Source organism: Ammodytes marinus (genome assembly GCF_949987685.1).
Source record: "Ammodytes marinus genome assembly, chromosome: 1".
NCBI lineage: Eukaryota > Metazoa > Chordata > Actinopteri > Uranoscopiformes > Ammodytidae > Ammodytes > Ammodytes marinus.
In genome coordinates, this window is record NC_137230.1 from 5242847 (window position 1) to 5367200 (window position 124354).

At 41.0% G+C, this 124354-nt stretch overlaps 6 protein-coding genes across 7 annotated transcripts; 3 read left to right on the plus strand and 3 right to left on the minus strand.

Moving 5' to 3' along the window:
• Positions 1-13684: 13684 nt before the first annotated feature.
• On the minus strand, positions 13685-36012 carry LOC307264704 (tryptophan 5-hydroxylase 1-like; the record flags this gene model as incomplete). Its single annotated transcript, XM_080046174.1, has 13 exons — positions 35916-36012; positions 32387-32533; positions 32104-32290; positions 31770-31870; positions 31574-31641; positions 29915-30111; positions 27630-27765; positions 27381-27507; positions 26288-26383; positions 25750-25883; positions 24842-25019; positions 15124-15279; positions 13685-13807 (listed from the first exon to the last, which is right to left on the minus strand). Exons 1-13 carry the CDS (start codon positions 36009-36011, stop codon positions 13685-13687), a joined length of 1746 nt encoding a protein of 581 aa, XP_079902300.1. The 5' UTR covers position 36012.
• Positions 36013-42825: 6813 nt separating this feature from the next.
• LOC307254241 (AP-2 complex subunit alpha-2-like) lies at positions 42826-77584 on the plus strand. Its single transcript, XM_080032537.1, has 22 exons — positions 42826-43017; positions 44886-44954; positions 47379-47521; positions 48283-48476; positions 49068-49212; positions 49675-49776; positions 49900-50008; positions 50258-50408; positions 50772-50940; positions 51335-51472; positions 52052-52234; positions 52939-53036; positions 54022-54253; positions 65303-65467; positions 67905-68062; positions 69095-69177; positions 71325-71413; positions 71918-72042; positions 72605-72721; positions 73034-73103; positions 73745-73879; positions 74046-77584. Exons 1-22 carry the CDS (start codon positions 42951-42953, stop codon positions 74121-74123), a joined length of 2820 nt encoding a protein of 939 aa, XP_079888663.1. The 5' UTR covers positions 42826-42950; the 3' UTR covers positions 74124-77584.
• Positions 77585-78372: 788 nt separating this feature from the next.
• On the minus strand, positions 78373-81494 carry LOC307248472 (protein C19orf12 homolog). Its single transcript, XM_080024868.1, has 3 exons — positions 81382-81494; positions 79394-79615; positions 78373-78959 (listed from the first exon to the last, which is right to left on the minus strand). The coding sequence occupies exons 2-3, from the start codon at positions 79551-79553 to the stop codon at positions 78694-78696; spliced, it is 426 nt and encodes a 141-aa protein (XP_079880994.1). The 5' UTR covers positions 79554-79615; positions 81382-81494; the 3' UTR covers positions 78373-78693.
• Positions 81495-82689: 1195 nt separating this feature from the next.
• Positions 82690-89312, plus strand: LOC307248524 (tumor protein p53-inducible nuclear protein 1). The gene is made up of 4 exons (XM_080024924.1): positions 82690-82798; positions 84425-84570; positions 85050-85203; positions 87991-89312. Exons 2-4 carry the CDS (start codon positions 84447-84449, stop codon positions 88217-88219), a joined length of 507 nt encoding a protein of 168 aa, XP_079881050.1. The 5' UTR covers positions 82690-82798; positions 84425-84446; the 3' UTR covers positions 88220-89312.
• Positions 89313-89409: 97 nt separating this feature from the next.
• Positions 89410-96577, minus strand: LOC307270271 (uncharacterized protein F13E9.13, mitochondrial; the record flags this gene model as incomplete). The annotated part of the gene is made up of 6 exons (XM_080053461.1): positions 96496-96577; positions 94906-94988; positions 94630-94810; positions 93776-93926; positions 92784-92911; positions 89410-89600 (listed from the first exon to the last, which is right to left on the minus strand). The coding sequence occupies exons 1-6, from the start codon at positions 96566-96568 to the stop codon at positions 89410-89412; spliced, it is 807 nt and encodes a 268-aa protein (XP_079909587.1). The 5' UTR covers positions 96569-96577.
• An 842-nt stretch (positions 96578-97419) lies between these two features.
• On the plus strand, positions 97420-111771 carry ccne1 (cyclin E1). 2 transcript variants are annotated; one of them, XM_080027062.1, is made up of 12 exons: positions 97420-97558; positions 98083-98133; positions 98371-98458; positions 98799-98861; positions 100102-100256; positions 100582-100717; positions 101804-101950; positions 102082-102177; positions 103214-103348; positions 107814-107925; positions 108580-108737; positions 110799-111771. In XM_080027062.1, exons 2-12 carry the CDS (start codon positions 98120-98122, stop codon positions 110961-110963), a joined length of 1269 nt encoding a protein of 422 aa, XP_079883188.1. In that variant the 5' UTR covers positions 97420-97558; positions 98083-98119; the 3' UTR covers positions 110964-111771. The 2 variants fall into 2 exon arrangements, with proteins under 2 accessions (XP_079883188.1, XP_079883189.1); XM_080027063.1 differs by having other exon boundaries at positions 100105-100256.
• Positions 111772-124354: the final 12583 nt, after the last annotated feature.

Here is a 124354-nt window from a genome sequence, read left to right on the forward strand (position 1 = left end):
TCTGTCTATACGAGCTGTTTTTGTAAAAAAAAATATTGAGCAATTGTCAATATTGAGGTGTTTTTGTCCCGTCTGACCTGCCGGGAAACAGCGCCCCCTCCATCAAGGCAAATGGGCGGAAACCAGGTGTGGTGCCAAAAAGTGATCGGCCGCCATAAAGTGATTTCAGCCGCGGGAGCGCGCGCAGCCTGTTTAAACTGGGCTATATCGCCTCGAAACGTGTGTGCGGCAGCAATTCTGATCAGTCACACTACTCAATAGCACAACAGGATTATTGTCCGCTGTATTAACACATATATGTCTTTTAAGGCGACCAGACATCAACGTTGGACGGGGATCGACCCCGTTTTTGGTGGCTCTCTGTGCGAGGTGAAATAAAATAACGTGATTAAGGCATTAGGGATAGGCTATTGGTTTCTGATTTGTTTATGTGTAGGCTACCCTGAGTCAATTATCCTGCTTTTTGTTTTCAAACCACTGTAATTGAAATTATTTCTGTGTGGCTTTTTAATAAAATAAAACGTGTATTTTCTGAGACATTTGACCAGCTTGTAGATTTTTCTTTTGAATCCAGTGCAAATCTAGCTAGTCTGACTCGTTTTTTTCTACTCAAAATGAGTTGATAACATTCATGAGTATCAAAACACCTTTAAATGAGCAAATATAAGACATCTCAGTCGTTTTGCACCTGCCAGAAATTGATCTGAAGCCGAATCTTGTAGTGAAGGAGATGTCTGCTTCAAACTGACATTATAACATTCATGTGGGCTATATTGGGGTAGATAACAAATCCAGTCTCTTTTAACAGCTGTAATACGTTTTAAAGCGGAAATATGACACATTGGAGTCGTTTTCCTGCTGCTAGAAAATGATCTCAAGCCTATGGTCAAATATAAGGTATTTCAGTCGTTTTCTTGCTGCCAGAAATTGATCTCAAGCCCTATCTTGATACTGACATGTTTTATATGCCTTAAAATGAGTAGTTAACATTCATGAGCATCACATTAAATAGATTAAATCCCATCCAGTGTCAATTACCAGCTGAAACAACTTTAAATGGCCAAATATAAGATATTTCAGTCGTTTTCCTGCTGCCAGAAATTGATCTCAAGCCTTATCCTGATACTGACATGTTTTATATGCCTTGCAATGAATTGTTAACAGTCATGAGCATCACATTAAATAGATTATATCCTATCCAGTGTATATTACCAGCTGAACTACCTTTAAATGGGCAAATAGAAGACATTTCGACCGTTTTCACCTGCCAGAAATTGATCTGAAGCCGAATCTTGATACTGACATGTTTTATATGCCTTAAAATGAGTAGTTAACATTCATGAGCATCACATTAAATAGATTAAATCCCATCCAGTGACTATTACTAGCTAAAACAACTTTAAATGGTCAAATATAAGATATTTCAGTCGTTTTCCTGCTGCCAGAAATTGATCTCAAGCCTTATCTTGATACTGACATGTTTTATATGCCTTGCAATGAATTGTTAACAGTCATGAGCATCACATTAAATAGATTATATCCTATCCAGTGTATATTACCAGCTGAAATACCTTTAAATGGGCAAATAGAAGACATTTCAGCCATTTCACCTGCCAGAAATTGATCTGAAGCCGAATCTTGCAGTTAAAAGGAGATGTCTGCTTCAAACTGACATTATACCATTCATGTGGGCTATATTGGGGTAGATAATAACAAGTCCAGTCTCTTTTAACAGCTGCAATACATTTTAAAGCGGAAATATGACACATTGGAGTCGTTTACCTGCTGCCAGAAATTGATCTCAAGCCCTAAATGGTCAAATATAAGATATTTCAGTCGTTTTCTTGCTGCCAGAAATTGATCTCAAGCCCTATCTTGATACTGACATGTTTGATATGCCTTAAAATGAGTTGTAAACATTCATGAGTATAACAATAAATAGATTATATCATATCCAGTGTCTATTACTAGCTGAAACAACTTTAAATGGGCAAATATAAAATATTTCAGTTGTTTTCACCTGCCAGAAATTGATCTCAAGCCAAATCTTGTAGTGAATAGGATATGTCTGCTTCAAACTGACATTATAACATTCATGTGGACTATATGGGGTAGATAACAACAAATCCAGTCTCTTTTAACAGCTTTTTATTTTAGCACAACAATAATTTTTTGCTATAATTACAAGGAAAAATCTCTGAACACAAATATTAACTTTAGAGACACTCATGTGATTTGCTTAAGGAAGACATGTTATTTGGAGCAGAAATATTATTTTAACTACAAGATTCGGCTTCAGATCAATTTCTGGCAGGTGAAAACGGCTGAATTGTCTTATATTTGCCCATTTAAAGGTGTTTCAGCTGGTAATATACACTGCATAGGGTATAATCTATTTCATGTGATGCTCATGACTGTTAACTACTCATTTTAAGGCATATAAAACATGTCAGTATCAAGATAGGGCTTGAGATCAATTTCTGGCAGGTGCAAAACGACTGAAATATCTTATATTTGCCCATTTAAAGTTGTTTTAGCTAGTAATAGTCACTGGATGGGATTTAATCTATTTCATGTGATGCTCATGAATGTTAACTACTCATTTTAAGGCATATAAAACATGTCAGTATCAAGATAGAGCTTGAGATCAATTTCTGGCAGCAGGAAAACGACTGAAATATCTTATATTTGCCCATTTAAAGTTGTTTTAGCTAGTAATAGTCACTGGATGGGATTTAATCTATTTAATGTGATGCGCATGAATGTTAACTACTCATTTTAAGGCATATAAAACATGTCAGTATCAAGATTCGGCTTCAGATCAATTTCTGGCAGGTGAAATGGCTGAAATGTCTTCTATTTGCCCATTTAAAGGTATTTCAGCTGGTAATATACACTGGATAGGATATAATCTATTTCATGTGATGCTCATGACTGTTAACAATTCATTGCAAGGCATATAAAACATGTCAGTATCAAGATAAGGCTTGAGATCAATTTCTGGCAGCAGGAAAACGACTGAAATATCTTATATTTGCCCATTTAAAGTTGTTTTAGCTAGTAATAGTCACTGGATGGGATTTAATCTATTTAATGTGATGCTCATGAATGTTAACTACTCATTTTAAGGCATATAAAACATGTCAGTATCAAGATAGGGCTTGAGATCAATTTCTGGCAGCAAGAAAACGACTGAAATATCTTATATTTGACCATTTAGGGCTTGAGATCAATTTCTGGCAGCAGGTAAACGACTCCAATGTGTCATATTTCCGCTTTAAAATGTATTGCAGCTGTTAAAAGAGACTGGACTTGTTATTATCTACCCCAATATAGTCCACATGAATGTTATAATGTCAGTTTGAAGCAGACATCTCCTTTTAACTGCAAGATTCGGCTTCAGATCAATTTCTGGCAGGTGAAATGGCTGAAATGTCTTCTATTTGCCCATTTAAAGGTATTTCAGCTGGTAATATACACTGGATAGGATATAATCTCTTTAATGTGATGCTCATGACTGTTAACAATTCATTGCAAGGCATATAAAACATGTCAGTATCAAGATAAGGCTTGAGATCAATTTCTGGCAGCAGGAAAACGACTGAAATATCTTATATTTGCCCATTTAATAATAATAATAATAATAATAATTGCTTGGATTTATATAGCGCCTTTCATGATACTCAAAGCGCTTTACAGGGTTCCAGACAATTCGTTCACACACAGTCATACCGGTGGTGGTAAACTACCATAGTAGCCACAGCTGCCCTGGGGCAGACTGACAGAAGCGAGGCTGCCATTCAGCGCCATCGGCCCCTCCGACCACCACCTCAAACATACAGCAGTCATACACATTCACACGAGGCAAGGTGGGTGAAGTGTCTTGCCCAGGGACACAACGACCATGACACAAGTGGCCGGGCTGGGATCGAACCGCCAACCCTAGGATCATTGGCCAACCAGCTTAACCACCTGAGCCACAGTCGCCCCAATTTAAAGTTGTTTTAGCTAGTAATAGTCACTGGATGGGATTTAATCTATTTCATGTGATGCTCATGAATGTTAACTACTCATTTTAAGGCATATAAAACATGTCAGTATCAAGATAGGGCTTGAGATCAATTTCTGGCAGCAAGAAAACGACTGAAATATCTTATATTTGACTATTTAGGGCTTGAGATCAATTTCTGGCAGCAGGTAAACGACTCCAATGTGTCATATTTCCGCTTTAAAACGTATTGCAGCTGTTAAAAGAGACTGGACTTGTTATTATCTACCCCAATATAGTCCACATGAATGTTATAATGTCAGTTTGAAGCAGACATCTCCTTTTAACTGCAAGATTCGGCTTCAGATCAATTTCTGGCAGGTGAAATGGCTGAAATGTCTTCTATTTGCCCATTTAAAGGTATTTCAGCTGGTAATATACACTGGATAGGATATAATCTATTTAATGTGATGCTCATGACTGTTAACAATTCATTGCAAGGCATATAAAACATGTCAGTATCAAGATAGGGCTTGAGATCAATTTCTGGCAGCAGGAAAACGACTGAAATATCTTATATTTGACCATTTAAAGTTGTTTTAGCTAGTAATAGTCACTGGATGGGATTTAATCTATTTCATGTGATGCTCATGAATGTTAACTACTCATTTTAAGGCATATAAAACATGTCAGTATCAAGATAGGGCTTGAGATCAATTTCTGGCAGCAAGAAAACGACTGAAATATCTTATATTTGACCATAGGCTTGAGATCATTTTCTAGCAGCAGGAAAACGACTCCAATGTGTCATATTTCCGCTTTAAAACGTATTACAGCTGTTAAAAGAGACTGGATTTGTTATTATCTACCCCAATATAGCCCACATGAATGTTATAATGTCAGTTTGACGCAGACATCTCCTTCACTACAAGATTCGGCTTCAGATCAATTTCTGGCAGGTGCAAAACGACTATTTGCTCATTTAAAGGTGTTTTGATACTCATGAATGTTATCAACTCATTTTGAGTAGAAAAAAACGAGTCAGACTAGCTAGATTTGCACTGGATTCAAAAGAAAAATCTACAAGCTGGTCAAATGTCTCAGAAAATACACGTTTTATTTTATTAAAAAGCCACACAGAAATAATTTCAATTACAGTGGTTTGAAAACAAAAAGCAGGATAATTGACTCACGGTAGCCTACACATAAACAAATCAGAAACCAATAGCCTATCCCTAATGCCTTAATCACGTTATTTTATTTCACCTCGCACAGAGAGCCACCAAAAACGGGGTCGATCCCCGTCCAACGTTGATGTCTGGTCGCCTTAAAAGACATATGTGTTAATACAGCGGACAATAATCCTGTAGTGCTATTGAGTAGTGTGACTGATCAGAAGTTGCTGCCGCACACACGTTTCGAGGCGATATAGCCCAGTTTAAACAGGCTGCGCGCGCTCCCGCGGCTGAAATCACTTTATGGCGGCCGATCACTTTTTGGCACCACACCGGAACACAGAGACAGGTCAGACCAGAGGAGATCATGGGGGAGATGCACTTTGCGAGTTCATGATCAGTGTCACAACCGGTCACAACATGCCTAAAAGCTGTTGTGTGTTGAGCTGCAAACTCAACAAAAGTTATTCAAATGTAAAATAGACTTCATTAAAGTCAGCAGACCAGTAAAGGCCAGGACACACCAGTCCGACATGTTCCGACTACGCAAAAAATGGAGTCGGCCGTTTCAGGAAGCTCCAATCTTCCCGTCGCGGCCAAAGAACACACCGAGACGACTGTTTATTTTCCGTACACTCGCGGGACGTATGTCTCCACAACAGCAGGCGGCGCTAATCTGTATTGTGGCCCGAAAAAATACGAAAGCCGGAAATGATTGGACATCTCTCTAGAGCAGGGGTGTCAAACTCAGGTTGCGTTCCGAATCGCATACTCTTTCTTTTTTCTATTCTACATACTACATCCGACGATAGAAAGAATCTAGTTAGGATGCAGTAGACATACTATTGGGACATACTTTTCTCTCTTATTTCATCATAACATTGCGCCTTGATCTTGCCTCTTGCTTTTATATCCGTCGCATCCCCGTTTGTTTTCATAACATGGACCTATAGGCTTCGTCGATGTTACGTCACTTCACGTGCGCACTGGATTGTGGGTCAGAATCGCCCAAATAGGATGCACTTTTCAACACTAACAATCTTGGCCGCATGAAGTAGACCATCCGGGTATTCTAACCATCCTAAATCTGGCCACAAGAATCGGGACATCCTAAATCTTTTTTCTACATACTATATAGTAGAAAGTATGCGATTCGGAACGCAACCTCATTTTGGTTCGAGGGCCACATACAGCCTCTCTGATCTCAAGTGGGCCGGACCAGTACAATAATGGCAAAATAACGTACATCAACTCCAAATCTCTAGCTTTGTTTTTCAGTAATATGCTTTATCACTCAGTCTACATTTGTAACCTACATTATCACGGATCACAAGGGATCTCTGTACCCCCCAGGAAATGTCTTAGTAAAGGTTGCTGCTGGCCATGGGAATAGGAGGTGCGGCGCGTAGCGCCGCAGCAAAAATTTGGGGGGTATTTTGCTCAAAGATGCCAATACGCACTAATGAAATAAACAACTGTTTATTTGAATACACAAATACAACAGGCACTGACGTTACAGTTGTCCAATTTTGTTTACTATATGTACAGGGACACATTTTGTGCAAACATGCAGACAGTACAAAATAAAATTTAATAAAAGTGCAACTTCTACTGTTTTGATTTATTTTTAAATACAGAGGTTATTGGTTGTTTTGGAATTCGTTTTTCCCAATTTAAAACATAAAAATAAAGCAGCATGGAAAATTAGGATATAAATCTTGTAGGCCTACACTAGCATGCTCCTGCTCGTTTCGCACGTGCAGAGCCGCGGACACATCGCGCTTGCTAGTACATTAATTGTTCAGCACTAAAAATAAAAATTGTTTTATTTATTTTTTATTTTTTTGGTTTTTACTTTGCCATAAAGCACTGGAGGAAACATTAATAGCGGTGAAGCAAGATTGCCATTTACCATTTCCCACGTTGCTAAAATGTGCTTTTTTTTAGGCTGCCCCCTAGCGGCTGGAGTGAGCATTTTGGTTATTTCTTTAAAAATTCATATCTCCTCACAGGAATGGGCTAGAGACTTACTTTTTTTTTTGAAATGCTCATAAATGTGTGCTCTACAAGTCGCGGGCCGGATTAAATCATCTCGCGGGCCGCATCCGGCCCGCGGGCCGTATGTTTGACACCACTGCTCTAGAGCATAAACATAGATAGAAATACGTATTTATATTTATGGACAGGGGTGGACTGGCCATCTGGCATACCGGGCATCGTCCCGGTGGGCCGGCAGGCATTTTGGGCCGGGCCAGGTCCATTTATTAAAAAAAAAAAAAAAAAAAAAAAAATCTTTTTTTTTTTTTTTTTTTTTTTTTATGGACCCTCGGCTGTGTGACTCGGCCCGGCCCGGCCAAGTCACACAGCCGAGGGCCGAGGGCCCATCCCTCTCGGCAGTGCCATGGACATATAATTGTGCGTGCAGGCTGTCAACTTCACCTGAAAGTTAAATACAACTTTGTCCCAGGCCATTACTCATTATGATTGGTTCTAGGCTGGGCCTGGCCCAATCACACACAGCAGAGGGCCGCCCATTCAGAGGCTGCATTAAATTGTATTATCATGCATTCAACTTCTACTCCGTAATTATGAGCATCTGACGATGGTCAGTTACGTTCAGGGCCGTCGGACTGCGGACAGGCTTGGGGGGCCCAAGGCAGAGGGGGGCTGCACCCAAAAAAATATATATATATATTTTTTTTTTATTTTTTTTTTTACTGGCTCAATATAGGCCCCTGATCTTTGAAGGCCCAGAAAAACGTTATTTAGGGAAAAGATTTCATGGGCCTTTCATTCGTCAGTACATTTATGTTATTTTTTAAATAACATTGTTCGGGGCTACGAAGATCAGGGGCCTATATTGGGCCATTAAAAAATACAAACAAAGGAAAAAAATTCCCGAAGCTGACTGGATTTTTTAAACATGTACATTTCTTCTTTCTGCTTTTTGGTCATCTGTGTCTATACATTATTCCAGCAAATAATAGCCTACTAACCCTAACTAAGGAAACAGTTGATTTATCCTTAGTTTTCTCTTCAAAGTGCACCAGATTGATGAATTTTACTTTAACATTTGAAAAAAAATCTTCCGAGGGAGCATTCCCCCGGACCCCTCTAGAACAGTGGTTCTCAACCGGTGGGGCGCGCCCCGGGGGGGCGCGAGGGGGATGAAAAAAAAAAAAAAAAAAATCTTAATCTTAATTTTTTTTTTTTTTTGTAATTTAAATTTTATTCCTGATATGTAGCCTAGTTCAGAGATGATATGTATTTTTTTTCTTTCTTAACTTTTTTTGATAGGTAGTTGCCAAGTTCATCACACAAACACTCCAATCCACTGATATGAGATCAGTTTGCAATTTTCAAGTACTGAATTAATGGTAGGACTGTGGCCACTAGAACTGGTCTCTGGTCAGCAAAGGTCTTGAAAACAGCATAAGTGTGCTTGTGACATGCGTGCCACCCATGCATGTGTATGGGCACGTGTCCCAGCAGATTTTTTAAATCTGAATAAAAAAATTTAAGTTTGTAGTGTCATGGAATTGAAATACCAACCTTTAAAAGATGAGAATATAGTCAATTAATACGAGGTGACACAATGTTTAAATACAAAAATAGAACAGATCTTTAATGTTTGCAAACATGAGTCAAGACAACAATCAAGCAATGGGATTGTGTGAAATGACCACCGAGAGGCAGTCAGACAGAGAAGTTATAGCAAAATCTAATTACGCACGAACATTCCAGCCTACGTACAAGATTCTCCTCTGCCAGATATGTTGTTAGTTATCTTACAGACACAGTTCTCCGGAGCCATCTCAGTCAAAACATACATTTCCGTACGGAGTTTGAGTATCTCAGAACATAATCAGTACATAACAACCTTCACCATACGGTCAGAACCTTCACCATAAGGTCAGGTCAGAATATTCGTTGATTAACTTAGGAATATTTAGATTCAAGATGGCATTAGTCTATATAAACAATTAATTATTATGACTGTAATAATCAATTCCACCACATTTCCCTCCTATTATAATAAATAAATAACAAATATAATTATTCTAAAAAATGGTCTAATAATTAAAGGATAAACAAGTTTATATGGAAAAACAAAAGCGTATTAAAATTCTACATGATGGCCTGTGAGATTGTCCGCCAAGGCCTGAGTGGCCTTTCAGGTGTTTTATCCTCTTGACCAGTGTATTCAAAATAGACGGACAGAAATCACAGGTCATCATCACCTATACACATAGAAGCAAACCCACCCCCTCACAATTGGCAAAAGGAGGTCAAAAGAATTCTATGCACTAACTATACTTACTATAACAGAACTTATCATTTGGAAAAAAAACCTCATAGGTCGTTAGAGAGGAAAAAAAAATTTTCAGACAGTTCTGTTTAACAAAAAAATTAAACAGCTATGCTTAAAATATTTAAATCAAAAGTAATGTTATATGACAGTATAATTCTAGACAAAGCTAAATAAAATGTTGTAAGAAAGAATTAATGTTAACTATTAAATGTAGATTAATATACCGTAAGGGTAATGTTAAGTTGCAGGATATAATTAAAGGTTAGCATAAATCAAAGGCCTGGTGTTCAGGTGTCATTATTTTCATTGTAGCCATTCTCATCATGGGATGCAGAGGAACACCCACATGGCAGGATGTTTCTTCGGGCTCGGGAGTCAGCATGCTACCTGTGGGTATACGTTCCTGGGTCAGAGGTTCTAGAACATGACCCTTCGTAGGGGCGAACACCTTTACCGTGTGCCCTTGTTGTCATCCTTCCGGGATTTCTTTAGTCCTGTAGTCGTGGGTCTGCCTCAACCCCAGGCTTGAAGCATGCACATTCGGTAGAGTGGAGGCCTACGAGCTTCCTTCGGTCAAGAAGTGCAGCTGCTCAATGTCTGGGAGTGAGTCGGCCACATCCCAGGGATCAAAGGATTCTCGTCTGGGAGAACGGAGGAGAGCATATTGCTCCACCTTTCCTCCAACCACACTGGCTATCCATCTGTGTAGCAAGGCTCTCATGCAGGTAAGGGTACAAGTACAGAGACACAAGAAGGCACCAAACATGATTAGGAATGGAAAAAGAACTTGAAGGGCAACTGCTCCCCATGGGCCTAGCCTGTCCTGCAACCATTGTTCCTGAGACAAATTAGGCACTTTAAACAAAAAACTCTGTGAGTAAGTATTGAGGCCTGTTGTGCACCAGTACCTGTTAAAATCAAAAGGGAAAACTAAAACAAAATCATCCTATTTTAGATCAAAGTTTTCTAAACAAATGTGTGAACACATTTTAACCAGATAAAAGGTGAAGTGAGCTAAAGAAAAAAAACAATACAATGGGTATTATTGTGTATCGCTATGGTGGCTTTTAGGTCGCAGGACTTTATCAAATTTAAACATTTTATCAATGTAGATCTTCTTTCTTCTGGCGGTCAGAGGTCCTAAACCTGTTGAAAGAGTGATTATCAATCTCTCCTTCCTCTCACACACATGCATGCAGTCAGTCAGACAGACACACACACACACACACACACACACACTTTCCCGTTCCTTCGCTCACAAAAACATGCAGGCTGTCAAACGCAATCAGACACACATGCCCGTTCATCCTTTCACGCTCTCTCTCGGACACACACACACACAGGCACTCAATTTTGGTGTCCCATGGTCACTCAACCACACCAGCATACATACTCACTCATACCCACACACTCCCTTTCTCTCTCTCTCTCTGTCTCTCTCTCTCTGAAAGGAATCCAATGTTTAACACTGTTAGGGACACAATACATACTTTAAACAATAGTTTAAAATAGTTTTTTGAAGCCTAGTTAAGACAAATTGGTGCTATTTGTAAATAATTCATTTCTATTCTAGAAATTTAAAGCAACATCAGAATCTGATGGGGTAACTTAAACTCTGCAGCTAGTCTCTCAATTAAAATATGCGGCTGCATCTTATTAAAAGCAGAAGAAAAGTCTGCAAATAACAGTCTAACATGAGATCCAGGCTTTTCTAAATGTTTATACATTGTATCTATAATAAAGAGCTTTGCATCATCTACACTTTTTCCAGTTTGATAAGCAAACTGTAATGGGTCAAGTTTTCCACTAACCAGAGACATGACTTCATTCTTAATTTGTTTACCTTAAGCTCTAAATGCAAACAGATACTGGCTCTCTGGATGCAAATTAAAAAGACAACACTGTTGAACCTAAACCATGACTTTGTGGTGCATTAATGGCTGGACTCAAGAACTTTCTGAAAATAATCTGAAGTGAACTTGAAAAGGTAGCTTCTTTGATATAAATATATTTTGTGGCGAAATGTGTTTACTCAGATGTAGCTCGTGTGCTTGTCTGTTTGAGAGGCTGCTATGGCTGCTCTCAAGGTCTGCCACCTTATCTATTGTTTTTACTCACTGCCGTCTGTGACTGCATGTAGAAAGAAACCTTAGAATGAGTTACTCTCTCCTGTGTGTGAGACTATTTAACTGATAAAACACACATTGTAGAATCATAAAGTAAATGTTCCTTGCTTCTTTCACTAATCATGTGCATTTAAATGTCTAATAGTCAATAAGCTAATTATCTGAATCAAAAGGAAACGTTTACTACTACCAAGTTGAAATGAAGGAAAACAACATTGATAATATCTCAAGATCATGCAACGTAAATAGTTTTAGGATACTTTCCAGACGGAGTCCAAGGGTCAATCTCCTCTCATAATTTTAGGCACTGTATTGTATGTAAATGCGTCTCTGTATCTCATAATTTGTTCCTCAGCAACAGCTCTCTCTATAGAATCTCTGTGTCTGAGCCACTGCATAGGCAGCAGGAACAAGAAAATATAATAGATCTCAACATTACAGCTAATTTGCACAACAATTTATTTTGGCACTTTACGTTTTAACTTTTGGATTTACAAAATCAAAACTATAGTCAACATTCAACAAAGATAATCAATTCTGACTCTGGTGGTAACATCTTGCTAGTCATATCTCACAGCTGTCTTATATTATCACTGCAAATAAGAGTGTTCAATTTCAACATCAAACAGCATATACTCTTTGAAGGGGTACTATCAACCAAAATAGACACTGTGGACCCATTTATTTCTACTGGCATTAGTGGGTCTTCAATAGGGGAAGAAGAAAGTTTAATTGTAGCTGCTTGAATTAAATTGGTATGGTCTGACCATTTTTTCCCGCAGAAGTTACACTGACCTTTTCTCCAATTGTTTCTGAAGTTATTGTTTTGTGAGTAGTGTGGGGAAGTGTGTGCTTTGCTCTGCCGGCTGATGTACTTTGGTTCTATCGCACTCACTCCTCCCTCTTTGATCCCTGACCCTCCTGCTGCATGCAAGTCTATCTCCCTTAGTGCTTGAACTGCAGCTGCTATGAAAAGTAATTCATCCTCTTTATTTCTACTTACATGTTCTAATTTAGCTTCTTCTATCTTATGAGTTACTTTTGGGTATGAGGAAACAATAGGCACATCAATTAATCAATTCTTTAAGTTCTTCAGAAACTCGACATATTGTTCGTATGTTCTCAAAGTTTTACCCAGGTCACATTTATTGTGTAAGATAAACTAAATTTGGTCAAAACACGGGTTGTCCTTCTTGTCTAGAAACAAACGTTGTTTTGGGAAACATTCTCCTGAGCTCTTATCAGCTCTGCTGAGAGGGAGAAAAGACTTATCTATTGCCTTTTTCTGTCTACCCTTCTATCCATTAATTTTTCTTGTCTGTAAGGAGAACGCAGTAAATTAGGAAAAGGTTATAAAAAAATTAAACAGTCAGTCTTAGTCATCAGTCAGTCCATGATCATGTATAAAGTTTGCTCTGCAGAGGCTTAACTAATTTTGAAAATTCTGAAGTCATTTAAAAATGATTATCCCTTTTTGGAAATTGTGTGGCTTGGGAATAATAACATCCCGTCTTACACACTATTATTTTTAGAAAATTCTACTCACAAATGATGCTATAGCGCAATATTAGAAGTACTTTTCTATCATTAAATAATTGTTTCGTAATTGTGTGTGTATATAAAGGAAACATGCTCTCGTGGTTAAACCAACACTACTTTAGTCACTGCAGTCACTTGCTCGGCCTATAGCCGTGTTTTGGGTAAATGTTTTCACCTGCAAAGATAGGTATGTAAACATAGAGACCTGGATACAGTACAATACTCAGTTGTCTATCAAAACAAATTAGATATACTATACCATAATTAGCCAAAAATGTAATCACCTAGCGTGACACTAACAATTCTGGTGTAGACAATTCAGATGGGAAAATTAAGCATATAATAATAATATTACTGGACAGTGAGAGTCACTGCATGTTCGGTGCACCTCACCCTCCTGTGGACCCCTCTCTGTCTCTCCTCTCCGGCCAGTCAGTCTCCCACTCTCCCACTGCCTCTCTGCTCCTGGGACTGCAACTGCAGTCCATTCTCTGGTTGTTGTTCAGGACATTCCCTGCCCAGTGCAAGTTGTCCCAACACAGAATCAGCCATGTTGATGTTCCTGGTGTTTTAGCCACATCTGCTGGCTCTGCCTCTGCCTCTGGTCCTCTTCGTCCGCCCTTTCCATTTGTCCATAGGCATTCAGCTGGGCCATACAGAGGTTGTCCTTGTCACAGAGTTCACATTAGTTCTGTCATAAAAGGATCTCTTCTTTAGGCCAGTCATGTTGAACTGGACCCCATTTGAAATGGAATAAGGTGGTAGTTGGAAAATACTCATCTGGCAGATGCAGGGCTGGATTCAGGTGTAGATGTGGATACAGCTTTAGTTTGTTGAGCTGGTTTTGGTCTGCAACCGGAGGTGTGAGAGAGGAGATTCCGCTAGGCCAGAGACGAGAGTCCAGGTCTGGGATAATGTGTCCTGTGAGGAGCTTAGCACACTTTGGTTAAAGTTATTTTACCTTTAAGCTAATCACTGTCTCTGTTCACTTTGCAACAAAGGCTTGACAAAAAAAACAAGCTTTTTATTTCTCTAAAATTTAAATAATTGCTAACTTAGTTTTCCTATCTTAATGAGCCTAAAGCTCACATTTCCTGGAAAGACCATATTCCTCCCATAAATTTACCAATGCACCTGTATAGTGAGTCTCCACCCTTATCACACATTCTTTGCACAACTGTCAAATTCAACTTCCAACTCCTTTTGTTTAAACAGACTGTTCCCCTTTTACAATAATATTGAATTTTAGAGAATGCAGTGGAGGACAGATCCAACAGAAGACACAGAGACCTTAAATAAACCACACACAATTAGTACTTGCGAATATTTTAACTATTTTAGAACGTTCTTTATTTTAGGTCTATTTTTGCCAAATATTTTTATGGATCCTGCGCGCTGTCCCTGACAGTTAAGATATCTTTGTGGTCCCTGACCACTATAAAATAGTTTAAACTTAGTTAAATCTATCCTATTTCTCGAGCTTAGGCCCCTGGCCAGTATCTGTCCCTGACAGTGGTGCCCCTGGCACAAGATATCTTTCGTGGTCCCGGACCACCTAGTGCCCGGCACTAGATAGAATAGATTTAACCCGGTTAAATCTATCCTATTCCTCGAGTTTGGTCCCTGACCCTAGTGCCCCTGGCGCTAGATAAAATAGTTTAACTTAGTTAAATCTATCCTATTTCTCGAGCTTGGCCCCTGGCCAGTATCTGTCCCTGACAGTGAAGATATCTTTTGTGGTCCCGGACCACAATAAAATAGTTTAACCCGGTTAAATCTATTTTATTCCTCGAAAAGCTCGTCAGCTAATGCGAGTTTGACCCCTGGTCTTTGGCCCCTGGCCTTTAGTTCAGCTATCAAGCCATTGTCCTAAACCAACTTGTAACTAAAGCTAGTCGTCCAACATACCCTAAGCTTACTTTTATAGTTTATAGTTTATTGACCCCTGGCCTTTAAAACTTTAATTAAACATTGTGTTCTCACCTTTTTAGTCTTTTTGAGTTCTTGGATGCCGTATCGGGAGATCCCCTGAAGCACATCTGATTTAGGCGCCAACCTGCATCTCCTGAGGTCAGTTACGGTCCTCCGTGGGGAGAGGTTTAGGCTCCGGGACCCAGTCTCCGGCTGTGCACAGTTAACCTGTCAGAGGGTGCTTCAGGGAATCCTCGAGTTAGACATCCCGGACACGAGCCCCCAAATTGTCATGGAATTGAAATACCAACCTTTAAAAGATGAGAATATAGTCAATTAATACGAGGTGACACAATGTTTAAATACAAAAATAGAACAGATCTTTAATGTTTGCAAACATGAGTCAAGACAACAATCAAGCAATGGGATTGTGTGAAATGACCACCGAGAGGCAGTCAGACAGAGAAGTTATAGCAAAATCTAATTACGCACGAACATTCCAGCCTACGTACAAGATTCTCCTCTGCCAGATATGTTGTTAGTTATCTTACAGACACAGTTCTCCGGAGCCATCTCAGTCAAAACATACATTTCCGTACGGAGTTTGAGTATCTCAGAACATAATCAGAACATAACAACCTTCACCATACGGTCAGAACCTTCACCATAAGGTCAGGTCAGAATATTCGTTGATTAACTTAGGAATATTTAGATTCAAGATGGCATTAGTCTATATAAACAATTAATTATTATGACTGTAATAATCAATTCCACCACAGTAGTTAGCAAGTGTAACATGTTCTTAGGGCAGAATTTCATAAATAAAGGTTTATTTTTTAGCAAGATATTTGGTCAAAATCTAGTTGTCATCCGTCCCTCTGTCCAGTTGTTAGGCATCTGGCTGCTAGCAAGTTATGTTGTCTTGCTAATTTTACTATTCATCTGAACTGAAATGAATATTGACTTTTTCCTTTATTATCTTCGCCAGAATGCACCAGAATGCTTAGATATCAAGGTTAAAAACACAAACAAATATTCTGGGGGGGATGCCCCCAGACCCCCCTTCAGGGGTTTAGTTTTCTGACAAACATTACAATGGATACTAACATGATTTGGGCATTTGGGATTATAAATCATCTTTGAATTGGTTGTACAGCATATCACATGCTAATCATTCAGGGGTGTGATGGCCACCCCACTCTAGCTCTGTGGCCCACCTTGGCCACCCCCAGTCAAAATTTCCTGGAATCGCCACTGAGACACACACAACTCCGCGTTCAGGCTGCACAGCACATTAATCGCAGGTAGCATTTTGAGCTAAATCTGGCCACTTTCCAAATCCAAGACTCAATAGTTGAAACATTCTCTGAACTGGGTTGTCAGACAGCAGTGTTTCCCATTGATCATAGACTTTGTTTTGTGAAGCTTTTTCATAACAGGTATACCTATTGTAGAATTTATTCTGTGTATGTTCTATTTAGGCTACTATTTTCTTCTCTTCTAAGGAGATTTTTTAAAAAAAACATTTCCTCAGTGTCACATAAAAGTGCACCAGAATTTAACGTTAAATTATAAGAAATTTCCGGACCCCAACCCTAAACCCAATGTTCAACTCAAAGGTGCGCCACTGGCCTAGCCCTTGTGATAATAACAATAATAGAGTATCTATCTATCTATCTATCTATCTATCTATCTATCTATCTATCTATCTATCTATCTATCTATCTATCTATCTATCTATCTATCTATCTATCTATCTATCTATCTATCTATCTATCTATCTATCTATCTATCTATCTATCTATCTATCTATCTATCTATCTATCTATCTATCTATCTATCTATCTATCTATCTATCTATCTATCTATCTATCTATCTATCTATCTGTGTAGGGTGGTGTGTGTGTGTGTGTGTGCTTTGGGGGGGGCCCAGCTTGCAGAAGGTTGAGAACCCCTGCTCTAGAAGGTCCAGGGTCCACGACACAGTCTCCCAAATTCCTGTGAGAAACACTGTGTGTGTGCATGATTATTAAGAGTCATTAGACCAGGGGTTGTGTTCAAGTACGCGTAATGATTTGGTCATTCATCAATAGAAACATTGTGTTGTTATCTGGCTCAGAGAGTGACCAATCACTCATACGTTTTGGACTATAGACAAACATAGCTTTTACATGTTTGTATTGTAAGACTGCCTCTCAGAGGGCCCATCAGGACTTCCTGTATAGGGGCCCAGAATTTGGAGCAACGCCCCTGCCTCCACATATCGTATAAATAATCATGGTGGGCTGCCATGGCCAAAAATGCCAGGGCTGAATTTTTGTCCCAGTCCACCCCTGTTTATGGACCATAAGAGCACAATTTTTAGCAGAGAGTGTCGAGCATGGTGTCGAGCAGTCAACAAGGGTTGATGCATGTGAGTACTCTCAAAACGAAACGAACAAACACATTAAAACGATGGCTAGCTGTTGTTAGCTGTTTGTGCTACCCGCCTCACTTCCGGGCTTCACTGATTCGCTAGCCCTCCACCAATCAAATTGCTCCAAATGAAAGACGGTCGGCCGCCGATTGAACATGTTCAATCGGCGGCCGACAGGCTCAAAACAAGCCCGACGACCTCTACGTCGGCCGACGTCACGGCACACACCAAACAGATTCGTCTTTTTTTTTGACGACGGCGATTATCGGGCTGGTGTGTCCTGGCCTTAAGACATCCCAACCCACAACATACAGCCTATACAGCCATGCCTTTCATTAACTTTTAAAAATGTTAGTTTTTCAGTCTCAAAACTAATCAGAAATACTGTCCCCACTAGACCTAAGCTGTTACTTCTGAGAGGGATGTATCATCATAAATGGGAAAAATAGTCACTATATCGAATGATAGGAAATACAGATATAGCAACCCTTTTTTGTACAATATTCTTACGAAAAGCCCACTTCCCCAATCCCTCCAAGAATGATGATGATTGAAGAGTGATCATTTTGACTTCCTACCGCCCTGGTTTAAACCCTCTCAGTCACGCTCCACCTCAAGACACAATGTATCAGGTTATAGACTGAATGATGGATGGCAATCTCTTAACCTCTGGGATTATTAAAACATCTTCTCCACATCTATAGGCCTACATCATTCTCCTGAGCAGAATCTTTTTCCTGACTGACAATTCCATTATTCACTAACGCACCAATCCACTGTATGGCAATGTCGGACCACGCAAACACCTGACAGCAGCCTGCCCCAGAGCAGCCTCCAAGATCGCACTGTAATATAACATTACCAAGACTAGGCATTTTGAAGCAAGAATGTCCAGCTACAGCTATTAGCTTTGGCTATACAAAGTTAATATAAGCCTGTAGGCCTAAGATTCAGCACGGTATGTCTTTTCTTAGCTGAATACTTGATTGTTACTACTTACTGAGAGATCTGTATCCTAGTATGCGTAGCTATTCAGCATTTTAAATTCAACATTTCATCAATAGTCAATGCATTGCATTAGATCAGAGTAAGAACCTTGACTCTGAAAATTATTGTGTTGTGATATAGTCTTCAATGGTCCTACAGAGGCTGCTGCTGAAAAGCTACACTTTCATTTTGTGCGCACACTGCCGCTATTATCCGAGCAGTAGTTTGTTAACACCTGTTAGCAAGCGTTTTAAATAGTTGTATTTAACTCTAACTTCTTGTCTGACACAAAGTCACAGAACACTGCGAGACACAGCAGGAAATGAAATGCTTAGGACAGACAGACACTATGCAATCATCAAGGTTTCTGTTATTTATTAACATCAGACCTTGAAGAGAAAAATGGCATTACAGGTATCAACAGCTGCAGGGTGCACACGCTACCAAGCAACAGTGACATCTAGTGGGGAATGACTGCAAATGGACCAGTATGTCCAACACAGGACTGAGTAGTCTAGACCCTGCGTTCCGATATCCATACTTCCCTGTATGGTGGAAAAAGATTTAGGATGTCCCAATTATTGTGGTCAGATTAAGCATGCTTAAAAATACCCGGATGCCTTTTACATCCGGTTAGACTTTTAGTGTTGAAATAAGCATGCTATTTGGGTGATTCACCCTGCGTTCCAAAGAACATAGCATAGTCTTTTTCTCTTTTTCTATTCTACATTCTACATCTGACCATAAAAATAATCTAGTAAGGATGCAGTAGGCATACTTTTGGGACATACTTTTACTTATTTATTTTATCATAACATTGCGCCTTGATTTTGACTCTTGCTTTTATATCCCTCACATCTCGTTTGTTTTCATATAGAGGCTCCGTAGATGTGAAGTCACTTCTGGGGCCGTATTCATAAAACATTTTATCTTAGCGCTAAGAGTACTCCTAAGGAGCACTAAAAGTTCTTAGTAAGGAGTAATTTCTTAAAACCTATTCACAAAGCTGCTAAGACCAACTTTTACTAAGGAATGGGAGGGACTCCTAAGCTAAGACTAGAGGGCGGGGTTGACCCTGTTGCTATGGATGACGTCATGTTCATACCTTCTATGCCCACAGTGATTGGCTGAGAGGGAATGAGAGCTAAGAGTGAATTTATGATAAACACTGTGGGAGATATCCATATCGTGTCGCTGTATTAAAGTAAAGATTTTTTATATACAATTAATGACAAATGACACTGATTTAACATGAAACCAAGATACTGCAGGGTTTCCCACACCTTCGTTCACAATTAGCCTACAATAGCGCCACATAGGCCTATTCATTTTAAATTTTACAATGATTTGAATCGGAAAAAATATCCTTATTGAAGAGCTGCACGCCATGCACTCTCACTGTATTTCTCTCAACGGCGACTATGTAGCAATAGTCAGACAGTGACAAACCAGGAAATTCACAATTTAGAAACAACAGCCGGCGAAATCGTAAAGTGCATGCGGAAGGAAAAAGGCGAGACGCGCAACTATAGCGGACCTGTGGAACGGAGGAGATGCTGCGAAGCGCCACATATAGGCCTAGCCTGGTCCAACCAGACCATCGTACTTCATTTCATTTGTACAGAAGGTCTGGAAGTGCTGTAATTGGCAAACATTCACTCACTTGGAGGCGGGTGTCAGTTGAAGTTTAAAACTTTTGGATCTGCCCAGTGCCACTCTGGATTAGCCAACCAATTGCATAACGTTTGGTCGTCACGTGTGTCATGAGCCGGCTTCTGGCGGTGCGTTCCAGTTGGACAGGGAACTCGGAAATTTCCGACTTCACTATATTGTGGTCTATGGATCTACCGGTACCTGGCAACGGTATCTTGTTAGAGCCTAACGTTTAGTTATTTGGACGAGAAAGGTTGTCGGCATCCATACTTTCGCGAGCAGATGCACTGGAACACAGACAGGTCGGAACTCGGAACTACCAAGTCGGAAATCTCCTTCTTCCGAGTATAAAGGAACGCAGCATTCAATTGAAACTGGAGCGCGACTTCGACGTCATCGTTCTCAGCCACTCGCTGATTGGACACAGAAATCTGTTCGAGCAGGATCCCAATAATACGCCCCATCACCAGACTGACTACTGAAGGTAAAATGAAATTTGGCCGGATGTAGGTAGGCGGGCGGAGCCAGGCTAATATAGGCCTACTCTAGTAACAAATTAAACCCAAATGTGACACCAACAGTAACTTTCAGTGCATCATAAACCCAAAGCAACTGCAGGAAAAGGAACTTAATAAATACTTTTTTATATAAATATAATATATATAAATGTGTCTATACTTTCTAAATATAGCTTTACTAAGATCATTAAACCCTTGCAGCTATTAAAGGTACCTTTTATAAAGCTCACTAGTATTAAATCTCTCCAAAACACCATCAAATGGTTGTCTGTGATTTACTCATAGTGACTTAGGAGTCCTCTCGAGGACTCTTAGCTTTTCATAGATTTAGGAGCTAGTTTTAGCGCTAAAATGCTTTGTGAATTACACTTATCTTAAAAAGTTAGGAGTCCTAAAATTAGGAGTAAAACGCCCCTTATTTTTAAGAGTTACTCCTAAATCAGCAAGTTAGGACCTACTCTTAGCCTTAAAATGTTTTGTGAATACGGCCCCTGGTCATTGATTGAATTCCTTCGTGATTTTTCTCTACTTATGACATCTATTGCAGCATGTCCGTCCTGGGAGAGGGATCCCTTACTTTGTCGATTTCTCAATTTTTTTAATCCTGGTAAAGGGTTTTTTACTGGGAGTTTTTTCTCAGCCGAGCTAAGGGCAGGGTGTCATGGAATGTAAAGCCCACTGAGGCAAATGTCTATTTGTGATATTGGGCTATACAAATAACACTGATTTGATTTGATTTGATTTGATACATAAGCAAAAAGGCGCAATGTAATGATGAAATAAATTAGGAAAAGTATGTCCCAATTTTATACCTACTGCATGCTAAATAGATTATTTTTATGATCAGCTGTCATATGAAGAATAGAAAAAAGATGGGTATGCGATTTGGAATTCAGCCATAGAGTAGGAAAAGTAAAAACAGGTTAGCAGGTGGATGTGACTAGGACTGGTGGGAAAGTTTGCCGCCATCTGGTGGATAAATGGAGAATAATTAATCGCCAGGCAGCACAATGGTTGAATAAACTAGACAAACCCTGCGTTTCAAATCCCATTCTACATACTTCATCTGATCATTAACATAATCTAGTTAGGATGCATTATACACTTGGGACATACTTTTACTTATTTATTTCATCATACGCCTCTTGCTTTTATATCCGCTGCATCCCTGTTTGTTTTGATATGGAGGCTCCGTCGATGTGACGTCACTTCCGGTGAGCACTAGATTGTGGGTCAGAATCTCCCAAATAGGATGCTGTTTTCAACACAAAAAAATCTTGGCCAGATGTAGTAGACACCCGGGTATTTCTAACCATACTAAATCTGGCCACAAGAATCGGGACATCCTAAATCCTTTTTCTACCATACTAAATAGTACCGTAGATAGTATAGGTATTGGAACGCAGGGTACATCTTTACCCCTACCACTCTCCTGGAACCACTAGAGATATAAAAATGGCAGCTTGAATAAGTGTCTGCATTATGACTTCACCTAAAGCTTTAGCTATTTTCAGCCAAGAAAATGTAAGATCAGACCAATTTTGTTAGAAATACCATTGTGTTGAGGTATTGTGCAACATAATGGGATAAATATAAAATAATAATAATAGAACATTAACTCAATAAAAGTCAGCTGTTCATGTTTATTTCACTTGTCATAACATTCAGACAGTTTATCTTCCAGACAATGGTATGCATGATGAAACACATTGGACAATGGCATGTCATAACACCCAAAGACACTCAATATCTCAATGATCATTACAATTAAATGGTTAATGGGAACTTCCTTCATGATTGACAGCCAGTTGTGTTTAATGTATGAGGAAAAGGTACTTTAATACATTGTTTATGGGGAATTCCATACCTTCTACATTGCATCAATCATTGTTTATTGACTGTTGACTAATCCAGGTCACGGTAGGAAAAGCACAAGTAAATAATGGTTGAATTCCATTTTGCTGCTTCAATTCTAGAGTCCTATAATTATTGTCATTTGTCGACGTTTTGTATCAAAATGTCTGCTGTGTAAAAGGCCTATAGAGCTCAAGTCATTGGGAAAGTTAAGTTATTATGCTCATGTAAAACATGTCAAAGAGAGAAAGGAATGGGGTTGTCAAACAATCAATTCAGTTAACACAGAGACCCTAGTGCAATTTGGGGTTTTATTTTCAGTGGCAGATTAATACCCATTTGGTGCCTTAGTTTGTATGTCCTGCTGCAGGACAGTGTATGTGGAACTGACTCAAATTAAACTGTGTGTGTGTGTGTGTTAATAGTAATTAAGGAGCATGTAATCCAGTGCGACAAAGTAGCATACGATGTGATTTAAAGGTGGAGTCAGTGAATCTGGAAAGGCTTGTCACTTTTGGTCAGAATCTGTGAATATCTCCACACCATACGGTATCTGTTCGTGATGTGTGTGCAATGAAAAAAACAGCCTAGACTATGTTTGTAGCTAGCAACATGCCTGTTAACAGTTAACACTGAATCTTTTTTTCGGCGCAAACACGCCTGTAGCAGATCGTGGTGGAGATATTCACTGATTTTCAACAACAAGCATTCTCCAAAATCGCTGACTGTACATTTAAGTGGTTATTGGCCAACAAAGGAATGCTATGGCACAGCGGGGAATAAGATATACTGTATAAGGCTGTGAGTAGGACCAATTCTTTGTTAGTTTTGTTGACGTAAAGAAAAATATAAAAGATCTCCAAACTAATCCTTACACAAGCTGACATACGTTTAACCATTTACCTGTCAAAAACTACGTTTAACCATTTACCTGTCAAAAACTAAGGCAAGGCAAGGCAACTTCATTTGTATAGCACATTTCGTACACAAAAGCAACTCGAAGGTCTTTACAGATTTATTATAACACATCACTCAAACAACAGAGATTTAGAAATAGAAACATTTTCAGCGTTGACTTAAAAGCAGTCACACTGGGCTTGTCTAATATCTGGAAGGCTATTCCAGGTCTGGGTTGCATACTGTTTGTATCTATCACTTGGAACAACAATCAGTAAGGTGTTTTAGGTCTTCTTTTGACATTATGTCTAGTAGGCTGACGAGGTTACTGATTTGAAATGACTGTTACATTTATAATATGGGTCCAGTATTACACCCAAGATTTCTAGCCTGGCCCTTGGTAGAGACTATCTGTCTCTACTAAGGTGAGAGATGACATTTTGCCTTTCTTTTTGGGATCCAAAGACAATTATCTCTGTGTGATTTGTATTTAATTGCAGGAAATTCCACCACATCCATTCATTTATATGTTTGATGCCATGATCCAGAGAATCAATCAGTTCATAGTCACCTGGTGTAAGTGATATATAGATTTGCGTATCATCTGCATAATAGCTATTTTGTAGAATTTGGGCTAAATGAAGCATATGAAGATTGAACAAGAGTGGACCCAAAATGGAGCCTTGTGGAACCCCGCAAGATATGGCCATCTGCTCAGACACACGGTTTCCAATAGAAATGACATACTTTCTTGTCATGAAGATATGACTAAACTGGATCCACTGTTACTCCTGGAATATTTTTTGACAAGGCATATAACACAGACAATTATTGGATTCTAAAACATCAATAACGTTCAAGAAACATTCATTCTTATTTGTCTTATTTGGGATGTTTCGGACCATTACCAGGATCAGAGCAACGTCAAACTGATTTTAGGGGTTCAGAAACTGCAGGGGCTGGAACATTCTTGGATTCCTCAGATTCTTTTTCTTCAACTTCCAGTGTCTGCGTCTCAAAAACCACAAGACCTACAACAACCAACTTGGGAGACGGGTTCAGGTTTTGAAAGGTCTGTTCTGGGTTACGAAAATCATGATAAACAATTGATTTAAGCTATTGTAACCAAATTTGGTCCAGTTGTTCAGATGCTGACTCTGATATTCACTGTAAAGCCAAGCCATGGGATTATCAATGGTGTCTCAAAAAAGTCTATTTGTCATAGTTTGCTGCTAGATGTCAGGTCTATGGTCATGTCCCAATCACCAGGTAAATTCTGGTTTTGGATTGATCAAAGTGGGCAGAGATTAAGAGCTATAGCCTGGGAAAGTATACCACAACCCACCTGCCCCAAAAATCCCCATCCAAATTCACATTTCCATACATTTTCCCAGTCAATCCAAGCCACTGATGCCCACCCAAACTTTTCCAGATCCAGGTAGCCTCCTGTGACCCTTCATGATACTCCCCCCTCATTCAGGTGTTTGTTGAGTCGCTCCAGGGCGTCTTCTACAATGTCCAGCTCATGCCTGATGTCTTTCACCATGGTGTTGATGCTGTCGGTGTCCTTCAGGACCTCTACACTCTGGGTGTAGGGGTTGTAGTGTACCGTGAATGGACGCAGAATGGTCTTGGCAAACTCCCTGCAAATGCAGCAAAGCCATTTTGTTTTTATGTATAACCTAGACTTTTGTTACGTTGAAGCTAGACATTAATCTGCTCAAAGTGTTGTGTAGAGTCATTTAAAAAGCAATTTTAAAACATAAAAATTAAATTCCAAAAAAACAAAGACTTTGAAATATCAGAAGTTATGTTCTTTGGGCAAAACATTATTAAAGTTTAACCAAATGTCAGATGCTTGGATAATGCCAATTGTTCCAGCATGGAGACTATACATCCAATCGTCCAAGTGTTGCTTTAATACAGTGAATGCTGTCGGTAAAGACATACGGTAGCTTGACTGGAAATGCACTCATTCACTTGAGATGAGAAATTTGGTACAATTCCCATGTCCAAGCAAAGTATGGGGCTGGAGCCAAGAGGTGATTAGCCTAGCTTAGCATTCATTAAAACTGGAAGCCGGAACGAACAGAAAACCTGGGCAAGGTTGGACAAGGCTCTGTCCAAAGTTGAAAAAGTACACGACAAGCACATACCTGTAAATAGCTGTCTTTTCTGGACACCAACAGTAATGTACAAATTACACTTGTGGTTTTATGAGAGTTGAATTGATCCTGATCAAAACATCTGCTGGGTTATCACGATGTGTGAGATTGCAACAAGGACCATGTAAAAAACATCTTCATGGGAGTAGATCATAATTAGTTACATTATCAAAGAGGGACTGCATTCACACAGCAGAATTCTACTGACCTCATTTTGTTCTTGGCATCCTCGAAGCTCTCAGAAACAAAGTAAAGCTCTTGGAATGTCGTTATTTTGCATTCCTGATTACAGGTCACCATGGGGTCGAATGGAAGGATATGAGCCTTGCCAGATAAAGCATACTAACAGAAAAAAGGAGACATTTTTGGATCAGGTTTAACATGTGAGTCACTATAGACACACAGAGAGAATGTCCTTCTTTAATGTGGTTGGTCATTAAAGGTGGATTCCGTAGAATGCTTGTTGTCAAAATCATTATTTTTGTCAAAATCAGAGAGTATCTCTCTCTTACGAAGGACATTTTATTGTACACATACTGTCATACTGCTATACAATCATTGGGTTTGTGGTAACAGACGAACTTAAATGTGAAAATGGAATGGTTTCTCGGCCCAAATGTTATGATCCAAAACCTCAGGTCATTTATAAAATACGAAATGTTCACTTAACTTTGTCATACTCTTTACTCTTTTTTTAAGCACAGGTAGGAAAACCTAAATCAATGGATGTATACAGTATAGCTCACCTTGAGTTCACTGATGGAAGAGAGGAGTCCAGCTCCATAGGCCCTTAGCCTGCCATCCTGCTTACATAGACCAAACTCCACTGTGAAGAAATAACACTAAAACAAAAACAGGTGATAACTTAGAAAAGCTTCCATTCATACACTGCATGGTAATGTGACATCTGAAGTCCCTTTGCTGTGACTATACACACTCAAATCATTAAGGCCCGATCACATATATGCATATGATGTGAAAAATGCTGTGGTAAAAAAAAAATCCTTTTTTTAGCAGAATGAAGCAATCAGTTTAATAACTATTGGAAGCAACGTGAATTCTCTGAAAGTTCAACTTTGATAAACTTTGACACGCAAATCTGTGCCATTGACCAATAGCAAGCAGTCTTGAGAAAATTAGTCACCTGAGTCACACACACACACACACACACACACACACACACACACACACACACACACACACACACACACACACACACACACACAACACTTGTTACACCTACATGTAGCACTTACATGTGGCACTTCGTAGTTTGGTTTATTTGAAGCTATAGTACTTCCGTGATTCTTGCTGTTTAATAAAATGCAATGAAACAGCAGATCATTAATGATAAATGTAGAAAGCTGGTATGTATATTTTGAAACTAGTGTGCTGCTAAACCATCGTTTTTTGGGGGGAAAAGCTTGGGAATCGCAATGGATTGTGGGATGAGTAGTTCACAGTAAAAAATATTTTATTAGTTTTTCAATTTCTTTTTTAACACTGAATAATATGTTTTATTGTCACAGGTATTGGCATAGCTGGTTGGCTTGGTTCTATGGTTAAAATGCTTTATATAAGGAATTGTTAAAATGTCAATTGAGGTTTTGAATGGGGAAATTTTACGCTCAAAAAGAGGGCATTCACTGTCGAGCCCTATATACAGTAGGTATGTGTAATAGTACAAGTCTTTTTTCCCAGCGCACACACAGTACAAACAGAATATTCATCTCTTTACTTCTAATCTACTTTGTTGTTTTAAGACAATTAGATCTCTTTCTTTTTAGATAAACAAATAAATATAGAGACATCCCTTGTTATGTGTGTGTATTTTCTCACCGTGGCCAGTTTCTGGACAGCATCATCTGAAGCTCCCAAGGATGCCAAACCAATCTCCTGAGAGAACTGGGCAAAGCTGGGCTCAGCTAGCAGAGGGACGTGACCCAGCAGCTCATGGCATGTGTCCCTGCATCAAACATAAGGAAAGGGGAAACAGAGGTCTAGCTTCACTGAAGAACCAGACAATCACACAGTAGTAGCCACAGTAGCAGTAACATGTGAATATGTTATGCGTGTATTCGTACTCACGGCTCGGGTGTGTACAAAGGCTCAGAACTGTGGCGGACATATTGGGTGCAGTGGAACACTCTGAAGGCCAGGCCTGCTAGGAAGTCCCTGGGGGAGAGGTACCCTGCTACAGGTCGGATGATGAACCCAGAGCGCTCTGCTCACACAAAAAAAATATATTCGTCTGTTCCATTAAAAACTGTTTACAGCGAAAGTCTGCGGATTAACAAGATTAACAGGAACAATGGGCCTCATACAAGAACCACAAACAGATTTTCTCTGGAGTAACCCGTCACAGTGATTTAAGAAAACTGTTGTCGTATGTCCAACTAAATTCACAAGCAGTCCAGGCCTGTTGCATGAGTCATTTCCAGATATTTTGGGTTTCTCCAAAGGCTGAAAAACATTTGTTTAATTTAAAGAACAGAAAGAATGCCCTGATCATAATGAAGCCCCTAACCTTCCCCCAATAAAACTAACAACACTATTGTTATGTCTTAATCTGATGATTTTTTGTCAACATGGCTTCAGTTCTAAGCTTTTATTATTGGGATATTTTTTGTGAATGATATTTCCCCATTAATTAAGCAGAATATGTACCCTTCTATTGCAATTAAAGCTGGGGTATATGATTTCTGATTGGTCAAAGTTAACAGGAGCTGACACTTTGACCAATCAGAGTGAGGCTCCGATTCTCTGTTCTTATTGGCTGTTGGGACTGTCCATTCACTTTGGCACTACTTTGTTGGTGTAGAGCGTGTCAGGGAGGGACCATAGGGGAGGGACCAAAGAGAACAAGTGGAGCGGTTGAGGTATTTGGATTCAAATCTCTATCCCAACTGCCATTTTCGCCCCAAATCCTCCACCCCAACTTTAAAGTGCTGACTATGCTAACTATGCACCTACTCATGTACAGGAGGTGTTCATCAAGTTGAAAATGGATTTGCCAAGTCGGACTTGGACTCTTCACTGGATAAAGTCAGACAGGTTTAGGGTGAAAATACAGAAACTTTCTTGCAGGAGGCCCATTGTTTTAAATAAAGACACATTGCTGTTGACATTCGACAATGTTCAATATGATTTGATTGCCACAAACAAAAGTCTGTTCACCACCATTGAAGTTAACGTATTCTTAAAGGTCATCTGTTGTACAAATACATAAGGGAGGGAGCCACAACCCCTCATTACCAGCCTAACTTAGCACTACCCAACCACCTGTGATAAGCACACCAGATACCCCCGAATCTAACTGGCAGTTAGATTAAAAACCTGCAGATTGATTTCGGGCCAATATGAGCATGGGCTTTATGGAAGGCGGGACTTAAAGAGACAGGCTCTAAAACTGAGAGTTTCAGACGGAGGCTGAAAAGAGTAGATTCAGCAATGGCCCTGTGAGAGCTATATATTGTTTTGTAGAGCTCATCAACTGCTGCTGAGGGCATTTAGAATAGAAAATAGAATAGAAAGCTTTAATTGTCGTTATACACTGTACAATGAGATTCAAAGATCAGCTCCTTAAAAGTGCACACAGTTATCACAATATAAAAGATTCAATTCACACTAAAGAACCACAAACAGACACCAAAAACATTTTGAACGTTATGAACGTGGCAAGCAGTGTATTGAACGATAGAGGTAGGATATGTCTGGTGGTGCAGTGGTCAGTGAAATATATGTACGTCAGTGCAGTTGTATTAGTGCATTTGAGCATTGGCTTATGTAAAGCATGGCAGTTTGTATCATGTTACTTTCTGAGACACCCAACATCGCCAATGCAGGCTTAGGGCTTAAAGGTGAAGTAAGCGATTTATTTATGTTAATATAAGTGTTAAATCGCTCTTTATTGATACAGTGATCACTTACATAATGTGCGCGTTTCATAAAGCCAATCTCTCAGTCAGCTGCTCTGCATGTAAACGGCAAATAAACTAATAACTTAAAAAAAAAAATAATAATTTTGGCGGATCCCGAAATTTATATCCAATCACAAGAGAGAACGCTACAAACCGACACCCGTCTCACTCATGGTCTCACTGCCGGTGCACGCCAGACCGACTGATGGGTGAATGTTTATGCGCCTACAATGGCGGAGCAGGTAAAAATCCTTCCCAATGTTTTGATGGTTTTTATCATGTTTTATCACACTTATGGATCTGATGAGATGATGATGCTAGATAACTCGCTGCTTGAAGACCGCAGTGCATTAATGTGGTGACGTAGGGACGAGCGAGGGGACTGCTAACTGCAGTAACTGACAGGAAGTTAGCTAAAAGAACCATTCCGCTTACAGCACCTTTAACAGTTACCTTTGAGAAAGTGAGAGACGTCCTCCAGCTGTGGGATGTTGTCTTCGCTGTAGTTACAGTATTTGACCAACAGAGGGAGGTTCTTCAGATACTCCTTGCAGGCGTGGCTTAAGTACAGCTTGTTGAGCTCCCTGAAAACCACGCCCCAGGTACGCACCTCCTCTGCTGTGAAGTCTATACGAAGAATGGGATTACAGCTGAAAAACAGGAAGAATAAGTTACCAATAGAACATCATAAACTACATCAAAAACCATTTTGATATCAAAAACAACATGAGAGAAATTATGTACAAGTGAAGTGAATCACGTAATGAATATTGGTGCATTGTCACAAGCATGACTCTTTGGTTTAATTCTGAACTTCATAAACCCAAGCAGTGCATTTATTTTAAATGTAGTCACTCAGATTAGTTAAACAGTGAGAAGGCTGCATCACCACCATTACTTTTATAGGGTTAGGCATTTCTATATTTGTATCAATGATCTGCCACAGTTCAGTGAACACAACAGAATATAATGGGTTGTTAATATTGTTATTTTATATGCAGATGATACTGTAATTTACACATACAATTCTAATGTACAATTCTAATTGGTAGGAGCTCTCAGAAGCACTGAGTCCACTCATAATTATACAGTGTTATATTATACAGACTGGAGTTTCAAGTTGAAGTCTAATCCTTTATTGTCATATTAAGCACCAACAATAACATGAAAGCAGTCTTTTGCAATGAAAATTCTTCTCAGGCTCCCTCCAACAGTGCTCTTACAGGTATAACAAAATATGTATGAAGAACAAGAACAATCCAATAAGTGAAATAAACCGAATTAGAAAACCTAGTCAAAACCAAACCTAATCTATGGATATTCCTTGTTGACCATGGTGAGGAAGTGTTCACCAATGATCTGATGATATTGCATGATAGGGTCAGCTCAGTCAGAACATATGATGAGAAAGACTAAATCGAGCAAACAAATAAAATAAGACAAAAAAAAGACGAAGAAAAGCTTGAGACAAAGCAGTCATCATTGTTCTTCCCTTCAACTTATATAAGTACATACACTAGATTGCAAACAGTACACAAACCAGCCAACAACCAATTTGAATGAATGTAATGTTAACCATCATCACCAGCTGATGATCTGTCGCCAAGCTGCGGCTAAAGATGAAGGTACAGCCTGAATGTTGTGTACCCTGCTCATTTGCGCAAATGAAAAAGAAAGGAATCTGCGTCTTTGCCAGTCTCATTGGTGCACCAAAATTATTCTTCACATTCGCACCTGCTGTTCTTTACTCCACACTAAAGGCTGTTTTAAACGTGAGAGGCACTGCAACCCTAGCAGTCTGAGTTTGACCAAACCCAGTAGTGAACAGTAATAAAGGGCTTTCGTTTTATTTGGTCTGGCAGCTGCTAATTCATCTGATTTTTGTCCTTTTTGTGCAAATGATACACATTATAGAAAGGTCAGCCCCAAGTATATGATTTGGGGCTGATTTAATAAGCATTTTTATTTATTTATAAAGATTCTTCTTTTCTCTATTTTTGTGCCTCCATCGACTACTTATGTCCACAATCTCCTCCAAAATACTTGATACATTTTATAGGTCAGAGCAAGATGAAACATTTTCAGGTGCTTCAAAGGAATAATGGAACTTACTGTTTGTAGCTCATGGCCAAATCAGCAAAATATTTTCTTCTTTTACGGTATACGTTGTCTTTAAATCCCTGCAAAAAAAGACGACACTCACAAAACAGAAGAAAACCCAGTTATGCTGTCTTTCTTTGTATTTTCGGAAGCAGGAATAAGACATTTTAAAGAGCTGCAGTGTAACAACTGTGTTTGTCCCACATACTGGATGATCTGCATCCAATTCAGAGCCATACATCAAAACCCTGTTTGCACACAGATCCAAATCAGAGATCTTCCTAGGGAACCAGGGCACCCCATCCATGTCTGAAATACAATTCAGGTTCAATTCAGTTATTATAAGGCTTGATTGTAGTTTCTGCTTTTGCATGTAATTTATGATTTAACAGTTACAAAACAGTTACAACGTTTAAACCAGTATAAATGTTGGTGCCTGTTGACATGCCTAGATAAGACTATTTACTGCTATTTAATGTTTTGCATGACAAGAGCAATTCTGTTATCCTACATCAGTATAGTTTAAGTAAAGTATAGACTACCATCATCATCAAGTAGAGAGGAGTTGTCGGATGGAGTAATCTCAACGATATCGGTATGCGTCCTTAGCAGCTGAGTTAGCTCATTGAGTTGTTCGTGGTCACTGTCACAATCCACAAAGATCTCAAAGTCGGAATTTCTTCGTTTGGACTTGCGCGACTCGATGTGAATGAGGTTGACCTGTTTATCCTGCGTGTGCATGGCATACAAGTAATGAGTAAAACAGGCTTTTTGCCATTTGACATTGATTTGAAGATGATGAAGCATGGAGAGCAAACCACCTACCTGGAAAAGTTTAAGCGCCTTGACAAGACCTCCAACCTCATTCTTCAGTGAGAATATAATGGTTGCTCTGCTGTTTCCAGAACTGGTTTGCCTTCCAGTGGAGATGGTCCTGTTGTCCTTGTTCTCATCAATTTTACTGAATGTAACCTTGTTCATTAAGGGTAAAAAAACACAACAAGTATTATTTGCAACAGAGGTTTTCCGATGGCATATATATATATATATATATATATATATATATATATATATATATATATATTTTTTTAACCTTTATTTATACATGTATATCCCATTGAGACCGAAGACTCTTTTGCAAGGGAGACCTGTTTTCCTTTCCCACGTTACCATTCACACACACACAGCAGGCTAACTATCGACATTCACACGAGGCAAGGTGGGTGAAGTTTCTTGCCCAAGGACACAACAACTGTGACACAGGTGGCAAGGCGGGGATCGAACCTCCAACCCTTTGATCATCGGCCGACCTGCTCTACCAACTGAGCCACAGTCACCCCAAATACTAGTCTTCAATATCTCTATTGAAGAGTAGCAGACTCAAGCTGAAACGGCATTAGGCCTGTCTTGGGTCTCTCTTTGTTTTCACCTTATAATAAATATTTGGCAAACGACAGCTTTTTCTGTAGTTTCATTGCCAATAGGTAGTGTACAGTTAGTGTATCAGAGCTTTTTCCGCTAAAATCTAAAGCTAAGGAGTTGTCCTTACAGAAAACTAAAAATACCGCTTGTCTGTTATATGTCTCCGCAAGGTATGGTGGTGGTACAGTGGTGTTAGACAATGCTCTAAAGAAGGTAAAGCTCTTAAGAATCTCTAGACTATGGTACAAGGGTAACCATTGACATCCACATTTCTATTCAGTTCATGGGTGAGTCTACATATGTGCAAACATTGAAGAATATCTCTCAACGCTTTTTTGGAGATTGCGCACACAATAACACCATCACCTTGACTTTCAAAATGTCATCAGTTTATTTTTAAAGTCTATAAACAGCCTTGAATGAGGCATGATGTGGGAAAGCCCAAGTCAGAAGCCTCTGAGCTACTCTTAGACAGCACACACACCTTGTGCCATCTTGATTGTTGATGTGGTACACAGCTGAAGAATTGTCTGTTCTTACAAGGACATGTCTGTCATGTTTGAAGGGAATAAGAGCCTTGAGGGCCAAATAAACTGCCCTCAATGCCCCTTACCATGCTGCCTTCACAGACTGCTCCCCAGCTTGTCTGGGAGGCATCTGTAGACACTAGGGTTCACATCGAGGGCAGATTGTCCAAGGGGGTCCACTGTGTTAGCATCCTGCTGTCCTGACATGGGCGCAGAGCTCAAAGATATTACTGTGTTATCAGGAGCTTTACATGCCTGTCCCTTTGTGGGTTCCAATGTTTTCTTACAAATAGGGACATGAAAAAAAAGCGTCCTTGAGATCGAAAGTGGTGTACCACCCCTCTGGGTCTATCGATTTCAGGATGTCCCTTGAGTGCAGCATCTTGATTTTCACATGCATTTAAGCATCTGAGGTCTAGGATGGGACGCAACCCACCAACTTTCTATGGAACTAGGAAATATATTGAATAAATACTGTGTACTGTTCGCTGGAACTTTGACACTTGCAGATGCAAGCTGATTTACCAGCCAGCCCACCAGCCAGCTTGTAGACCTTTTGTCTACAGAGCTTCTTGCAAATGTAAATTGTATTCAACTCCAAAAAAGTATTCAAAAGTATATCTGCAAAATAAATGCTACTTCTGACTAGTATGCTATGTGGTCTGCACTCTCCAATACTAGGGCCTACTAACAACACGCTGTCTACACATCACGTGTATAAGCTTCGTATCTTGCTCCCTACATAAAACCAAGGCGGCTATGACAAAAGGAAACTGATTTTCCTCAATGCCTTTTTTGCTTTTCTATCAACAATACATCAAACATTATTTTTGACTACAAAGGGGATGACTAAATATGTTTTTGGGTCAGCTAAAAAATAAAGTTTTACTACACCTTTATTTAATAGAAAGAATTTGAAGGCTCACATCAGGATATATATATATATATATATATATATATATATATATATATATATATATATATATATATACTGTATATAAAAAAATGTGTTTTGGCACAAAGACTTGAGACCGTTTGAAATACTTATTCAATTATTTGACGGAATAATAATGAGAAGAAATTATAGAATAGGCTCCAGGCAAAGCCATTTTCATTTTTAAAAGTTACAACCTGCTTCAGAAGGAAGAAAGCAGCCAAAAATACGCTAAAAGAACATCATAGGAAGAACTGTAGGCCTACCATAAACATAACATCTATCACTGGGATGTGAAAAAAATCATTCCCTGCATTCCAATACCCATACTATCTACTATTTAGTGCGGTAGAAAAAATATTTAGGATGTCCCGATTCTTGTGGCCAGATTTAGGATGGTTAGAAATACCTGGATGTCTACTACGTACATGCGGCCGAGATTTTTAGTGTTGAAAACAGCATTCTATTTGGGCGACTCTGACCCATATAATAATCCAGTGTGCACCTGAAGTGACATCACATCGACAGAGTCTCCATATGAAAACAAATGGGGATGCGACGGATATAAAAGGAAGAGGCAAGATCAAGGTGCAATGTTATGATAAATAAGTAAAACTATGTCCCAATTGTATGCCAACTGCATCCTAACTTCTTTTTATCGTCAGATGTAGTATGTAAAATAGAAAAAAAGAAAGAGTAGGCCTATGTGATTCGGAATGCAGGGATTGTCTTAAAGCAAAAACTGGCACAGTTAAAGTCTCCTATGTCTTTCAGCAAAACTATACAGTATGTGTGTAGAATCTTGGTGTCGTAGCAACTAGGCCTACTGGTAGTTGTGGACTACTGTAGCTTGAAAGCTAACATGCTAGCTAGCTTGGAATAGTGATAATTCATCAGTATGTTTCGGAGCAAGCTGGCGTTTTAACTGTTAGATAGCAAGCTAGTTAGCTTGGTCGCTCTCATTACCGACCAATTCAGACTCTCGTTAATTAAACTGTATAAGACTGTTCTGTGACAGAATCTTACCTGGTCCACTAACACAATTTCTCCGAGATACACACAATAAATAGCCTACCTTGTTATTTTCACTCTAATGTTTAGCCTATCTACAAATAATCTAACATGAACATAGCCTAATAAAGCCACTTTGAGTTTCAAGAAAAGCTATATAGAAAATATTTATATATATTATAGCCTCATTTTTACAACATGTTGTGTAAAGTGTAGTGTATTCTTTATTTAGCCTACATGGAGCCAATTCAATTACATTCCAGTCGCTACTTATCAGGAATTTGATAGTTGAGATGAGCCACCCCAGGGTCATACCAGCTATAGTGGTCAAATGACCTTCCAATCAAGAGCTTCCCTCAAAATAATATCAAGCGCCAAGTTTTAGTGGTGCTCCCCTTTGCACTCAAACTTTTTCAAAATAAACACATAACTCAAGCATCATTGGTGTGGTGTCACTTACTTCATTGTTGAGCTTCTTCTCCTCGTAAGCAGAGTTTACCGAGTCAAAAGACCTCCCTCTGCGTGGCCCCTGTTCACCTGACTTTTTGGTATACATGTCTGGTTCTAGATCAATTGTGGAAATGTTATAAATATTTCCCTGTAAAGTTGGTTGTTGAAGCTGAGCTTGAAACTGGAATACGGTTAGAACTCCAAAATAGAGAGCCCCTCTCAGCAGTACATCAGCTACAGTACGTGTTTCCAGCTATACTTAAGCACAGAGCAAAATGCCCTAGTATTTATGAAGCTGTTGTGGAGGGCAGGGTGCAGAGAGAGAGAGAGAGAGGGAGGGAGATTAGGAAGGGCTGCGATTAACATCATGTCACATGGCTCCAACACACACATCACTGAAGGGCACACACAACAACTGCTTCCTAAGTGGCCATGAAGTTGGTAACTTGTTCAATTGGCATGTTCCAAAAGGTAAGGACAAGGCAGCACATCTGAAGTTCCCAGGTTGAGGAGAACACAATACTGTCCTTTTACTTATTTATAGGCTCACATCACATTATATCAACACGTTTCGCCACAAAGCCTTCTCCAGAGCATTTGAAATAGATACTTTTTCAATTAGATTATATTTCGGAATAATAACAATAAGAATAAGCTATAGGCTTAAAAAAGCCCTTTTCTTTCCCAAAGTTAAAACCAGCTTCAGAGGAAAGAGAGGAGACACGAATAGGCTAGAAGAACATCATAGGAACAGCTAGACCATAAACATAAAATCAACCACATGGATGTGAAAGAAATTACTGTCTTAGTCAAAGCAGAAACTGGCACAGTGAAAGTCGTTAAAATATATGGTTGTAAAATCGTGCCAGCCTGGCTGATCTTCTACCACAAGTGAAGAGAAGGTCGGGCATTTAAACATCAAATAGTTGGATACAATTTAGGTTATCAGCAAATTTAAAACCACTCTAAAGATCTTTACAATTTAGACAATGTCTTTGAAAGTCATTCCAATGTTTTAATCTGGGGCAGTTGATCAGGTGGTCAATTATCGGCCAATAAGTATCCTTCCTGTTTTTTCAAAGATTTTGGAAACGATTGTGGCAATACAACTAATGAATCACCCAGAAATAAATGATTGTTGTCACCCATCACAACTTGGGTTCAGACCTAACGGAGAGTCTAAATGGAGAGTGCAAATTGTTATCTGCTGGAAATCTGTCTTTTTAGACCTTTAGAAAGCATTCCACACAATAAGCCACAATATTCTTATTTCCAAAGTGTATTTCAAAGAAAAACATTTTGATAACACTGTCTTGGTTTATATCACACCTTATGAATTCATAAAATAAAATTGTCTTTTTTAAAGTGTAAAACAGGAATCCCTCAGGGGTCGATCTTACTACAGATTACCTTCCTGAATCATGCAAAGGGTCTGGTCTCCAAATGCAGGTAACAAATAAGTGTATGCCTATTGTGAAAAATAAACACACATGGCAAATAGCCAGTCAAAACGTGCTGCTATGTTCCGCCGGCCGGTGCCGCTGTACATTGCCATTGTGCCCAGTAGCCTACAGATACTGATTCAGCCATAACATTAGAGCGGCGAAGCTGCGCACTGTTTTCATGCCAAGTGCTGATCCTAGGTCAGCCATAACGTTAAAGCGACGACTAGTGCATTGCGGGTGGGATATATTGTGCGGGTCATTCCGAGCATGCGTTAAAACAATGAGTGCATTAATTCCAGAAATAAATCACCCCTGCGTTAACACGTTACATTTTGACAGCCCTTGTTTTAACCCTGGATTTCATTTTAAGCGATATTCACAGATTTGGACAAAAACTGATTTGAACAAAAAGCATTCTCCAGAATTACTGACTCCACCTTTAATAGCAAGACAACTGACAAATTATAAACTATACAATTTTGCTTTTTCTATATGCATTATAATGGTCATCCATCCATACTGATGGAATGTTTAACTGTGATATCGCTTTATATTACTTAGTAAGTTGTTTTTGGAGCCTACTTACTGTTACCGAGATAATGCTAACACAGCTTTAGTTGGATTAGTCATAAATGTGCTAAAGACCGCATGGTGTGTTCATAATGTTGCTGTTACCAGCAACCAATATGTTTACAAGCTCTTACCATCAGTTGCAATGTTAGGGGTGAAAATAATGAGGTTTCCCCTATTGGAAGAATGGACTAATAAACGAATGAGACATTTTCCTGGAATAAGCTAGGGTTTGTGGCTGCTTTCATCTACTGTATTTACATTTCAGAGCTGCTTATAAATGGCACTTTTTTAAGTTAGTAAGTGTTGGTTCATAGTTAATTGACATAATGCACATGATGGCCCATGTTTAATACATTTAGATCAAATAGGATGTTGATTACCAACCGAGAAATAGAGCCATTACATTCCTTGCAGAACATGACTCCACTTGTGCCCACGATTAAGTCTTAGGATACGGTTTATTGATTTGCTCTCACACTGTGAATGTGGTCTTTTTGATACCAGTGGTCAGGAAGCACAGGAATGACATCATTTGTGTCAGTAAATACTGGTCGAAAAAGTCACTGTAGGCATCACATGCTCTCATTTTTAGACAAACTAAAATGAAGATTCAAATTTGCTAAGAAGTAAGTATATATTTATATCTTTGATTGTTTGATTTGTGTTGCCTTGTTGGGTCAAAACTATCATTTCCGAGGACTCCGAGGAGGAGAACATATTTCTAGCTGTAATCAGCGCTAGAATTGTTAGCAAGCAAGAGTCACTTTTCTAGTGTAAATTAGCAATGCTGACCCCAATAGTAAACTGGTACTATGGGAAATGCCCGCCCAGTAACAAAGAGATTCTGGTTCCACAAATATGTACGAGACACTTGCCACCTCACAAGCTGACTGCAACCAATCCTTTTAATGCAGGGACACGGAGTAGCACCCCCACGCTGTCTTGTATATTTTGAAGAAGGTTTTCCTGTGAATCCATAAACTGCATCTTGAATAGCAAAGAGCAGAAAAGGCATACTGTAGCTGCATCCCAATCCAATGCAATGGGTCTTTATCATTGTTTTTAGTTGGTGATAGCACTCTAATGCTGGGCTTACTAGGACTTTTAAAAGACTTTGAAAAGACTGAAGACTGAAACCCTCTTACATCTAAAGACAATCAACTCACACCTGAAGACAACTAGTCATTAGTTTTCAGTCACAGAGTGAGATTTTGAAAAGACAGGGGGTCTCATATTGCAAGACTACAACTAGATTCCTTTTGAGATTAATATTATTTCCGCAAACGCGATAGTGATTATTTAATTAAAAAAAGGTTAATTCAATATTCCGAGCGGGGAACTTCCTTTAGTTATTTGACCATCTTTATTTGCTCTTGTCCCCCAATAACTTTAACTCCTAACCCTGTATTTTTTTTAAACTTTTATTTTAGTGGTTTTATGTTTTTTTTACATATGGACAAAAAAAACTGAATAAGTAAACACATACAATACATACACAACACCCAACCCCCTCTCCCCTCCCTCCTCCCCCCTCCCTCACATAAACAGACAAGGAATACAGAAAAAAAGTTAAATAAATAACTAAGACAAAATTATTACGAAAATAAGCTATAAGTACACAAGAAACAAAACAAAGCTAAAGACATTGGAAGATTGTCTGCGACTGTCAAATCGCGTGAAAAGTCGTGTAGTGTAAGCCCAGCATAAGATCTATGATCTATGATTTCAGATGACAAGCAGACGAACAGAATAGACAACCTGCCTTATACCAAGCTCAAACTTGACCCTCGCAATAACACTGCTGGGCTTTCAAACCTACCAGAGAAAGAAATGGGAGCAAAGCCTCCACAATAGGCTTAGCCTTTGTACTCCTCAAAGGCACGGCTTCAGGAAATCTGCTAGTCACCCTAATTACAGCCAGTAAATATTCCCCAACCTATTTGAATTTTAAGGTAACATACGGGATCTACACAATCAATCAACACGGACGAAAACGTGGAAAGTGAATTCTGTGAATAACTTGATGGTAGGCCCAAAATTAAGACGCAAGATGGTTTATGAGGCAAAAGAGGCATCACTCTGTAACACAACGGCCAGTGGCCTAACTGTTTCTGTATAGTCCCAACTACCCAACTACCACATCACTACAGAGTGATGCGTCTTCTCTCCAGCTGATTAGGTCAAAAATCAAGTTCAAGAGTTGCATTCTCCCAGTTAATATTTCATTATTATATCAATATTATAACAATTACAACAAGACACTGCAGGTGAATAGGGCAAAAATAATTTAAACTCATATATCATCATGAATCAATGCCAGTTGATCACTGCCATTAAAATAATTATTCTTTGCATTACAATTTGTTAATACATTTTTGAATAAATATCCAAATTGGCCATTTCTAACTCATTTGCATCTCTTTAAAACAGATAATATAGATGTTTGATAAAGCCAGAGTTGGAATCTTTATTACATCTTCACAACATATTAAGTTTTTACAAATAGTTTTTTGGATACAGCCCTTTTTTAATTCTATAATTCAAAAAATACTATGTACAGGTCTTAAAAACATATATTTGGCATTGTGATGACCTCATCCTTCCACTTGCCCCAAGATCACAAGCCTATTTGTTCCAGTATTTCTAGTGCACGCCTTGCAGGTCTTGCCGTTTTTTCTCAACTAACCCACTCAAAGTGTATTCTTCCCACGTGTTATTTACAGTGTATGTATTGTTTCATTTCCACTCCTGACAACTACACATAACACCAGCATAAATGTTTATTTCATCTGTATTGGAATCCAAACAGAGAAAAAAATAAACTAAAAATAAACTTTAAGTCCAATGACCCCATGCGGTAAGTAATGCATCTATCATGAGTAATTGTAATGATAGCAGGAGACAGGAAGCCTGTCTTTAGGAGGGCCCTATATGAGACCTGGCATATTTAAACACATTTTCTAGGCAGATCTGACCTTCAGCAACCCTCTGAGAAGACAGAACATCACTGGTGCAGGTTCACCACTAACAAGCTATCTGCAGCATGGCTTCTGTGAGAGGTAAATCTGACCTGGGTGCAGCCTCTGCTCCTTTGATGAGCTTAATGAAAACCAATCATAGAGTTTGATCCATCTGCTTTCCGTTTATACAATTACAGGGCCTGGGCTTTTGTGGAGCACTGAGTATCATTGCTATCATGAATGATGCATTTGGAATTATTCTGAAACCACACATGTTCATTGTTGTTGGTGAATTGTATTATGCTACAGTATGCCCCTTAACATTATGAAATCATTTACATGGATGATAGATGTGGTTTGAAATGGCGTATCTAAACAGAGCCCAAGAGACTGCTGTGAAGAAGGAACCAATCAATGGATAAAATAGCAATGTTTCAAGTACGCCTTAGCAGACTGGTCTGTAAAATGCCTGCATAGAGGATACAATTGTGTCTGTGTTGTGTGTGTGTGTGTGTGTGTTTTGTCGTACAGTTCATAGCTGTCTAAATTTGCTTTTTTGTTGATGTTTAGGGAAGACTCAGATTATTCCAAAAAATTAAATATACACTAGCAACAGAGAAGAAATATGAATCAGGTATGGCAAATAGGTGCATATCAATTTAGTCAGAGACAGTAAATAAAAAGAATGTGCAGCATTTCAGTTACTGCACATCAACAACCATAACAAGAACTACCAATAGAAATATGAAGAAAAAAAACTATAAAAATTATTAACTTAACTTTTCAGATTGTATTGTTGCTTTCTCAGTTAGGACTTGCACAGACTCGCACAAGTATTAGCCTATACAGCTGTTCAAATGTCCCTCTGATGTGACCTGCAAAAATGGTACATGGTTGGGGCGCTCCGGTTGTGTAGTGGATAGAGCGTGTACCATATCGGCTCCGGCCTTCGTTGCAGTGGTCGCGGGTTCAAATCTGACCCGTGGACCATTAGGCTACTGCAGGACACAACCCCTCTCTCTCTCTCTCCCCATTTAAACTTTGTACTATCCAATAAAGCTTGAAAATGGCAAAAAATTATCTTAAAAAAAAAATAAAAAAAATGGTGCATGGACATAGAAGACACATGCTAGGGTAGGGTAACATAGGGTGCCACCATGCAAAAATGCTTAGTTTATTCACGAGGTCACACAAGACGGGCACCTGAAAGGCCACTCAAAGGCCCATGCTATGACCCGAGTGAAAGTGTGGATTTCCCATTAGCCATCAGGTTAAATACACTGGTTTGAATTCAGATTCAACATCCTGAACCAAAAAGGGCAGGAGCATCATCCATCCTAAAAGAAACCCACAAAATCTGTGAATATCTCCTCATGATCGCTACCTGTAGGCTCACACACCCTAACCCTATTTGCCCTGAACAAGAATCCAGTGTTAATACACAGCCTAAGCTCTGTAAACTGGCATGTTGCAAGCTATGATGGGCCTCCTTTGTTTACATAGGCTACCCTTTGTTTATATAGGCCTACCTGTTTACGGAGCCTATGCTGTGTATTAACCCTGGATTTATTTTCAGCACACACACAAGCAGAACGGAGAGGTAGTGGATTGTGAGGAGTAAGCTTATCACGATTTTGACAAAACATGTTTTTGATATGCATTCTCCAGAATCACTGACTACACCTCTAACCTGTGACTTCATTCAAAAAACCTAGCCTCTAGCCTAAGACTCTCTGATTCTTCTATTTTATATCCATTTTAAAGCATCCAACAACAGCTGATTTTTTGTCTTCAATGTCACCAGTATTAGGGTAGTTGTTTTTGCTGTGCACATGTATGGAACGCAGCCATCCTGGAGGTTGTAGTAGGGTGAAGTGTAGCTCAGGACGTGCTTGGTATTGGGACGCAGACGTCTGTGTGGCTCCTGCCTCCGTCACACGTCTGGGCTCCCTGCACTGTACGGCGCTCGCTAGCCGCTTAGCAAACTTTGAAAACAAAGTTCCCCTATATAGTCAGGCTATTTTAATCACAGTGGATAGAGCGGCGTATTGACAGGCAGCGAGCAGAATGCCTGCGGTCTCCAAAGGGGACGGGATGCGTGGCCTGGCTGTGTTCATCTCCGACATCAGGAACTGTAAGTTTGTTTATCACGTTCATACACACTTCTTGTTTGGGTTGGGCTAGTAGCAAGCTAGCTGCTCCAACGCTGACCAGTGTTAGCGGTCTGACGGGGCTGGGCATGTCAACAAGTCTATCCTGTCCCTCTCCAGAGGAGTGGAAGCTAGAACGCTTTTAAGTTGGTTTGGATGGAAACTCAGCTAACAAGTCATTAACTAGACATTAGCCGCTAGCCGCCCGTTGCTAACGTCATGCAGAAGGGCGTGGACCGCCCCGCTACACTGTTATCTGTCAAGTCTGGAAAACAAGAGGCTGTCAAAGCTTCATAATGACTTCCTAAACACACCAGAAGTGGCTTGGTGTTGATACGTTGAAATAGCAGGGAGTACAAAAATCACGGAGTAGCCTAAACAAAATAAAAGCCTTAAATAATCATTTTAATAATTCATTGTATCTATGGACGCCATTCATAACTCTCAAGGACACCTTATTCACTGGTACGGATTTTGTTCAAGACGTTTGGAGAGGTTTTTCTGTTAAACGAGGCTGCGAAAGCTTCTCTAAATAGGCCTATCATAAACAGATGAAGGGTAGTTTGGTTTTGACAGATTGAAATTCCAGGGAGTTATTTAAAAAATTACATTGATAAATATTACTGAAATATATTCACTGTCTTAGACATTTTAAAACATTTTTGGGGGAAGACAAGAGGCTGCGAAAGAGTCACAATGGGTTTGGGGTTGATAGTTATGATTAGGCCTACTCATTCTGTCTAGAACATTTGTAAAGTTTTGTTTTTGTGGAAAACAAAAGGCCTGTGAATGCTCTCTATACTACGCTTAGAAGCAGATGAGAAGCAGTTTGGTGTTGAGAAATACCTGGGAGATATATTACAAATTAAAACTACAGATATTAAAGCTTTACATCCCATAATTAGGATATAGTCTAAATAAATATCTTGTTGATATCTTGGTTATCTCACAACTACGAGAAAACAGCATGGGGAAACAGACATCTTGCAATAAAGACACCTAAATGCACATCTTCATTACCGCTTAATAAGATAGAAGCCTACCACAGGTAATACTGACTGGTGACTATATCTTTCTAGTTTTGAGTTTTTTTTTGGAAGGTATTGCAACATTGGCTAACATGTATGACACGTTTACGGCGACATAGCATTGTATTTTGTATGGGAGTCCTCCAGTCATGGCCACCACACAAGGCTCACACAGATCTACACGTTGTCTTGTCGCTCCACCAGTCCTGTCAGCAGCTGTCTGTACTGTCACTGTGTGCATGCCTTAACTGTTTCCATAGCAATGCATTTTTACATTACATTACATTACATGTCATTTAGCAGACGCTTTTATCCAAAGCGACTTACAACTGGAGCACACATTCATACACCACGCAGGGTGCTGGCTAACTATCGGGGTTCAGTGTTTTGCTCAGGGACACTTGGACATGTGGCGGGGAGACGGGGGATCGAACCACTGACCCTTCAGTTGCGGGTCCACCACCCTATCCACTTCGCCACAGCCCCCCTTTTCCACTGAAATGTAGAATAGACTATGTGTAATGTGCAGCAACTGTGTGATGATGCTGTCATGTCATCATGGACCACAATCTCAAAGTAATTAACCCAGCATCTTGTGGAATCTGTACCACGAACATTATAGGTCTTATCCAGTGCATACCTAAGAAAAGGCCTGTCTAACAAAGTGGCCTCCATGTCTAGCTCCACCGTCCTTTTATAACAACACATACAAGAGCCATCACATTGCATTGAGTGACATATGGTCTTCCATTGTGATGAACAACTGTGTAAATGAGGTTGAATGATGCTCTATTTAACTTTCTCCCTCGTCTCTGTGTTTGCAGGTAAAAGTAAAGAGGCTGAGATCAAGAGGATAAACAAAGAACTGGCCAACATCCGGTCCAAATTTAAAGGTAGGTGAATAGCTCTTCCAAACAGGGAATCGTCGCCGCTTTCCAAATCGCATACTCTTTCTTATTTTCTATTCTACATACTACATCTGATTATAAAAAATAATCTCGTTAGCACTTAGCATGCAGTAGGCATACTTGGGACGATTTATTTCATCATAACATTGCACCTTGATCCTGCCTCTTGTTATACATCCATCTCAACCCTGTGTTTTCATACGGAGGCTCCGTCGATGTGACTGTGTGTGTGTCACTTCCGATGCACCCAAAAAAGCATGCTGATTTCAACACTAAAAAGAATTGGGACATCCTTAATCTCTTTCTAGCATACTAAATAGCTGAAAGTATGGGGATTGAAACGCAGGGCATATGTCATGGAGGGCTCTGGGTTGACAGACTGATGTATTGTGTTGATGGAAATTAAACCACTGCCTTCCATGACACAAGTTTTCCCGTGAACCCGCCTGGCTCACTCCTCTATCTGTCTGTGTCTCTGGCCCTTTTCAGCTTCTCCGCAGCTTCTTTCTCCACACCTCACTGTGTTAAACGTGTCTGTTAGGATCTCCTGTCATGTTGTTTTTCCTCCTGCCACCTGTTACCCTTCTGCCTATAATTAGTTTGCTCCAGAATGAATCTGCCCTTCCTCTCTGCTGCCCACAGTGGCCTGGCATACTGACCTGCGTACACTGCAGCACATTCCCCTATTTTCGCTCTTCTGTCCCTGCATTATGCCAAGCTTTGTACAGTTTTTTTCAGCTGTGTGTGTGTGTGTGTTTGTGTGTGTGTGTGTGTGTGTGTGTGTGTGTGTGTGTGTGTGTGTGTGCGCGTGCGTGTGTGTGTGTGTGTGTGTGCTTGTTTATAAATGAAGTTGAAAATTGACGGCCTAGGCCACACCAAACTCAATGCTGGAAAGGTATGGAGGGAGGGTGTTTCAGATGCTGTTGGACACTTAGTTTCAAGCAAATTGATTGGTTTTAGTGCCATGCGTATGCCTGGCAGTTCAGTTAGAACTTCTGTTGTGCATCTAACCTTAGGCAAAACAGTTTGACCTTTGGTACGGGGGTCTGATGTCATGACAAAACAAATAAAACAAGGAATTCAAATGCTGACCAACATAACCATAGTCCATTCTCTCCAGGAATAGGCAAACGTGTGATCAGCATTAGCACAATATCAACCAATCACTGAAATATTTGTCACATGAAATTCCTTTTAGCAAAAAAAAAAAAAGACAATCTGGAAAAAATGCTTCCTGATTGTCATGGAATAAATGTGTGTATTAAAGTGCTATTTGACTCAAGTTTTTGTAACAGGTTTAAAGAGGCATTGCACCCAACATTGCACTGTATGCCCGTGAAGTTATAGCTAAGATTGATACACTATTGACAGCTCATTATGAAACTCTGTTGCAGACAGTATGCCAAGGATGAATGGCCAGTTATGAGAACCAGGCTCACATCTCACTCCTTAAAGGAATAGTTCAACATTTTTTATTTTTTTTTTAGCCTCAATCTCCGGCTCAAGAACAGGTGACAGAAATACAATCCTGTTACAGAAAGGGGCTAAAGTCGCTCGTCCAGGTTAGCTTAGCTCATACACTGGTAGTCAAGGGGAGCAGGTCAAAAGATAAACTTTACAACATCACTAAACACTCCGGTTTCCATCCAGTATGTATTTCGTTTTAAAATGACAAAACGTGTTAAAAATATAGAACTATTCCTCTAAATTCTCCTTTGCTTTATGTTATTTTGGTCAGACAGCTTTCTGCCTTTCAGCTGCACTTGAACCCCACTCTAGTGATTTGATTCTGGATTTACTATGTATTAAGAATAAAACTCAAAAGCCCAGTTGTTTGTACTGGTCTTTTATTTCTGACTTTCAATACAAATTTACAAGACACCAATCAGTGACTCACACCAGTGATTCGAATGAAAGTGTTAGGGAAACTTCCTCGTAGCTACAGTATATTGGACAGAAATGTTGTCTTTACTAAGGACACAACACTCATGTAGGCTGTTGTAGGGGAGTTGAGTGTAGCAGGGCTGGGGCAGCTCTGAAGCTTCCTAATCAATACTTTGTTTGGATTATTTGGCTCTTACTATTGGGATCATCTGAACTGCATACACCCTGCCTTCCCCTCCCTCCATTACTCACCAGTTTGGTATCAAATCACTGAAGGCTTTTCCATAGCGCCGACACAGCACTTACAAGGCGATGCAGATCCAACTGAAATATCCTTGCGTTTGTAACTTCACATATACATTCAAATGTGTGTGTGTGTGTGTGTGTGTGTGTGTGTGTGTGTGTGTGTGTGTGTGTGTGTGTGTGTGTGTGTGTGTGTGTGTGTGTGTGTGTGTGTGTGTGTGTGTGTGTGTGTGTGTGTGTGTGTGTGTGTGTGTGTGTGTGTGTGTGTGTGTGTGTGTATAGGAGACAAGGCTCTAGATGGCTACAGTAAAAAGAAGTACGTGTGCAAGCTGCTCTTCATCTTCCTCCTGGGCCATGACATCGACTTTGGACACATGGAGGCGGTCAACCTCCTCAGCTCCAACAAGTACACAGAGAAACAAATTGTAAGTCTGTGCTCAATGTTCAATTATTATCTCAAAGCTTCTCTGGAAACCTGGGGCCTCATTTATAAAGGTGTGTGCGTAGAATCCATCCCAAACATTGCGTCCGCAAAAAACCAAGAATGTGCCGGGCAACAGTAGTAGCAGTAACTGGCACAGAAACACAGAAACACACACACACACACACACACACACACACACACACACACACACTCACTCGTGTGCTAATCACATATCATGATTGGCACAGTCATTATAGTGGATGTAAAGCAGTTTGGCCCAGCTTTGTCCTGTATGAAGCCTCACGTATTAGCCTACCTGTAGTTGCTTTTCTCTTGTCTAGACCAGTTGACAGGACTGTGTGGGCGTAGCCGTATCACACAGTCTCCATGCCAACGGTTTTAATAGAACTTCCGGGCAGCGAACTGCGTTGATTGGTTCACAATACTTATTGTGTAATAACAACCAGAGCATAGTCCGCCTCATCTAAACCGAATTTCAGTAAAGCACATCAAACTAAAATGACTATATCTTTGGATTGATAAATATGTCTAACTCTTTTTCAAATGCTTACTATCATGCTAACTCCCCAAATGACATAGTGGGAAGGATTCTGTGGATTTAGGTTTTACAGGGGATTTAAGTTTGAAGCTTGTTGATCATGTATCGTGCAACTATGTCTACTGTGAACTAAGGTGTGTAGAAATAACCTGGCATGAATGTTTTTCTCCTTTTCCTCCGCTGGCATGGCCCTCCTCTCTCAGGGCTACCTGTTCATCTCAGTGCTGGTCAACTCTAACAGCGACCTCATCCGTCTGATCAACAATGGCATCAAGAATGACCTGGCCAGCCGCAACTCCACCTTCATGAACCTGGCCCTGCACTGCATCGCTAACGTGGGCAGCAGGGAGATGGCAGAGGCCTTCGCTTCGGACATTCCCAAAATCCTGGTGGCAGGGTTTGTACTTTAACCTCAATGCATATGTATACGTTGCTGAAGACTCACTTTTGTTGCATTGGCCTTTAACTCAAGTTGTGACAATGACACTTTTTTTTTCATGTATCTTATATGTTATTTTGTATTGTATCTTGTACAGCACTTTGGTCAACTGATGTTGTTTTTAAATGTGCTATAGAAATAATTTTGACTTTGACTTTTGACTTTATATGGATTTGAACTGACTGCCTGAATGGTCACCTATTATGTATGAACGCCCTTTCTAATTTTTTTTAATATGGTTCCCTGGGCATAACTAGAGATTCCCTAAAGTATGAGAAAAAAACAACAATTTCTCTGTTTTTTCGAAGGCGGGGCTTAAAGAGACAGGCTCTAAAACGAAGCGTTTCAGACCGAGGCTGAAAAGACGACATTCAGCTATGGCACTGTCAGAAATATAATTATTATTTTTGGATACTATACACCATTCAAACCAAATACAATTTTGAACCTGAAAATGAGCATAATATGTGACCTTTTAAAATAAGAAAATGAGCATTTGAATTTTTATATTACGCCTGCGTCAGATTCAGATAAATGATGTTGTACTAGGCTCGGTTCCATGAAGGACAACATGGACAGCGTGAAGCAGAGTGCAGCCCTGTGTCTGCTCCGGCTCAACAGGACGTCTCCTGACCTGGTGCCCATGGGGGAATGGACGGCCCGAGTGGTCCATCTGCTTAATGATCTGCACCTGGTAAGACTGGACCCACACATCCCCACTCTATACTGCATAGTCATTCTGAGCAGGTTTGGAATACTCAAAGCAGACTAAGAATGCTTCATTTTCAAGTGTGCTGTCGATTCAAACTATTCCCCCTCAATGCAATGTTGCGAAGTTGCTCACAGCTGGCAAAAAAGTGTGTCCTGACTCAAAATGTTCTAAATCGAATTGGATCTGTCTGTTCAATCCATAGACATAGCAGACAGCTACATATGATATAACACAGTCTCTGTTGTGTGAGACCATAGACTGTATAACAGAGTGCGAGACGCACAAGTCAAATAAACGGCCATTGAGTATCAGTCTTAGTTTTGGACGCAGCGTATGTATTGTTTGGCCCGCTCGCTATCTCTCATGTTGGAAGTGAACCAGGTCTATGATGATGAAATATTGTGCAAGAGTTGTTACATTCTTAAATATGTCTGTTTTTTTCAGGGAGTGGTGACAGCAGCCGCCAGTCTTATTACCGCCCTGGCCCAGAAGAGTCCAGACGACTTCAAAACATCCATCGCTCTGGCTATAGCCCGGCTCAGCAGGGTGTGTGTGTGTGTGTGTCTCTGTCTGTAATATTTCACCACACTTATCTTCAACACACAAACACCTGAGACTTACTGTGTATCCACTAATTTCTTGACTTCTACTGTTCCTGCTCTCTCCCAGATCGTGACGTCAGCATCCATCGACCTCCAGGACTACACGTACTACTTTGTCGCTGCGCCGTGGCTGTGTGTCAAACTGCTGCGGCTGCTCCAGTGCTACCCTCCCCCAGGTACGCTACAGTACTAGTTGTGTGCTTCAGCAGGAGACATCAGTGTAAAGAACTAGTGATTAGGGATGGGCCATGTTGCCCGTAGCGACATGGTCCTACCGGCAACCTTGTGCGATGGCAGATGATCAGCCCACTTTATGAGGCCAGGTTAGTTAGGTTTCATGTAATAAAGCGCTTACAGTAAAGGTTTGTGGAAGAGTTAGCGTAAAAGCTGCTAGGTGTTCAGAACACAGTGGTTTGTTGTTGCAGAGGACGCCTCGCTGCGCAGTCGTCTGACTGAATGTCTGGAGACCATCCTCAACAAAGCCCAGGAGCCGCCCAAGTCCAAGAAGGTCCAGCACTCCAACGCAAAGAACGCGGTCCTGTTTGAAGCCATCACCCTCATCATCCACCATGACAGGTCGGTCAAGACCTCCTTCATTTAAAAGTAGAGTCAGCAATTCTGGAGAATGTTTCTTGTCAAAATGACTTTTTGTCAAAATCAGTGAATATAGAATAATACAGTACAGCCTCACGATCCACTACCTGTGTGACCTGTGTGTGCACGATACAAATCCGGTGGTAATCTGATTAATGGTTCTGGGCATTTTTACCATTGGATGACTGTATAAGCTTTTAGTCAATGGTGATTGTACAAGACAAGAGGGCAGACCCAGCTGTTGGTTCACAGTCCAGTGTTGCGTAGCAATTGTTGGTTATTGGATGTAGAATGCGTGTTTGCATTTTGACACAGTACATCTCCCTGTTGTGTCTTGTCTCTCAGTGAGCCCACTCTGTTGGTACGAGCCTGCAACCAGCTGGGCCAGTTCCTGCTGCACAGGGAGACCAACCTGCGTTACCTGGCTCTGGAGAGCATGTGCACACTGGCCAGCTCCGAGTTCTCTCACGAGGCGGTCAAGACACATATGGACACTGTCATCAACTCTCTGAAGGTCAGACCCCTTACATCGTTCTGTTTGAAAGGAATAGTTTATTTTTTTTATTTTTTTTACTAGTACTGTAACTGCGTGCATTTTTAATGGAAGAAATGGACAAAGGTCTCTCATCCAGGTTAGCTTAGCTCAAACACTGGTTATCAAGGGGGGGAGCAAGTCAAAAGATACACTTTAAAACATCACTAAACGCCCCTGTGTGCTTGTTGGCGACTTGTTTATTAACTGTGCTATGTTGCGCTCCATATTTTTTACACCTTATGTCATTTTAGACTTAAATACATACTGGAAGGAAACCAGCCGTCACAGGCACTTCCTGGTTTCTTTCCAGTGTTTATGGTGGCCATTTTGTCTTTAATATACCATATATATTCACGTTTTATTTTCTCTGCAGACAGAGCGAGATGTGAGTGTGCGCCAGCGGGCCGTGGATCTGCTCTACGCCATGTGTGACCGAAGCAACTCCAAGCAGATCGTGGCCGAGATGCTGAGCTACCTGGAGACTGCAGACTACTCCATCAGAGAGGAGATAGTGGGTCATCATCACACTGAGGCTGTGTTAGGAAAGCCATACTAACGTCCTACTCATACTCATTTTGACGTCAATTTGAGTATGCGACGGTTGTGTATGCGAGTTTTGGTAGGCGAGAAATGCCCGGATAAGTACTAACTTCCGGGAAGATTTTGGTTATGGATCGATAGGTTACTACTCCTACTCTACCCAGAATGCATTGCGTCTTTTCAAACAGCAAGGAAGTTTTTTTTAAAATTCTTTATTTACAATTCTGCATTTCCTGCACAACACAGGACTGTATGTAAAAATGGAGGGCGGTAATACGCTAAACTGCGTATAAACGTCCAGAATCTTATAATAAGAAATTCTTTATTGCTTGAGTATACTTCAGTGTGAATGTTTCAATGCACCTCGCATACACAATCGATCTTTAAGTAGACAGTATGTAGTATATAGATGTTGAGTATGTAGGAGGGAGGACGTTAGTATGGCTGTTCGAAAACAGCCATAAGCTCAGGCCTGTTACACTTTTTACCTGCTACTATCTACTCTGTGTTCTGCTCTCATCCTCACCCCTCAGTCTCTTCTCTTCCTCAGGTGTTGAAGGTGGCTATCCTGGCTGAGAAATACGCTGTGGACTACACCTGGTACGTGGACACCATCCTCAACCTCATCCGCTTTGCTGGGGACTACGTCAGTGAGGAGGTGTGGTACCGGGTCATCCAGATCGTCATCAACCAAGACGATGTCCAAGGCTACGCTGCCAAGACCGTCTTTGAGGTAAATGCAAGAAAGGATTGATGGCCTAGCCTGACTGTCAGTTTGAACTGTGAACCCTTTTGCTATCTGTCTCAACTGTGTTATAGTGACACTTTTACTAGAAAGCAGTTTTATATGGGCTACAAGAGAACTACATGTGTGCTACAGTCTAGTCTTTCTTCTATCTCTGTGGGGAGGAGCCAGTCAGAAAATGGCCGTGACACTCATGACTCTAACCCCTAAGAATCAACCCTATACATCTCCTGAGCGCTTTCAGGCATTTGAGAAAAATGTATAGGTAGCAGCTAAATAAGCCTATGTTCAATTCTTTGTTTGCTCTGCATGCAAGTAAAGGTGTAATGCATTTATTTTGTCATGTAGTGCCTTACTATGACTTGCTTTACAGTAAGCCTGCACTGTGTGTGCAGTAAAATAATCAATGGGAAAAATAAAAAATATCAATCAAATTGAAATATCTAGTCAGTCTTCATTGGCAGGTATCAATAGCTTTTGATTTGAAGCCATGTTTTCCCAGTGTCAATCAAAAGAATAACCCTGTGGCCTGATTACACTTGCTCAAGGAGCCTACCCAGTGAGGGATGGTATCCTTGTTTCAGGACCGTGAAGTCCACATGGACAACGTTGGCTGTTCCACTCCAAATCTTCCAGGAGATGGTTGTGTGCGTTCCTAACCCAGTACTGTTGTACTTTGTTACCTCTTGTAGGCGCTCCAGGCTCCTGCCTGCCATGAGAACCTGGTGAAGGTCGGGGGTTACATCCTGGGAGAGTTTGGTAACCTGATTGCTGGTGACCCACGCTCCAGGTACAACCAGCATCCACACAGTACAAGCCACTGTTCTAAGGATTAGCTTCTTTCTGCCTGAGTCGAGCTAATTGTTCCTGTTTGTTCTTTAAAGGGCTGGTTTGTTCATTTAAGAAATACATTTTTGTCTACAACTTGCCTATAGTTGTAATAAGACCATCAGATGATCAGCTATCCCCCCTCCCCCAGTACCTAAACAAATGACTATTCCTTTTAACTAAACCAAGACTGAAATACTTTTTAACTAAACCAAGACTATTTTCATGTTTAGATAAGATCAGGCTTACGGTAAGTAAGATAATATGTATTTTGTTATTTGGGTAACTAAACCTTTAAACAAATGCTGCAACACCAATTTCTTTAATCTAATGATCTCTGACCAATCTACGTTTAGTACGTACTTTTCGGAACCTTGATGGAGTAGGTACCAAAACAATAAGTACCAGGTACGTTCACACAGTGTAAAAAAAAAATATTTATTTTATGATGTTTCCATGGTTATTAAAGGATTACCGTTGCTATGTTTTTAATACCCCAGTATACAGCAAAACATTAATACCTCCTAACCCTAATGTAGCCTGTTCCTACCAGACGTACTTAATTTCATTTGTACAACAGGTCTGGAATTGCTCAATTGAAAAATGTATACTCACTTGAAGGCGGATGTATGTTGAAGTTTAAAACTATTGGATGTGCCCAGTGCCACTCTGGATCTGCCAACCAATCGCATATTGTTTGGTCGTGACCTCTGTCATGCGCCGGCTTCTGAGCTACTCCCTCTGTTCGCTGATTGGACCGTCAGAAATCTGGCCGGAGAAAACCAAAGAATATACCGCAGACCCAGACTGACTACTGAAGGGAAATTAAAATTGAGCGGAAGTACAGTATGTAGGCGGGCTGTGCCAGGCTAACCCTAATGGGGAGTAATGATTGAAATGATCCAGAGCTGAACCTAATCCTGGCTCTCTGTCTTCTTCTCCTGCAGTCCTCTGGTCCAGTTCAACCTCCTCCACTATAAGTTCCACCTGTGCTCCGTTCCCACGCGCGCCCTGCTGCTGTCTGCCTACATCAAGTTCATCAACCTGTTCCCTGAGGTGAAGGCCACCATCCAGGAGGTGCTGCGCTCCGACAGCCAGCTCCGCAACGCTGACGTGGAGCTGCAGCAGAGAGCAGTGGAGTACCTCAGGCTCAGCTGCATCGCCAGCACTGATATCCTGGTCAGTCAATTAGATTACACACATAGACACAGACCACAATGGGATTTCTGTCAAATGTATGGTCTAGTTTGCCATCTCATTTGGTTGTTTTAAGCTTTGGTTTTGGGTGGTAGGAGGGCCTAGAGCAGGGGTTCTCAAACTTTTGATAGCTGAGGGCCAATTTAGGAACCCAACATTGGACCGAGGGCCGCCGAAGGAAAAAAAATTAAAAAACTTAAATCATTTCTATGGCCAGGTTGCGTCTTTACAGTTTTCATGTATTGGTCTGCATCCAGTAATGTGTAATTAACACATTTTAATTAATTAATGAAGGGCTAGGTTTCATTTCAACATTGTGGGGGACACATTAAAAGCAGGGGTCTGGGGGTAGTCCCCCAGAAAAATTTGAGGTTCAAACACTTCATTTTGTGCATTCTGGTTAATTTTTATGCAGTAATTTGTGTCTTCTGTATTAATTTATGGTGGACATGTTAAGGAAAAGACAACTAGCTCCCATTGACACACATCTAATGGAATATAAATCAGTAAGGCACTGAGGCATTCTGTATTGCATTCAAATATTTATTCTACTTTATTGTTCAAAACTTTCTGCACATTGAAAACGTAGGCCAGCCGAACGTCGGCAAGTTTAAGATGGTATGGTCCACTGTAGGGGTGTTATTATTAATAATTGGGGAATGAATATAAACAATTAGGAGGGATATTTAAAGGCCTACTTCACCGGTTTGAATATGAAGGTGTATTGAATTCTGAGATCCGATGTAGTATAAATGTGCGAAAAAAATTGAAATCGGTTCATCCTAGCCTGAGAAAAGGCAGAAAGAGTGTTTTTTTTAACCCTATATTTCTCTTTCTCGTGACATCACAGAAAGAGAAATATAGGGTTAGAAAAAAACTTACTTTGTAAATATTACTGTGATGTATTTTACTGTGACATCACAGTAATATTTACAAAGTAAGTTTTTTTTAACCCTATATTTCTCTTTCTGTGATGTCACGAGAAAGAGAAATATAGGGTTAAAAAAAACACTCTTTCTGCCTTTTCTCAGGCTAGGATGAACCGATTTAAATTTTTTTCGCACATTTATACTACATAGGATCTCAGAATTCAATACACCTTCATATTCAAACCGGTGAAGTAGGCCTTTAAGTGTTTCGACCCATGTACTGTTTTTACTGTTACGGGGGACGCATCCCCTCCATGCGTTTCAATTTAAAAAAAATATAGGGGAGAGTGGCCCAAGTTGTGCAACTTTTCACTCAAAGTGACTTTAAAGTAAGGCCTTGACAGTAAAGTCTCCAACTCAAATATGTACATATATTTCAGGGTGTTGTGCATCCCTGGCAATAAAAACTTTGGATCTGGAATAAACTGTAGAAGAAATAAAGCTTTCGGAAAAAAAGTTGTCTTGATGCACAACTTGCCCCTGGTGTGGTGTAAGTTGTGCGGTTGGAGAGAATACCATGGGGTGAATTGTGCCATTGATATATATCTCATAAACTGTAATGCAAGACAAATCCATTAGACAATTACTTATTTAAGGTGTATTTATTTTTTTTTAAACTTCTTTTTATTGAGTTTTTACATTATAAAAAACAATTACAAAATAAACATTGAAATATATCTATATCTCCCCGACCCACCCCCCCTCTTGATGTACAATTAAATGCATATGAATAACATATAAAAAAAAAATATATATATATATATATATATATACACACACATATTATACCATTATATATATAATAATTATATATTACAATAATTATTATTATCATTATTATATATATATAATAATAAAAATAAAAAATAAAGTACAATAGTACTAGTTGAAATAGCACAGGAATACAGAAGTAATAATACAATAAGTACTAAAATACTGTAATAATTAATAAAAAAAAAAAAAAAAAAAAACTCTTACACTCTTTCTGACAAGGGATAAACACTCATGACAGTACTCGATACACTATACACTACGAATCCACCCAGTCTGTAATTTGGGTAATGTTGTCAAAATACAAGAGAAAAGGCATCCATACTTTTTCAAATTTATTTGCAGCTCCCCTCAATGTGAATTTGATCTTTTCAAGCTTTAAATAGAACATGATCTCTTTTAGCCATCTAGTATGAGATGGTGGGACTGGTCTCTTCCAGTTAAGCAGTATAAGGCGGCGGGCTAGCAAAGTTGTAAATGCGACCACATCATGCAACCCAGCCGGCCATATTGTATCTCTGGGCATCACCCCAAAAAGAGCAATGATGGGCTGAGGACTAATTTTAATACTGTAAATGTCGCTAAGAGAGCCAAAAATCTTTTCCCAAAATGTCTGAAGCCGCTGGCATGACCAAAACATATGTAACCAGGTGGCGGTAGAAGATTTACATCGCTCACACGTGGGATCGGTGTTTGGATATATCTTTGCTAGTTTCTCTTTAGTGAGGTGAAGACGATGAAGTATCTTAAACTGAATTAAACCGTGCCTGGCACAGGGAGATGAGGAGTGCACACGCCCAAGGATTAAATCCCACTGATCATCTTCAAATGACAGACCTAAATCATGTTCCCAAATCAATTTTAAATTTATCAGAGTTTGAGGATTGATAGCATCAATTACCCCATAAATCCAGGAGATGGCACCCTTGAGATCAGTGTCCGCTGCTAAAAGGATATCAATAGGTGTGCTTGGTGGTTGAGCAGGGAAGGGATGATAACCGCTTTGTACAAAGTGTCTAATCTGCATATACCGAAACATATGGGAACGGGGCAATAAGTACTTCTCTGAAAGTTGCCTAAAGGAAGCAAATATCTTGTTTAGATATAAATCTTGAACTAGTCTAATTCCATTGCCATGCCAGGCCCGAAAAGCCAGATCTGACATGGAGGGGGTGAAAAGATGGTTTGAAAGGATAGGAGCCTGTAGTGAAGCGCTTTGCAATCCAAAATGTTTCCGAAATTGAACCCAGATCTTTATGGTATGGGCAACTACAGGGTTTTCAAAGGAGCCAGAATTAAGAGGTAAAGGAGCCGTTATCAGCGAGTGGAGTTGCAATTTAAAAGATTCCAATTCAACCCAAGCAGGAGCTTCCACACCAGAACTACACTTAGCCCATATCATAACCTTCTGTATATTGCTAGCCCAGTAATAATAAAGGAAATTAGGCATTGCCATCCCTCCCAATTTTTTCGGTCTTTGTAAAAAAGATTTACGAATACGAGGGATCTTACCATCCCATAAAAAAGCACTTAAGACTTGATCCAGTGTCAAAAAATGTTTCTTTGGAATAAAAATCGGAATACATTGAAATAAGTAAAGAAACCTGGGGAGGATGTTCATCTTTATTAGATTAATCCGGCCAGCCAACGAAAGAGGCAATGCACGCCACCGACTTATATCCTGCTTGCACCGATCGAGTAATGGTGTAAAATTTAGTTTATATAGCTTATGGAAGGAGCGTGGTACCACTACCCCAAGGTATGTAAAATGAGAGGGCGCTCTCTTGAATGGAAAAACAGCAGAAGGTATATTTAGAGCTGCTGAATTAATGGGATAGAATTCGCTTTTTTGTAAATTCAATTTGTAACCTGAAAACTTTCCAAATTGTTCTAATGTTGACAGAACATGCGGCAATGATGAGACTGGGTCAGCAATATACAGAAGAAGATCATCGGCGTAAAGAGAAAGTTTGTGCGTAGTATTCCCTCGGGTAATCCCCTCAATTGCCTGGCACTGACGTAGGGAAGCAGCAAGGGGTTCTATTGCCAAGGCAAATAGAAGAGGGCTCAGTGGGCAACCCTGTCTCGTGCCTCTATATAGGGGGAAATATTTTGATTGTAAATTATTTGTATTAACGGAAGCTAAGGGAGAAGCATATAATAGTTCAACCCAAGAAATGAAATCCTTGCCAAAGCCAAATTTCCTCATTGCCATAAATAAATATTCCCACTCCACCCGGTCAAAAGCTTTCTCTGCATCTAAGCTTATTACACATTCGGGGACTTCAGACCGGGTGGAAGTGTAAATGATATCAAAAAGCCTCCGAATATTAGAAAAAGAGTGTCTGCTACGAATAAATCCGGTTTGATCTGACAGCACCAAATCTGGGAGAACGTTCTCGAGCCGCCTAGCGAGAGTCTTGGCCAGGATTTTATAATCTAAATTTAAAAGGGAAATTGGTCTGTAAGACTGACAACACAAAGGATCTTTGCCCTTTTTGTGTAGGAGACAAATGAAGGCCTGATTCAAGGTTTCAGGGAGATGACCAGATGAATACGATTCATTAAACATAGACAGCATTAATGGGGATAAATCCTTAGCAAATTTTTTAAAAAACTCCACTGGGAACCCATCCGGTCCGGGGGATTTCCCAGATTGCATACTTAAAATGGAATCTGAAATTTCCTTTAACTTCAAAGGGGAATCCAGGTCACTTTTCTGAGAATCAACAAGGGATGGCAGTGTCAAATTGTGAAAAAAAGAATCGGAAACGCTATTGTCACAATCGGAAGTGTATAGATTGGTATAGAATGACACAAAAGAATCATTGATCTCCTTGTGGTCTGTGGTCACCACGCCCGAGGTGGTCTTAACTTGGATTATCTGGCGCGAGGCGGCAGCCTGGCGGGATTGGTGAGCAAGAAGCTTGCCTGCCTTGTCGCCAAACTCATAAAATGTATGTCGAGATTTCAATAACAGCTGTTCCGCTTTTGACGTGGAAGCTAAATCAAACTCTGTCTGTAGACAAATCCGTTGACGGTAAAGTTCAGCAGTGGGTGCTGAGGCATATTGGTTGTCTAGCTTCAAAATCTGGACAGACAGATCTTCTAATTTAGCCAACCTAGCTTTTTTAGTGTGTGAAGCATATCCAATAATTTGGCCGCGTATGTAAGCTTTTAGTGTTTCCCATATGGTGCTATGAGATACTTCTGGAGAGGCATTTGTTTCAATAAAAGTCCTAATTTGTTTTTGAATGAATGTCACAAATGCACTCTCGGAGAGCAAAAGAGGGTTCAAGCGCCATGATTTATATAGGGCAGGTTGATCAGGAAAATTCAGTTCAAAAGAAAGGGGGGCGTGATCGGATATAACTATACCATGATAAATAGGTGGGGCTGAAAGGGGTAAAAGCCTAGAATCTAAAATAAAAAAGTCGATTCTAGAAAACGTATGGTGGACTGGAGAAAAGAAAGAAAAAGCCCTACTGATAGGGAAATGAAAGCGCCAAGGGTCAAACATACCATATTGTTCCATAAAAGTATTAATAGCTGCAGCAGTTTTGGAAATGGGGGAAGGGTTGGTCGATGAGCGGTCCAGACTGGGGCAGAGCACACAATTGAAATCCCCCCCAATAATCAACTGACGATTATTGACATCAGGGATAGTAGAGAAAAAAGAGTTAATAAAGTTACAGTCATCCCAGTTGGGAGCATAGACACTAGCAAGGATGACAGGCTTATTTAAAAGCTGACCAGTAACAATAATGAACCTGCCATCTGGATCTGCAATTATTTTGTCGCTTTCAAAGGTAACGCCTTTGTGTACCAGAATGGCTGTGCCCCTAGCCTTAGAATTGAACTTAGAATGGAAGACTTTACCCACCCAACTCCTCTGAATTCTCATAACATCTGCCCTGCATAAATGAGTTTCTTGGAGGAAAGCTATTCCTACACCAAGTTGATCTAAATGTGCTAACACTTTATTCCTCTTTACAGGGTGGTTCAGTGCTTTTACGTTCCAAGAGATGAACTTAACTTTTCTACCACTCATCTTAACTGAGCTCATACTTTTTAATCACAGTAATAATGACAGTAGCAATGATAAGTGTATGTCAATAGAGTAATATAAGGAAGAAAGAAAAAGAGCGAAAGAAAAAAAAAAAAAAAAAAAAAAAAGTGTATAATATACATTATAATGACTCAAGAGTATGCCCACCCCCCCTCCCCAGCACTTACCCAAACTAAGTGCACTAAAACCCCAAAAAACACACTTGCACAAGAGGTGTATCTTAGCTCAACAATGCTTACACCTTAACTCTCCTCACTAGACAGAGGGTAAATAAACTTAAAACCACTCAATATTGTCATTTAGTACACAATTAGTTTCCACCATGTCCACTTTTTTCCCCTTCAAACTTATTGTCTGACGTGACCTTCCCGGGCAGCTTCCACCAAACCAATACATTAAAAGAAAAAGAAAAAAGTAAGGCTATTAAAATATAGCATCACACAAAATGTAAACATTGGCAACGTGTGATATTCAGACTAATAGCCCCGGATTGACGTTGAAGTAAACTAGAAATGTTATAACCACAAATTAGTTTGGGTAGGAAGATCACAGTCAATTACAACATGAGGTTGAAGTCCCACATACCATCACTCCCCGTTGTTTCTCGCCGTGCCCAACGTAGGAATAGTGGACTTGGCAAAAGCAGCCGCCTCGGAGGGGTCGGCGAATTCCTGCTTCTTCCCGTTGAAAACGAACCGGAGCCTTGCAGGGTGTAGTAGGGAGTATTTCACTCCTGCCTCTCTCAGCAGCTTTTTGACTGGAAGGAAAGCGGCTCTCCGGCGTAGTAAATCAGCACTGAGGTCGGGGTAAAAGCTGATCTTTGCTCCTCGGTAGGTCAGCTGGCCTCTCTCGTAAGACATCCGAAGAATCTGCTCCTTCGTCTGGTAGTAGTGCATCCGGACAACCATCGCGCGCGGGGGACCAGACGGCTGCGGCGGTCTTAAAGTGCGGTGGGCACGGTCAACCACAGGCGGGCGAGTGAAACTGTCCTCTCCAAAAATCTCGATCAGGAACTTTTCCATGAAAGCAGTTGGGTGGTTTCCTTCGACTTTCTCCTCCAAACCAGTAACTCTTATATTATTCCTCCTGGAGAAGTTTTCCAGGGAGTCTAATTTAGCGTACAGCTTGGAGTTCTCATCTTGCAAAGCAGCGTAGCAAGTTTCAAGCTCACCCACTCGCCCATCCACGTCCGTCAGAGCGGTTTCGATGTCGGATATTTTATCGGTGTGCACAGAAACGGTAGCTTGGAGGGTTGAAATAGAAGAACGTAGCTCTGATAAAATTTCGTCCTTCATAGCGGCTACATCAGCTTTGATGGCCTCTCGCAGTTCTTTCAGAGCCCCGTGCGATAGCTCCACGTTGGCATTGCTCACCGTTGATTTGCCAGCAGCATTACTGGCTGGTTTGCTAGTAGCATTGCTCGGAGTCGGCATGGGAGTCGGCGTAGTTGGTTTGCTAGCAAAGGCATTTGTTAGCAGGGACTGCTCAGACTTTGCGTTTTTACCTCTGCCGGGTTTGTTCGACATGTTAACCGGATAGAAGGTATCAGAAAAGTGACAAAGGGTGGTGAGGGGAAAAACGACGTGACTTTAGCCGAGAAATAGGGCTTTAAGCCGATAAATTATGTAATATGCGAGGAGAGCTTGTGAGGGACGTCTTCACTCCGCCATGACACCGGACGTTTCATTTAAGGTGTATTTAAAGTAAATAAAGTAAATAGTTGACAAAGATTGAAGGACAAGTTTCTTAAACAAGGCCTAGCAGATCTAGGTGGTTTTGCCTGCAAAGCTCACAATGACAAAATCACCATCATAATTTTTCTGGCCATCTGAACTCTCATCAGTGGTGTCGTTAAGTGGAATTGAGATGTCACTCTCTTCTGAGCTACTGTAGACAATCACTTTCTTTTGGTGACCAGCGTATACAGCCATGCCACTGGCACAACTCTCAGAAATGTACTTTGCACTAGTTACTCCGTGCTTGTGGAACCAACTGCCACCTGACAAATGTGATTCCCCCTACATTTCTGCCTTTAAATCAAGGCTCAAAACCTTTATGTACACCCTGGTGTTTCCTCCCCATTAACTATCTTACCTCTGCACTACTATCTGTGTTTATGTGGATGTATGGGCTTTACGTCTTTTATTTTGGTTATTGTTATTTTACCTTCATTGTTTACCTACTGAATGCACTATGTGCAGCACTTTGGACAGTGCAAACTGTCATAAATGTGCTTTTATAAATACATTTTACTTACTTACGTACTTATAACTCACCTAGGCCCTTTGACACAAATCACCCCAATCCCAGAAATTTGGATAATAAGCATGATGCAGCAATTTAGGGCTGACATCGTGCTAACTGTATAGACTCAAAATGTAGCATACCAAAGCACTAAAACATGTGTCAAATGTTTTCAAACTTGTCTATAATTGTTCAGACACAATAATCAAAAAACCTTGATCATGGAAATTTTACTTTGAAAGGCAAAGCACAGTTTTTTGATCTTAAATGTGCTTATATCTTATTCCTTGTGTCTCCCTTCTTTACAGGATGAGTCAAATGGATGGCTCTTCTTAAATATGTGGTCACATTTCCAATTTCTTCCACGGTTTTCTAGAAACAAGGGGTGGCACAACTTCCAAAATGCACAACTTAGGCCACTGTCCCCTATATATATATATATATATATATATATATATATATATATATATATATATATATATATATATATATATATATATATATATATATATAGCCATTGGCCCGCGAGCTGCACTTTGAGAACCACTGGCCTAGAGGAAAGGTGGCCGACCAGTAACCATGAGGTCGCTGGTTCGATCCCCGGCACCGGACAGGAGGGTTTTAGTTATAAAACTAGTAGTGGCTGGTATTACGTCTACGGTGCCGACCATTGTGTCCTTGAGCAAGACACTTTACCCCAAACTGCTCCAGGGGCGCTGTACTACGGCTGACCCTGTGCTCTGACCCCCTCCGAAGTGTGGTAACTTGAGAGGGGATATGTGGAAAGACACATTTCAATGTAACCATTGACCAATAAAGTCACTTAACTTAACTTATCATGTAATCAGTGTTGGGAACGTTACTTTAAAAAAGTAATTAGTTATAGTTACTCACTACTTGTTCCAAAAAGTAACTGAGTTAGTAACTGAATTACTTTATAATAGAAGTAACTAATTACCAGCAAAAGTTACTATTTGCGTGACTGTAAAAAAAAAAATTGCTATAGGCCTATGTCAACGAATTTGACAAATTCACAAGTCAGTTGAAATGAGTAGAACGGACAGGTCGGCCTACTTGTACATAACCTTCGATATTTATTGCACATCAACAGACGGCACAAGGTTTATCCTGCACTTCAAGTAGGCTTATTTTGTTCTCAACAAAAGTAAACGTTCTTTGACCTCAATGAATTGGAAGTAGTGCTTATATCTCCACCTTTGTAGTAGAGAAAACAGGTGGATGGACCGTTAGCGCGCTGATCGGCTATATCACTGGATTCACTTCAGGGGTGTCGGCCAAAAACGTCAGACTATGAAGCATGAGACGATGAGAGGAGGAGTAAGGATTTATCCTATGTTTATTTCTTCTTCAACATGCACAGCAGAATACGGATCCCGGGGAAAGAACAATACAGTAATTCCCTCACAGATATCTGTGAGGGAATTTTGGGTCTTTAGTTGTAATATTAATGGGAAAGATTAATAGGTCATATATGCCTATCTTGTGTGTTTGTCTCTCAGAGTCTAGGTCAGCCTTGGAGCCTGTTAGGAGACACTTAGGTCAGTTATATAGATAAAGTCTCATCTCCTTCTACTCCAGAATGTTATGGTTCACTGTGTTCAGCTCTGAACCAAAACATTGGTACGCTTGGTGCCCGAGCCGGGGAGGTGGTAGAGATAGCGCAAGGTTAAAACACAGCTCTAAGCATGAGCCAGGAGAATTGAAGTGCAAGTCACGAGAGTTGCAGTCCGGTTCTCCTTGGCCAAGTCTGTAATAAATATTGCTTCATAATTCATCCAAGTCTCCTGAAATATTCTTCCACCTGAGTTGACCTCCAACCTTAACAGAACTTCCATCACAACAGCGATCGGGAAACTCCATGCACTTACTCACAAGGGCGATGCAAACAAACTCAGGGAAAGCACATTTCAATCGTGGAATGATACTGCGGCAACGTGCACGCTCACACAACAGAGAGAGAAAGAAAAGGAAACTTGAAAGGAAACTGACGTCATCCACACTGAATAAAACACATCTTAAAACACTATAAGAAATAACAAACACTGTAACCTATACAAACGAAAGCCATCCGGTCTCCTCACTAGCAGTTTGTATAGTATGGAGCCAGGGGTGCGTTCGGATTACACAGTTTATTCAATCAATTCATAGTAACGCACCGCATTTAACGTTCAGTAACGATAACGGCGTTGTAACGACGGAAACAGTAATTAGTTAGATTACCCCGTTACTTGAAAAATAACGGAGTTACCTAACGTCGTTATTTTAAACGGCGTTATTCCCAACACTGCATGTATGATGTACTTTTTTTTTTATGTATGCCATATCCTCATAAGTCTCACCTGTGAGTTAAAGGTGGAGTCATCAATTCTTGTGAATGCTTGTTGTCAAAATTACTTTTTGTAAGAAAGAAATCTGTGAATTTATCCTCACAATCCTCCAACCACTCCGTACTGTGCGTGCATTGAAAATAAATCCATTGTTAATACATAGCCTACTCTTCGTAAACTGGCACCTTAAACAAAGGGTAGGTCAACAAAGTACCCCAAAAAATACCTAGCAATATACTTGTTTACAGAGCCTAGGCTGTGTATTAACATTGGATTTTATTTTCAACACACAGTACACGCAGGAAACTTTTATATAGTGTCATAGTTTTTTTCTCTGTGGCATCATATGGCTGACACTTTTAAATATATATTTCTTTTGGCATTTTCAAGCTTTATTAGATAGTACAGAGTTGAAATGGGGAGACAGAGAGAGCCCCTTTCGGATGACCTGCAGTAAAGGTCCACGGGTCGGACTCGAACCTGTGACCACTGCACCGAAGGCCGGAGCCAATATGGTACGCGTTCTATCCACTACGCCACCGGAGCGCCCCAATATGGCTGACACTTTATCCAGCTACTCTAAATACCTTATTACAACTAGTATAGTGGTGCAGGACCTGTTTGTATTGCTCACTTTCACAGTATCTCTCTATCTCTCCATCCCCACCAGGCCACAGTCCTGGAAGAGATGCCTCCGTTCCCAGAGAGAGAGTCTTCCATCCTGGCCAAGCTGAAGAGGAAGAAGGGCCCGGGCAACCTGCCAGACATCGACGACAACCGGCGCAATGTCAATGGCAGCGCAGAGCACGGCGACAACACCGAAGCAACAAATACGGTAACTCCACACCGTACTGCTGTCAGGAGAATTTAATTTCATAAAAACAAACCCTTGTACAAAGGAACTTCTGCTTTCATACAAATCTACCGTAGCATCCTTTTCTTAATATCTAGAACAAGCATGTATCTCTTAAAAAAACATTTGCCCTGCATTCCGAATCGCATACTCTTTCTTTTTTCTATTCTACATACTACATCTGCCGATAAAAATAATCTAGTTAGGATGCAGTATGCCACAATTGTTTTTTTTCATCATAACATAGCACCTTGATCTTGCCTCTTGCTTTTATATCCGTCACATCCCCGTTTGTTTTCATATGGAGGCTCCGTTGATGTGACGTCACTTCACGTGCGCACTGGATTATGGGTCAGAATCGCCCAAATAGGATGCTGTTTTCAACACTAACAATCTTGGCCGGCTGTAGTAGACATCCGGGTACTTCTAACCATCCTAAATCTGGCCACAAGAATCGGGACATCCTAAATCTTTTTTCTACCATACTAAATAGTAGAAAGTATGGGTATTGGAACGCAGGGATACTGTGGAGTGTGTATTACTGCTTCACAGCCTTTTGCTCTTTGCCTTGATTTTCTTCCATTTTGAACCTTTCCTGGATCTTTACCTTCACTTGTCCTGTCGTTTCCCTTCTCTTCTACCTTTTCCTTTTCTTTTCTTCTCTCCATCAGTCTTCTCCTCCACTGATGGCAGCCCTTCTTCCTACCAACAGACCCCGGCCTGCCTCCTCTAGTCCCGTCATGCTCTCTGCCGGCACCATGGTATAGTGACAGCTAGAAACAAACATGACATAGTTATTAATGTTTAACATCTTTCCTTAGTTTGCCTCCTGAATTGTCTAATGACGTGGTTGAGCTTTTGGAAATGTCTCTGTGCTCCCCCTGCTCGTTAATGTTCTCTTTACTCACTCTATTCATTTGTACATAAACCAGCATCACCGACCACTTTCTAAGCCTGTTATTGATCATTTATTGATCATTCTAATGAGTCTTCTTGAGATGATCTAATGCAATATTATACAGCCAGATCTACTATGGAATGCTTTAGATCAGAGCATAGTCATGTGTCAGAATGGACCAGTTAAAGTCCAGACCTAAATCCAATTGAGAATCTGTGGAAAGACTTGAAAATTGCTGTTCATAGACTCTTTATCCAATCTGATGCTGAATCTGAAACTCAAGCTATTTTGCAAAGATGAATGGGCAAAAATATCAGTCTCTAGATGTGCAAAGCTGGTACAGACACCTAAATAGACTTGCAGCTGTAATTGCACGGATAGGTGGTTCTACAAAGTATTAACTTCAACAAGTTGTTCTGTTCAGGTATACATGCCTAAATGCATTGAGTTGCTGCCATGTGATTGGCTGATAAGTTATATGTTTTAACAAGAAATTGAACCTCTGTACCCTAAATAAAGTGGTCGGTGAGTATATACACTCAACAAAAATATAAACGCAACACTTTTGTTTTTGCTCCCATTTTTCATGAGATGGACTTAAAGATCTAAAATTCATTCCAGATACACAATTGTACCATTTCTCTCAAACATTGTTCACAAATCTGTCTAAATGTGTGATAGTCAGCACTTCTGCTTTGCTGAGATAATCCATCCCACCTCACAGGTGTGCCACATCAAGATGCTGATCTGACATCATGATTAGTGCACAGGTGTGCCTTAGACTGTCCACAATAAAAGGCCACTCTGAAATGTGCATTTTTTTGCTTTATTGGGGGTCTGGGGACTCAGAACCAGTCAGTATCTGGTGTGACCACCATTTGCCTCATGCAGTGCAACACATCTTCTTCGCATAGAGTTGATCAGATTGTCAATTGTGGCCTGTGGAATGTTGGTCCACTCCTCTTCAATGGCTGTGCGAAGTTGCTGGAGACGGCTTATGGTGGAGAAATGAACATTCAATGCACGAGCAACAGATCTGGTTGACATTCCTGCTGTCAGCATGCCAATTGCACGTTCCCTCAATGCTTGTGGCATCTGTGGCATTTTGCTGTGAGACAAAACTGCACATTTCAGGGTGGCCTTTTATTGTGGACAGTCTAAGGCACACCTGTGCACTAATCATGATGTCAGATCAGCATCATGATGTCAGATCAGCATCTTGATGTGGCACACCTGTGAGGTGGGATGGATTATCTCAGCAAAGCAGAAGTGCTCACTATCACACATTTAGACAGATTTGTGAACAATGTTTGAGAGAAATGGTAGAATTGTGTATCTGGAATGAATTTTAGATCTTTAAGTCCATCTCATGAAAAATGGGAGCAAAAACAAAAGTGTTGCGTTTATATTTTTGTTGAGTGTATATATAAGCATACATATGCTTGTGTTTAGAATGTTTCTGTGCTGTGTATGTTGATACAATATAATAATCCAAGCTGTGTGCTGCTGTTTGTGTCCCAGGCTTCCAGCCACCCCTTCACTGACCTGCTGCATCCAAACTCCGCCCCCCCGCCAGCCGCAGCAGCCAGTCTGCTGGTGGACGTCTTCTCAGACATCTCCACACCTCTGTCTGTCTCCACACCTGCTTCTGTAGAGGTGTGTGAGGAAAACTTTCTCAGGTGAGACCATGTGGTGAACTTGGTTGATCAAATCACACTATAAGCGTGTGTGTGTGAGACGGTGTGCGTGTGCGTGCGTGTGCGTGCGTGTGCGTGTGTGTGCGTGTGTGTGTGTGTGTGTGTGTGTGTGTGTGTGTGTGTGTGTGTGTGTGTGTGTGTGTGTGTGTGTGTGTGTGTGTGTGTGTGTGTGTGTGTGTGTGTGTGTGTGTGTGTGTGTGTGTGTGTGTGTGTGTGTGTGTGTGTGTGTGTGTGTGTGTGTGTGTGTGTGTGTGTGAAACCTGCGCTTGGAGCAGCCAAAAGAAGAGAGAGTAAGAGAGTGTGCCGCTAACAGCATGGATAGACGGGCAATGGACATTGCACTTATTAGCTGAGAAATAGAATTGACGGCCATTTGTAATTGATTATACATACTGTAGGATATTACCAAGCCCCAACCACAGCGATCCACTTCAGCATCCAATGTGGAAGTGACAAACATTGCAGTAGCTTCCGGTGGCCACTACGAGGTGGTACCAAAAGTGAGCAGTTTTTCGTTGACTCATTTGTTAAACAGGTCGTTTTCACAGTCTTATGAAACCTATTTACGGACTGGTCCAAAAAAACATTCTAGTCTGTATGTTTAGGTCATATCTCCATGACACCACTGAGGGGGGGTGAATTTTTTTCTAGCAGGCTAGTTTTTATTCTTTTGGAGGTTAAAATGTATGAATAATTAGGGGCGCGATCTCTTGAGTGACAGCTATCCGCCCGTTGTCCCTCACTTCGCCTCGGAGGTATACGTCAGCTAGAGGGGCGTATCTCAATTCCCTTTTCGACAAGAGGAGTGAGGCGGAGTAAAAATCTCACAAGATGGCGACGAGCATAAGCCAGGAGAATTGGATGCAGTAGGAATAACTGAGGTCATCCCGGATGCTACATCCATTTTATATACTATCTATGGATAACACACATTAAATGGTAACTCACACATTTAGTGTTTTGCACTTTCATGATAGTATTTTTCAAAAATCATGGTATGCTTTTGAATTCCAGGTTTGTTTGTAAGAACAACGGTGTCATCTATGAGAACCAGCTCCTGCAGATTGGACTGAAGGCCGAGTACAGGCAGAACCTGGGTGAGCTGCTGCATTATACTTTTTGTCCACAGGAGGCTCCAGTACTTTTGTGAAATCTCATCAGGCCCCATTGGGTTAAAGCAGGGGTTCTCAACCTTCTGCAAGCTGGGCCCCCCCAAAGCTGGGTCATTGCAGTTGGGCCCCCCCACCGACCCTGACACCCCCCCCCCCCTCTCCTCCCCCCACACACACACACACACACACCACCCTACACAGATAGATAGATAGATAGATAGATAGATAGATAGATAGATAGATAGATAGATAGATAGATAGATAGATAGATAGATAGATAGATAGATAATCTATTATTGTTATTATCACAAGGGCTAGGCGCAGTGGCGCACCTTTGAGTTGAACATTGGGTTTAGGGTTGGGGTCCGGAAATTTCTTATATTTTAACGTTAAATTCTGGTGCACTTTAAAAGCTAATTATGAGATTGTATCAATGAGACACTGAGGAAATGTTTTTGTTTTTTTAAATCTCCTTAGAAGAGAAGAAAATAGTAGCCTAAATAGAACATACACAGAATAAATTCTACAATAGGTATACCTGTTGTGAAAAAGCTTCACAAAACAAAGTCTATGATCAATGGGAAACACTGCTGTCTGACACCCCAGTTCAGAGAATGTTTCAACTATTGAGTCTTGGATTTGGAAAGTGGCCAGATTTAGCTCAAAATGCTACCTGCGATTAATGTGCTGTGCAGCCTGAACGCGGAGTTGTGTGTGTCTCAGTGGCGATTCCAGGAAATTTTGACTGGGGGTGGCCAAGGTGGGCCACAGAGCTAGAGTGGGGTGGCCATCGCACCCCTGAATGAATAGCATGTGATATGCTGTACAACCAATTCAAAGATGATTTATAATCCCAAATGCCCAAATCATGTTAGTATCCATTGTAATGTTTGTCAGAAAACTAAACCCCTGAAGGGGGGTCTGGGGGCATCCCCCCCAGAAGATTTTTTTGTGTTTTTAACATGTAATCTAAGCATTCTGGTGCATTCTGGCGAATATAATAAAGGAAAAAGTCAATATTTATTTCAGTTCAGATGAATAGTAAAATTAGCAAGACAACATAACTTGGTAGCAGCCAGATGCCTAACAACTGGACAGAGGGACGGATGACAACTAGCTTCTGACCAAATATCTTGCTAAAAAAATAAACCTTTATTTATGAAATTCTGCCCTAAGAACATGTTACACTTGCTAACTACAAACTTAAATTTTTTTATTCAGATTTCAAAAATCTGCTGGGACACGTGCCCATACACATGCATGGGTGGCACGCATGTCACAAGCACACTTATGCTGTTTTCAAGACCTTTGCTGACCAGAGACCAGTTCTAGTGGCCACAGTCCTACCATTAATTCAGTACTTGAAAATTGCAAACTGATCTCATATCAGTGGATTGGAGTGTTTGTGTGATGAACTTGGCAACTACCTATCAAAAAAAGTTAAGAAAGAAAAAAAATACATATCATCTCTGAACTAGGCTACATATCAGGAAAAAAATTTAAATTACAAAAAAAAAAAAAAAAAAAAAAATCTTATTTATTTTTTATTTTTTATTTTTCATCCCCCTCGCGCCCCCCTGGTAGAGTGTCCGCGCCCCACCGGTTGAGAACCACTGGGTTAAAGGATATTTTTAAAAGACTCAGGCTGTGTTCTAAATGGCCTACTAATGTCCTCCCTCCTAAATACTCAGCATGTATATACTACATGCTGTCTACTTAACGATTGATTGTATATGCAAGGTTCGTCGGACAGTTCACGATTAAGTATACAGAAGCAATAAAGAATAAAAAAAAAAAACTTTTGTGTCGTTTGAAAAGATGCAATGCATTCTGGGTAGAGTAGGAGTAGTAACCTATTGATCCATACACAAAATCTTCCCGGAAGTAAGTACTCATCCGGGCATTTCTCGCCTACACAAACTCTTATACACAACCGCAACATACTCAAATTGACGTCAAAATACGAGTAGGACGTTAGTATGGCTTTTCGAACACAGCCATATTTTCTCACATGCTAGAGTAATGGCATACTAAAGAGAATATGGTGCATAATGGGCTCTGTAATTACATGTCATTTTAAATGTAGTGGATGATGCACTCACAGATAGTTTTTCCTGCTTGTCGTCCAACAGGTCGCATTTATGTGTTCTACGGCAACAAGACATCCGCCCAGTTCCTCAGCTTCTGCTCATCACTGACTATTGACAACACACTCAGCTCTCATATCCTTTCCCCTGCTCTGCTGCTCCATTATGTGGCATTACTGTGGCTCAGGTGGTAGAGCGGGTCGGCGGTTCGATCCCCGCCTTACCACTCGCGTCATGGTTGTTGTGTCCTTGGGCAAGACACTTCACCCACCTTGCCTCGTGTGAATGTCGATAGTTAGCCTGCTATCGGTGTATAAATGTGTGTGGGAATGGGAACAGGTCCCCCTTGCAGAGGAGTCTCTGGTCTCAATAGGATTTACCTGTATAAATAAAGGTTAAAAAAAATAGTAATTTAATGAACTTTCCCCCCAGGACCAAGGAACCTTTTGGGAGGTTTAAGGTCCTGGAAGAGGAGTTCCTGGAGCTAAAAGTTCATGGTAGTTTTGGGTGGAAAAGCGTCTGCTCTCTGCAAACTGTTATTTAATATGGCCTACAACAAGAACCATTTGCCAATGCCAAATTGTGTTAATAACGCGCTTTTTTAGAAATGTGTTAGAGTCCTTGACCGTTTGGCTCCACAGCTGAATGTCCAGACTAAGACAGTGGAGCCCCTGGTGGAAGGCGGGGCTCAGCTCCAGCAGATCCTCAACATTGAGTGCCTGTCAGACTTCAGTGAGGCACCTGTGCTCAACATCCAGTTCAGGTTTGGTGGCTTAATTAATGTCAGTGAAATTCAAATAGCTAATTTATTAAAACTCAAGAGTTTCAATAAAGACATCTGAGTCAGGCAGTTTAAAGATCTAGTAGATTTTTTCTTGCAAGCAAAGCAAGGAGTCAAATCAAGCATCACAAGTGTTACATGATTGAGCGGAGAAGGAACAGAAGAACACAAGCTTATATCCCCAAGATGTGTGGGCGTTATACATTGTGTGTGTGTGTGTGATCCACAGAAGATGCCTTCACTGGATGCAGGTGCTAAATATCATCGTAGGGAATCATTTTAGGGAGTTTCCTCTCAAGGTCTTTCAGTGTTTCTCATGGACCTTTTAACCTTGTGAAAATGGGCACCATGCATATCTGTGTGAAGCCAACATCTTGGGTGTCTTTACAGTTACTGGAACAAGGTTTACAGCAAGTAACATGAATGTTTAAGCATTAAAATGTCATACAATCAATAGGAAAATAAATGCTATGCTTCCTATTTTTATGTATGAAGCTAACTTTATATGCGCTAACTTCTGACCTGTGTGTGTGTGTGTGAACAGATACGGTGGAGCTCTTCAGAACATTGCAGTCAAACTCCCCGTGATGCTCAACAAGTTTTTCCAGCCCACAGAGATGACCTCACAAGACTTCTTCCAGCGCTGGAAACAGCTGGGAGCGTAAGGCTAAACGTTAGCTTCTCAATGTCTCCATAGTTCAAGTCGGGGCCAGACTTGGTTTGGTCATTAAAAGAGCAATATGTATTTTTTCTATGTAGGATGTCTAAAAAAACGTTCTCCCCAGACACACAGCATTGACTTCAGTGTTGTTATACAGTAATTCAGCAATGCAATACTTTTAAGGTTTCAAAATGCATTAGTGGCAGCTTCTAGCAAGTTAGCCTTAATCTTCTATGACACAATATGAATATCTTTGGCCTTTGTATCGTTGGTAAAAGATAAGTCAATGTCTGCTCTGTGTGTCTTCCTCAGTCCTCAGCAAGAGGTGCAGAAAATCTTCCAAGCCAAAAACCCAATGGACACAGATGTTGTCAAGGCCAAGGTAAGGATGGGCTTATTCAAGGGAAACATTGACCCGCCGGTGACATATTGAGACACTCAACACAATTTAACTTACATTACGTTAGCCTCATAGCATAATTGCCTAAATCATATTTACTCTACTCTACTTTTACTCTACATCTACTCTATTCTACATCTACTCTACATCTACTTTACCCTACTCTATAACCCTCAAAATATGACTTTGGCAATTATGCTATTAGGCTAACGAAAAGTAGATGTAGAGTAGAGTAGATGTAGAGTAAAAGTAGAGTAGAGTAAATATGATTTAGGCAATTATGCTATGAGGCTAACGATTAGTAAGTTCACTTTATATGTAACATCAGCATGAATGATGGAGGTTGTGACTGCTCAACTTTTGCACGTCCCCTTTTTTTAGTGATAGATTTAGGATGTGGCGTTATACATTTGACTGATCCCCTTGACTTGAATGTGATCCCCCATTTGTTGAAACCAGCTGCAGTGCTTTATCTATCCACCAGGTGGAACAGTCAAAACATATAGTAGATAGATTACAGCTGGCTTGAAATCAATGCTTTTTCTTTATCTTTATGCATTTATGTTGTGTGGATATACTCATAATGTACTTTTTCATATTTCTCTTGTGTAAACTCTTTGCAGATCTTAGGTTTTGGTGTAGCTCTGCTGGATGTTGTGGATCCCAATCCTGCAAACTTTGTTGGAGCTGGAGTCATTCACACTAAGAACACTCAGGTGGGCTGCCTCCTCAGACTGGAGCCCAACCCACAAGCCCAGGTAAAAAACAAAACAGACATACACACACGTGCGTGTGTGTACACACTATCTCCACTTAACTGTGCATGGAAACATACTGACTGACATAGACTCATCTGACCTGTATTGAAGCATCATAAACCCTTGTGTGTGTGTGTGTGTGTGTGTTTTTCTCCCTCCCATTCAGATGTTCCGCCTGACCCTCCGGACCAGCAGGGAGTCTGTGTCTCAGCGACTGTGTGAGCTCCTGGCTGAACAGTTCTAGACTCAACACACACAGACACCTTTTTACTCTCCTAGTTTCACTTTTTAGATTGACTGACTGAATTTTGTACAGTGTAAATTCTTTTTATTTTTTAATGGACTTACTCTACGTGTAAATGAAGTGAACTGTATGCTTGGTACAGCGCTTTACTAATATGCCAACGCTTTAAACCTGCCTTGTGATCGGTGCCATTGACTCCCAGCTCTGGGAAGGGGGGGCGGTGTATAACCTTTTTTCATTCAGACATTTTGAAGAGGAGGTCAGGGAAGCATTATGCCTCGTTTCCACCGAGTAGAGCAGGTCGGATTATTTTGGCTTTTCATTTGCCAAAAGTTGGGTAGGGTAGGGGAGAACGGGGTAAATTGTCACACGGGTTGGTTGTCACAATCGTTATATCTCGGAACCAGAAGGCGCTGTCTGTGAAATTTTGGTACGTAAATATCCACAATTGGGGTCAGAGGTCACCTACATAGTCTTCCTTGGAGTTAGACTGCTGAATTTGAGGTGAGAGGACTGTTTGTTTTCATGTCAAATTGAAAATATTTAGCTCCTCCTTTTCTTCTAGGCTTTTACACAATGGGTTTATAACAAAGCACTTGTTACCCATAAAAAGTGTGAAGGGTAAACTATAGTTTAGATTGTGGTTAGCAAGCTAATTAGTTGTCAGATGGTTGTTGGCCTTGATGCTAGCAAGAAATTCAAGTTGGGGTTGGTCGTCAAATTTTTTGGGGGGTTGGTTGTCACATGTTATCCAAAGGCTGCAGCCAGAAAAGGAACACAATAACGAAAGAAATTGTCAAGCTGTGTCCTCACTGACACCCCAGAGAAGGAGAGAATAGAGCAGGAAAAGGCAGCTAGCATGCAAAAGAAAAAAGGGCAACAAAATCAAAACAACCCAGTGCATCCCAAACTAGACAAGCTGCCAAGGCTACAGTAAGTTATGTAGGCCTATTTGTCAACTTGACAATGCAATTACACGTTCAAATTTAGTTCTGCTTTCTCGTCTTCTTTTTAAGATTATTCCCATTAAGATAACATTGTGACAAACAACCCCATAGTGTGTGACAACCGACCCCTTGATGGGGTTGGTTGTCACAATGTGTAAGGGTGTCTTTGACGATTAATTTCTTCTTTATTACAATAAGATAGAAAAAGTGAGGTGCACACATTTCAAGCCAACACCTTAAGCTTCAATTTAATGTAGGAATGACTATTGAAAGATGTTTAGGTGATGAGCTCAGTAGAGTAAAAAGTGTGCCTACTTACCCCGTTCTCCCCTACGGATATAAGCGAGCCTAACCGCTCTAAGCCGCTCCTATTTTCGGTACTCCTCCGTTGGGGTACCAGCTGCCTGAAAGGGTGCCGAAAAGGTGGAGCTACACACTGCCGTCCGTTGATTGGTCGAAAGAATAATTTCCGCCGGCTGGTTTGACCAAGCAAAAACGATAGACCGCTGGCTTGACCACAGTTGTTCCACAGCCCGATAGTTTGACCCATATTCTGGCGGCGGATGCCTAAACCCCGCCCTACCAGTAAGGGTAGGGTCGACTGTGGAAACACCACAGAGATTCTTAAAAGCGAGCTGTCCAGCTCTGACCCGACCTGCTCTACTCGGTGGAAACGAAGCATTAGTTACATTGAGTCAGTTCAACGTTTTACCAATGAGGAGTTGACTTGTTCTGAAAGCGTCTTTTCAATGTTGCACAGAACTGGGAAGCTTTTTGTGAACTTCTCGGACCCGTTTTTTGCACTTTAGTGTTAGTAGATCAAAACTATTTAGACAAGAGAATTTTGACTGACGTCAGATTGGTGTCATGTCCGTCATCTCAGAAGGAAGAAGCAAAAGCTTTTGCATTGTGGTCATTTTTAGCAAAAAAATAATAAAAAAGACTGGATGCTTTAGTTTTGTACATTTCTTAGCTACATTGTGCATACACTTAACACTTCAACACACAATCTAGAAACACTTATATAATGTTACAAAGGTCAGGACACTAGGGAGATATAGCTAACTCCACACAATTGTGCCTGTGAACTTTCGTTACGGTGCCAAAAACAGAAAGAGCCTTCGAATAGACAAATAAGTCTAAAAAGCACTGCCACACTGTATCACTACTTTCACCTAAAAGCATTATTCACAGAGCACTGCTAATATTTCTATATATATCAATGTATGTGTATTTTTTCTGTTTTATTAAGTATACATGATCATAATCCTGCTTGGCTGCTATATGTGATGCTTAAACATAAAGACTGATGCTGTCCAGGGTGACACGAATGCTCCTGTCGCTACAAGCTGTGCTTTATAAGGGGTTATGTCCCACAACAAGACTCCTACTTATCCAGGAAGTTATTATTAATAGTTACATCTCAACATAAAAACAGCAACTTAACACTTTCATACTTTTGTATGCTTTAAACAAACAAGACATAAGATGTAATATGAAAAAGCCAGTGTGTACCAAAATGTCAAAACTATTCTTTAAAATAGCTTTTTATTCAGGATCAAACATATCTGGTCATAAGAAGCTTTGCTGTGGCATGTCAATTTACAGAGTTGTTACTTTGTTTGAACTATGACTGTATATCCATCGATAGCATAGCCCGGCCGTGCTTGTATTTAGTTTTATTCCGCTTTCTCGTATTCCGAGTCAATTAACTTATGATCTCAAGTATTAAGGCACCTAATATAATATATTATATATAATATAAGTGAATACTAACTGTGTTATCCCGTAATTACTGCATATCAAAGTTCGGTTATCGCGCTCACGAGATCATGGGGACAAAAATGTATACGGCGACGGCCACTCTGGGCATTGTAGAAGATAAGGTTTCACATCATTTAAGATTCGGTAGGCTCTCTTGTTTTTGAATTCCCAGTGTCACCAGTGTGCCTTCTGTTCCTATGTATGAAACAGGGTGACATTTCATATTTGCCAACAATGAATAAAAACAAACGTTTATCTGTAAATGGCCGCTTGACAAAAAGCACAGCTGTTCTTCCAATGCCTGTTTTTCTGGATACAACGGTATGGACAAGTTAAATGACTAGATTTAATGTCAAAAAGGTGGGACAAAGCCACTGATAATGCAGCTTTGAATTCAATTGTTTTATAACACCTTGTTTTCTCACCAGATGCTATGGTAAAAAAACCAGTGTTGGAGTGGTGACACAGAACTGTAGATTTGGGCCTAAAACCTGACAGAGACCTTGGTACGATTGTTCAGTGGACTCAATGCTTACTGTCAGTGAACACATTGTAACTTTGGGAATTGTAGCAATGCTGATGTTCTTTGTGCCTTTCAACCAAGTGTCAGGCCTTACTGGCAGATACAACCGGATGATGATGCTGCATTTGAAAAAGACTGGATATGTTGCTGTTAAAATGTTATGTCTTTTTCAACATTCACACACCCAAAAGCTGTTTTTATGAATAAAAAAAATATTCTTGCTTTCAAATGAACCAAAAAAAACCAGTTTTTATTCTATTGCATGATTAGGCAGCATTCTCGTTTTCACTGAGTAGAGCGGGTCGGATCGGAGCGGTCCTGTCCAGTTATTTTGGTTTTACATTTGCCAAAAGTTGGGTAGGGTATGTATATAAGCGAGCCTAACTGCTCTAAGCCGCTCCCATTTTCGGTACTCCTCCGTTGGAGTACCAGCCGCCTGAAAGGTGTATAGTGCTGGCTGGCTTTCCTTGAGTAACACCCTTGAGTAGGTTAAGCCCTCAGACAAAGTATGGGATTTGCTTTGGAAGATTTTGAATCAAAGCTAGAGGGGACCGGTCTGCATTTGTGCTTTGCATCTATAACACAGTGCAGAAAGTTAAAGGGCTGACAAGTCAACACAATTTCCCCACAACTTCATAGTTTACCATCAATATCAACGATTAAACCAAAGCGACAAATGAATATAGTGATTTTGTCTTTCTTTTTTGATTGGGGAAGTATTGATGATTATTATTGTCGTCCCATGGGTAGAGTTTAGTGTCAATCCTACTTTAAAAAGGAAACTGTTCAACGAGATTGGCATCTAGACGACAGTTACATCATCCGTCTGACTGTAAAGCTGGAACCAGATATCAAGGCCAGGGTTTGATAATGAAACACGAGCCACAACATAGTTCACCTCAGATGCACTGAAGGGATAGTCATGGGTCTTTGGGAGCAGAATGTGGAACCGAAACGTGTGGCTTATTGGAGCCAAATCAAATGTTTAAGCAACTCATCACTCAAAAGCTCAGCTTCAAATGTTGGTTTTATTTTAAATACATCATCAGAGGATTATCAAAAACACCCTGATACAGAGTGAGGAAAAAGAGATTCAGAATAACTGAGCTCTGAAAAGCAGAGTGACATCACACTGTAGTACAAAAGCTTATTTATGTCCAATCATTCAAACACAGATAGCTTTCCAATTATTTCTTTCTTCTTTGAATCGACACTTTGGAGGATGCTAAAGTTCAATTTGGCACCATGGTGAAAGTGTTGTTATTCTGTACACTGATATGTTTGAAGGCAGTGGTTGTGTTTGGAAGGCCTTTACCCTCTGAATAGTCCATGTGTCTCAGTCTTGGTATTTAACCTCTGCTCTGAGTTCCTTGGTGATGAAGCTTAGCAGTGCAGCAGTCACCTGCTGCTGCAGAGTGGCATTGCCCAGCACCAGGGCTACCAGCTGGGCCGCGTCCATCCAGTCCATGTTCCCCAACACAGACGCAACCTGATCATAGAGCAGCTTCTGCTGGTTGGCTGGTAACTCCATCAGGATCTGAGGCAGAGGCCTAAACTGACCACTGGTCAGCCAGCTGCCCAACAGACCGCCTACACACCCACCTGGTGGAGACACAGTAAAAAGATTAGTATTAGTAGATACTTGTATGAAGTAAGCGCCCCCGCTTTTTTAACTAATAACCCAAATATTACCTTGTATTTGCTTCTATTTTACTGATAAGACGACTGGACAGAAATCCAGAATTCTTATGGCAATATATCCAGCATCCCTGTTTGTTTTCATATGGAGGCTCCGTAAATGTGACATCACTTCCGGTGCGCACTGGATTGTGGGTCAGAATCGCTTCAAATACGATGCTGTTTTCTACACTAAAAATCTCTGCCGGATGTAGTAGACATCCGGGTATTTCTAACTATCCTAAATCTGGCCACAAGAATTGGGACATCCTAAATCTTTTTAATACCGTACTAAATAGTACTAGTATCTAGTATGGGTATTGGAACGCAGCCAATTTGTAGTTTCTGTTCTGTCTTACCCACTGCGATCCCTGGAGGTCCCCCGAGCAGCCCGCCTACGAAGGCAGTTCCTCCGGCCACTAGTGCTCCTTTGGTGGAGTTTTTCACCGCCACTGTGATCTGATCGTGAGCCGATATTTCACAGCACAGGCGCATGACATCATCCATGCGTGGAGCCATCCCTGCATCCAGACGCTGGCACGATAGGAGAGAGGACAGTCAACTCCACTGTGGGCTCTTACCTACAAAAACAAGACATCACAGAAAGAGAAATGTAGGGTTAGACAGTGAGACCATAAACGCTCTTTCTGCCTTTTCTCAGGCTAGGATGATCCGATTTCATTTTTTTTTGCACATTTATACTTCATAGGATCTCCGAGTTCAATACACCTTCAGATTCCAACCGGTGAAGTAGGCCTTTAAGCACTGGCTCAGACTAGAATAGATACGTTAAGTTTAGTTGGTCAATTGTACGCAAGGCACATTGAAATTTGTCTTTCATATATCCCCTCTAAGGTTTTTTTTTTTAAGGGGATCAGCCATAGTACAGCGCCCCTGGAGCAGTTTGAGCATGAGTGTCTAGTTCAAGGACGCAATGGTAGAGATGGTGGGCACCATAGATGTAATACCAGGCAACCACCATAGATAGGCCCTATACACTTTGGGCACATTCTTACTTTTCTATGCTGTGTATTCACCGTCACAAGACAGGGATATGGAATTGGACAAACTACTCGCTCAAAACAAAAAAAAGCAAATCACATTTTGTCAGGAAGAAAAACAGCTTTTGTATAACTTAACTACTAACTTTATACTGACATTTTCTTCGCCTGATATTTTGTGTCACTCATCAATCATGATTGTAAATACATTTTTCATTTTAAAAGACTAATGTATACCAGAGCTCCAATAAAATTGGGTGTAATCTTTTTTTTTGGCACATACTTAATGTAAAGCGCTGAATATTTGGTGCACAGCTTTGAAAACGGTCACTGAACACATCTTTGTCTGCCCTGCTGTGTGTGCACAACACATTATGTCTTTAAGTAGATGTTGACTGAAAAATCTACTCTACAACACACAGGGCCACACAACTGAAAATGCAGGATAGGCTAGTTGATAGCACGCCCATATAATAGTGCGAATTCCAATTCGATTAACAAATAGCATTGATGTGCCTTCTCAGTGGGTCACGTAGCCTTAGTAGCCTACTAGTTGTTGTTTGTCAGTCCTTGACAGCAACAAAATGACAGAGCCCTGTAGATGCTTTTCAATTATTTACAGACGAATCCCACAATGATGTCCAGTAGACAGATACTATGATTCCTGGAGAAGCACATTTTAACAGGTGACAGACTGTCAAGCTAAAAGGTGCACATCTACATTTGGTTTCACTTTAACTAGTACATTCAACACTAAACAAATAAAAGACTAACTTGTTTTTAGAAATAGCCTACGCATTTCACATCTGGTTTAAACAAAGTTCGGTTTAGGCCTAAACATAAAAATAAAATAGAAAATAATTATGCAATGGTTTTCCACTGTGTGTATGCCGAATGTCAATGTGGCTGATTCGAAAAATATCTCATGTCATATTGAATGAGTAAGTAGCCTAATGGTTGTCAATAACTATTAATATTATTTTAAATAGGCAGTTTCTGAATAGAGTTTGGCGGGACAGGTTCAGTGAACTACAGTAAATACTTTTATATACTGGTAAATACATAGGCTGTCATACTAACGACATAACTCGAAAAGTTATTCGTTCTTTACTTTGTTTTTTCAGACTGGAGAACTTAATGACAATGAAGAAAGTAGGTTTGACCAACGAGGGCCAGACAACACAGTGTTGAACACTTATCATAGTTTCGTTCCTGTTTAATAGCCTACCGAACAAAGTATGACTCAGGGGTTCATCTTTTTGTCTCTATTGACGTTCCACCAGTAGGTAGAACTTTCCAAAAACAAGTAGCTTATGTATTTGTTACGTTCACCAACAGTCTCTTACCTCCAGTCCTGTCCCGAATTTGCGAAATATTATAAATTATATATAATGTGTGCTCCTCTCATATATTCGGCTCTCATCAGAAACAACAATCTTTGCGCTCTCTTATCTTCTTCGTTTACCTTTGGCAGAAGTTTGCTTCCTTGGTGCCTCACTACTGCCACCCGCTGGAGATAGAGTCCGGTTGCCTTGCCCATAAACCCTGTTCTCTGAAACTCTCTGCTCGTGCTCAACATAGACATTGCGTGCCTCGTCCACGTCCAAAGTGCTTTCATCCTGCTCCTTCCTTTTCGCCCCCCCGCCCCTATTACAATGTTTGTTTCCCTCTCAGATAGGATACTGCCTGAAAATAACAAGAACATCCGTGTAATGCCATTACATACACATACATACAGTGGCATTTCACCTGCCTCAGCTTGTAGTGTAGTATGCCTACACACTAAGCTGAAATAACACACTAAGATGATTCTTCTCAACAATTAACAGACGTTGACACATCTATTCTGAAGCTCCCTATCATAGAAACATAGACAATGTCATCATGTAGGCCGATACCCAGAGTTATTTTACTACTAACTTTGTGCGCAAATTCAACGTCAACACAAATGATGTTTCCATGAGCTATAAGAAAAGTTCATAGTTAGTATCGCGACTACTTATATCTGTTGAGGAGAGTTTTATTTTTAGCGACAACTGAGGCCAGGTTCACAAAATAAATGCTACTGCTTGAAATAAGAGTCTGAACATATTTCGCATGCGCACTACCCCGACCGATGGCTAGTGTTTAAGAGGTGAATTATCTTGAAAGGAAGGTCTCTCCGATAAAAAACAAGTGTCTGAAACTTGTGGAGGTAGCTAGCTTGTCGTGACTTACGCCATATCACTATAGCTCGTTTATATATATAACTATTTTGTATAAAATAAGTATTGAAATAACAAGTATACACTAGGTTTTCGCTGGTTACGGAGCATGTAATGTAGCATGTAATGTAGCAAAAGTACAGCAACGAAAGGATGATTTGGAACTGTTAGCTCACGGAATAAAATCACTTTTTTCGTTGTTTGTTTGCTCGGTTGCGGTTCCACGCCTAGAGGAGACCCCGTTGTGTTCACACTCATTTGGAAAGGTACCAGCGACAACAACTTAAATGTCTCAATGAACATAGGGTAGTGTCCGCGCCGCGCGCCCCATCCACCCAGAGACGTTTGAATATTTGTTGACATGTGACGCCCTGGTACTCACTCTCGCCCCGCCCCACTGGGCTGGATCTGGTTACGTCACAGGACACGGCTTGCAGGACTCTTGCAGATAAACAACTCAGTGATCAAAACAATCTGAAGAACAGCAAAACAGCAGGGCCCTTTCTGTACACCGGCCACACCCGAGGAAGAAAAAAAACCCATCGCTTTATTTGATCAGGTAAGTCAAATATATAAATGTCTACTCATCAATGGGAAATATGCCTTCTAAGAACCGTGGATTACTTTGGTCTTTTGTTCTCCAATGCTTACGGGATGTAGTCGCAGCCTCCCGTCGATGTGTTATGTGGACTGATTATCGATGCTAATGTAATGTATTTAGGTAAACTCAGCCAGTGCGAGCCGCTATATGCGTTCAAGACACAAAGCAGAGAGTTAGCTGTTGGCTTTGTGATATAATAGCATGATATTATAGGTATCTAGGGCAGACAGGCATCCAGACACGGGGAAAACACGGTTCTATTAATGGATCGCTGTTAAACCGCAAGAGCAGAAATGTAGGCTACTTCCAATATATGTGTAATATATCATGCTATACCATGGCATTAATGTATTTAGGATAATACCTGTCCTGAGGATATATAGGCTAGGCTACGTTTAACAGACCGCTTAAGGGGAAAACATCTCCTGCATTAAGATCAGCTAAAAATAATGATGGAATAAATGTTTTTATAACTAAATATTGTACAATTTTGCATACTATTTTGGATCAATAGGATATATGTATTACAATTAATACTTTGGCTGTGCTCTTGTAAGTTTAACACTTTTCTTGAAACAAGGGATAGGCTAGAGGGGACAGTTTGGGACAAAAGGTCAGTCAAGTCTAGTCCGAGGCCGGGTCACTCATACAATTCTATCCCCTCCTTCGTGGAAAAAAATCTAAATGTGTTTCATAGCTTATATAATATCGCTGCAATCCAGTGTAATTCCATCTGCTCATAGCGTCCTGTCCCCTCAGCTGTTTGAGTTCCAACCACGTCACAACAGTGTAATAACAAGGTGGGCTGCTCAGGTTTCTGAGCTGGCGTAGATAGACAACAGAGGCGGTGTCAGGTGGCCATGGAACAGGGAAGCTCTTTGGAGCTGTTGAAGGGAGCAGCCTCAAGGGGGAGACATTTTTAATTTTAACTTGCAAAAAAAAAGGCCCATTAACTTTGGATGTGTCAGAGAATTGAACATTTTTATAAGCGTTTTCTTACAACCCAATTAACTAACTTTTTTCACAGAAAAATGTATTCATTGGAACTCTGTTTGAAGTTAGAAAGCTACCCGAACAGTTACTCCCCCCCCCCCCCCCCACTGTTGTTGTTTACAGCAGCAGGGCACACAGTTTTGTTTACAAAAATATTCTAGTTTTACATTTGGTTCCAGGTGGGTTCCTCAAAATAATTTTGTTTTGATTTATGATGATAGAATGATGAAATACTAAGAAGTACATACACGAAGAGAACATACATTTTGTAAAGTAAACTGCAAGCACTGCAAATGTAAACCAAAATTCCCCCTGTCCCGAAACCGTATAGTGCATGGAGTCCTTCCATGCAATCAGTTTAAGACTCAATTCTACTTCCACTGTGACTATGGTTTTGCTTCCTTGCAGTTCACCACTTCCCTGTTGTTCATTTACATTAAATGGTCGAAGGGCAGGGTGTCATACTGTGTGGAATGTAAAGCCCACTGAGGCAAATGTCTATTGTGATATATATATATATATATATATATATATATATATATATATATATATTGGGCTATACAAATAAAACTGATTTGATTTGATTTACAGTGAGTGCACAAAACAGGCAGAGATGTTTGGGAAGATTCTCTCTCAGCTGCTGTGGAGCACAGCCGAGGACTTGGAGGCAGCGGACGACACCTACGATGAAATGATGGAGTTTGAGGAGGGAGGATGGGTCATTGTCAATCTGACAGGTAAGGGACAGAAACCAACAGTACTGTTTAGAAATATCGGTCAAGTAGATTCCATTGTGAACTAGGGCTGTAACGATAGGCGTATCGAAAAAAAATGTAACTGGTCTTAAATCAACCAATCAGGTTTGGTGAAGGAAGCTGTCAAGTGTTTATTTTTTTGAACTTGATTAACACACTTCAATTATTTATTATTCCTCAATAGTATTATTTTGTAAGAGAAAAGCGAAAAAAAGTTCTATCATGGTCATATTTATTCATTAATTTTGCTTATTGTTATTTGTGTTTCAAATCTGTTCAGGTTATTTGTTATCAAATGTTACATGTTATCATAAAAGGTTTTTAAATAAAATGCCTTTCAAATTTAAAAAAATCGTTCAATCGAGTCAAAAATCGGGATACAAATCAAAATTGGGAGTTGGTGTATGGTTACTGCCCTATTGTGAACGCTGTTTGAACGGAGCCGCTTTTTCTTCTTCCAGAGGACAGGCGACTGTCCCTGCCAAAGGTTGACCCCCTGGAGAACCTGCTGATCGAGCACCCCAGCATGTCTGTCTACCAGATGAGAAGCAGGGTGGGGGGAGACGAGGAGGAGGAGCTGGACTCTGATGGGGACGAAGAAGAGGACACTCCCAGGTAACATTCCATCCACACACACACACACACACACACACACACACACACACACACACACACACACACACACACTACACATATGCCTTTACATTTTGATCACAGAATAAATAACAACTAACTAATTCACACCACTCAGTTCTAAGATGAGCAAACACTTTAGTTGTCACGCTTCTCCAAACAGAAACCCGCTTACTGCAAAATCCCGATGATACCAATGTTGACCTCGTTATTTGTAAGACTGTGCCTCCCAGTGCAAAGTCACAAATCGTTAGCCTCATAGCATAATTGCCTAAATCATATTTACTCTACTCTACTTTTACTCTACATCTACTCTACTCTACATCTACTCTACATCTACTTAACCCTACTCTATAACCCTCAAAATATGACTTAGGCAATTATGCTATTAGGCTAACGAAAAGTAGATGTAGAGTAGAGTAGATGTAGAGTAAAAGTAGAGTAGAGTAAATATGATTTAGGCAATTATGCTATGAGGCTAACAAAATGCAGTTTCACTAATAGTGAACTACCTTATTCAACGTGGGGCACATCTCTAACAGCTGATGTACGAGTCATTTGCCTAAAAGTTGCTGCGTATGTGCAGTGGTAGAAGAAGTTGTCCGCTCCTTTATTCAAGCATGACCACCAAGGTTTCACTTTAATACCTAGCTACCAAACAGTTCTGGGACACTTGAGTTTTTTTGCTAAACTTAATTTCGATGGGCGTGGACTTAAAAAGATCAGGACGGGGGCGCCCCTCCCCCCGGGCCAAGGCCCCGCAGCGGACCCGGGTTCGAGTCCTGCCCGGGTCGGTTCTCTGCATGTCCTCTCCTCTTTGCCCCATTTCAACTAGGGCTGCAACTAACGATTATTTTGATAATCGATTATTAATCGATTAGTGTTTTGGTCCGTAAAATGTAATAACATGGTGAAAAATTTTGATACATTTTCCATAGCCCATGTTGACTTCCTCAAATGTATTTGTATGTCCAAAACACAGATATTTCAGTTTACTGTCATAATAGGATTAAAGAAACCAGAAAATATTCACATTTGAGAAGCTGAAATCAGAGAATTTGGAAATTTTTTATTAAAAAATTACTCGAAACGATTAATCGATTATCAAAATAGTTGGCAATTATTTAAAAAATCGATAAATAATCGATTCGTCGATTAATCGTTGCAGCTCTAATTTCAACACTGTCTCCCCAATCTGTCTAATAAAGCAAAAATGCCCAAAAAATAATCTTAAAAAAAAAACTATGTGAATCTCAAATGTGAAGTCAGTGATTCTGAAGAATGGTTGTTGTCAAAATCAGTGATTATCCTATCCCAATCCGCTACCTATCCACACTGTATGTGCGTGCTGAAATAAAAATCCAGTGTTAATACACAGCCTAGGCTCTGTAAACTGGCATGTTCCGAGCTAAATGCCAGTTTGCAGACTGGCTGTGTATTAACACCAGACTAATTGATAGTCACTGATTTTCACAAAAAGTCATTTTGGCCCCAAGCATTCACCAGAATCACTGACTCCACATTTGAATGATTATATTAACTGTTATGTAGTCTGGCATGACCACTTCCGCCAGCGTCTATTCGCTTGCGTCGAAAAGCTACGCAGCCCTGACGCAGCCCCCTCCTATTCCGGTTGCTGGCTTTCCCCTATTGTGATCCCCCTCAAATTCGGAAACAATTCGCTCAGTCAACCCGTGTGCTTATGTGCAGCGCTCTCTCTCTCTCACACACACACACACACACACACAGGGTGTGAGAAGTCACATTACTGTAGACAGAAATAAAGTGTGGCGATACTTCGGGATAATAATATTGGCGGCGGCGGTCCGGGATGCATCCTAGCTTAGCCTAGCTGTCCAACTTCATTGTACAACTACCCCCGGGCAGAAATACCCTCATAAACTCTGGAAAATGAAGCGTGGGGGTTTGAATTGAGCACCGGACCTTATAACCAGCTAGATTAAGATCCGCCGTTCCCTTTCTTTGGTGAATTAGGGACTATGCAGCGGTGTTTTAGCGACGGGGAAAGATTCCAACGGCTTCCACTATCACCTAGCAACTACGGCTACTTGCTGCAGTTGGTGTAGCGCTCACAACGTCAAAACCCTGTTCTGCCTGTAAACAGACGGACTACGGCTCTGACTACAGCGATAGGAGGTGGTGACATAAGTTCTCGAATGCTAAAAATTCTACTCGACCGCCGTAGCCGTCCTCTCAACCGCCGATGATAATGTTACCAGAGATAACACTACGTGGGTGGCTAGTTAACTCCGGTTAAGTTATCCCGTGAGCTCCTCGGGGGCTAAAGTGTATGGTGTCTTGACATGCTGATTAGAAAGCAACACACTATGTATATTCCTTTTGTCTTTAATAGTTTTTGTGTGGCGTTTGCGGGTTTAGCCATTTCTCTGACAGTCTCTGGACGTGAAGACGTTCCATCAAAATAAGTCTCCCCCCGGCACTATTTTGCAGAACACCGCTGCTGCTTCCCGGGGTTAGCCCCGCCCTAGATGATTGTGATTGGTTTAAACAAATACAAACAGGCTAGCCCAGTTTCCCCCGGTTTCCCCACCCGAATAGACGGCTCTAAACAGAGTGCTTCCAGACCCTACTACTTGCTGTAGTTTGGTCTGGCTTTGCGAGACTAACTGTTATGTCACAGGACAAGGACAGAAGAGTTTGAGCAGTGACACAGAGCTGCTATATGTATCTTACATTTCACTGGCACACATGTATTGTAACACTTCTCCCCTGCGTGTGTGTGTCCAGACCAGTGGCAGTGAGGCGGCACCTATCCTGGCGTATGGCTGCTTGGGGGATCCCAGAGCCCTGCAGCATCAGACTGCTGGCCGTCCAGAGAGCCAGGACCCAGGACCAACGCAAGAAGCTGAGCCCAGGCGCCCTCCATAGGATGAACCTGACTAAGACACGCTTCTCCCCCAACGACAGACGCTACGGCCACTTCAAGAAGCCCTGCCAGCGCCTCTACAACTACTAGTACTGAACCCGCTGGTCAGAGGGTGTGTCTCAGGTTGCCTCTGCCTATACAGCTCAGTGCCTTGACTTTCAACCACTCAGGTTCTCCACCACGGTTTCATGTTTCACAGTTCATTTTTGCATATCTTTCCGACGTGCCACATCCTGTTGCTACAAAACATCTGCCAATAAAGCCACAGCAGCACAAGTTTTAAATCTCCCCTTTTACTCAAAATGCATGTTTTCATGTGTTTTTCAACACTAACATGGTTCCCACCGTGTGACAAGAGTCACCTGTGTCCAAAGTCAGACTACTTTTCCCCTGACCTTTTGGAAGGCGGGGCTAAAAGAGACATGGGGGGGAAACTCTTAAGCTTTTCAGACAGAGACTGAAAAACAGGATATTCAGCAATAGCACTGTGATAATTAGAAAGGTTTATGAAAACTGAGCAGAAACCCACATTACAATTCCGAATCTGAAAACAAGCCTAATATGTGACCTTTAATGTATAGGCGACCTGCACTGCCACCCTCACGTCATGACATCATGAATGACACAGTCGATCCCTCATTATTAACACAGACGGCATTAAAGCCACCATGCACGCTGAGTGTTTTGCCTTTTGATAGATAGAAGTAGGGTTAGGGCTTGTAGGAAGTTAGGTGTGTGTGTGAGTGAAAATTATTGTAAAGGTGTTTTTGCTATTGTGTGTGTGTGTGTGTGTGAGAAACTGATCCAAAAATGATACATATAGGATTAGGACACGTTTTGGATTAGTGATTCTCTGGTTGTGTTATACTGTGTGCCCTCAGCTTAAAGAGGTGTTTGTGACAATTGTATTTGAAACTTCACACCATGTTGACCTGAACAATATTCATGTCATGTGAAAAATAAAACATAACCATACTCTGTGAATTTCCTGAAGATAAATGTTCCCAAAGGAATATTTACAAAAAAACCACTGATCATATTTTGTATTGAATCTACCATTTTATGCTTATGTCTTCTTTACATGTCACCAGTGTACATACAATTGAATTCAAATGTTTTTTCTATTTGTGTCTATTTATAAAATGTACAAAAAAAACTGCAAATAAAATATGTTTTTCTTAAATTGGGGGCTGTATGTGTTTATTGCAGAAGTACATACTAGTTATTATGCGATGGAAGGAATCATGTTTAAGGTATGGCCATTTTGAACCTTGCCCCGCTCATTGTCGCAGGCCACGGACCTTCCCCATTAACCTCTCTACTCTTAGCAGGTCGATGGCGTTGGCCCAGTGGCCGCCCTCCTTGAAATGTGAACCGATGATCATAGCATTAGCATCAATGTAGCGCTCTATGTTGTCGTAGGTCACTCCTGAGCCTATCAGCACGGGGATCCTCACAGCCTGGGAAACCTCTGCAAAAGAATACAAACAAGGAGTGCAGTATCAATTACCCTTTCTTTTATATATATTTTTTATATATATACATGTTTATGGTCACACCAATCCACAAAAAACAAAAAAAATATTTTACTTGCATTGAACATAAAGTCCTCTACATACAACAAATGTATTTCCTACCCACTTCCTACTAGCAGCCTAATTATTATACCTTACCATTAAATTGGCTGGAGTGTATTGGAGATTTCCTGCTTATAAATGCTAATGTAAATTAGACTCACCCACAGCCACAGTGTCTATTAATGGTTACAGGACTTAACTGTAAGTGAGGATGTGTAACCTTTGGTCGCAGCCAAGGCTTACCTCCTCACTGGTAACTATCATTGTGTCTGACCTATGCCTGCACATTTGGAAAGATGTGGGACAGTGTGTGTGTGTGTGTGTGTGTTTGCGTGCGTGTGTGTGTGTGTTTAGCTTTGAGTGTTTACAGTTGTGTGTGTCGCGTTGGAGACTGCTTAAATATAGCAGCCCTGGTAAAGCACTTGCCCCTGTAAAGCACTTTGAATGGCCTTGTGTCTGAATTGTGCTATATAAATAAACTTGCCTTGCCTTGCCTGGTATTGCTGTGATAGAGACGTGGTCCAGGTTTTAGACCCACTGACCCTTTAGGCAAATACCAACCACTGATTAAGACGGAGAATAAAAAACTCCAATACAAGTTGAAATCCAGAAACAATACTGGAATGGTAAGTGTAGGCAAGTGTTTAAAGTGCATCTAGGCAAACGTTTTATTTTATTGGAGCATTATTAATAAAAACATTTAACAAACAGTGTTGGGAATAACGCCGTTTAAAATAACGGCGTTAGCTAACGCCGTTATATTTTCAGTAACGGGGTAATCTAACTAATTACTTTTTCCGTCGTTATAACGCCGTTATCGTTACTGAACGTTAAATGCGGTGCGTTACTGTGAATTGATTGAATAAACTGTGTAATCCGAGCGCACCCCTGGCTCCATACTACACAAACTGCTAGTGAGGAGACCGGGTGGGTTAAAAACGAGATAAGCGATTGTTATTTCTTATAGTGTTTTAAGTTGTGTTTTATTCAGTGTGGATGACATTATAACTGTCAGTTAGCGCCGTCACCTCAGTCAGCCGCGGAGCGCTGTTTACTGAAGTTTCTTTTTCTTTCTCTCTCTGATGTGTGAGCTTGCACGTTGCCGCAGTAACCACCTATCAATCCACGGTTGAAACGTGCTCTCCCTGAGTTCTTTTGCATCGCCCTGTGAGTAAGTGCATGGAGTTGCCCGATCTCTATAAATTATAATTTATGCACGTTACTAAACGGCCGCGATTCGCCGGTTGCAACAGCTGTTTAGCGTGTCATCACGAGCCGAATATTGCTATCGTTCTTTTCCTGGGATCTGTATGCTGCTGTGCATGTTAAAGAAGGAAATAAACATAGGATAAATCCTTACTCCTCCTCTCATCGTCTCATGCTTCACAGTCTGACGTTTTTGGCCTTAAGTGGTGTTTTAGCGACACCCCTGAAGTGAATCCAGTGATAGCAGATCAGCACGGTACATTCAGCAGTTTCCTCTACTACTTTTGTTGAGAACAAAATACTAGGCTACTGGAAGTGCAGGATAAAAAAATACTTGAAGTGCAGGATAAACCTCTTGCTGTCTGTTGATGTGCAATAGGCTACATATTGAAGGTTATAGCCTACAAGTAGGCCTACCTGTCTGTTCTACTCATTTCAACTGACTTGTGAAAACTGCTCAGAAAGATCAAATTTTTTGGACATATAGCAACTTTTTTTTTTACAGTAAGCTAACGCAAATAGTTACTTTCCCTGGTAACGAGTTACTTCTATTATAAAGTAATTCAGTTACTAACTCAGTTACTTTTTGGAACAAGTAGTGAGTAACTATAACTAATTACTTTTTTAAAGTAACGTTCCCAACACTGTTAACAAACAAGTTGGCCTAGTACTATAACATTGTAGCTGGTTGAGAGGGAGCGTATCTCAACTTGTTAATATTCTCCAGAGCTGTTTCACTCAATACAGTGCAGGCTGGAGACACACTTAATGAGAATAGCAAGACTGACCTATGTTTGCTTGTAGAGATACTTACTTTTACAGATTACTTAAAGGTGCACTATGCAGTTTCAGTGGAGGGGGATTTGTTTACATTTGCACACTTTAATTCTTAGTATTCAATAATAATACCATCATAAATCAAAACAACAATTATTTGAGGAAAATATTGTTTATTCAGTTATAAGAATATATTTGAGAAAAATGTTCACTTCTCTGACACGCCTTAAGTTACATAGTGCACCTTTAACCATTAACGCTTGTCAGAGAGACAGACAAGAGCGTGCATATCCAGCATTCCTAAACAGAGCCACAGAGCAGCCATGCATCAGAATCAGAACACTGTTGTCAGTAAACTATCACAGTGATTCACTACACATGAAGGGGGGGCCCTCTGCTGGACGGACGGGATAGTGAATTAAAATGCTTTACATGATGTAATCATAGATAGTATATCAATTTAAATGTGTGAATAGAGAATACCAAATAACCTCACATTTTTTCTCCACCTCCACTTTTCTGTTAACATGTGTTCAAACACCCCCGTCAGATTTCTCTCCTCTTATGATGTCATAAGGTGAGAAGCCACGCCCCCAATTACCAACCTAACTTAGCATTAGCCTCGTTTGAGATGTCGCCGTCTTGCGCAAGACCTGCGCAATTATGACGCTCGACTTGTTGTGCGCTCAGCAAGACGCGCGTCATAGTTGCGCAGGTCTGAGCAAGACAGCTCCAAGTCGAACGAGGCTAATACCGCCACCTGGGATAGGCCACCCCCCCCCAGAAACCTCTTAATTTAACTGCCGGATAGATTCCAACCGGCAGTCAGATTCAGGGCCAATCAGAGCAGACTGGGCTTTATGGAAGGCGGGGCTTAAGGAGACAGGCTCTTAAATGGAGCGTTTCAGACAGAGGTTGTAAAGAGGAAATTCACTTTGAGAAAATATAGAGAGTTTTTTTTGGGCCCTTCACCATGAAAACAGTTTTCTAGTAGAAACCCAAATTACAATTTTTAACCTGAAAATGATCATAATATGTGAGCGTTAAGCTAGCTTTCACTGCAGCACCATAATGGCCTCTGCTTGAAGGCCTACCTCTGAGCTCCAGCGGGTCAGCCTGCACTCCAGTGGCCGTCCCTGTGACGATGAGTCCATCCGAGAGAAAGAACTCTGCCGCGTGCGCCGTCTCTTCAATGCTCACGTCTGATGTCAGGGCGTGGGAGCTGGGAACACATGCATACAGTAGACATACAGTGCTGCTTGAAAGTATGTGAACCCCTTGAGCTGTTTGGAATTTTACTGAGTTTAACCATTATTAATTCATTTTGATCAATACCAATATTTTTTATATAAAATAACAGATGTCTGTTTATCAATTAATTCCTCATTTTTCTTTTCCAGAAATCAATTGTTTTTAAACAAATAAAACAAATGATTTGCCCACTTTTGTATGTGCAAAACTTTGTGAACCCTGAGCCGCATTGCTTATATCGAGCAGGTAAACACAACCAGGTGGGCCAAATTGAGTGATGAAACGGACCAATGTAATGAGATATCTTTAGGGAAGAAATTGGGCAGCACTAGATAAAACAGAGATCTAATCAGGTAAGTTTAGGCTCACCAAAGTGAACCCATACAGGCCAGACATGCAGATAGATTTACACAAGCCCCCACAGAGCCACACTCACTCTGGACAGATGGGCTGAAGCCAGGGTGCAGTTAGTATGAATGAAAAATGCATTGTAACCCTGGCAGTCCCATCAACACCTTTAAACCCACTATGTGTTTGATTTACAGAATGAATGGTGGATGTTCTTTTTAAGTGTGAGCTATTTGGGAGCACACAGTGATGATTTATTAGACAGAGTTAACCTGCTTTTTGTCCGCTTGAATCTTTTTCACTAGATGTCCAAAAGTTTTCTCACTTTCAGCAGTTTAATATTTACAATATAGACTAAAGTTCCCCTGAAAAACATAAAAGACCCAATTGCCAAGGGGAGATGTATTGCCTATAGTCAAACCAAAATGATCTGTATGAACCTTTTGTTTTCTTGCAGTGAGGGACTTGATTACTGATAAGTCCTCACCTGTGCTTCTTTTTGATGTCGGTGAAGATCTGCACATGCTCAGCTCCGATCTGTTTGCGGTATCGCAGTAGGTCTCCGGCGCAGGCGTTCAGGAGGCCTTCATCGGCCACATGAGAGAAGACAAAACCCTCGGCCCGGATGAAATCCAAACCTGTCACAGTACAACGCTGTGGTAAAACACACCTTAAACAGTAGAGAGGGCGACCAGACAGGTTAGTCAGCTGGCTGGCTGTTTACCCTTTGGCCATGACTGGATACTTCTGTACTGTTCTGTCCTGACAGTTTTGGCTATACTGTTGATTGTACAGGGGCTGGTTATCGTTTAAAAATATCGATACAAATACAGATTTCTTAATGAAGCTTTTTTCGATAGCATTTTTATAAAATCTTTTTTTAAACAAGATGACATTACACATTATGCTAAAAAAATAACAACTTAAGTTGAAAAAAAAAACACGTTTTATTTTTCAGCTCCATGGCAATTTTATATAATATCAATAAATGGAACTTGAAATTAGCTAAAATCTGAACTGCTTTCAGCTTGCCACAAGTGCCCGATCTACTTAGGCACTTCAACAGCAAAAATAAACAAAATGTGTACATACAGTACTGACCTGACTCAGTGCAGGTCAGTACTGTATGTAGGGCTCACTAATGCATACTGCGTAACCTAATGTATTTTACCTGGAGGGATTAACCCCTTATGTATCAATTTATTATTGAAGGACATTTTTCAATACTCAGCGGTATGGAGGCAATTTCATCTGTGCCAACAAAGTATTGAACTTCGATACCTAGCCCTAACTCATATACTGTATAACACAACAATAATTGAATTGATGTATAGAGTGAACCTGAAGCCATAGCCACTGCCATTGCCTGTTGGTTGGCAGAAGACAGTATTTGTACTCCGAGAGGCATGGATGGACAGGTGCTTCTCACTGCGGCGCACACCGCTGTCATACAGGTAGTCACCTCGTGGCCCACGGAGAAGGTGTAAGGGATATCATGCATGTTCTCAATGATCACACCATCCTGATAGAAGGGGTTTATTATTAGCAATTGTCTGCGGCTTGCCTGACAAATACTTTAAATGTATAAGGAGATGACACAAATGTTCAATAACTTACGATGCCTGCGTCACGGTAGACTGCTGCCTCCCTGCAAGCTTCTTCTATGATTTGGGACACTTTCATACAACCCAACGGGGTGCCTGAGAAAGACAAGAAACTTGCTGACGTACAGTGTGAGAGATCACAAAATACAACTCTGAAATGACAATACATTTAGTTTAGTGCTGCGCTTAACTTAACCCTTTGATACACAAGCTATGCATGCCCCATGTAATGCATAACATGGGTCAACAATGTCCCACATTCAGTTCCTATGGTATTTCATACATGGCTGGGTATGTCTTTGCTATATCATTTAATATTCCATGGCTCAAAAATAACCCATGTGTCCAACATTGAGGTGGAATCACAAAAATGAGACATAAAATAATAATTTGGTTTAAAGTAGTGATGTGGACCAAGCATCGATACATCTCATAGTTGAAATGTGTTGATTTACACATACAACACACATAACTATCCTAAACCTTAAAAAACGAAGACTGAACTGTGGTATTCTTTTGTGACCCATCATATCCCAGTGCGCTACCAGTCCAACAACATTCTGCGCCCACACAAACAGAAATAAAACATGCGGCCCGGCCAGGAGAGGTGTGCTATGTCTTGACTCTTTTGGAAGACCTTCTCCTGATTGTTTTAGCAAAAAAACAGACAAAATATCTCCATTGGAAAGTTAATGGTAAACTAAAATTAAATATTGTGCTAGTGATATCTCATGAACAACACTTTGAGGGATTTTCTTTAAACTTTGCACAGATGTCCACTCTGACTCAAGAATAAACTGACTACATATTGGAAGTCAAAGTTCAAGGTCACTGTGACCTCAAATCTTGTCAGCACATTATTGTGAGAATGCACAAAAGGGTTGATGTCATGTTTTTGCAAAAACTTACACTCTGACTCAAATATGAACTGATTAGATTGTGTAAGTCAAAGGTCACTGCAACCTTACTTATTGTGGAGGTGCAGTGACCCTGTACCATATTGTAGCTTCTTAGGAGCTTTTCCTCCTTTAAATCATTGCCTACCACCTCTCACAGCAGCCAGCTTATGTATCTGCTTATTTCTGGTAATATTGGGTTATGCACAAAAGAGCAAGCACACTCTACATTTTTAAAGGAATGTTCTAGTTTACAAATTACATTACTACTTCACTACAGTGCAGAGAGAATATTATAGGCTACCTTTCAGTCAGCCATGTTTATTTGCCAGTTATAGTTACTTGTTAGTTATTTTCTGAATTATATATCAGTTTATAAGGTAGCCTTTAATGCATCCAGTAAATAAGTTTAAATCAGTTTCAGCTGGACCAAAATGCTATTTACAAATATATGGGCAAAATAAAGCCAAACAATGTAATACACAACGTAGTATGACGTTAAACGGCCATTTCTACAATGCAGAATTTTTTTAATATAAATTGTAATCTTATAGGCCTACATTTTTATTGAAATACTTGCACACTGTTACCTATAAATACAGGCCAGTTGTCCAGCAAAGTCGTTTTTTGACAGTGTACTTTGCTTTCTTGACCAATGAAAACTTCCCATTTGAACATTGTTGGACACTAGGCCTGTGCACTCTCACCTGGTAAGGCTTTAACGTGAATCATTCCAATTACCACGGATTTGAGGCGCCCAAAAAGGTCCAAAAACTTCATGTTCCCGTTTCTGTGAGACAAAAAGGAGAAATATTCCTGTCTTTGCTCTTTCTGAGCATGGGGATCACGTGACTGAGCAAGGGTCAATTTTAAACCAAACAAACCATCCTTAAAAAACAAAAAACTCTATCAGTAGGCCTATACTATAATCGATTGTTTATCTCACATATCCAACCACTAGATTCAAACGCATTGAGTTGTGGGGTTTCATTTAAAAACAAATGTTTTTAATGTATTGTAGCCTATATACGTATTTTAATAGGCAACAGTTGACTAGTTGCAAATGGGGGATAAGTGGCAACCCGTGCAAGAATTGGGCGCCCCGTCAGAAAGCTCTGCAGGGCGCAGGCTAATAAAAAGCCTATTGTATATATTTTTTTTTGCTTAATAATATAAGCGCCAAGGGTGACAGCAAGCGACACACCATATGTGAAGTTGACAGAACCGATAGGGCTCGTTTACCGCCCGCGTTCTGTCTTGATGTGAGGCATAATCCCTAGCACTGCGGCTTTGTTTACATCTGACAGACTAGCCACGCGGTGCCGGAGCACTTCCTCGTTGGAAGCGCCGCCTCCGCAGCTGTCACCGATAACAGTCACGCCTCCCTTTTACTAAACTCCTTTTCTTTTGGTTTAACACAATATACACTCGACAATATCGACCACGTTTGCTCTACATAATGCTACAGGTGTCAAAGTGTGGCGAATGGAGTTGAAATGAGACTATAAACGGGCGGTGAAGTCGGACGTTTAGCGCCAAATTAAACGTCCTCCTTCCTGACGTTGATGCTTCGAGTCATCTGTTCTGTACAAGGCGCGAGCTCAGAGTAACGAGCCCGGCCTGGACACACACACACAGCCGCTTACTCACTCACCAGACACGCCGAGTACCTTCGAGTCTGGAATATAGGCGCTGAACTTTAATACAATACTAATTTATTGTTTCTTTAATACGTGGATACAAGTGAACTTCAAGGGAATACATCTTGAGGTGAGTGCAAACTTTATCAGTGCATCGAGTTAGTTGAGCTAGTTTCGGCCGCCAATTTCTAAGCTAAGCTGTTTTAAAACGCGACTAATACCACGACAAGTCTGAACGAAATAAGTAAAGAAACATTTGAGCTTGTATGCATTGTTATATTTAGCGTATTTAATCTGTGTGTTCGGTGTTAAATGGTGAATTGACAAAATAGGCGCCCTGGCTGCGCCTGTCGCTGGGCCATTATGTTGCAGGCCAGCTGTCCTAGTTTAGTCGGATAAATAGTCAGTTTCCCATTAAAAATAATCAAAACGTCTATGATAAGCAGCTCGTGTGGTGTCTTTGGTTTGTCCCCGGCTTAGTTGGGGACTGTATTTGCATTGTATGGGACTTTTTGGCGACTTGTAACATTGCATACCGCTTCTATTTCCCCGCGCTAGTCTTTGTCAAAAGGAGGGAGTTGAGAGTGGGGGTTGGGAGTGAGATACTCTTGTCTTAAATCTCAAAATAAAACTATTAATATTTCTCATTGACAGGTTTACTTCAAAACAGACCCCAACCAGTCTGAGTATAATGCGAGGACAACGGTAAGTTTGACATTTGTTGAAGACACGGCACTTTTTTAAGCGCGTCAATCAAAGTGTGTGACGACAGAAAGAAAAGTTGACTGGATGGAGCTTTAGCCATCCGGCTAGTTAGCTTGTTGCTATGGGAGCTTATTTTGACTGTATCCACATAACATAAGGTCTATCGAAAGCCTGTCAAAATGTTTCATGTCGACTCTGGAGATTTGACGCCACGTCTTTTGTTCTGTGTTGTTCCAGGGAAGAGACAGAACCCAAGTCTGTTGCTCCCGAGGCGCCTAAAGAAAACCCAGTACGACCGAGAAAGAGGAAGGCAGATGTTGCTATTGTAAGTAGTCTATAAGGCTCGCAGACGAGCTTATAAGTGGCCTATTTTGAGCTGTAGCTAGGATACACATGGCTTAGCTCATTGAATAGCCAACATATAACACTGTGGTCGCACACATTCACAACTGCTGGCAAATAATGGAGTCCTGTGGCTGATTGAACTGTATTATAAACATGCATTTATCAGGGTTTTTGTACTACACTTTCTTTTCACGCCCCTTTTTAACAGGAATTTTTTACCTTTCACAAATCGTGGGCGGAAATTGATCTGATCACCTCTGTGCTTTTTGTGAACTCAAATGCGTATGAAATAATCTAATTTTCCCATCTTCAATTCTCAGCATTTACAAGATGTGGACGACGAGGTGGCTGAGATGACCAAGAAGAAGCAGCGTGACCGTGAGGTAAGCCTAGTATCCAACCATGTGCCCCCCCTCCCCTGTCTCAGTCAACCCAGACACTGAGGCTGACCACTTGGTCCGTGTTGTTCAATGCAAATCGGCTGCTATATTTCCCTCATCAGAGCCTCGGCTGGCGTTACAAACAGCAGTGTATCAGAGCTTCATTGCCCTCATCTGTCTTGGACTTGCTCCTTCTCTACGTGTAGTTATCACAAAACTACAGAACCGGCCTGTCCGGGTTCCATCGTTGTCTTTTCATAAGGTGTTGTTTTCAATAATGAAGGTTTTTAGTCTGCGAGAGCTTGAAATTCCTCTCAAATCAAAGCTGGTGCTCTCCATGTTTTTTAATGTTAACTGTCGGTTAGGAGAGTTTACGGTTAACTGACACTGAAGCCACAGCCAATAGGGCTCCATCCATTTCAATAGCAATAAAACTTCCTCACCCTCCTAACTGAAAAAACTTGGACACCCCCAGCTTTGATTTGAGAGGAATTTCATGCTCTCACGGGGGGGGGGGGGGGGGGGGACTAGGTTTTGAAAGCTTCGCAGTATTCAATAAAAGGGAAACCCCAACCATACTGATAACACATTTGGCACCCCGGCACGTACTTTTTTTTTTGTAATTCCTACATGTAGGGAATATCAGGAGCCTTTAGTAAAAGTCTGCGAGAGATAAGAGCGGTATATGTCTTCTCTCTGATGAGACGCTGGGTCTGACCACTTGGTCAGTAACACATTCAACACTGCTGCTATATAAGCTTGGTTGATCATTCCAGAAGCACATCTTGGTAGTTCTGTCACCTCCTTAACCAGTACTTCAGACTATTTAAGGAGGTTGTGTCTATTTTCCCCTTTTCAGCCTGTAATTTGTGTGCGGTCTGTCAATTAAACAGTGTGCCCTACCACAAGACGTTTCGAACATCTTGGCATCTGTGGCAAAGAGGGTAGGGGGCGGTCGGCCACTGGACTGCAGGGTCGGTGGTTCGATCCCCCGCCTCCCTGCCACATGTCGAAGTGTCCTTGGGAAAGACATTGAACCCCGAATTGCTCCCGATAGTTAACTTGCACCCTGCGTGGTAGCTGCTGCTATCGGTGTATGAATGTGTGTGTGATTGTGTGAATGTATACAAAACAATGTAAAGCGCTTTGAGTCTGTAAAAAAACAGGGAATAGCGCTATATAAGTGGCGTCCATTTACCATCTTCCTCATGTCCTCTCTCTCTCTCTGTTGTCTCCTGTCTAGCAGTCCTGGAGTCCTGACGCTGCTTACACCAGTCCACACAGGTGGATCCCCACACCTGATCAGGAGGAGGACCAACCCAGTGCAGGCTTCCCCCACTACAACTTCAACAACATATTTGTAACCCCCGTGCATTGCGCCCCGCTTCCTGTGCTGTGGTGAGTACTGTGTTCTTGAGTCTTTTTTCAGGTTAGAAGCTACAGCCGGCTGCTGTTGTGTCAAAGCACCTACGGACGGCTTTCAAATTCAATTCAAATGTTACAGCATTGGTTGCAGCTAGTCACCTTTTTTGAGTCACTGCCTCATCCCTAATCGGAGCTTTAAGTACAGCCTGGTAGGAACTGTATGGAGAAGTGTTCACTCTGTATTAGCTGTTAAACTTATGGCTTATGTGTCCGTCCAAGGAATACTTTTAATACTCTTTAAATGCAAGTCCTGCAATAGTGAAGTAACCATTGTGTCCATGTTTGGTTTGTCTGTCAGCTGGGCCAGTAAGGATGTGGTGTGGAACAACATGTTGGAGAAGGACAAGGTCTACACCAGGGACGTCAACATGATGGAGAAGCATCCTCACCTGCAGCCCAAGATGAGGGCAGTTCTCCTGGACTGGCTCATGGAGGTATGTAGCATGTTGTCTTATTGAGCACTTTAACACCATGCTAAGCAAAGCATAGCATGACTTGCATTTTGATTCTTTCAGCTGTATGTGTAGGGGAAAAGTTGAGGCTGAATGTATTACCTATCTGCTGGACTTGCATATTGTGATTTAAAATGGCCGCTTAGGTAATGGCAGCATAGGAGTTCAAATGCTTGCATCTACAGAACATCATGTTCATTTTTACAACTGTATAAATAACTATTTGAGGTTAGGACGACAATAGGCTTTCCCTTGCTGCAGTTAAGGTGCTGTCATTTTCTGGTTATGAAAAAAGAACGTGTTCCGTGTGTAGTTGCACAAACCAGGAACCTCACAGCCATAAACTGTGTTTCAAACCAAGACAAGAGGAAAACTTTAAGTCATTTTTCTCAGTTCGGAACTCTGGGGAGTTACTGCCTTCTTCCTTTTGTAGGGCAGTACACATTTCACCTATATTAGTCAAAAACTTTAGAAAATGCATACTCTGCCATGTTACAGAAGGTTTGTTGTTATTTAAAGTGAGTAGCAAAACATTGGGGGGTGCTCTTACCACACCACAATCACCCCAATATTCACTTATTTTGACACAAAGTGTTTGGATTACAAAGACTTAGTATGCCTTTTAACTGATGTCAGTCACAGACCAGAGGGCTTTACTATGAAGCAAGCTCAACAGAGCCTGGCTCTCTTTGCCTTAGCTGGCTTGACAACCTAAACCCAAGGTCATGGATTACGGGTATAACGCAGGGGTTATATCAACTTGATATGTTAACCTGTGGGCAAGAAAGGGGCGTTACTAAAAAACCTAACCTTGCCACCTTCTTTACTGTAAAGGAAGAGTTTGTTAGCTTTGAAGCATCACAGCAGAGAAATATCAAACAGGGAAAACACTAATCTGCAAATACTCTCCTTTTAGACAAGCTTCTCATGATGATCACATGTTTATTAATGTGGACATCTGGATTCTGTTGGATGTCCACTCACACCAGCACAGGACCAGCGTGCACATGCTTTAGAATCATTGGACGCCACAGCAGGGCACTGATCGATCTGTATTTGTGTTTTTAGGTGTGTGAGGTGTACAAGCTGCACAGGGAGACTTACCACCTGGCCCAGGACTACTTTGATCGCTTCATGGGCACACAGAGAAACGTCTTCAAGTCCACGCTGCAGCTCATAGGCATCACATGTCTCTTCATCGCTGCCAAAGTCGAGGTAACAATAGTGGGCTGATCTAAACTCCCTGCTTAAGTAGACAATAGTTATTTCTAGTTAACTTTGGATGAGTGAATGTCATGAGATGGTTGTTCTAATGCTGGTACAATGTTCTTGTTCTCTTCTCCCAGGAGATGTATCCTCCCAAGGTCCACCAGTTTGCCTATGTAACTGACGAGGCCTGCACTGAAGACGAGATTCTCAGTATGGAAATCATTATTATGAAGGTACAGAACACACACACACACTACTCTACCATCAATGACACATCAGAGTAAAGGGCGTTTAACACGGAACGCGCTTGTCGCCCCTGACAATGCATTCACAATGGAGAGGCGAGCGGGCAGGGAGAAGGCGCTGCGTTCTGTCAGGCGGCACGACAAGCGGGCGCACTCCCGTGGAACTGTCGCTTCCGTGCTCGTCGAACGCCTGCGCGCGCTCCGTTTGAAAAGTTGAGAACTTCTTATCTTTTTCTCACGCTGGTTGAAAAATCACAATCGCGCTCCTCCGCCCGTCACTTCACACGGGGAGCGCAAAGTGAAGCCGCGGTGCCAGGCGACAGAGCGAGCGGAATGTCGCCTACCTTGTGAAACGGCCTTAACAGTGTAGAGTTTTAGTAGAACTTGGTATGGAAATGGTTGGGATCTTTTTGTGATTTTTAGTTACCTGTGGTACTAATGGTGAACAGGACAGCACCTCTACACTTAAGCTTAGTTGTAGTTCACACATAAACGATATAAAATACATTCATTTTGAACATATGAACAGGGTCATTCTCCTTTCAAACTAATTGCTTTTGACTGAAGAGCCTTTCGTAGTCTCTTTTTGTACCCAGACAATGACAGTTAATTTTCTTTTATTACATGATTTTGGTAAATGGTAAATGGACTTGACATATATAGCGCTTTTTTAGCCGATTTTCTCAGCCCCAAAGCACTTTACATTTCTTACCACATTCATCCATTCATACACACACTCATACACCGATGGCAGTAGCTGCCATGCAAGGTGCTCTCTGAACCTTCGGGAGCAATTTGGGGTTCAGTGTCTTGCCCAGGGACACTTCGACATGTTGTGGGTAGGCGGGGGATCGAACCTCTGACCCTGCACTCCATTTTGGAAATGCATGTCTGTCAAATGGAATTGCTGGAACCTTGGGAAAACCTTGACTCTTTTTCTATTTAAATGGCCTTTTTAGTAGTAGTGCTAGTAGTACTGTTTTGGTCAGTGTGTCTTACCTCTCTGCCCCGTGTTGTCCCACAGGAGCTGAACTGGATTCTGAACCCAGAGACTCCCATCTCCTGGCTCAACGTTTACATGCAGGTGGCTTACCTGAAGGAGACGGAGGAGCTGCTCATCCCCAGGTATCCCCAGGCTACCTTCACACAGATCGCAGAGGTACGTGGAGTTTTCTTTATTGCTTTATTTAGTATCATTGTTATATGGTGCTTTGGCAATTTGAAATGGAATTTTAACACGTCCGCCATTTTAGTAGTTGTAAGCAGTGAAATGAGTCTGAGTTTGTCTTCAGATACATTCACTTGTAGATGGGGAACCCGTCCACCTATCAACATTAGACTAGTTGTCTTTGATCTATATCCCTATCAATATAACTGTGTTTAAACAACATTGGACAAAGCTGAATCCTTAAGGCCGTATCTCACTGGGTTGCGACTGTTTGCGACAAGTTGGAGACAGCATTCGCGAGGGAGTCTCTAAGCTGTCTTGAAACTAGGGATGTTAAACGACTCGTTTACTGTGAGTCGACGTGTCGGAGGCATAAATCGAAAAATCGATCGATTTCTTCTCTTTTTTTCGGGCCGCGGCTGCAGCAGTTGAAGAGTTCAAATGATCTGCGCATTCCTTTAAGAGAGCGGCCCAGTTGGCCCACCCGTCATATTTCAAATGTTGCCATCAGGGGCACACCAATAATGCATTTTTTTTATGAAGTTAAGTTGATTCTTAGAAGTTAAAAAATTATGATAAACAAAATATCACAGAGCATAGAGCAGGATTGTGAACCTGTCAATTCCCAGGCAAAATGTGTCGGCGTTGTTTTAATTAGGATCGGCAGTTGATGGTGCGCGCCTCCTCTTTGCAACGAAATTGTCAGAAAGTCAGACATAAAACCATTTAATTTAACACACTAAAACAGATATTTTCGTTTTTAAATAAATATTTGTAAACGAAAATTCATGTTTTGGTGTATTTTGGCAGAGGTATTTTTGCAATACTTGAGAAGGTGCACCTGGGTGCGCACTCCTGTCTGCATGGTGCTGTCACTGATTGAGATTCCGCACAGTAAATACATATTTTATATTTTCGAGCAAGATAGGCAACGGCATTGTTTTGCGATCTGGGAAAGTTCCCGCCGTTGATTCATCGGCTGTGCGTGCTGCAGTAATATTATGAACAATGGAGGTAAGTAAGAACAACTTCGATCAAACGCTGTTTAGAATTAAAATGTTGCACCAAAACTCTGATAATAAAAATTAGAGGATTTTCAAAGTCAAAGTGTGTTTATTAAAAATTAAAGGCCTACACAATTGTCAAACAGTAGCTTAAATAACAGTTGGCCTATGCCTATCGAGGCTATTACAAAATTTCATACGGCAGAATTAACTGAATAAAACAATAGCCTATAATTAGGCTAAATTGGCCTACACTCCAATAAATAATTAGTAGGTCATAATAATAATAATAGGTGCTATATAATATAACCTTGCTCTACTAGGCTATTTTGTTGGCTATATTATGCATTTTAATAAACAAAAAAAGAGGCTAAACAACGAAAGTCTGATACGAAAACCTTTTGATAAATTGGCATGGCGCCGAATTAATTATACAAACATTAGGCGAAAGCCAAATTGGCACATAGCACATCACATTTAACTATAATATCACAAACTGGGATTTGAAAACTTTAAGAAAAAGGCCTATAGGCTAAAATAACTCCGGTCTGCTATTCCAATGTAGGCTGGGCCAAAGCCTAAAACATATTGGCTAACAAAAGAAAAAATGCATAGCAGCGAGTGAAAAATCATAGCCTAACATTTCTATTTAACAATGGACTTGTTCTTATTTAGAAAGATTAACATGTCCACGTGAGATGGGAGGAGGCGAGAGCGTAGCCTGTTGACGATCAAGCCCGCATCGGAGAAAACCCTCTCTGCAGGCACGGATGTGGCAGGGATGCAGAGGTAGTGCTTTGCCAAGCGGGACAGCCTCTTGTACTTGCTCTCGTGAAGTTTCCACCAGAGAGCAGGGTCTTGTGTGGGGGAGATGCTATCTTCGCACAGGTATCGCTCCAATTCTGACCGAGCAGTTGTAGCTGGCTCCTCGGTGAAGTACTCGTCTCCGAAAAAGGCCAGCATGGCATCAGCATGTTTGGCTCTTTTTTCGGGGATCGGTGCGACAGCCTGCTCCTCCTGATGATCTGCTGGTGGGGCCGGGAGATTGGACAGCATATCGCCAACTTTTGTGTGGACAGCTGCTCTGACTTCGTCGGTTGTAAACCGGAGGTTTTTGTTTCGCGGATCCAAGAACGATGCGACCAAGGCCGCTTTCTGCGCTGTGTCCGTGTTGTCAGGCTCTATGCGAGAGGAGAGAGACTCTGCTACCTTCCCTTTGAATTCCCTCACTTTTGGTGACTCGCCTTCTGTCGGCCTCAGGTAACGGGAGAGCAAAGTGGCTGTAATTGGGTGCACCATGGAAATGGACAGCTCTGTTTCCCCGCACAGGGCAGTTGTGGCACATTTAAGTGACTTCAGCACAGGCAACAGTTCTTCCATGACGTGCCAGCTTGCGTCTGCCAGCTCGAGGGTTCGCGCATCTGACAGCTTGGTGAAGTCCCGGTCGGATAAGACTGCTGCTACAGCCCAGCGCTGCTCCAGTAGGCGGTCGAACATGTCATAGATGGAATTCCACCTCGTTTTTACGTGCTGGATCAGGCGGTGCGGGGGCAGATTTTGTTCGGCCTGCTTTCCCTTTAAAGCTTCGGTTGCCACTGTGCTGTGGTGAAAATGGGACACAAGGCGACTTGCACCCCCGACAACGGTACTAACAGATCCCAATTTGAAGCCGTCGTTGATTGCCAGCTGCAGCGTGTGGGCAAAGCATCTGTGTGATTCCCACTCCAGATAACGGGAGTTTGCCAGCAGAATGTTGGACGCGTTGTCGTGCACGCAGGCTGCCACTTTACCGGCTATGCCCCAGTTGTCAACGGCGGCTTGCAGGACGTGAGCCATGTTCTCAGCAGTGTGCCTCTCTGGCATTGAGCGGGTCTGGAGGATCGCACTCTGCAGAACCCAGTCGGTGAAAAAGTGAACGGTTACCGTCACGTATGACTCAGTCGTCAAAGCTGTCCAGGCATCAGTGGTGATCGCCACTTTATCGGCTGAGGACAGGATCGCGCGGAGGGAGGCTGCTGCTTCACGATACATTTTCTCCAGCCTCACAGTCATCGTTTGGCGACATGGCACTGTGTAGGCTGGCTCGAGAAATGCAATCAGATCGCGGAATCCCGTCCCCTCTACTACGCTCATGGGCAGCATATCTCCGGCTATCATCTTAGCTGTCAACTCGCTGATTCTTTCAGCCCGGCGGCTATCACAGTGACCGGATCTCACCGTAAAGTCCGCGATGCTGCCTTGCCGGCTGGAAGGCTTGGGATGCCTCTTTGACAGGTGATTCAACATCACGGTTGTGGACGAATGGTAAGCAAACTTGATGAGACATATTTTACACTGAACTGTTCTGTCATCAATCTTTAGGAAACTATCCCACACCGGACTTTTAAGTGAAGATGCCATTGTCATGAAAGGACAGAAGAAGAGATCGCTCTTGGGAGACGTAGCGGTGTAGCAGAAGTGACCGTTAGTGTAACGTGTGCAAAAAGCTAGCAGTAGCAGTCACTTCCGCTACACCGCTCTCCCATTTGAAAAAAAAGACAAGGATTTATTGTATTTTGATCATTTTTAATAGGTTATTTTGAAAACAGAAATGGGTTACACTGTTTTTAAAGGACATTGAAGAAGTTTGTAGGCTATGTAAAAAATGTAAACCTAAAAATAAGTAAAAAAAAAATTTTATTTTGAAAAACGATTTATCGATTTCTATTTTTAGAGTCGTTTAGAGCACGAGTCGAGAATCGACCGTTGAGTCGACACATTGTTCACATCCCTACTTGAAACGTTCGCGGGGCTCTCAATTTCCTCGAATGAGTCGCAGAGCCTCGCAGTCCTGTCCGTACATTAACTGAACGCTGAGTAGTTGGTATTGCCTCCTGTAATATTTCAGTATAATCACAGCTTTAGTCATTTAATAGGTGTTTACAAAACAGTATTTCACCCCAACGTTCAACTGAGAACTTCATCCTGAAGTGGGCCAGATGCATGGGTTAGGTTTTTAAAGGCAGCCATGGTAGTCGGTGCATGCGGTCGTCTCTTGTAAAATCTCTGGATTATTCATTCTAACCAGTTGAGCTTTTAAATCAAAATCAAATCAAATCAGTTTTATTTGTATAGCCCAATGTCACAAATAGACATTTGCCTCGGTGGGCTTTACATTCCATACAGTATGGAATGTAAAGCCCACCGAGTGCCCTTACACCCTTAGCTCGGCTGAGAAAAAACTCCCAGTAAAAAAAACCTTCATCGGGATTAAAACCAAATTGACCGTGTCAAATCCAGTAAACACCAACTGGAACTCTTCATTCCCAAATGTATTGACATTGTGGTTTACTAGGAGTACTTGATCTTAACTCCTGCTCTTGTCTTTTCTTGTAAGGACTTCCTTTGCACTATTCTTTTGAGTAATGCTCTGATGTTAATTCCAGCTGTCTTTCCCTCTTGTGTTTGTCTAGTTGTTGGACCTGTGTATGCTGGACATGCGTTGTCTGGAGTTCTCCAATGGACTCCTCGCTGCTTCAGCCCTGTTTCACTTCTCCTCTCTGGAACTGGTGGAAAACGTCTCCGGTAAATAAAAATCATCTTAATTGTAGATGTACTCTTCAGCAGACACTGTATAATTGATTGATTGATTATCTTTATTTCGAACTAGAGCTGCAACGATTAATCGACGAATCGAGTATTAATCGATTATTAAAATAATCGCCAACTATTTTGATAATCGATTAATCGTTTCAATCGAATTCTCTGATTTCAGCTTCTCAAATGTGAATATTTTCTGGTTTCTTTAATCCTATCCTATTATGACAGTAAACTGAAATATCTTTGTGTTTTGGACATACAAATACATTTGAGGAAGTCAACATGGGCTTTGGAAAATTGATAAAAAAAATTCACAATTTTCTGACATTTTACGGGGCAAAACACGAATCTATTAATAATCGAGAAAATAATCGACAGATTAATCGATTATCAAAATAATCGTTAGTTGCAGCCCTATTTCAAACATGCAAGCAATAGCATTTAAAAAATAAATATAGTAATAGATGAATAAATAAAAAACAAACAAAAAAAGACACACTTTCTACATGCTCGAAAGGGGGTAAGAGGAAGTAACAACTTATCTAGTCCTACCCCATTACATTCTAGCACTCTAATATTAACATTGCGCCTGGTGTAACCCTGGTTGTGTTGTGTGTGTGTGTGTGTGTGTCCATGCAGCTTTGAAGAGGGTGGAGGTAGAGCAGTGTGTGAGGTGGATGGTGCCGTTTGCCAAGGCGCTGCAGGAGGTGGGCGGCTCGCCTATGAAAACCTTCACAGGAATCCCCGCAGACGACATGCACAACATCCAGAACCACGGGCCCTACCTGACATGGCTGGTGAGTCAACCTTTTGGAATGACGAGACAACTTCAGTGATAAATAAACGTGTAAAATGAGAAATGTGTGTGGGGGCATTTCTCCAGCAACTTAAGACACCTCCTTTTACTCGTGATTTTAGCTTACGACTTGAAGTATAGATAAATCACTGTTAAATAGGCCGCTGAAAAAGCTTCAACCCCCACATCTCATCCTGCTATATTGAAAATGCTACATCAGCTGATGGATGAACTTTATTTTTTTTAATATAATTGTTTTGCCATTTTCAAGCTTTATTAGACAGCACAGAGTTGAAATGGGGAGACAGAGAGAGAGGGGGATGACCTGCAATAAAGGTCCACGGGTCGGAATTGAACCTGTGACCACTGCAAAGAAGGTCGGAGCTAATATGGTACACGCTCTATCCACTACGCCACCGGAGCCCTGGACCTAGAACTTTCTAACATAACTGAACTAAATCACCATTGTCTAAACACTTGACGTTAGGGATGGCCATTTAGAATTTTTTTCTTTAACCGGTTAACCACCAGAATTAACGGTTATTAACCGTTAAGATTTAATGTAGCGTATTTATAGTGAAATACATGAAGCATTATAGCAGGGCTTCCGACCTTTTTTTGTTCCAAGGACCTGCATATTAATTTAAAAACAATTCAGGGACCACGACCAGTAGCCAATTTAAATGCCTACATTTTGACATTCACACGGCACCTTGTCTGTTATGAGAAGAGGTCTAGTATGCGACTGTAGGAGCAGAAAGTGAAATAAGTGACTGAAAAGGCCGGGACATTTACACACACACACACACACACACACACACAGGCTTAGGGGATGGGTAGCCTACCGAAACCCGGTGCTAAGTAGTGCTGAGCACGGGGCAACATTTTGAAAGACCGTAATATTGATAAGCTCCGATGTTATCAGTACTGCATAACGATACTTAACGCTTTTGTTTATGACGGATTTTCGCTATTGATCCTGGCACACAATCATGGCAGACCTCTCTGTGTCTGTGCAGGGGCACTCACTGCCTGTCTGTCTGTCTGTCTGTCACTCCCTCACACACACTCACTCAGTGCGTTTCCATGGCACAACTAGATTAGATTATCACATATATCGAACTAGACACTCGAACGGACCGTGTCACTTGTCTGAGTATACATGGCCTTTAAGATATCGGATAAATGTCCAATGCATGGCTGTCTCCACTATGCTAGGTGGCGCTGTAGCCCTTTCAACCATGCTTTCAACAAGTGTTGAAAGAGCCACGTCCGGTTCTCTTCCGGCAACAACCCATGGTGTAGCCTATTACGCGCAGGCACACAAGCACAGAACGAGAAGTCCGATATGAGATGTCCGATCCCTGTTTACATGCAGAGAGAATGCCGACAACGAACGACTTATCTAGGTGTTCTTATCCGACATCTCTTGTCCGTTATCGTGCCGATTTGTGTGCGAAGTAGATCGGATAAAGGTGTTTACATGCAGTTTAAAAGTCCTGTTGAAGTCTTATTCGTTTAGTTACCCGATTATGAGTCTGCATGTAAACGCACTGACTGAGACAGTGATAGATGCAGGACAGCATCCACCTCAAGAAGGCTAATGCTAGCGCTATGTTAAGCTAGCGGGAGCCCACGCTGTTAATTAAATTATACAAACATATGACACGGGAGTGTTGTGACCATAAATTGTGACTGGGAGCGTACTATGGACCTATTATAAAGTTGAGCGTAGCCTACACTACTCGTTTCATTCTTTACCGACAGTTGGCATTCTTACATCCGGTTTAGCGATATCAAAATAAGAGTCCGGATTTCAGAGAAATTAAGATTATTAAAAAAAAATTAACCGTTTAACCTTTAGTATTAACCGGTTAAAGATCTTCTTAACGGTTAACCATGGACATCCCTACTTGACGTTCCACATTTCCACAAGTTATGTGTGTAAATAATACAGAAAATATTGCGTGTCTCAATATCTGCAATAAAGAAAGCACAAAGACCCCCCTTCCTCTCTTTCTTTGACAGTACATTCATGTTTGTATGTGTCCTGTGTGTGCAGGAAAAGGCCAACTCTTACCAGGATTTGGACTTGGAGCATCACCGCAGCTGTCCTGTCCCGTCAGGCGTGCTCACCCCCCCGCTGAGCAGTGAGAAGACAGAGGAACTAGTGCGAGTGGACGCCACAGTGCTCAAGATCAGACCACAACGGCTCCTTCCACAGTAGTGACGCAACACTGAAACTGACCAGACCACAACAAAACTCTTAATTGTGTTTTTAACCTTCTCGCTGTAAGAGGAAGGAAAACCAAACACCCACATGTTGGCCCTCAACAGTGACGCCTCTGCAGTACCAGTATGGATTTTAATGGGGGAAACAATATTTAATATTTTTGTTTTTTGTATCGATTACTTGGATTGGGATGCTTTTTTTAAAATCTCTCTCTGTTGGGCGCGCACACTGGCTTTGTAAGAATTGGGGGCCAAATGCTGACACACAGTGAGCGTCCATATCCCCACAGGAATCTTACCCCTTCAACCCTCCAGTTTGGGTGAACAGACAACGCGGCATAGGACGCCCCAAGAGGAGATTTTTTTGTGGAGCATTTCACCCAAATTCTTGCATTAATTAACAACCACACCTACATTAAGTGGTTGCCCTATTTTTTTAGTTTTTTTTTCTATGCAGAGGCCATATGGAATGGACATGTTTAGTCTACTTGATTTTGTGTGCGTGCGTGCATGTGTTTGTGTGTGTGTGAGAGTGCCCAAAAACTATCTCAAGGGTCATATTTTGACTCTGTGTGCTGCTATAAAAGAGGGGCTTTGCATGGTGTGTATGAACCAGTGTTGCTCTTGTTGTTGTTGGTTTTTTTTTCTCTTGCCATTTTTAATTGGTCAAAACATGGCCATGTTTTTGCTTAGGGACCAAGTAGCTTGGCTACCTGAAATGGACAAGTGAACCAGCCAGGCTTAAGAAGCTAAAATGTTGATTGTATTTATCTTTTTAATTTTTAAGCCTACATCTTTAAAAATGTTTCCCCTATCACCAAAATGCAAGATTTATATTTTACTTTTTAAAAATGAAATGCTGCTACATATTTTCCATTAAAGACATGTTCTGATGACTCTTACATCTAAGCCTTTTTTTATGTCTTACTATGTAATGAAGAGTGAGTACCGTCTTCTCCAGTCTTGTAAATCACAGCTCACACTGGCTTCGTTCCACTAGTCACTTTGATAGCCTTCTATTTTCACCAAGAAATAGAAACAACCAAATATACCTAAACTAACAATGCAGTGACTTAGTTGCCAGGTACCGGTAGATCCATAGACTACATTATGTAGTGAAGTCGGAAATTTCCGAGTTCCCAGTACAACTGGAACGCACCGTCAGAAGCCGGCTCATGACATACGTCATGACCAAACGTTATGCGATTGGTTGGCAGATCCAGAGTGGCACTGGGCAGATCCAATAGTTTTAAACTTAAACAGACACCCGCCTTCAAGTAAGTGACCGTTTGCCAATAGAACAGTTCCAGACCTTCTAAACAAATGAAATTAAGTACGATGGTCTGGTAGGACCAGGCTAGCTTTTTATGGGTCAGTATGTCAAAATTCTAAGTGACACAGTTTTCAAACTGTTAAACTTCACTCACATCTTATTCAGTGCAGTCCACTCATTTATCTTATGCAATAAGCATGCAATTTTAAAATGATACAAATCTTATCAAGAAACCATCCACAGGGTACTGAACCTGACTCTTTTTTGCTTGTAAATACGTTGCATGGCTGGCTATTCTCAGTTTGAGCCTTGATTTAATGTTGCGTAACTTCCGCTGCAGTGGATTGTGGGTCAGAGCCGCTTAAAACAACATGTAGATTTGCATACTATACGTGGTGATCAGAGGGGTATACTACGAAGCGAGATTAAGGGCTGAGCGAGGTCTGTTGAGTCTAAAGCGGTCTAAAGCCAGAGTTTTCAGTATCACGAAAGGTGGCTCTCTTTCTACCTGGCTAGATCACCGTGGTAACAGAGGCTGCACGGCTAACCTGCTCAGACCAGTTTTTGTTTCAGAGTTTGAGCTTAAATTCGGCTCTTATAGAGCGCTGCCCTTCAAGGAAACCACACATTTAGAAATCCCGCGGACCTGACAATATTGTCTGAGCGCTACATTCTCACTGAGGAAGCTGTTACATCTAAATTTATTGATCAGTAGGCTAAGTTAATGAACGAAACGAAGCCGTGACATTAGGCTTACAGCAGAGTGAACTGTAACATCGCGCTGGGGCTTTTTGCCACATGCATACAGTTATTGAACATGTAAAATAGCCCACACCTATACTGTATGCAGCGCCACTCTATGCTCTCCTCTCAAATGATTTTACCTGGCGATATACACACACTGGCTCTTAATAAAGCGTTCTATAAAATCACAGTTTGCAACATTATTTCACTGTGGGCTTTCTTTTCATAAGTAGCGATTACAGTTGGGACGTGACAGGTGACAGCTGTCACAGTTCGGACATCGTTGCAGACTCGCAGGTTAAGCTTCTCACAGTAGCCTAGATTCATATTTGTCCAGACTACAGGTTTTTTAATGTAGGCCTATTGGTATTTGTAAGATTCAAATAAAAGGCTAATAGTCTAAATCAAAATTGTATTCATTATGATGTGGCCCAAAACTAAATGATTTTCCATAGGCTATTCATTTTGAGACAGTGTCAGACTTAAATTACATTCTTAAGTGTGGGACTATAGGCGTAGTGCTATAAATATAGCAAAGTAGCCTATATATATATTAGGCTAAATGGTATAGTGTTTAAATCCGAGTTCAACGTTTCATTGTTTTATAATGTCACGTTACGCACTGCGAGAACGATCGGCAAGATAAATAAATAATTTCCATGCTGGCAGCATTCCACTCTCCTTAGCCTATTTGCAGTAATAGTTTTTTTCGGCTCTCTGTTTTCTGCTGTAATAATTCAGACTGACAAACTCTTTCTCTTGAATGAAGTTGGCGACACACTTTTGTTTTACTCAGCTGCTCACAATCAGTCCGTTTGTGTAAAGTTAGCGGCACAAGATCAGTCCAGTCTGTGCGGAAGCAGAGTCAAATGACGGCCAAACGCCCCCTCTCATGGGGACGCGCACAGAGCCTGAAGCTGAAACTCTCGTTCAACATAAGAGGTTGATAACTGCCTTCGTGATACCGGTTAGCTCTGAGCGAGGGTATGTGTTATGTTGAACCAGATCAAAAAAAGAGAGCCGGGCTCTGTTGAGTTTGCTTTGTAGTATACCCCTCTGATGTAGTAGGACATCTGGGTATTTTTCCAGCATACTGCATCTAGGGCCGCCCATAAGGGGTAGAAAGTGGGAAAGCTTTCTAGGGCCCAGCCCTTGGGGGGCCCATGGTCTTCAGAGGCCAAGAACCTAACTGAGCCTAACATTATTTTTAACAGAAATATTCACTATAACCAATAAAAACTTGCACAACCATAACGTCAAAACAAACATTTTAAATATTGCAACTTGGGTAAAATGCCAATATCCACTCCTCTGCTACCCTCTGCTTTATGTCCGTCCTGTGTGCACGGCACGCTGAAAAAAAGTCGCTAACACCAATTTTAAAAAGCCTGGCTCAGAGCCATTAGCTGATATTAACATGGTTAGTACAAACATTAGCAAACATTTGCCAAGTGTTCGCTAGAGATTACCTATGTGCCTTTTAAACATCATAACATGATGTACTCCGCCACCCTTACCCAGGGCAGGTGGACTGGGTACCACAACACTGAGCTGAGGGGGAATGGAGGCTGGCCAGGGTACTTGTATAACTTGTAATTTGACCCCTTATACAGTACTGTATATGCCTTGTTGGCTTCCCACCTAGTTGTAGTAATGTGTTAATCACAAAATAAATATCCATTTGTTCTCCCAGGAATTGTAGAATCTTTCAGCCCAGCATCCATTTCATTTGAACTCTCTCTCAAAAAAGTCTTGAAGAGCTTTTTTAAGTTTGAGTTACAGTAAAATGATTTCCTTGATGAATTCAGGTGTCTCCATATCAGCTAAATGTAGTTCTTTAATACAATTATGGATGAATTTCCTTTACTTTTTTGTGTGTCATATGGTTACAACATTTGGTTTTGATATATTTTTGTACAGTTTTGTCTGGATTATTTTACCTGAGTCATCCTGCTACTTGTGTCGGGGTGTTATTCTATGAATTGTGAAAAGTATTTGGACCCCTCAGGTAAAACAGAAAACAGGTGTGCCTTTTCTTCTTCATTCTTAGAAAGTTGACAAGGTTATTACTCTGTTGTTTTCCAGGTACAGCCAGGTACAATTTGAAAAATATTCCATGAGTTTCATGTCACATACTGAACATACTGCATAGACCAGACCCAGGTGTCACACCATAAGGATGTCTGACGTTCTTTACTGCACCTCAGGGGCGGCCCGCAGCATAGGCAATATCTGTGATAGTGTCCTTTGTTGTTGGCTGCTCCTGTGATAAACCTAGTGAGTACTCAAGTAAACCAATGTTATTTTGTAAAAATCTGTTGAATATTATTAATATTATTATTATTATTAATTAATATGGGGCCCATTTACTGGAGGTTTTTAGGGGCCCAGCCATTTGTGTCGGTGGGCCTGACTGCATCTGTCTGCATGTTTTGGACAAACAATATTTTTTTTACCCAACTAAATAACAGAAGTATGGGTATTGGAACGCAGCCTCACAGAAACTAGACCATTAACCAGACTGACCCTGCGTTCCAATCCCCATACTTCCCTACTATTTAGTATGCCAGAAAAAGATTTAGGATGTCCCAATTACATGCATGTCAATTGTAGTATGCTGAAAATACATAAATGCCCCACTAACTCCAATAGCATGTTGGAGTATTCGTCTCTATTCTTGACATTTCTCGACATAATGAAAAAAAAATCTTCCTTATCTGATTTCTTTTTTTCTCCTGTGTCCTTAAAACACTTCTGTACTTTAGTATGTAGTGTAGTAAAAAGAAAGATTATGTGATTTGGAACGCAGGGTGAGTTTCCTGATCACCACCAGCCTACATCTAGCCTTGTTTGTCTCCAGTGGTTAGTTTCTTCTGTGTATGTTGACGCTGCTATGTGTTGTTGTTGTTTGCTCTACAGCTGAGCAGAGTTATAGAAGCAGGCCAGACCTCCCCCCGGGGCCTGGCCACCATGCCATGTAAACACGTTGCTCCACTGTATATTAGCAGCAAGTTTCTCTCCTCTCTCACTCTTAAATATTTGATTGACTTCTAGGCTAATTCACAGCATTGGAGATAGATACTAACTATAACGAGGGAAATGACTGCAGGTTTTTATAAACTGAAATGGGGGTTTATCTTATGGAGTGTGACGATCCCATACGTGGTAGCAGGCACAAGGGCTATACTTCATCGAGATATTGTGTGATCTCCAGCCGGTATGAGTTGAATTGACCTCTAATGTACTGTACAGTATATGCCTGTTTCAAATGTGTGTCTGCCTCCCTCTTGTGGCTACTCTCGCTAAATGCATGCTCACTCAGCTGAGTTCCAAATTGCATACTCTTTATTTTTACTATACTACATACTAAAGCACAGAGTTCTAGGTCCACAGGAGAGAAAAAAAAAATTACATAAGGAAGAATTTTTTTCATCATGTCGAGAAATGTCAAGAGTAAAGACGAATACTCCAAAATGCTATTGGAGTTAGTGGGGTATGTATGTATTTTCAGCATACTACAATTGACGTGCATGTATTGGGACATCCTAAATCTTTTTCTGGCATACTAAATAGTAGGGAAGTATCGGTATTGGAACGCAGGGTGTGTCTCTGAGGTATACATTGATGTTTTAAACAGCTGGAACTAAACTGTGCTCAGATGTAGTTAACAAAAGTTTGTGAGAAAGTTTCACAAAGCCATTTCATTTGCACAAGTGATGTCATTAGTTGCATTGGATTGATAAGCTACGCCACTTTCGAAAATCACATTCACGTTGGTGATATTATTCAACTGGCCTGTTTCAGACAGTCATCCCCTAGTTCTCCCTCTATCGATTATAGTTTGCCCTCTTTTGAGTGGGAATGTGGGTAGTGCAAAAGGGGCATATTTATGAACCCGCCCAAAATAAACTAACTCTATGTAGTAGGAATTTTACAAAACCACTGAAATGAGGCACTGACAGCAAGTGGACAAGAGTGGCACCAAGATTCAAAGGACTTTATTTGTCACATGCTCATACATCAGTGATTCTTGAGAAGCGGGACAAAAAGGTTGTCTTATATATTGTCCAATATTAACTGCTGTTATGTTTAAAAGTAAAAATATTTAAAATTGTCGATGTTATTATGGATTAAGAATAGAATGTCTGGAGCAGCATTATTACCTTAAATTTAATTTGATCAATATTATGTCAAATATATGACACTTGTTATCTTCTCACGACGTCCAAAACTGTGTGTATTTTTTCAACATTGTACCCATTTTTGTCCCACTTCTCAAGAATCACTGACATACAGTAAGTGCAGTGAACTGTTGGTGTGGCAGACTCCTGCATACTGTGCTCCAATACAATTATAGAATAGAAAATAAAATAAAATTCAATAAAAATGTAAATATATAAACATGCACGTTAGAGTTACTGCAAATATGAATATATAAATGCACAAGTAGTTAAAATGAGGAGACATTACACATAAATAAAATGAAAACTAGATAAAGAGGAGTCATAGGTGATAAGTGATGTCTGTGTTGAAGATGTGTTGTACAATATTGCCAGAGTTAAAGTGTTAAAGTGCTGGATATTGTCCAGTGTGCTGCTCTGGTGAACATTGTTATCACTTAGTGACTGAGTTTAAGGCTCTTAATACCTGGGGGGCAACACCTTACCTGTTTGTGTGTGTGTGTGTGTGTGTGTGTGTGTGTGTGTCTGTGGGGCCCATGGTACGCTCATGCTCCACCACGGCACCTCACAACAGGTCAACACAAGAGACATGTAGAAGTGTTCAAGAAGTTTACTATCATCTCTGAGCAAGACCACATGAGACTTAAAGGAGGGCTGTGAAAATCACTTTTTGCCATAATCAGTGAATATCTCTTCACCATCTGCTACCTGGCCGTAATACAATTGTACTGAAATAATATCCTGTGTTGATAATAAGGGTGGGGGGGGGGGGCTTTTACAGAGCCTAGGCTGTGTAAAAGCACTCGATTTTTTACTGTCAACTCACTTATGTGTGGACATTTTTACATGGTATAGAGGGAAAAGCACCTGTTCTATTTAGATGTAGTGTGTGTGTGTGTTTGTGTGTGTGTGTGTGTGTGTGTGTGTGTTGTGACAGTGCAGGTGTTTTTCTGACCTACTGTGTGTCTGTCTGTCTGATTTTCTTTAATCCAATGAGCTTTATTGGCATGCCTATTATTGCAAAAAGGGTTTCCAAAGCATAATACAAATAATAACAGTTCATTTTTGGATTTTTCAAAAATACCAAACAAAGATGAGTTCAGTTAGGAATGGGTCTTTTAGTTTCCAAATGCGTGACAATTCCGTATTGGGACGATTGTCAACCCTAAATAAGTCCCGACTCCCCACAGGATGATAAAACCCTGGTCATCATACCTTAACATTTAATCTACCTCCATCATCAGGTGAACATTGAACTTGGCCAGATACCTACAAAACTATCAAAACCATCCCTATTTGTTCTTTGTCTTTAGTGCTAAATGCTGGGAGTGAATTATTGGAAGTGCTGTTGTAATCATGTCCACCAATAGGAGCTATTTGTGAAAAAATCATCTGGATCCAGAAGTGGGTTTAGGGCAGATCCTCCTACAGATCCCTGGCAAAGTGCTGCGGTGCTCTGGTGGTGTCATGCTTGATAAAGGAAGTATCTGTATTACCTCTTATGATTCAGACTGAGAGAGGGACATATTTGGAGAAGATCTCAGAGCTGTAATTGTACAAAAGAGCATGTGTGGATTAGGCCTATTTAATAATGCGAGCACAAAGGCACTCTGTTCTTTTAAGTCTTTATGGGATTTCATTATGTGTGTGTGTGTGTGTGTGTGTGTGTGTGTGTCACAGACAAGAGAGGCCGTTTCCTGTCGATACTACTCCACACATCCCCGGTTCCTTTTTCTCCATTGTAATTCCTTTAATTAAAGTGATTTTATTCACAGTCACACAGCTGGCACCGGCTACTTTCCATTAGCCATCTGAGTGGACGTCTCGTACGGTTGGGGCCCTGCTTCCTATGGAGCACACAATACTATTTTCCTATCTCCCAGCTGAGTTTGTTGTGTGTTTTGAATTTATTAATCATTGATTTTAATGCGCTGCCTCTTGACAGTGGCAGCTACCCGCGCATTAATTAATTCCCCCGCTTTTCCCAGCCTTTACAAAATGGCATTTAAAAAACAATGACAGGTCGGGCTTGGTGTTTTCCTCTGACCTATCAATGGAAGGCGTCAAAAAAAAGCTAAATGTCAAAATGGAGCTTTTATTTGTTCTTCTTCCCTTCTTTGCCAATGTGCTCGCCTGCTTTTATTGGATAGAGCAAGATAGAGACGGGGTTATTTTAGCTTCTATTGAAACCATGTGTAAATACAGTTGTGTCACCTTTAATATTCCGCTTTTTTTTTTTTTTTGGGGGGGGGGAGCTTGTGGGGGGAATGCAATAATGTCTCTTTTGTAGGGCATGTTTCCCTCAGCGGTGCACCTGCTTTGCATATGGCATCTGCCAGGAGCACTCTCTCAAAGGAACTGTGGGTCTTAAGTTGGGGATAAAGGTGCCTCTCCGTCAACAATAGCTAGTCTGTGTTTATCCTTTGAGGTCTTAGACAACTATGTGTACAAAGATTTGCCTTTCCGTGAATTGGTGGAAATAGAAAAGAGGGTTGGAGATTAGATCTTAAAATTAAGCATATGGTGCTGGAATTTGAATGCTGTTGGGATTTGAATGTATTTATGATAAAGTATATTCTTTTTTTTCCCCCTTTTTTTGTGTTGGTTGAGCAGACCTGAATTGTTCATCCATTTAAATGAGTGACTGGTCTGTAGTGTGTTTGAAGAGATAAAAGCTGGCTCCCATAATCCTTATTGACACTCTGGGATGCGTAAAAGACAGCTATTGCTAAGTCCCCGCGGTGCCCTGCCCCATGGAAAAAGGGCCTCATCCCTATTCACAGTGGGTTGTTTAAAGCTAAAGATTTCCTGACAGATTGCTCTCAACAGATTGATTAGCACATGTTGTGAGAGAGCAGACAACTACCCAAACTGGGTTTTGTGTATAGGTTCAGCGTGTGTGTGTGTGTGTGTGTGTGTGTGTGTGTGTGTGTGTGTATGTGTGCGTTTAGTGGGTGCACGGTGCCTCCGCGGTGCCGTGTGCACGCTAACCTCCAGAGCGAGGGTGAGTCGAGGAGTGCTTATCGCGACGCTTCAAAAAGCATTCCTGCCTATAATTAAAAAAAAGCAAACAACCACAGTCGTAACCTGATGGCATTTAGTAGTGGGAGCCCCCACAGAGCTTTGGCACAAAACCGCACACAGTGCTGACAGCTGCAAAAGATAATACACTCGCTCCTTCTCGGCTCACCTCTATCATACTCCAAACGGCTGCTATGTAAGAAGAGAAGAGGTAAATAGATACTGTGTTCGTACACACACACACACACACACACACACACACACACACACACACACACACACACACACACACACACACACACACACACACAATAAAAAGTGCTTATGCTTCACAAACCTAGACTATAGTACAGTGGGGCTGATGGGCTCGGATTGCCACACAAAGAAGACCGCCTGATGCGGGGCCCTGAACCATTTTTAGAAACAGCTGTAAAATAATCAGCCAAAATTTAGTTCGATACAGAAGCTGTGACTTCATTCGGGGGGGGGGGGGGGGGAGCGTTCACACACACACACACACACACACACACACACACACACACACACACACACACACACTGTTCTCTTGGCACCGATTAGAGTGGCCTCTGGCTCAAAGTTAAAAAAATAAAATCATTTCAATGCAAATGCACTGTCTGACATGTTGAGATAGACTCTTGTGAAGAAAACGATCGACGGTTCCCACTGTTAGTGCACCTATGAAGCCCAAAGCTGCCCCCCCTGTCCTCCCCTTCCTGTGCCTGGCCTCTGAAGGGAGAGAGAGAGAGAGGGAGAGGGAGAGAGAGAGGGAGAGAGAGATACATCGATCAGTGGCGATCGTTGAGCCCCGCCTCCTGCCTCCTGCATCGCATTGTTTTTTTTTTATCTCATCTCTCAACCCTGTTGCCATGGCACTGAAGATGGCACTTCAACCCTTTGCGCTTAATGATCTCTTGGATGATAGCCTACTTGTCAGGCATTCATGGCCCCGGTCTGTTGAAATGCAAGACAGAGAGCAATGAGCGGCTGCTGCTATACTGGGAGGGAGGGGGTGGGGGGGTGTTATTAGAACATTTTATTCTAAGCCTAACCGGTAGTGAATATGGCATTATAGGGTTGACTTACCAAATCATCTGTCTTTAAACAGATGTTTTGTAGGCCTATCCTCTTCCTTTGCCAAGCCCAACCCCGTGTTCTCAGAGATGGACATTCAGCACAAGGGAAGCCAATTTGCATTCATTTAGTGACTCCTTTTGTTTCCACCGGCATTACTTTAAAAGCCATCCCTCTTTTTTTGCTTTGCAGTTCAGCGCTGGGTTGGGGGATTACTGCTCATATATAAATAGCTGCCATTGATTTTGACTAAGAGAATGCTTTGTGGCATTATAGAAGGCAGAAAATCCTAATTTGGAAATTGGAACACAAAAAAAAAGAAAAAAAAAGAAAAGCCGAGCCGTTCAAATTCATATCCGTAATCCAGCGCGTTGCATGAAATCAGAGGGTGTAGCGGTTACAATGCTCCATTTGAGTCATCGCCCTGTTGGAGACAAAGGTAGCGCCCGGAGCCATCATGGTCGGTGTTACCCAGTTGTAGGGAATGTGTCATTTTATTATGTTTTTATCTGGCAACCTCCCTCTGTGCTTTTGCTGAGTGTAAGGCCTGTTTAAAGGGGGTTTGTGACTGGGGTTAAAGACGGTATGCGCTGGTTATAAGGAATCTTGAATAATTAACAGCTAATATGTTCAATGGTGAATGCGGTCGTGCCTAATCACATATAACTTAAGCGAGGGCGATGTGTGTGCGACAAAAGCCCCATGTTTTTTAAATATGGATTCAGGCGTCTCACCCTGTCAAACACATTAGTGACTGTCTTATTGATTGAGATTTCCTGGAAAAGAAGAGATATGCCGGCTAGCCATCAATAGAGATGTAGATGGAGCTGTTTCGATCACATCTGACCTATAATTCATGTGTGGCGGAGGGCTACAGTCGTTTTGTCTTTGCGTGATTTGCCTCCTATTGGTTTTGTAACAGTCTCACTCTCATCAGAGTGCTTCTCCATTGCCAAAACAACTTTAAAGCTATAGTGCGTAACTTCTATCCCCCCCCCCCCCCATAAGGAATTCTGAGTAATTACAACTACACTGTCAGTGCATCGACATGAGGTAAAGCCTTCAGTGATGGTGCGTGGATTTAAAACCTTCTGCTGTACGTCCAGGTTTTTTCTTAGCAGTAGAAATCAACAACTGAAACATTTCTTGGGCTCTTCTTGAGGATTTTTCTGGGCTACAGTGTCAAGGAGGGGGTGACACCAGTTTGTAAACGCTGCCATGCTGAGAAATACAGAGAGAGTTTTGTGGAGCTGATATAGGCTTAACCAACTTTGTGTCAACTCGTTTGGATATGGCTTGACTGTAACCGACATTCATTTGTATGAAAAAGTTGATCATCCAAGGCTTTAAAAAAAAACAGTGGGGGCGGGAGACTTTGATTTAGAACTTCCAACACGTCCTGAGGGAAAGTGTTATAAAAGACTTTGATCTTCTGACGGAAGGAAGGGCCCCGATAGCACACACACACACAGGAGTTAAGTTTGATGTGTGTCGTCACTTGAGAGCATGAAGAGACGGGTCAAATATAGCCCTGGTCTGAGATCAGTTAAATGTGTTAAGCGTGTGTTTTGTCTCCTTAACACAGACAGGCGGCTACGCTATGAAGCAGCTTAATCCTTCTCCTTTCCTCTCCACAACGGAACACAATGAAAAAAACACACTTATCTGCTTAGATCTCCCTTTGTGCCTGAAAGAGCTTTGAAGAATCAGCGTCTTTATCTCCCTCTCCCCCCCCATAATGCAATAGGGCCAAATGCTTCCTGTGTGTCATAAGTAAGGTATTGAAAGGTCCAATTGAATTAAACTGAACGATCTGGGGGAAGAGAATGGGGAAGTACTCACACTTTTTTGACATCGGGAATTGCTGTAAATTGACACTGAAATGGTCCGTCTTGCCGCAGCCGCCCTGCCTTCAACCCCGTACACACACACACGCACACACACGCACACACACACACACACACACACACACACACACACACACACCAAACGCCCCCTCAGAGCAGCCGGATAACGTGCATATTAACGGGCCTCTGGACAAAGTGTGCCCGAAATGGGACAAAAATGCAGTAAATGAGATATCTATTGTCTAATTGCCTAGCAGATAGCATTTCCCCTCATCAGAGCGGCTTGCTTGATTTCCTCCCCTACTGACGCCTGATGGCTATGACGTGGATAGTCCAAATTAACTGACCTTGGCCTCGCACGTGTGTGTGTGTGTGTGTGTGTGTGTGTGTGTGTGTGTGTCTCGATTTTAGACACTTTTTACCCTAGCGCCCCTTTAATATAATTGGGGGAAAAAAAGACTGTGTTTAAGAGCTCCTGCAACTTTCTGGTTTAGGCTGCAACTGCAAATCCAGACAGACAGGCATGCAGGTGTCAACCGCGTGATGCTAGCATGCTGGTGAAGTGGTTGTAACATGCCTTGAAAGTGGGCAAAGCTTTTGAAAACCTAAATGGGCATAGAGGTCCATTCATCTCTCACATCCAGATATATGAGTTGAGCCAATGTTCAAACAATCTTTATCAACTCAACCCCCCGCCCCCCCAACATTTGTGTTAATAACTGACCGTTTATACCTTGTTATCTTATCATTTGATGCTGTGACTTAGTTTTTTCCATTTTTTCTCAGAATTGTTTGTGACTGTCTAGCCACATTATTTAAGTGTCTCCCACCATGATGGTCCAGGATGAGGTTACATGCATGTCCTTGTGAATTTGTTAAAGGCTCAACTAGGCCTTCAACTGTGGAGAACAAGTGGGATCACAGTTTTCCTCCGCTGAACAAAGGGAAAAGAAAGTGCAGCGCTCCGACGACTTTCCTCATTGATACCTGTGAAATGTAGGTTAGATGTTTCGTGGAACTTGCATCAGTGTTTAGCGGCTGTCGTTCCGCTTCAGCGCGGCATTGTGGGGATTCTCTTCCTTAGAGTGGCAACTGTCAGGGAATATTTTGGTGTCTCTGAGAGAGAGAAAAAAGAAAGATGCCTTGAATACACATGCTATTAATAATTAACTATGTGCTTTATTCCCCTTTGAACGTTATTATGCAAAATTAATATTTCATACGGGTA

Bases quoted from the DNA above. Each gene is read 5' to 3' on its own strand.
- LOC307254241 (XM_080032537.1), top strand. From the start codon at position 42,951: ATGCCTGCGGTCTCCAAAGGGGACGGGATGCGTGGCCTGGCTGTGTTC. The intron at 65,468-67,904 runs GTAACTCCACAC...TTTGTGTCCCAG, and splicing joins ACACCGAAGCAACAAATACG to GCTTCCAGCCACCCCTTCAC. The intron at 69,178-71,324 runs GTGAGCTGCTGC...GTCGTCCAACAG, and splicing joins CGAGTACAGGCAGAACCTGG to GTCGCATTTATGTGTTCTAC.
- LOC307248472 (XM_080024868.1), bottom strand. From the start codon at position 79,553: ATGGCTCCACGCATGGATGATGTCATGCGCCTGTGCTGTGAAATATCG. The intron at 78,960-79,393 runs GTAAGACAGAAC...TGTCTCCACCAG, and splicing joins ACCTCCAGGGATCGCAGTGG to GTGGGTGTGTAGGCGGTCTG.
- LOC307248524 (XM_080024924.1), top strand. From the start codon at position 84,447: ATGTTTGGGAAGATTCTCTCTCAGCTGCTGTGGAGCACAGCCGAGGAC. The intron at 84,571-85,049 runs GTAAGGGACAGA...TTCTTCTTCCAG, and splicing joins GGTCATTGTCAATCTGACAG to AGGACAGGCGACTGTCCCTG. The intron at 85,204-87,990 runs GTAACATTCCAT...GTGTGTGTCCAG, and splicing joins GAAGAAGAGGACACTCCCAG to ACCAGTGGCAGTGAGGCGGC.
- ccne1 (XM_080027062.1), top strand. The intron at 98,862-100,101 runs GTAAGCCTAGTA...TCTCCTGTCTAG, and splicing joins AGAAGCAGCGTGACCGTGAG to CAGTCCTGGAGTCCTGACGC. The intron at 100,718-101,803 runs GTATGTAGCATG...TTGTGTTTTTAG, and splicing joins TCCTGGACTGGCTCATGGAG to GTGTGTGAGGTGTACAAGCT.